Here is a 130768-nt window from a genome sequence, read left to right on the forward strand (position 1 = left end):
ATGTAAAACTCATTTAATAGTGATTTTTTTAATAAATTTCACTCAAAAATAAAAAATGTTAGAAAAATGTGTTAAAAGAGTATATTGTTCACAAAAAGAATTTATAGTGCAAGATAAAACCTTCTGGTCTTAAATCTTAATCCCTTCATATTGTCAATGGTATTTTTCCATTTCTATTTTCTACCATAAGATTAGGATAGAAGTAGAACCAGAAAGCAACCATATAACTGAAAATAAATGAATACAGATAGATAATAGAACTACCAACACCAAGGGGTATGCATGTCATTGTCAATGGTGATCAATGAAGTCTTTGCCTATGAGTAATGGCAATTCCTTGACTTTGCCCTTCTTTCCCATCTTCCTCTGGCCATTTTTACCTTTGAATATTTCTTTAAAACAACAACGACGTGAATTTTGTTCCACTGGGTATCGTATTCTGTCAGTATAAGCATGTGGGAGTGCTCTTAATTTATTTATATATACTTGGCAGTTGGCATGCACTACCCTAGAGAAGATAAGGTCATCATCCATTCCGATATATGCACATGCACGTGACTTTCAAATTCTCAAGACTCTTATCAAAGGTAAACAAAATGGAAGGAAGAAGATGAGAATTTCCTCAAATTTCAATATTTTATTCTTCTTAATTAGTATGCTTTGATTCTATTTCTGAAAAAAGGCATATGTGGGAAACAGTTTTTTTTTTCAAGAAATTCTTGAGGTGGTGTTCCTCTCCAACCCATTTATATTCGATGCTCTTTGAAAGAGAAACACCTGGCTGAAAAATCAGACAATAAGAGAATTATAAATATATAGCATTTCTTTGGATTATTTTATTAAGATTTAATTGTATATTTTACCATTCAAATATCATTATTTTATCGTTTTTATCACTTTTATCACTCAAGTTTTTTTTATAGAAATTTTACCGCCTAATTTTTTATTTTTTGCATGTGTTTTTTTACTATTCCCTGTTGCCGTAAAGAGTTACCATCATTATTAAATCTTCGACAAAGTCAAATTTCGTGTATCTGACATCATTCAATTTATTAATTTTATACTTTATTACATGATTTACTCTGACTTTAGCTGTTTAATTTTTTTTAGAAGACTTTAACAACAACTAACAAGTTACAAACTTGAATTATTCAAATGAAAAAAACATTAAAATGAAATTGAAGTGGTGAATGCTCAAATCTCAAATATAAATAATTCAGCATCTATTGATTAAACAAAGCAAGTTTGTAAGATCAGACTTATATTTTATAACTTTATATATATATATACTCGTATCTCATGTAATATTCCCCTATTAAATTCATTTGAAAAAGAAAAAAATAACTATTTGAGGTCAGAAACGAAATTTCGATCTACCCGAATTTCATTAACGCTCAAATGTGGTATTTACAGGTTAAGAATGAATTACCTGAATAGAAATTATAGAATGCGAACTCATGCAAACTTTAGAACTTTTTTCTTCATTTTTATTAATATTAACATCAGTTCAATCAAGATGAAGAATACTTAAAGGTAGAGACCTTCTAAATGGTTGTCTGTGCATTTAAAGGTACCAAAAGTAGAAGTATCTCTTTTATTGTTTTGGAAAAAATGTTAGTTACGTTTAATGAAACTAGTTCCCAAACACAAATTCAATAGTTTGAGAAGATCTTCTCCAGGTTAACTTTAGTGTAATATTTGTAAGGAGTTTGATGTTAAAGTTAGTGTTTGCAGAAGAGATAAAAGGTATGTATAGTTAGAGAATCCTTTACCTGAGACTTGTAGGGCTTATTTCTCTTCCATGATAATGCATAGGAGATGTCTCAAAGGTTATGATTCCATGCTTTGCACCTTTGAGAGTCTTGGTGGAGGGAAAGGTTCTCAAGTTTATGATTAAATAATTGAGCTGGGTGATATTTGACTAGCATGCTAGACTTAAGTAGTCCCAGAGAGACTAGAAAATTAAATTTATTAAATTAAAATGGTGGCGGTTTCGGAACCGTCGTTATTGGTGAATTTCAAAAAAATTATATTTTTTAAAATAAATATTATTAAATTATTATAGTGGCAGTTCCAAAACTGTTACTTTATGCAAATTATTTAGTATCAATTTTAAACTGTTACAAGTGCAATGACATTAGCATGATGTGTGCCTTTCGTAACTGCAAGTTCAATTTAAGCAATAGAATCAAACTGATTCAATTTTAAAAATTAGAAGACATAACTAAAGCATTTAAAAATTTGAAGGATTAAATCAACCTGAAAAATAAATTAGTGACAAAAATAATAATTTAACCTAAATATTTTTCCTCAAGTTTGTATCCATGACAAAATGTATATGCAAAATGTAAGATGAATTAAATGGGTACATTTTGGTTTGAATACTTAGAACCAATATTAATTAAACGGATATAAATAAGCCCAAATTATAAATTCATCAGAAGAACCAAAGCTTAATATTATTATTATTTTTATTATCTAGGTCTCATTTTGTGCGACTTAGAAGCTTGAATGGATCCTTTGCAAAGCCTACGAAGAAGGGCAAGGAAAGGAGACAAGAGAGTATTTACTATTGGTTAAATTAATTTGTATGTCACTAAATTATTTGATATTTGAGATTTTTTAATTGGATCTTTAATTTATTTTTTTCAATTAGGTTCCTGAACTTTTGTTTCTTTTTAATTAGGTTTCTATTGTTAAATCTGTTAATGATAAGGATCAAATTTTTTAAAAAATAGAATTTTAGGAACCAATAATTGTTTAGGGAACTAATTAAAAGTTTTCAAATAGTTTAGTGAAAACTTAAAAGTAAATTTTTGGATAAAAGGGGCCTAAGCCAAATTACAACCGCACTTTACACAGAAACAAAATACCTACAAAATCAGTCCACAATAAATGATAAACTTCCTTTGGAGGCTGATCCAACCAGAGAAAACTCATTTGGGAGATTGTATCCTAATCTTGCAAGTCAATCCGCAACACAATTACCTTATGGAAAATTATAATATATATTAACTAAATGAATATGAAGTTTAAAATATTTATATTTTAAAAAAATACAATATAGTATAATATAATATACATTTTAAGGGATTTATATTTTAATATTAATATTTCAGAAATAATAAAATTTTTATGAATAATAATGTAATGTAATATATTTTGTATTAATTTACAATATTAATATTAATAACATTATAAATAATTTATAAAAAAATATAAGTAAAAATATCAAATTATTATTTCAAAATTATTTTAAAAATTAATAAAGTGATTTATTATTAATTATTTTTCTAATAAGTATTATAATTAGTAATACAGGAAAATCCATCATAATAGATACACTTTTGAATATACAATTGCTTTATTAGTTCATTCACTAACTTGAGCATTAGATTTTTTTATGTATAAATATTAATTGTTAATTTATTAATTTTTTTACTTTTATTAATAGAGATATTAAATCTGTAACATTTTCATTCTTTTCTTTTAATTATTCAATTAATCTTATATCTCGTCCTTTAACATTAAAATTCTTTTACAAATACCTCGTATATATCTTCATCTAATCATGAACCAAGTCCATTCTCCTTATCTCCAAACATGAATTAAATCTCCAATTTTTCGTGCTCTCTAGAGTTAAAATTTCCAAACACAACTTTCCTCTGTTATGCTTATCTGTTTGTTAGGATTTTTTTTTGTTCTGATCATCTTTTATGAAAATTTAAAAAGTATAATGAATCATACATATATATTTACAAGAGATGTAAATTTAGCTCATTAATTAGTCTAATGGTTAAAAAGATGTTACTAATTTAAATTGTTTTTGTAAAAATATTGCAAAGATTCTTATGATTCCTTGTTCCAAATCCAAGCCGACATTGTTTTGGCACATCAGGCACCATGCACCTGACTCTTCAGAGTACTAACTTTGCAGCAATCGTATAAAGACATCAACTTGTTGGAGTTGGAGATTCGAGCCATTAAGATACATTTTAAATGATATCTATCCACCTTGAAACTATTGATCATAGTACTGTGAACATTATATCACTAATGTTAAAAGCAAAATAAAATAATCCATCAAATTCCCACTAATTCCAAATTTTAAATTTTAAATGTGAGAGGCTCAGTCAAAGTTAGATGGAATCGTTGATTATGAGGCTCTCTCTGTCCGTGTCCAATACATAGGTACAAAAGTAAACAACTTTAACCCGCGCCACATTGCGCATGGAATATATATATATATATATATATATATATATATATATAGAGAGAGAGAGAGAGAGAGAGAGAGAGAGAGAGAGAGAGAGAGAGAGAGAGAGAGAGAGAGAGAGAAGCATGCATATCACAAAGCACAAGCAGAATGAATGGCCCTGTCTTAGAGCTGTAAAGAATATGAATTATTGGAAAGATGTTTAAATGGTGTCTAATTATTAGTAACAAAAGTCAAAAGAAGTCCAAGAAAAAATGTAGAGTGCAAATGCATCTAGTATCTCTTTATCAGGAATTATAACAGCTAGGTGGGTGTAAATATGCTGTTGGCTGAGGTGGTGCTACGTGTATCAATGCTCTAGTGTTGCTTTGGAACCAATTTATATTTACATGTTCACCTTTTTTTCATTTTAGAAAAAAATAAATATAGATTCACAATGTAAAATAAATCTAATCACATGTATGTTATTACGTATGATGTGTTTATTAACTTTTACAATAACTTATAAGTGATAGGTTTAATTATCTATTTAATTTTTATAATTTTTAAATTTATTATTTTTAGTCCTTATAATTAATAAGTGTATTTTTTAATCCTTAAAATTTATATTTTAATTTTTAAAAGATCTTTGTTGTTAAAATTCTTTGATTAATAGTCATCTTTTGAAAATTTAAATTTTAGGAACCAAAATATTTATTTATTAACTATAGGGACTAAAGAAAATAAGTTTAGAAATTATAAAGATTAAATGAGTAATTAAACCTAAGTTATATTAATAATTATTTGTGATTAACTCATAATGTACAATTATTTTATTTTAGCTGCAAAGTAATCAGTATATAACTATCATTTTTTTTTTCAATTTCTCCCTTTTCTTCACCAACATTCACCCCAATGTGGGTGAACATAATCACTACTCTAACTTTTTTACCAGTAAGGTATAATTTTTTTTCATTTTTTTTTCATATGGGGTATATTTTACACAAAATTTTTCAAAAATTGTAATAAGTGTTACAACTTTTAAGTTAAAAGTGTAACATCTGTTATGATTTATTATTTTTATTTTTTTAATGGAAGTCATAAAATTATTTATGATTTCAATATAATTTTTTTTATTTACAACCTCAAAGTTGTTAAGTTTTTTTTTTTAATTTTATGACTTCAAAGTCTTAAGATTTTTTTTTTAACCAATGACTTCAAAGTCGTAAATTTTGTTTTTATTTATTTATTTTTATTTTTATGACTTTGAAGTCATTTTGTTTTTTATTTTTTTTTATTTTTTTATGTTTAAAGTTTTTAATTTTAGAATATTTTATTTAATTTTATTTTCTTTTTTTTCAATTTTTTTTAAATTAAATAATTTTATTTATTTAATTATCAAAAAAGTATAATATATTTTAAGTAAAAAACATTAAAAAATATATGACATATTAAAATAAAAATAATAATAAGTCAAATTAAAACTATTTATTTAGTAATTAAATAAATAAAAATATTTACAATTTTTTTAAAAACTTGAAAACAAAACAAAAAGTAAAATACAAGTAAATAAAAAATTTTAAAATTAAAAACTTTAAACGTAAAAAAATGACTTTAAAGTTGTAAAAAGAAAAAAAAACTTATAACTTTAAAACTGTAAGTTAAAAAAAATAACTTATGATTTAAAGTTGTAAAATTAAAAAAAAAATATATATATAATGACTTTAAAATCGTAAATAAAAAAATTACATTGGAATTATAAATAATTTTATGACTTTAATTATAAAAAAATAACAAATTAATAAATAATAAGTTATAATACCTATTACAATTTATCCCATTTTATGAAATAATTTAAAAAGTATCCCTATATGAAAAAAAGGGAAAAATTTACCCCTTAATGATAAAAAAGCCCACTACTCTTTTATGACAGAGAGATCACATCTGCCAAATACGCAGGATGAGCTTGGTAGGTGTTGGGGGATGCATGCATAATTGAGACTAGAAAGTAGAAAGCAACCTCGTCCAATGAGTTTCAATTTCTTTGTCTGCCTCCCAAAAATCAAATGGTCCCACCATGATATAAGTGATCACATGAAGGAGAGAGAGACACAGAAACACAACAGGTAACTAAGCATAATTTGATTCTAAAAAAAGTACAGGGAGCTGTGTATGCATTTTTTTTTCAGTGAATGTGTGATTAGAGTTGGCCCAATTCAAATACAACGGCTTAAAGGGTAACAACCATGAAGAGTCCTCCAGAGATCAAGCTCTTCAATTGTCTTTCACATCAATTTAATTTCTTAATATTTAAACTGCACATTAATTTACACTTTTTAAATTTAATTTCTATTTATTCTTAGTATAAAATACTTAACATTATCAACTAATCAAAATCATGATAAGTATGATTTTGAAGATAGTCACTGGAAAAGTTAGTAGACGAATTGTTTTTACCAAGTTTTTCACTTATTTAATCTACTAAATATTATCTTCTTTTTATGTTTAGTTTCTTTTCAAACGTCTGGAAAAGAACTCTAATGATAAAATTAGTACTTATTTGAGGTGTATATGCAGCTATGAAATATCGACATGGATACCGGACACGACACGGATATGAACACATGGACACCTGTAATGTCTACAATATAGAACATAGTAAGGTGTCGTGTCGGTGTTGGACACTGACACAGACGCGTGTCAGACACCAAACACGACAAGGGATTGGAGTATCCGTCTTTCATAGATATGTAGTGAATTCAATGTTAATTACCTTCCTCATGCCTCTATGCCTGCTATATGGGAAACTCTTTCAGGTTAAAACTTATATACTACTATACTATATTGCATATTTTTATATTTTTTCCGTTTGAATTTTTCAAATCATCTTTTGGTCCCACTATTTTAATGTTTGGTATCGTGGCATGCTCCCTCTTTTCTGGGGTTAAAGCTCATTCGCCATTTCATTGTCGGCATTCACCAAATCGATGAGCCTTGCTTTTCGTTAGTCTCTCTCCTTATTATAGATTTAGTATATGAAAGGTAAAGTGCTTTCTATTAGAGATATTCAATTCAATTAGCCTTTTTTTTTTTTTTACAAATGCAAAAAATTCTCCCATAATCATCTTATGTTGTTTTCACTTGTACATACTTTCATTATATTATTTGCTTGATTTCCATGAAAAATAAACATGGGAGGGGGAAGAGACCAAAGCAAGAAGGGAAGAAGGATATGACCCAGGTATGGGTAGTCCCCTCAAGCATATCATGTGAAGCTTTTGTATTTTTTTTTTATCTGTAAGAGGAATCAAAGACAGGTATAAAGAGATTTACAATAACTCATGTACATTATTCAATTAACTGAACTAAACCCCAAGTTTAAAATAGAAGAATAGAGTGAATAATGTTAATGAAGTAATTTTCTAGTTATCAAATACAAACTTCCACTTGAACCATCCAACTATCTCAATACCTGGGAGACCCAAATCAGACCACCTAAACATGTCTGATGTCCATTTTGTAATAACAAGAACTCTAAATTGAACCCAATTCGAAGTTCAAACCACGAGTAATAAAAAGGAGAAAACTTAGGTACAAAGCCTAAGTTATTCTAAAAAAAATGTATTATAAAGTGTGTTGTTAGCATTATTCTAAAAATAAATATATAACTTGACTACTTATCTGAGATCAATGTGAGAAATTCAGTATTGAAAGAAACTGTAAACTAATTAATATCATCCAGACTATATCTCCAAGAAATAATGAAACCATAAATAAAAAATAACATCTCTAATGTATGTACAAAGAAATCCTAAGAAAACAGAATCAAGAATAAACTAACAAACAAGATAGCAACTAGTGAGGGCATCATCAAAGAAGAGGCTGAAGAATTAACTATCTGAACGATAAAATTGCAAGTGGGTGTTGAGATATTATCCGTTGTAAGCTTGGCCAAACCTTGAAAATTGCATGCCATGGGGTTCTGATTTTGCACTTGGAAGTACATATTGAACGCGTAAGAGGCATTCCCATTTGCATCCAAATTGTTGCACGAAGAACCATATCCAAGCGCGGTGCAATCTCCAAAGGTGCAAGCATAGTTAATGTTATCTGGAAGTTTGCTGAGATCCTTGGCATCAGGATTAAACATGCACCACCTAGGAGCAAGATATTTCACGTTCTGTGCACCTATGAGAAATTTGTTTTGGTTCTGACCAGAAAGGTCCATTGGAAACTTAGGTTGTCCATCGTATCTGAATATTCCCCAATGGCGTTCGAAGTTTCCTGGCGCAATGCTCTTGGCATCCTCGTCGATGAGTCCAAATAGATAAACTTCAATGTATCCAGGGCGGCGTGGGGTGCCTCTATTTGCTGCAAGCCTTGGCAGAAGGCCATTATAGAATCTCAAAGCATTGCCTGCGTTGGCATTCTTGTCCCCTTCAGTAGGCCATCCTACTTCTCCCACCAAAATAGGCAGGTCCCCAAACCCAACTGATTTGAGAGCAGCAACCAAGGTATCAAAATTTGCATCAAAGACATTGGTGTATGGAGTACCGTTATCGTTTACCGGATTGTCCACACCGTCGAAGAAGGCATAGTTGAAAGGAAAATCGTCGTTACCATAAAGGCTCAAGAAGGGGTAAATGTTCACGGTAAATGGGGCACCATTCTTGCTGAGAAATTGCACTATCTGTGTCATGAGACCACTGATATCAGGCCTAAATATTCCTGCAGAAGGAACAGGATTACTCTCTGGAGACTGATACACATCAGCATTTAAGGGCACTGTAGCCTTTATTTTGTCTCCAAGACCTGCTTCATTAAGGGCATTTTGAATGTTCTGCAGTGCAGGGAGGGTGATATTCAAGAATGAATTGTTGTAGGATTTTAAAAATGGCTCGTTCCCGACCGCTACATACCTACAAGAGAATATAGATAAGTATGCATAAATCTACATTTAAATTGGTCAAAAGAGGGAAATCAACAAAGAGAGTTTGGCAGGGAAAGAAAATATAAATTTCATTGTAAATAAATATTTCCAAAATCAAAATTGACAAAAGGGTTTTCACACCAGGAGGACAGTATTAATGCTTTAGTGCTTCCTGCTAAAGGTGTCAGTGATATATATTTGTGAAGAATTGCTTGGAACACCATTATTTGAGAGCTTGACCAATCCAATGACTAAAACAGACTCTACCAATGTTGCTACTTATGCTATAGCCAAGATCCTAAGCCTAACATAGCTCCAAATTATTCCCAACAAAAATACTTAACAAGTTTGCTTAACAAGGACAAAAAATAGCATCACAAGAGAAGTTGATACAAATAATTTCGGATTTCCATCCAATAAAGTATAACAAGTGGCATTTAATAATAATAGGCAGGCAGTTTGCATCTAAATGTTCAACAAGTCTCATGAAACTACGAAAATATCATTTTTAACCCCTAAACTTCTAGCAGCCTTAAAATTATTAAAATTTCTCATTAACCAATGCAAAAGGAAAAACTGGAGAACTGCAAGCCGCAGCACCAACAAGCATGCCCTATATAGTGTGTTTGTTTATACGTTTTCACACTTTCCAGTGCAGTTCATTGTGACTGCAACAAATTGATGTATTCAACATTCAAACAGAGGCTTAAGTTCTCATTGTTCTGTTAGGGATCTTGTCTAAGGCTTGGTATCAGTTATTTAATACCCCCCAAAAAAATACACACAAAAAACAATATTCTCTTCCCCTAAAATAATACATAAGCATACAAAATTCCTGACATTCATGGATTACTTGCAAAGATTAATAGAAATTAGGATAGATGATAAGACAACTATGTTAGAGAGAACTTTGACACATTAATATATCTCCCCCCCTAAATAATCCTACCTCCTCCGTTTCTTTTTATAAGAAAAAAGTTATAGAGTACTTTACATTATAAAAAGAAACTTATCAATCACCTCCTAAAACGGCAAAATTATTCTTGGAACAAATATCCTTCTCTTCAGCCACATACAAAGTTACAAAGGACTTATCAGGCATCACTACCAAAAAAAAGGATCTAATTCTAGGGAATCGCCCAATCCATAGAGCTTCCCTGATTAAAAAAAAAAAGAAACTTTTGGTTCACTTTTGAAAGATTCGTTTCACACTTTTCTATGTTCGGTCCCTAATCTCATCTGCAAAAAAAAAAAAAATACATAATATTATTCATTATTCTCTCCTTATGTGAATGATAATAGAACACAGGGCATCCAATATTTTCCATAAGGAGAAACATTAGCAGGCCACCATGAAGCATAATCAATGCAGGAATTAGAACGAGCCAGACATAAAAATTCCCCAAGAAATCCAACACAAAGAATCAAGGACCATGCATCAAATACACGTGATCAAAATGCCAAAACTAAACCAACAAGAAACAACCATATCTTTTACCAAATATAACCTCTAAACTTCATACAAAAACACAATCAAAGAAAGAAAGACCAATTTACATAACAGATTTAGAATAACAATAACTAATGCAGTCAACTGAAATTGAAATTTTTTGTTGCAAAACTCACTTGACATTAACTCCTCCATTGAAGTTGTAACGTGTGACATTTTTCTTGACCCATTGTTTGGCCCTGCCATAGTCATTCATCTCAGCAAGCTGATTATTAGGGATAGCCACCATGACTTCAATCCCAGTCCCAGCCAAAGCACTCATGGTGGAGTCATCTGAATCAAAAAGCTTCACTTTCTTAATCCCATTATCCTTCAACATCTGAACCACTGTGTCTGGTGGCAACTTGTGGGTTGCTTGAGTTCCCCAATTCACACCAATCCCTTCCACACTCAAACACATCAACCCCACCACAAAAATCCATCTCAAAACCCAGTTTTTCTCCATTGCAATAGCAACAAAAAAAAAAAAAAAACTTTCCCTCACAAACAAAGAAACACAAGAATGAAGAAGAAAAAAGGGTATGCAAAAATGGCTAAATGAACAGAAACGGAAACTCTCTTGTTTCTATATGGATGGAGACAGAGGGTGCAAGAGAAAGGAACCGTTTTTGAAAGTAGGGTTGGAAGAATCAGCGAAAATTTAGCAACTTTATCACACCCCACGAAGCCACGATGAATGAGACGGTGATGATAGTCTAAAGGATCAAGCAATCAAGAGAGGAACTATTATATAAAAGATCAAAATTGAACAAAAAAAAGATTGATTTAACAATATTTATAAACAAAAACCCATAAAAAAAAAAAGAATAGCTTATTCTTTTTTTTTTCCTCTCCCTGTTCTCTTATTGGTCTTGTTTGTTCTATCACAAAGAAAAAGAGAGGGCAGAGAATGTGATGTCCAAAACCCAGATGGACAAAAAGCAACCCAGTTTCTTTTATCTTCTTGTGAAGAAGGGAGAGAGAGAGAGAGAGATTAAGGAGTAAGAAGAAAAACTATGGAACTTGTGAAAGGGAAAGTGGGGTAGTGAAAATATATGAATGATAGAGACAAATTCCCTTACGCTTTTTTAATTATTATTAATTAATTATTTTGGGGCAACCATAACCGCTGTTCAAGATAGCTATAACGGCTATCACTTGAGAAGCTCAGAAACCAAGTGAAAAAACAAAAAGGGAGAGAACAATTGTGAAGAGTAAAGTAGAAGGAATAAAGTCTGAAGGAGAAAGGTATAATCAATAATCATAATCAAATTAAAGACTATAAACCTAAAGGTCGGAATAGTGGGTGAAAGATTTGGTTGCATTCATATAAGGATCCAATGAGTTGAGAAATACTTATGATCCATGAAAAAATAAATTAAATTAGAGTTTTTAACTTTTTATGTTATTGGTTAGAGGATGACGGAAGCCTTTTTGGTTGAAGGAAGGACCAAAGGAATGACGTTGGCATGGGAATAGGAATTTATTTAGTTTTATTTTGAAAGTGTTTTCATACTTTAGTTAAATTAGAGTTTAATTTTTAATAGAATTATATGTATCTTTTACTAGATACGTTTCTGTATTTGCATCTTATATTAATAGAGAAATATTTTGGATGAAGATATTGTAATCTTTTATTTATTTCCATCAACACTGTTTTATATCTTTTATCTTTCTTTTTTTTGTTAAAAAAATATCTTTTATCTTTTTGATAAATTATGATATAACGAAATTACATGTAATATTGATGTCTTTTTTAATTATGCGATTATTTTAAATATTTAAATTAGAATAAAGTTGCCTTCTATAAAAGATATATGTAATTTTAAGAAGAATATTCGCAATACACATTCTAATATTTCAATATATCTGTTATTATTAATTAAAATTTATTAAAAATTACAAAATTAAGGTAAAGGTTTATTAAATATGAGATTTATGATTCTTAATAAGAAAATGATATCTTAAATACTTTTAGAGTGTGTTTGGATAGAGAATTTTAACTGAGAAAAGTAAATTATCAGGAAATTTAAATTTTTGTAATTTAAAATTCATTTGTTTGGATATTTTTTATGAAGAATTTAAAATTTTAAAATTTTAAAACAGAATTTTAAACAACTAAAAATTTGAAATTTCAATTTCCTGAGCTCGGATTGTTTTTCTTTTTATCCGTATGGTCATAGTTTTATTACACGCATTAATTAAGATTTTTTTTTTCTTTGAAATGCTTGTAATAATTAATAAATGTATTAGATACAAAATTATATAAATTTAATTAAGTTTGTGATAGGTAATAGCCACTCCAGATTATATGTTATTATAATAGATTACATGTATTTAAAGATAATCACGTGTCATGAAAATTAATAGTTCTAGGTTATTGCAATTATGAGAAGACCAATTTTTGTGAACCTGTTGAGATTTATGTTTTAAAAAATAATAATATCTCTTACAACAATTGGCTTATTTCATTGAGAATCACAAATTCAATTTTACACGTAGACTACACGTGGGAAGAATCGGATCCCAACAATTACTAGTTTCTGTTCTTTAAATGAGAGTCTTGTAACAAAATTAAAAGTACAAAAAATTGTTGGAAAACAATGAATATTTTTTCCGAAAAATAGTTTATTTTTTATTAGAAATTTAAAAAAAAATGAGAAAAAAAAGAGAGAATGAGAGGATAAGATTAGCTTAGGCCACAGGCCACATAACATAACTTGACAGATAGATAACTTCAATTCCATTCCAATATCTAACATCATTCATAGATACTACTCGCATTGCTGGCTCCTGTATCACATCCACACATATGGATTATGAAGTGCATGATTGTTTTTCAGTTGCACATGAATATTCGGAGCAAAATAAAATTTACAAAAACATTTAGATTATTTTGTTTTTGTAAAATTAAATTTGTGAACCATTAAATTTATTTTGAAATTCGTGCATCATATCTTAAATCGAAATTCAAATATGCACGAAATTTGTTAGTGTTACGGGTTTACGACATTTCTTCGTTGCAATAATAACCAAAACGCGTTTACCTGCATGGAGTCAAAAGGGTTAAACATAGAAGAAAACTAGTATTTAATTAATATTTCAATGTCAACAAAGCCAGATTTATCACTCCCAGTCTGTTTTTTTTTTAATTGTAACAATCAACAATCCGAGTAAGGATTTAGGATTTAGTTTCAAGTTCAGTAGATAATTAAATGTTCAAGGCATGCAGATTAATTTTCAAAGATTTTGAAAAGGAAGGAGCGTCCCTTTGAAAAGCAACCTAAAGGAGTTAAAAGAGAAAAACAAGAAATCAATTGATGCGGGTGGTACAAGTGTCCAACAATCAACCGACAATTTTGAAAAAAGTGACACTTGTGGACAATTTCACTTTCATGGACTTAGTTTGACACAGGTAATTATATGAACCTAGAAAGTTTATTAGTCACTTGTCATTCAATAACTCATCAAAATGTCTAACGCTGCTATTTTTTTTTTTTACATTAATGCTGCTATTATTAGTGCAGTAGATTACTGTATTGAACACTTTCTCGCCCTAAAATCATTATCATTATTTACATTTTACACAAATTATCTGTTTCGAACTTAAGTGTACATATATTGTTATTATTGGAACAAATCTTCCAGTGGAGGCTAAGGAACAAAAGTTGTTTAGGTTTTAATAATAACGTTAATGTTTAGGCTTCAAATCTGCAGGTATAGTTAGGGTTCCTGATGTATTGTTCATTTAGATACTTGGTTGACTATCACGATTTTATTCTTATAAAATACAATTCGATAAATTGAGAGGAAAGAGTTTTTATAAATTACAACTTCAACTATTAAATAATATGAGACTTTGTGATTATTAAAACACTAACCTTAAAAAAAAGTATCTGTTTAGTTAGTTACTTTTTTTCCAACTTACAAGAAATTTTGTTGAAGCCTTTAAGTGTAAAACTAATTTTAAGATGAAAAGTTGAGTTTGTTCCTCTCACAATCACAAGAGTTAGGTATGAATCCTAAGCATTACATAAGCTTTTTCAAGAGAAATATAAGATTGATTTAATAGTAAAGTGAAAAGGGAATGGGAGAGAGATCAAGGATTCAAATTCTCAACTAACAAAAACTAACAATATTAACAACTAACATTTACCGATAAAAATAAAAAATAAAACATAGGAATTTCCTACCGTTGAACTGTGAGATTTAAAACAACGATAAATGTTAGTGTATGGATGGAGAAAGAAAAGTTGTTTTAAGAGAGGAAAGTTAATGTAGGAGAAAGTTAATATATCCATGCTAAATGAGAAGTTTGCCCATTGTTAGGGAAGTTACCATATTAGACATTACCAGACAACAATAAACAGCATGAAATAATAACGTTGCACTTTTACAGATAAACAAAAGCAACTTGAGACCAACTATTACCAACAGCATGAAATAATTATGGGTTTGGTAGTTTACTTGTGATTATGATCTTATTTTGATACTCGAGCAAGCGGAAGGAGTAAGGAATTAGGAAAATTTTCTTTGTGCACCCAGTGTTTTCCATATACATTCAATACTTTTTCATTTTTTCAATGGCCCATACAGAATTATTAAAATTTTTAATGTATATTTAATACACATATAAATTTACATAATAAATTTTGTGACAATTAATTTTGTTCTAATATATTTAATGCACCAAAATTGATTGTCACAATTTATTATGTAAATTTACATGTGCATTAAATATACATTAAAAATTTTAATGTTACATATAATAATATTAATTATTTTATAACATAATTGATCTATTAGTTCCATTGATTAGAACGTCATGTTAATAATCTAAAAGTCACAGGTTCAAATCCTACATGAGTAATTAATTTGTAAAATATTTTTAAAAAGAATTAAAAAATCTGTAATCGTAAGCTTGTGGATTACGAATCCATAAGTTTACCAAGGGTAATTTTGGAAAAATAAAAAAGTGTTGGGTGTACAAGAAAATCAGTGGGTGCACAAAGAAATTCTCAAAACTAGGGCACAATCTGCAGTAGCCCAAAAAAAGGAAATAAATAATTAGCATGCTTCAAAATGATATAAAAGTATTAATTTATATAACATAAACATTCAAAGGATAATGTATAGCATACTTTTAAATTTAAATTTTATTTTATTTTAGTGGGGGTGTGGGATTTCGGTCCCTCCCCTTAATTTGAATTGTCTTAATCTGCCAACGACAACCCGCTATCAGTTGGTCTAAACAAGGACGAACAACTCCAATAAGAACACTTATCCTTAAAACAGCAAACACGGGCAAGAATATATTTTCCTCGAAAACGGGTTCGAAACTACGTACAAGAAAAATTATAGAAGAAAATGTTCAAACTGGGATGTAATCCATCATTTTTTTATTTAAAATATAAAAAATAACATTCTACGCATGTTTTCGTCGGTTGGTATTGATTAGACGATGATCAGGCAAAATTCAACTCGGACATGATTAAGATTTTGATTATTATGCTAATCAACTCTAAGTTTTTGAATAAAAATAAAGCTAAGCTCAATTTATAATTTGGTAATCTGCCAATGCAATTTCAATATAGACCCTTATTCGGATCTTAAAAGAAAACAAAACGACAAGATCGTATTAAACTGAGAAATTTGTTACGAAGAAACATTTTTTGTTGGGGGTCATTACAAATACGGTTTTAATATTTACTTAAATGTTAGCTGAATCTATTCCTTGACTTGCATAAAACCATGAACCCATCAAAGATATTTAACTCGTTAAACAATGAATAAGTTGTTATAAACTTCCAAGTACCAAAATTGATTCTTAAAAAAAAAATAACCCTCATCAATTCGGCTTGTGCCATCTTATCTTCAATTATAATTTGATTGTATGTCCAAACTTTTCTCTATTTGACAGTCACATTCAAACAAAGTTAATACATACCTCATCAATCTTCCCTTATTTTATCTTCACTTTAATCATATTTTCTTTCCTTTCAGTGTCCCTAAACAAGTTGAATAAGCAATCAGAGCTCAAATACAGACAAGATTAAAAGAAAAAATGTACATGTTTTAATCCTTGCAAACAGAGTATCAACCTAGGACAATTAGCATAAAAAACTAAATACAGAGGCACTGCTGTGACAAAGAACTGCAGCCTAATAACTTGCTAGTCACGATGTGCATTGAATAAATAACTTTCTAGTCAACAGTTCCAAACATATTTCGCAATACCCGGAAGGACATGGGCTGGCATTGATTAAAACCAACAAAACAATGTTTTGTAAAGCAGACTACCAATGTTTGTGAGGATAATGAGCCTATTAGCCAAAATGAGATGCGACACACGAACAGAGATTTGGAAGGGTCAATAATAAACGACATTCAGACCCAAAGAATCACTAATGCTCTCAAAAAAAGCACGGATCAAACTGTACATAGATATCTTCAAATAATAACTAGACTGTGTAGCAAACATTGGTAAATATGGGAAATCAGTCATACTTTTTGACTTTTCTAAATGTACAGCATTTCTCCAAATAATACAAAATGTAGATACCAGATTATGCATAAACAGGAAAAAAAAAAGGTGAAATATGCTTCAACTGCATAAATAACTACCATTAATTTTTCTTTCTTCAATATTTCTCTTTTTTGGGACTTATACCGGTAATTGTCATTTTAAAAATTGAAAGATGATAATAATTATAAACATTTCTAAAAATAGAGTCTGTAGGCAGAATAGCTGCCCTAGGACAATAAAGATTATAAACTTGACCAAATTGTTACTTTCAAATCTTTACCTGAAATTTATTCTAATTAACTAGTCTTTAAAAAGTTTAATAAATTTAATCACATTTTTCTTCCATTACATTTGTATTGGATTTTATTAGACTAGACTTCAAAGGTAAAACTAGCTTATCAGCCTAATAAGAAAATATTCCAATAAATTAAGCAGCAAAAGAAATATAAGAACCAAGAAGACATGTAGTTACCAGATGGCATCTTCTATACAAGAAGATCATCTTCAAGATAATTATACTCAAAAGTGAATTCAGTCTTGATTCTTTGACACCTGAATAACCACATCAAGATACAAACAAGTCAGCAGAAACAGAAGTGCAAAATCAAACAATGTATGGTATTGTTCACATATATGCTAAAATTAATAAATTATGACTGCAAATATCAGGACCTATATGTTTACTCAACATACCATCCATGTTGCATGTCATCATTTGCAATATGGAAATCAAAGTACACATAAGTTCCCTGCTCATATTCATCGGTTGCAACTTTGGGCTCTTCATGCCGCTGAAACCATGTGTTATACTTTCGGTGGTATCTCCAAGACTGCTTCTTTAACTCCTTTGCAGCCAAATATTGTTGGTAAGTATTCTGCAGAAAAAAATGGATATAAGCCCACATGACAGAAAAACACAATAATATTAATCACAGAGAAAGTTCAGGTACCTGTTGATAATAAAATGCAAAGAACAGAGTATCAGTACCAAATGGTTCAAGACCAACCCTCTCCCAAAAAGCAGGATTATTAACAATAGGTGCCTGTACTTGAGGATAGCTGGGAGGTGTAATTGCTGGGTGCTTCTGCGTAACCAAAGAAAAGGGGGGGGGGGGGGGGAATGGGGGTTCATCAATGAGCATGTAATAGATTATTTAATAGATTATTCAATGAGCATGAGGGTGATTATAACTAGCAATTCATACAGGAGTGTAAGTCCTGGGACGTTCCGAGTCTTTGGGTAGTGGAATTTTGAAGTGGGCTGCCTCAAGCATTTGCAAATTATATAATTGATCACGCACTCCACCAGAACTAACATTCGACCCACTAAAATTATCACCAATGGCTCCATGCTCAGCACCATTTCTTCTTCCAATGACACCAAGGTTGCCAGTTAGTTGATTAGATTGTAATGGTTGGCCAGGAGACAAATCAATATCCCTGGAAGTTTGAGCAGATTCTGGAAGAGAGGCAGACACTGCTGCCTGCAGCATCAACAACAAATAGTCAACCCAGATCATCCTTGAATTATAGTGCATGCATGCGTGTGTGCGTGTGTGTCAGTGTGCATGTGTAATGTCAATCAAAATGCATATTTTGCTATCAGAAAATCAGGGAAGTCATAGTCATTTCAACTCAGCTCATACCTCTCATCAGCTTAACTCATTAAAGGACTACAATAGAGCTGGTCAACTGGTTATCAAATCAGATGCTATCTAAGTAATAAATTTGCTCACGTCTAACAACTAAATGGGAGAAGAATAAAAAATCTCCATGTATGCATGTGTTCTCTCTGCTCCCTTCAAATATATTTACAGATTTTATATTTTACTACAGTCTAAGAAAGAAATTGATCATGATTACAAGTGCAATTTATTGTAGTTCATTTCATAGGCCTACATAATTGAAAGACTAGGAAGGTCGACCCACTGGTTTTCCCCAGCTTATGATCCCAGGATTTATTTATACAATATACGATGTATTACTAGCACAGAAAAAGTAGGAAATATTAAAAAAAACATGGATATATGCTTCTGCAACTTATATAAGGGAGTAAGATATATGTTCAAGAATAAAACAAAAAAGGAATTAGTCAACATACAGGAGAATCTACAGTATATGCTGATTTTGAATCATCTTCATTTATGAGATTCTTGCCAATCCCAGTGCTAGCAATAGATTCTATTGTTGAATCATCAGGGAAATTCTGATGCTGCTGCTGTTCTTCAATCTTAGAATTGCCAACATCTGCATAATACAAATAGTATGATATAACCATCTCATAATAACAACAACATTGATATTTGGTATTCTTTTTATCTTAAACAATTATATTCTTATAATAAACGTGTCCATATATTGAACTAGATATTGATTCAGTCATTCCAGTAATATTTTAATCCACAGCCCAACAATACAGATATGTTATGATTGTTATTCCTGGTTGACTAGCTAGACCTTAAAACTAACACCTCTTTGATATTTATTTATTGGAGGGCAGGGGGCTGAAAAAAATAGTTTCCAAAAACAATATTTACCACAAAGGTAAAAATAACCACATTTTTTACAGGAGAGTCATCACCTTTTTAACCTTCATCATTCATGATAAAAAAAACTTTTTATCAGGCATTACTTTTTCAAATCTTCCCTTTTTTAGATAACGGGAATTTAGCAAAACATTAAATGTCTTCAGTATTGATTGCACAATAACCACGGCTGAATCATATATGTGTAGGAAATTGGGAACCGCCTAGATAAAATCTTACTATCTAAGCACACCGTTCTTCAGCAAAACACAACTAGTATATGAGACACAAAACATAGACGCATCTTTAGAAACACCTGGCATCAATGGCTGTTGACTAGAGGGGGAATGGACAGGATTGGGTGGCTGCTGTAGTGAAGCAGAAGAAATACCACCAAGACTTGTGGACTGGACCCCAAGTCCAATACCAGATTGAGAAGAAACAGATGAGCCATGAGAGTTAAACTGCACAGATTGCACTATGTCATACAAAATATATTTTTCTGATGCAGAAGAAATGAGGTTATACAAGGAGTTATAACTTATATATTATCATTCAACACAAAAATAAGCAATTAATCAGATTAAGTTAATTCATAGAGAAGAAGAGTACATCTGAAAGAAAAACTGAAAATGAAAACAAAATCTTCAAGAAAAATACCATTAAATTAAAATACGTGAATTAACAGTAATGTCATATTTACTGATACCGTGTGCAACTCAATCACACCACTATGAAAATTTTAATTGTACTCGACGCTACAGGATGAAATGCCAGGTGATTTGGGATGATCCATGAATTCACATTCTACCATGAGCACACAAAATTCTTTCCTTTAAATTCTATTTTTTCCAAAGCAAGCAGAAAAGGTCTTAACTTTTCCATTTCTATAAGTAGGATTCATAATTCAGTAATACACTTGTCATCAGACAAATTACCAGGCAGTAAACTAAAACCAACAGAAAAGGAAAAATATGAATTTTCTTCCTTTTCCCCCTTCAACTTTCTCCATCATTTAAGGTAGAGAAACATAGAAAACAAAAAATTGAATTCAAATTTAGCTTGGAATATTATCAAGAGGGTCAAAGCTTAATATTAGAAGAACATGCATGAAATGCATGTTTAGGCTAGACAACTCAATTTTGTTGGACATAATGAATCTTCCAATAAAGAACCAATAAGCAAAGTGAAGACAAATTTGATACACAAGAAGCACCTGCTGCAAAAGGGGATTTTGCTGCTGGGCAGAAAACTGCTTATGGTTTCCCCCAACAAGAGAAGGCATATTAAGAAGGGTACTATGCCCTTGTTGCACTTGCTGATACTTCTGCAAAAACTTTTCCCTTTGATCAGGAGCTATTTCAGTTCTTCCACGAAGCTGGCCCTGAAGTATTGATAATAAACAAGTCCCTTCAATTATAATAATTTTACATATCCAACAAAATACACAGGATAAGGATGATACTTTCATTCAACCTAGCAATAACAATATTGAGTGAAGTTATTGTAGTGATCTGACCAGTACTGGAATCCACCCATATGTAGTTATCCAACTATGCATCCATATAATTATTTTCCATGTAAATGCATTCATGCACATATAGATAGCATAAGCATATATATTATATTAGTGGAAGATCACCAAAGCTATTAAATCAAGCATGAAATAAAAAGAAGTTATCACATGACATCAGAAATGGTATTTTAATCCAGACTATAAGATAAAATAGCTCTAACGATCACCAATCTTCTATCATGATAAATCAATCAACCAATGTATATATAAATGTTAGAAAATTATATAGTTCTAAAGCAATGAATATTCTACAGTTATCAACACATGTGACTATTATATGAATGTGGAAACTGACAATGTATTTTCATTCTTAGGGTACTCAATATGATATGACATGCCATAACCAACCAATAAATAAAATAAAATAAAGTTATGATGATTTGGTATGACCAAATTTCATAAACAAAAGATTGATTCTAGATTTCATATGCTCACACAAGTTAGATTTCAGCTTTAATTTTAATCCAAAACCTGATATATTGGTATGCTATTGCAGGAACAAACTAAACAACAGCGAATAGTATAACACAATTTAATTGCAAGTAATTTTCTAATAAACATAAACGAAGATCATACTTTGAAACCACAAACAACTAGCAACCAGTACAGATTTCTTCAAATAAATTGCAACTAAAAACAGTAACTGCTAATGCATAATTTTGGAGGGAGTAACTAACCAACGGTTGACACTTCAGGTTCCAAAAATCACCAAAACGAACATAGCGAAAAAATAATAGCAAAGCAAAAGAAAACTTACTGCATCATTCTGATTCTGAAAGGGACTTCCAGGTCTCCATTGCATGCCAGGAACCCCAGAAGGGGAGAAAACTCTCCCGGCTGCGGCTTCATTAACAGTACTAGAGTCAACTGAAACAATTCCATCATTAGCCTTTGCAGCCTGAGGCAAGATCAATCTATTACTTAGCGGGGATACAAGAGGCTGCACCATCCCACTACTTCCAAGTCTATCATCAGCTCCCATTATGTTCCTTTTAGCTATTTCAGAGGCTGAAGAGACTGATCCAAGGGCCACATTGCTAGAAACCATGTTTCCAGAACCAAGAGGAACGCTGGCTGTTGCTTGATTTGATAGGCTGTTTCTGTCCCTCAAAAGTGTTGCATCAGAAAGTGATGGAGACGGTCTCCGGCTAGGGAAGCTATTAATATCTTCTTCCTTTGTAGAGGTAGACTGATTTACAGATGATGAATTGGTAACATTAGTATTCTCTAAGACATTCCGCACAGAATTTGAACTAGGTAGGGCTGCAACAGGTGCACCAGACAAGTTATGACCAGAAATATTCACGGAAACAGGAGTTGCATGGTTGCCAACAGGAGTTGAAGTAGCAGAACTAATTCCCCCACTTTTAGGAGGTGGAGTTTTGGCAACAATGTCAGAATTGCTATCCTGGGACTCTGTGTCATCAGCTTGCTCCTGGACAGAAGTATCCTGATGATTAGAAATCAGTCTCCAGGATTGGGAATTAACAATAACGTTTATCTATTTAAATGACATCCAATAAGAATGCATCTTTTCTTCCCTTTAACTACTAATTAGGTAAAATGGTAATCAGCCACATGTAAAAACTTCGTACCCCATTGCCCGGAGGCTCTTCGCTATGCGAAGGTATGGGGGAGGGATTATGGGGGAGGGATATTGTACGCAGCCTTACCCTTGCATATGCAAACATATGCAAAGAGACTTACTGAAAATCCAATCATGATCCCATTGCTAAGAATAGTTATTCTTAACAAAGTGCTATTAGATGCATCATCAAAAATTGCTTAATTTGGGTTATCAAGTGCTAATTGTAAATTGAATTAAAATAACTTTGATAGCTTTATTCATGTTGTAAGTATATAAATCCTTTAAATCATGTTCCTTAAGTTATTTATCCTTTTGCTACACCATATTACAATGCAGTACCCCTACCAATAAGCCTGTAAATTTAATCTTAATTACCAGCTAATTGTAACAAAGAAAATGAATTTACATATCAGCACAGCTGAGTTCACTATTTATCATCACTGCAAACCATCCAAATACAATTGGAGGGGGAGTAAAATCAACCTCATTTACACAGAAATATCTAACAGGAGCATCCAAGCAGAAAAAAATAAACTACATTAAAGTAAGAACCCCACAGAAGAATTCTGAAACAACATCCTATCATTTCAATTTTCAATAGACTCCTAAGTCTAAGAAATATTTTCAGGTCATAGAAACAAAAAATACATACAGATGTTTGCGATGCAGATGCTGATTGTGATGCTGATACTGTCAAAGTATTCTTCAAGCTAAGACTAGGTGCCACCTGAAAAAATATATCATAAATTAGTATTCCAAAGAGAACAATTCTAATTATTCTAATATGTTAACATGAAGGAAATGTTCTTATAAAAAATGAATTTCAAATATGGGGAGCCTAGAGCCAAAATGCCCAACATGAACAATAAATAAATATATAAAATAAAAAATGGTCATTAGTGCCTGAGGCTCCCAATAATGTTGGGTTTCAGGAAGGTATGATGTGTCTTACCTCTATAGGTCGAGTTATTTTCATGTGTAGAACCCACAAGATGCATTAAATTAATTTCACAAACACAATATAGTAGCATCAGAAAATAGACAATCCAATATATAATTCTGGGGGGGAAATGCTAACAAGTAACAAGCAAAAGTTAATTGAGATATGCTAATCCCATAACACAAATCTACAACATACACATCCAATTATATGTGTGTGAGCTATGTATGTTTGCAACAAGGCAAGAATGAGTAAACAGATACCTTAGAAAGACCAGGGGGAATTGTAACAAGATCTTCTAGAGTCTCCACCTTATCTAAAGGTAATGAACTGTATAGTTCATCAACGTCATCAAATTCATCAAAATCATCCTGCAGAAGAAAATGAATATTAGAAGGTGGAAAAAAACAGAAAACTAGAAAGAAATCATGAATTTTGTAGAGAAATCAAGCATTAGGGAATGTTTGAATGGAGAGGAAGGTAGGGAATTTTTCATTTCAAAATTGTGAAAATCATAAAATGTTTATATAAAATATATATTAAATGAAGATGGAATTAATGGAAGGTAATGTGACAGTCTCTCATTTTGTTAATCACATTTTGATTTTTCAAATAAGGGGTATATATATATACCACCCTCACCAAACACACCTTACACTTGTTTGAAACCAATAGTTTTGAAAGGAAAGAACTGGGTGAGAGAGATAACACACTTCCTTAGAAAATGTCCCTCGCTTGGAACTGTAGAGATGGAGAGAGAGAAGAAAACTTGCATGGGGCACACCTCTAATTTGGTCTCTACATTTTGACAAGAAAATGGGAATAGAAAACATCTATTCTCCAACTTGAGGGAGAGAGTTAAAAATAGGAATATTTTAGGAAATAAGAACGTCTTTAATGTTTGTTTTTTCAAGTAGCCTAGATACTTGGTATAGAATAGGTAGTAGGTTCAATGCATCTTGGGAAGTAGTAGTATCTTAATTACTTTAATTATCTTTGTAATACTCTTGTAAATTGATTTGATTCTTGAATATAAATAGACCATTCTGCTCGGTGGAAAATACAGTTAAGCATATTCATAAAATTTTTGTTTCTCACTCTTCCATGCTATACATAGGTCTGAAACATCAACATTTACTCAGGTGTCCAATTTTTTAAGCAGAATGATTTCTAAAAGACAAACCTGATTACGCTCAACATAGTCATCCAAGAAATCTTTGACATCATTAACCTCCTCAGGACTTAATTCATCATTATCTAGTAGCCTCAAAATGAATTCACATTTTTTTATATGAGCCTTGTGCCGAGTAATTGATGTCTCTAGATGTGTCTGGAAACAAAAGAAACATGTCAATGGCCATGAGAAAGGTAAGCCATCATTTCCACAAAATATAGGTCCTATAATTCATACCAATCTGGGTGGCCTGGTCTTTCCTTTCTTAACAGAAAGCCCTTCAAGCTCTGCTTCAAAGCTATCAATTTGGGATTCTAACTCTCCAACCTACTCATATTATGTAAGTCAAATTAATATGAACTCATCTAAATAATATATGATCAAAGAGATATTCCAAAGAGATATTCCAATGAGAATCACCGGGAAGGCAGGCACTAGACTAGTATAAAAAGCATTCTAAGAGAAGAAAATCTTAAGAACAAACACAAACTTAGATATTGCCAATGGTGGAAAGGTCTCAACAGTCAACCAGCACTATACAATATTATCATTTGCCAATAAACAAACATTAGATCAAAATCAAATGAGGCTAGCCATTTTCCTGAGAAATCACTTTGCACATGAGCTACAAACACATTTATTGGCCATATTGAACACAATAAAGCAAAGTTGACAGTAATTCAAAGGAATTGATTTCATACCACATTGTTTAACCAATCCCTTGTCTCTGATTTAGCCTTCTCTTTTGGATCCTATTAGAAAGTCAGATAACAAATTCCTCAGACCAAAATTGACATAAACACGATCAAAGAACACCAAAAAAAAGCTCCAAAAAGTGGTAAAACTACAACAAACAAAAAGGTAATATTTCCCTGGTCAAAGACTCACAGTCTTAGGCTGTTGACCCAAGCCTTCTTTGGAGAATGCTTTGGTCTTAGTTTCCTTCTCACATATCTTAAATCTTTCCATTTCCCGCTCAATTAGCTTGCGTGCATCCACCAAAGCCTGCTCATATGAGGCACTAACCTGTGTCAAGATGTCACAAGAGAAAGTGTTGTCAAACTCAATGCCAAGGAGTTATATTTCATCATTCAATATTTAAAACATTATACACACCATCACACAAGTCAACCCAAGGAGCACTACCATCTAACCAGCAATGAATCAGCTAACACAATCCACTCAGCTCATATTCATATTTCATACCAACATGATGCAACGTGATTACTGAATCCTTGCCAAGGTTATCAATGCTGGATGGTGGAAGGCCACAACTCCACCATATATACAAGCCATTGCGGCCTGCGGCCTGCGGCCTATGGTGTCATCATTGTGGGCCTCCCTTTACAAATTGCCTATGGTGGAGGGGTTGAAAAACGCCATGTTATAGCGTTATGGCAGCGCTGTAACGGTTACAGTAGAGCTATAATGGTTAAGGCGGCAGTGTAATGGTCATTTAACCAAATTTATCCTTGCCAGCAAAACATACATCCAAGATTGTAGCTTTCCTGGAATCACATTTTTTATCAAACAGCTTATTTTCTACAAAAACAGCCGAATTGTGAGATTTCGGCTGTCCCAAACATGCTAATCAGACAGCCTCTTTTCGTGATCTTCCCAAAAAATAAATTAAAACCATACACGCATTAGCATTATCATCTCCTACACCTAAAACATATCTACAAAGCAAGTCAAATATACACACACAATCACATCGCCGACAAAATTAACTAATGTTTAAAAAAACATAGAAAACTAAAAACTTTGGCACTTTGGTTGCATTCTGGAACAAGCAATGAATTAATCAATACCTTTTTGTCTTTGATCTCACTGGACTGAATCCAAGTCTTAATTTGGTCTCTGTACCTCTGGAGCTTCTTAATCTCCTTCTTGAGGTCCGCTTCAAATTTCTCCTTCTGGTTAGCATTGTCAGTGTCGTAAACCTATCCCCAAACCAAACCCGTCATTTTGTTCCGAAGCAATGAAAATCTAAAAACAATGAACAAAAACTGAAAACTTTTAAATAAAAAAAAAGTGAGAGAAACAAATGAAGTACCTTGTTCCAGATGCTATCGAAGACTTCAACGCCTTCCTGAACCTTCTTGAGAACGCGATCTATCTCTCCCTGGAGTTTTCTACTCGCACCCATCGATTACGATTCTCACTTCAGTGCCCAATGCCAGAGTGGTAGTGGTGGTGGTCCAATTGTAAGTAACCAATTACTCTTTGATTCGGGTTTTAGGGTTTGTTTCTGCACTAGCTTGCTTGCTTGCTTGCTCAGAGGGCGCGGAGATTCTACCACGATAACTCTTTCTTTTTTATACCTTCTTTCTTTTTTTTTCTTTTTTGTCTTTTTTTCGGATTGGTAGTAAAGGATACTCTTTTTGTGAGAAAAGTTTAGTGTAGTAGAATAGACCATCACAGGATTGATTCACGACTAATCCACCATTTTGGGTATTTTTTAAATAAAAAATATTAATATGAATCTTTTTCAATAAATTTATAAGTATAAATCTTTTTTATGATAGACAAAATTATATATTTGATCAATAAATTCAAATAAAACATGACATGGTCACGTAAATGTGTCACATATCATATCCTTTTTGAATTTATCAATTAAATTATTAATATTGAAAGAAACTCGAATTAATATTTTGTTTACTGAAATGATCCATAATGGTCCTTCACTTCACAATTTATATGTTTATTTTAAAAAAAATTGTATATTTATTTAGTTTATAAATATTATTCTATCATCTAAAGCATTGAATTAGGTATTTAATCCTGACTAGTCTATTGGTCTAGGACTCGATCTCCTAGACAAAGAAGAATGTTAGCAACTAATTTTATAGTATGTTTTAAAATTATTAAAACTATAAAATCATAAGTAAAACTTATTAAATAAAAAGAAGTTAATTAGACGGGAATTTACACTGGTACACGTCTTTTGGTGGAACATCACACATTACCCATTGCCATTGCTTAAGTTGCTTTAATTATTTTTTTTTCCTCTTTAATTTGATACCTTTTCCCAGGATAGAGTTCCTTGATAATCTCATCTCATTTATGTTATAAGACTTAGGGATTGTAATAATTTATTGTTGTTCTCCAGAAAATCCACCACTCCCATAAGATTTTGATTGTTATTTACCCATTTTACATTTCAATTGCCAATTTTATGATTTTATCATGACTTGATTCCATGGTATCAACATCTTAGTATTTTAATATTTGATTTGTAAGCTTGTCTTGTTTTTTATTACTAGGATGATTGACCCTCTTGGATCCAAAGTATTTGAACCTAATTTTTATTTTTATTTTATTTTCTAGGAAATATTAGTTGATATCTACAAATATTAGGTGATTATAAGCAGTGACTAAGACAATGAGAAACATATAAGTTGTTTCACAACAATCATTACATACTAACATTGATAACTTATCAAATTAGTCTATGTCTTAAAGTTTAACCCTACAAGAGAAAATGTGTGCAAAGAGATAAAACATGAAAGAAAAAAAAAAGATCAATGTGAGTATCAAAATAAAATAAGATATATACATCCTATAAAAGTTTTTGCACATGACCCAATTTTAAAAAACAGTTTTTTGCACATGACACATATCTATCCATGTCATACTCAATTAATATTCCATATGTGTTAAGAATGGTGGGAGCATTTCAGTTGACTTGACATACACATATAACACATATGTCATTCTTGTTGATTCCCAAACTGTCTTTTTATTTCAGAACGCCTATGAGTGGCAACCCTAACACCTCTTTTGTCCCATCATGAGTCACAAGAAGATGAGGGTTTAAACTTTGAAATAACTAGTAGTAGCAAGATCGTGTACAGTGAGGTGATGAGTTAATAATATTTCATTCATGAGAATTGAATTTGCCTGTACACTCATATAGGATTTTGTTTGAAAAAAGTATGTGGACATTGTACTGAGTATAAATGTTGTAGTTTTTCACCTTACACTGCTACTAGTAATGTTTTCTAGAAACTAGTTTGGATTTTGATGGGCCTATCATTGTAGAGAAGTGGCCGATAACTATATTAGACCTCAAGGTATATATATATATATATATATATATATTAGTTGCTGGGCATACAAGCATATGTTTGAGTAAGCACATTAATACTACTACATGCTGCTAAGATACATTAGGTCATTGTTCCTTTTTTTCCCTAATTTAAATGTGTTTTTCTTAGTCATTTAATCTTAAAAAATGTTTGTTGGACTTTTTTATTATTATTTCGGGCAATTTGGATGCACAATTTGTGGTATTTTTTTTTTATTATGAGAGGAACTAAAAATAATATTTTTCAAGATGGAGTGATAATAGAAGCAAATTTTAATTTGAGGGACAAAAAAAAACACTGATTTAAGATTGAGAGAAACCTGACATATTTAAATCTATAAAATAATTTTCAACCCTTAAAGACTTTATATACGGTTTTATAAATATTAAGTCCTCAAATATTAAGAATAATTTAAAAATAGATATCTGCCTCCACTACCTATGTTTAGCTAAAAAAAACTACATGGATAGTGTCTCCTTGAAGTGTAATCTATGTTATCCTATGTAGTGTTACCTATGTATACATGTTGCGTGTGCATGAAACAAAGCTTAAAAATCATGCTATTTAATTAAAAAAATATTTTAAAGTTTTTTCTAGCATAGTGTATTTTTAAAGAAATATAATACCAGCATTCACAAATTTGGTATTATTTCATGACCTTTCAAGGGATTGTGTGTTTCCCTAATCTAAACTTTCACCTACTATAAAAAATAACATAGTTTTATAACAAGGATTAGCACATTTGGGAGTCTTCCATGACCTTTCAAGGGATTGTGTCTTCCCCTAATCTAAACTTTCACCTACAAAAAAAAAATAGCATCATAATTTTATAACACAAAACTAAGAAAATAACACAAATTTATAAGTTTTTAATATTCAAAGTACACTTAAAAAATTAAATATATCATAACTTTTAGGTCTAAGTTTCATAAATGCATAACAACATTCATTAACAAGAGCTTACATGTTGGTTTGACTTCTATTTTAGCAATGGATCACCACTAGGAGTGATTTTAAATATTCACTCTCCTGATGGTTTGATTAACCTTGGGCATGCGTTGCTGTGATATAAATATGTGATCATAGAGATTGAGTTTGCTTGAGAAGCAAAGGAATGATCCGACTATTTATATTTGTGTGTAGATCCTGTTATTCTATATATGCAATGAATGATTGGAGAAATATTTGCGTGTGATAAGGTCTAACAAATGTACACAAGTGGTAAACATGCGAGTCTTGCGCGTCATGAGTTTTACATGTTCACATAAGTTTTGTATCTCTTAAAAAGTAGGTTCATGGAAGCTAGTTATGAAGGTCATGCACCCCTCATTTTCTTGAGCGTGTAAAGGGAAGCATGTTTTCCAAGTGTGACCTATTTCTTTTGCAACATATGCAGTGAGTACGACCTCCTCTACCAAACCTCTTGTTAGACATGACAAGGAATATGTTGGACTTGGTCATTTTATTGTAACAAGAAAAAAATGAGACTCCAAGAGAGAGAAGTGTTGAACACAATCTTCAATATGAAGGAAAATGGAGTAAGACCTGAATTAGGACCATTAGACTATAATATGAGGGTGTTCCCAAGCCAATTAAGGATGAGGCATTAAAATAAGATAACTACAATGAACAAAATAATTACCGGACCAACTCATATTAACAATAATGGTAATCACGAGGTAAGGCATGGACCTTAATCCCAATTAAAATAAGTATCAATTTGGTTAAATTCTTGAGGTAAAAACAATTATTTGTTCACATTTATTATATTTTTTACCTAAGTGGTTGGATACTAAACTTGAACGACGAAATACTTTTTGTAGGTATTTCACTCATTAAGCACATATTGGATACAAGGAAAATATCATCTTAATCATATAAATAAGCACTTGAAGTAAGAGGAAAATCACCAAAATATACCCATCCAGATACAAAATATACCCATCCAGATACAAAATACTAGTATTAATGTTATATAACTCCTATATAAAGATCATATGACTCAAATCTTAAATGTTTATTTTAAATTATTCTATGAAATGGATCAATCTTCATTCAATAATTACAAATTACTAACTGCATAAATGCATGTTATTACATTACCCAGTGTTGTCAATCCGGATTCACCCTTTTTCCAATTCACTTCTTTCATTTCTAAAATCATAAAATGATTCCATAAAACAAAATGGATGAAAAAAAGGAGTGGACTAAAACTTAGCCATGTGAGGATGGACCTAGACTTCACAACAAAAAGAGCTTCTAGATCTACAATGGACCAATTCTTTGACATGTTTCACAGAATTCACGCAAACGCGAATTAGTCACAGCACTTGGGAAAAACAAGAAAGGCCACGCTCACCCCAACATCAACTGACGCAATATATTTTATCCACCTTTTCCTAAATTTTCTTTGTTATATTTTCACGTCAAGTATCCTAATCTCCAACCACCAATATTTGCCAACACTTCAAAGCGACCCACACACCTCGTTCTTTTTAGCTTCCATATTGTCTTTAAACCTCTCATATCGTAATGGAAATCAAGCATATCTTTATGATGTTAGCCAACGTGACTCCACAAAATTTCTCTTTTCCTCTAAAATTACCATTTTCATATATAACTGTCCCTTTCCTTGTGGAGATATTATGCAATCTTCACTTACAATTAGGATAGAGTAAGGGTACGTTTTGCTGATAAAAAAACAAAAGTAAGGGTGCGTTTTAATAAGTATTTTAATTAAGTGCTTATTTTATAATTTCTTATCAAGTACGATTTAATTAACCTCATTATCAAAATAAGTTATTTTTTAAATGAAATAAGTTAAATTATTAAGTTTGATTAAGAAATTTATTAAGATAAACTAAAAAGACTTTTTTTAAAAAAATAATTATAAGTTACTTTTGTAAAGCTAAATAAATTTTGTTAAAAAGAACTCTCTTGATCGATTTTCTAAATATATAGTGTTTGAGAAGTAGTTGAATTCAATGCCAATAAACTTTCAGATGAAGGCTCTAACATAGTTGTCTTGAAATTTTTGGTTTGGAAAATTTGATTTTTTTTATATAAATTCTACACATTTACTATATTTTGTTAAAGAAATTATGTTTAACATTTCTTTATTTAAAAAACATAAACAGACGGATTCTAAAAAGATATAAATTGATTAAAGTCTAAAAAATATGATGTTTAATACTGATTTTTTTTCGGTACGTCTTTTACTTATTTTCCAATGATTTTTCTTATATTTAATAGGCCTAACTCAATTTCAATTATATTTGAGCCAACCTAATTTGAAATTGACCAAGCTCAAATTGGCATCGCTAATTCTTTTGGTCATACGTAATTACTTAAAAACAGCTTAACCCCAAACAATTTTTAATCGTAAACAGAAAAACCAAATGGGGTTTGGGCTGAGATATAGAATGAGAATCCCATAATTTTTATAATGAGAAATAGCATATTCAAACAAACAATACAATTTTTTTATAGGCAACAATATAATATGAAAGCTCATTCCCTTTAAAATAACTATATTATTCCCTTTTCAACTACCCACCAATCATGAGAACAGAAATAGCCCATCCCATTTCCTTCCCTCAAAGGTAAGAGAAACTAATCCAGAAGTCCCTCAAACCAAAAAGTGATCTCAGAACCACAATACCCTCATACATATCTTTTTTTCGATATGACAATTACCTCATCTTTTTTTCGATATGACAATTACCTCATATCTTAACATGCACCGGGCAATAAATACTTCAGCAACTAGAAAAATACAAAACTAGTGAAAAATAAATTTAAATATCACAAGAAGTAATTGGCTTAGAAAAAGAAACAAAATATCCATTGGTGAATAAAATGGCATTCATTTTACAACAATAGGATAGGAAACGATTCCCTCATACATAAAAAAAAAATACCATTAACTAATAATTTCCTACAGCTTCTAATTTTCTCTAACCTCAGCAAGGCATGGATTAAAATAAACATGCCTTTGAGGAATACACACTATCAATATGACATCTTCACCAAACCAAAATCTACACTGTACAAGGGATAGGGTCAGAAAATGCGTTTTGCTCACAAACTGACCACATCATCTCCCAGAAGTGGTCAAGGTTCTCTCATTAGAGGCCACAGCATTGAGGGTCATTGAAGGTGAAGGAAGAGATCCTGAACCAAGAGCCGGAGCAGAAGCAGTTTCGGTTGCCAACTCTTCGTTTTCATGTGAAGGTTGTAATGGTTTTGGTGAGTAGGTGAAGGAAAGATCTTTGTTGGCAGCAAGAGCTTCGAGTTCTTTCTCCTCTAACCCTATGGTTGGGCCTAAGCTGCATCTGTCTGGGGTGTGTTTGGCTAATGCATCTTTGAACTTCTTGATCTGTAATTAAACCAAAACCAAATATTGATATTAGTAAGAAATCTATCATATTACCATGAAGCAACATAGTACATGAACAATCCTACAGCTAACATATGCATTTCAAAATCTATTATTCAAGTAGTGCAACAAATGTTAATTTTATTTTTTTATATCTCAGGCTGACAGAATTCCTCTTCCTAAAAAACCAATCTTTTTTTTTTCTTATCTGCAAATGTTAGTTTTTTTAACCTAAAGAGTTGAAACAGGCACAATGTAATAATGAACAATTACTTAAATGCCGATAATGCATAGCTAATGAGTTAACAAGAAAAGGACGTCAAATCTCCTAAACAGAACAAAAGGATTTCAAGCATGCATAATATAAATTAACCAAATTAGGCATAATATTATCGAGCCAGATATGAATCAAAAAATTGACATAGGATGTACACTAACCGTGGCATTGGTGCAGCTAAAGCTACATAATCGACCGTGAGCGCCTCTATAGAATCGGAAGAAGGGAAGAACATGGACATTAAGGCTATAACACATGGACTTATGCTCCTCATAGTTCACCTGAAGGAACTGAACATCAGGATTCATCTCTGCAAATTGGCATATCTGCCATCATACCATAAACAAATTAACATCAGAACAACAACATAAATTAGCCAATCATGAAATCACAAAATGTCATGTGGGTTGATCTGTGAATTAGATCAAGGCCAAGGGGTGGAAGGATACCTTAGGATGAAGGGCTTTGCAGCCACCACAACCAGGAGAGAAGAAATCAACCACCACCAACTTGTCCCCTGCGTTTAACAGTGAATCCACAAAGTCTTGTGCTGAAGTCACCTCTTTCATGTTGGGTTGAAGCCCCTTTTCCCACCATTTCTGAACTTTCCCTAGTCTAAGGTTCATCTGCAAAGTTCAACAAGAATGTTCCAGAAACCCTATTAGAAAAACACAATCTTCCCAAAATAAAATGAAATATAAGCAATTTGAAAATTTCTCAGGGAAATTCACAATATTTCAAACAATCAAACGGATCTTAATTCCTCAAACAAAAACAAAAAAAGACTCCAAAAATATAAAATAAAATAAATTCTAAGGGTTATCTGCAAAATTCCATAAGAAATTTCCAGAAATCCCATGGGGGAAACACAAAATCTTCCAAAAATAAAATAAAATAGAAGCAATTAGGAAACGTTTCAGGAAAATTGACAAAATTTCCAACAACAAAAAGGGTCTTAATTACATGAAAAGAATTATAAAAAAAGTAAAATCTAAAGATCATCTGCAAAATTCCACGAGAAATTTAAAGAAACCCCACGAGCAAAACACAAAATCTTCCCAAGATACAATAATACAGAACCAATCCGGAAACATTTAAGGAAAATTAACAAAATTTCCAACAAACAAAAAGGGTTTTTTTTAATTCAATAATAAAAAAATACAAAAGAAACCCAAGAATCGTAAAATAAAACAAATTAAATTCGGGGGTAAAAGCAAAACCCATAAGGGATGATATTACAAACCTGAGTCCCAGTAGAAGCTCTCAACCGCGAATTGACCCTATTGGGTAATCCTCTATTTACATGAAAGACAAGCTTTTTACCCTGAAACTCAGAAGAAGAGGACCAAGATCTGAGAACCTGAGAATTCATCTTCAAAGAAGAGAACTTTCCCACGCCGGAACGGAAGCTACATGTATTATTTGAAAGAACCGTTGAAACCCTTCGATGATGATGCCGTTGACTAACCCCATGCCAAGAAGATGAAACCAAACTCGCCTTGGTTAAAACCTCCGCCATTGAATTTTTCACTTCGCTTCAGAAAACCACAACAAAATGAAAACACAAACCAAGAAAAAAAGTTCTCTCTTTTTGGGTTCAATAGATTTTTCATAAGAGAGAAAGAAATGAGAGAGAAAATTAGAAAAATGCTTTTATAGAGTGCAGAAAAAAGGGAAGAGCTTTATCCACAAGAAGTGTCAAGTGATGCCAGATCCACGTGTAAAGTTGCGGGCTTGAAGTGGAAACTGAAAAATAATAAATAGAAATAGAAATTTAATAAAGTTAAATTGTTTAGTAGACGGCTGTGATGGCGCGGTGATGGGATCGGACGGTGGGAGAGTGATCATACGGAGACACGCGGCGAATTGTTGTGGTTGCGTGGACAATCGCGATTGGATAAGGGACCGTTTAATGAAGTGGTGGGGCCCGCAGGTTGTAACGACACGTATGCGTTATGTTTTGATCAATGGTTTTGGATAAAAGGGGCCCCTTGGGCCTTAGTCACTTCTTTTTTCTTCCAACAACATCATCGCCGTTCAAATGATTTGATAAATTACGTAAAAAAAAAAAATAAACTTGTTTTGTTTTGTAAATAAACATATTTGTGTCCCAAGTGTGATGTGGTGAAAAAATTAATTCCTTGAAAAATAAAATGTATAACTTAATTTTTTTTAAAAATACGATAAATTTAATATTATAATTAAATTTATAACATCATTATATCATTAATTTAATAATATTTAAAACTCAATTTAATGTTAAATAATATTTTTTAAATCAATTTGATATTATATTATAAAATTTAAGAATCAATTTATTATTAAAATGTCTATAAGGTTAATTTATATTTAGAGACTAAATTTGATTTTTTCAATTTTTAACTATCCATTTATTAATATCTCATATTTTCAAGGAATCAAATTCACTATTTATGTTTTTTTAATTATTTCATTTTGTCCAGAATTTTACCTATTTGAATAATTGAATGAGACATGGACGGAATCAGCTTTTTTTTTTTTGGCTGGACGGAATCAGCATCTAGCATGGAATATATTTATGGTGAATGGATGTTTTGCGATGAGTTTTAAATTTTAATACGACCATTTCATGTGAAAAAATTGTATTTATTGTTTTGTAGAAATTAAATGAGGGGGATTATATTCAATCTTGTATGTATGTTAAAAGAAAGACCGACACAAAATTTTACATAATATAATTATGTAAATAATTAGCATAAAAAGATTCATTCCCATAGTATGGACTAGTTTGATTAGTTTCCTTACATATATTCATAAATAATTTAAATGTTGTTGATGAATTGACTGTATTTAATTTGTAATTTAGTTGATTTAATTTGACACAGCATCACCGTCCGAATTTAGGTTGTTTTGGATTTGTCAACCTTAGGAGGGGATATATGAACTTAAATTCGTGGATATCCACATGTTAAGTACATGGATAATTGGATAATATATTTTTTTAAGCCAATAATTTTATTAAGTTTTTGAGTTTGATTTGTCCAGACCTATTGGATTTTATCTATGAATTCGTGAACTATCTGGGTAATTGGTCTAACTAGTATTGTTAAGACATTTTAATGCTTTTATTATTGAGACTATTATAAATGTTGATATATTTTAGTTTAATATTTTAATATTTAGTGTTTAATATTATTATAAATGTTGATATATCTTAATCTGATAAATTTTAGATTAAATTTGAAGGAGAAAATAATCTTTTAGTTTGATGATATTTTAGTTTTTAAAAATATTTTTTTAAATCATTATTTGGGTTCATGACTGGTTTGTTTATTTATGGGTTTGACGGTTAGATACGAACTTAACAAAAGTTTATTTATTTTGTAACATATAATTATCCTATCCAGAGATAAAATATTTTAATATTAAATTAATTGTTTTTATTTAAGACTTTTATAATAGAAAAACAAACAAAATATTAAGTTGAATATTAATAAATTATTGATCTAAATAGTAATGATCAAATAAGATCTTAATTTTGAGTTTTATGAATAAAAAAAATGTGATTAAGAGAAGAAACTCAATAAAAATGGATAATTAGGTCTTTTAATAAAATTGATAAGTATTTTATAACAATAACATAGTATAATAAAAATAAATATTAAGTTGAACAAGGCATTCATCATAATTTGTTTTAATAGATTTTAGATTTTTTTTTATAAATAAATAGTTAATGTAGATTTTTATTATAAAATTATCTAGGTTATATTTGTCCCCTCTAATTTTTTTTGGTGAGTCCACCCCTAGTCCTATCCATTTAAAACACAAGCTTTAAATAAGTGGATATATTCACCCTTAATCAAATGACAATTTATACATTGACGTATGGAATTGCTCTTTTTTTTTAAAAAAAAAAAAAAGAACTTCTTACCTCTAAATGATCAATTTCCACTTTAACTACAAGTATATTTTTACTAAAGAAAATTATGAATACAATCATTATGATATTTTTTATTTTTATTTTAACGCAATGATATTTTAGTTCTTTTTTTAATTTGAATTAATAAAAAATAAATACTAGGTGGAAACAATAACTCACACATGTTTAATCGACTAAGGTATATTACTTGCTATTTTAGTTTTCTTTTTTTATTGTGTATACATAATTTTCTAATTTTTAAAATCAATCACTCCTATTACTAGTTGATTACCTATTATTTATTATTAAAGGTTAATTCTTACGTGGTGATGTGACAATACATGTACGCAAATTATTGATGTTAGACAAAATCTTGGCATAGACTATTCACGTGACATTGTGATAGTTGGCTTAGTGCATGTTTAATTTGAAGTTACACATATTGAAGCATACCTTTCAATACAAATTCAACGGATAAAAATAAAATGAATGCAAAAATAAAGGTTCTAATCCGCTGCTAAAATTATTTTTTTCGAAACATAATTTTGCAACTATAAACCAAGCATGCTCTTACATTGATAATATATGATTCAAGAATTGGTAAAATGTTAGAAGTTTGAAGGTAAATGACAAATTTAATGATAAAAAAAGGACCGATTTTATTCATAAGAATATGAGACATTGTGAATTTTGGTTCCTAAAAGTAATAAAATTTCAAAAAGTTCATAATAATGTCTGTATTATTACTTTAGTACCTAAATTTAACGATTTAATATATTTTAATCTCCAAAAATATATTAATTGTGTCACTTAAGTCAAACGACTTTCCTTTTCCAGCCTCAACTGGAACCTATCCTTCCTGCATACCCTGAGATTACTGAATCCTTGCATTTTCAGGAACCTTCTTAATTTACCAATTACCAGTATGTATCTTGATCTAATATTTGTCTGTGAACCTCCATTTATATGTTTTTGCCTAGTCGATCTATTATATAGTAAATCATATGATATCAGACAACCTCCATCAGCATTATGAAAATAAAAAATTAATTTTAATTTTTTGTCTCATCTTTTGAAAGTTTTGCTAACCCATTAAACTATTTATTGATTTTCCAATGCTTTTTGAAGCCTTAAAGGAAGTGGCTGAGATTATTGACCTACAGTGATGCAATGATTTTTTTTTTGGGGGTACTAGAATTCATGTTATGAGGACGAAATATACTATTGAAGTCACATATATCTTAATCATACAAGGTTTGATTTTACTTAAATTGTGATCTTATCGATGCATTTGTAGTTGGATGATAAAAGTTAGTTTCCTCATTAATATGCCCTTATGCCCCCGCGTGATATTCTTAATTTGAAGATAGCTAAGCCACAAATTATGTGTGGCAGCTTTAGAAATGCTTTTAATAAAGATTTGAATGCAAACGGCTCCAAGAGGTTATTAAGAGCTTTGTGGCAGGAAATTCACGTGAAGAAAATCTTCTAAAAGTCAAAAGACATTTCACAAACCCTGTATTTTTCAAGAATATGGATGTTGTGCGGTGAGATTACCATGCATGAGATCCTAGCTAACATTTTATTCAATCTCATTCATATAATTTTTTTAATATAAAATGAAAGTTTTAAAAAACTAATGGCGAGATTGAAACACCTTATATATCATCAAATGTTTCTTTTTTGTTGTCGTTGAGTTACATAAAAGAGAATTTCTTTCTTTTCTACTTTTGTGAATCCTTCCGGTATATTTCGGCTATCATTAATTTTCATCTCTCACAAATCATAATAAACAAATCTTTTAGAGCATCTCCAATAAAATGTTTACATGAGTTATTTTTTTATTGGAGTATATCACATGAAAATGCTTATATAAGTATAATTGTTTGTATTAGATATAAAATTAATTTAGTTAGTTACTAGAAGTTATTTGAGTAAGTTAGTTGGTTACTCAAGTTATAGTTACTAGAAGTTATTTGAATAAGTTAGTGTTAGTTACTCAAGTTAGTTATTTTTTATCTTTGTATAAATATATCAAATTTGTAATACTTTGATCAATGAATGAATTGAATGAATTCGAAAACTATCGTTCATTTCTTTCATTCCTAATATGGTATCAAAAGTTTTTGCTTCCGTGTCTCTTGCTTCCTATTGAAGCTATTTATGGTTCTACCCGGTGGTGTAGATAATACTGTTAGCCCTTGCTTTGTGGCTTCGAGCCCTGACTCGAGGGGGCATGTTGCGAGTCCCACATCGGGTGGTTCACATTCATGATTAAGGGTAGATCACCCCCTTATGAATCATTTTTTTAAGGGGACCTTTCGAATGTCTGGTTGATCATGAATAAAATCAGTGGGTGTCATTGATGATTAAGTTCTTATATAACTGGGTAGACCACCCACTTATGAATCATTTTTTAAGAAGACCTTTCGGATGTTTGGTTGGTTTTTTTTTTTTTCTCTCATGACCATGGCTGCCATTGATGATTCTAACCCCTTCGTTCTTCATTCTTCTGAAAATATTGGCATTGTCTTAGTTTCTCATCCTTTCATCGTGTTTTCGACAAAGGCTTAGTTGTTGATGTGGTGTTGTGGATGAATTGGCGTAGACCGGTTGCGGTGCTCGTTTATGCCACCACATTGTGATACCTCTTCAAGGGTGTTGGTTACAATTTCTTGTCTTTCGTCACCAAAGTTTTTTGCCAACAAGATTTGATGCTTGCTTTGGACTCTTGGAAGCCGTCGAAGTTGGTCGAAGATTTCTCGAAGTTTTTATTTTGATCAATGCATTTCCGACATGTTTCGTTTTATTTCCCGTTTTCAATTTTTTTTCTTTTTTCTTTTATCTTTCTTCTTTAATGTTGATGTATTGTATTCTCCAAGCTAGAAGTGTTTTCAACACATTCCAGCTTGCGGGGTGTATTAGACATAAAATTAATTTAGTTAGTTACTAGAAGTTATTTGAGTAAGTTAGTGTTGGTTACTCAAGTTAGTTATTTTCTATCTTTGTATAAATACATCAACTTTGTAATACTTTGATTAATGAATGAATTGAATGAATTCGAAAACTATCGTTCATTTCTTTCATTCCTAATAGTTTGTATAAGCAACCATGCTTAAAACATTTATATCATAAATAACATATGTTCCCGCAGTTGTAAGATCAATAACATTAAGTTAAACACTCATTTTATCAATTTTAACAAATGGAGTGAATTTTTGTAAAAATATTTAAATTTATGTTAAATTATAAGATCTACAAAATAAAGATAAATAACTCATCTATACAACTATAATGCATTGTAGAATACCATCAATTTTACTAAAAATAACACAAGTTCAGATCATTTTCACCGTGAATGTCTCTCTCTATTGTTATGTAATAATTTGTGAGATCAAATAGATTTTGTGCTGTAAAGAATTATCAGTTTGTATCTTGATCTAATATTTGTAGTTTTCAGTAAAACCATTTGTACCTCCTTTTCTTTGTTTTTACCTTGTTGATCTATTATATAGTAAGCAAATCATATGATAGCGGACAGTCTTTTATCTGCATTATGAAAAATGCAGTTTTCATTTTACTTTTTGTCTCATCTTTTGAAAGTTCTACAAACTCATTAAACTATCTATTGATTTTCCAATGTTTTCAGTCTTAAAGAAATGGCTGAGATCATTAACCAACAGTATTGCAAAGATTTTGTTGGTCATCCATCTTCCTAGCCTCCGAGCAGAAATGGCATGCTTCCACCATTCTTTGTTTTTGGGGCATTACTTCTACTCAGTGGCGGATCCAAGACCCTAAGTCAGTGGGTGTAAATTATAAAAAATAAAATCAGTGGGTTCAATTATATAAATATAAATGAAATAAAATATAAAAATATAAGATTTTATATACAAATTTAATGAATTTTAAAAAATGAGGGGATGCAAATGCACATCCTCGGCTGACTGTAGGTCCACCACTGCTTCTACTGTTTTTCATTATTTAGCAGAGCTACTAAGAGTGTGTTTGTTTCTGCCCATTCTTACTTCCACCATTCTTCTCTCTTAGTGCATGTTTGGAAACTCATCACAAAGTAAAGAGTTACATTAATTTATCCCAAAAACGTGGAAGCTATAACCAATAGCTTCTGGTTAAACGTGGAATATCAAATCGACAACATGCAACCAAACACACTATTAGTGGATTGACGTTGATCATGATCCCCTATTTCAAGCATACCCTAAATCATTTAACTGTCTCTTTGTACCTTGCCTTTGTCCAGATTTTCTGCCCTTTCTGACAGTCTTAATACAAGTGGAAAGTCAAAATTTTATGAGCTTGTTAAGATGGTTTACAAAGCATGGCAGCAGCAAGTGAGTGACATTAATATTATCCTGGCAAAATAGACTACATAAGTTATATTTATCTTAATCACACAAGACTGATTTTATAAATTGTAATCTTATTAAGCATTTGTAGTTGGATGATGAAAATTAGTTTCCTCATCAACATGCCCTCACAGGCTCATCTGATATTCTTTGAAGATTTGCTAAGCCACATTTTTTTCATAGCTTCTTTAGAAATACTCTTTACAAAGATTTGAATATGTGCAGCTCCAAGAGAATATCAACAACTTTGTGCTAGGAAATTGACGTATGATTATTTTTATTTTTCTGGATATCAAAAGAAATTTCGCAAACCCTGTAATTTTCAGCAAACATAGTTAGGCTAGGGAAGGAGATAGAGAAGGATGATGAAGAGAAAGCAAAGAAAGAAACAAAAGGAGTTCCCGTGACTCAATTTTATGTTTAAATTTCAATTATTAATTTCGATCCAACGGCTCAGAGAACTCATTTTCATCTCTGTCAAAAGAAAAACCTCCAACGTAATACAGATATATGTTGGCGATGACAAGCTGCAACTGACTAGATTTTTCTTGGAAGAAAATGTGCCAATTACTAGCCTGTTAACAAAAAAATTATCTAAACCTAATGCAATGTCCATGTTGTCGGAGCCATTGTTGTCAGAACCAGAATTGTGTAACGTTGTCTGGATCCAAGTTTCCTATATTTTTGTTTCCACAGCGGAAAATGAACCAAAAAAATATGTATTTCCTTCTTAATTTAACCAAGAGGATCCTCTTATTTGAATGTGCAATACATTTAATAAAAAAAAATTGTTCCTATACACGATGTTTTCTGCAATGACCGTGATCTGCATTTCCAACGCCTCTAGCCAGCAATGTGACTCTAGATTCATATAGCATTCATATTCCCAAGGAGAATGTACATGCCAGCATCCATATCACTGGCATTCCTGAAGGTGGTGGTGGCGGCAGTGGTCTAATGCAGAGTCCTCTCCCAGGAGTGAATGAAGAATGCATCATTAACCATCTGTTATACGTGCAATCAAGCAATGAGCAATTCCTGTGTCCATAGATTTAGGTTGCCTTAGCAGCAGCAGGATTTCGACCAAACTGGATGATCATTGGCTTGCCTTTTAATACATATCCATTCACTAGATTCTGCAACCAATGGTAACATGCAATATAAACCATTAATAACACAAACAAGTAAATAACTTCATGAAAAAATTCTTGTTGGGACAGTTCATGAAAATATAAAACAATTATTAGCATGTCAAACTACACATGCTGCAGTAACAATCCACCCACAAACATACAAAAAAGACTACAATAGAAAAGGAAAGAAATATCCGAACAAAATCATCTTGAATAAAACATCATTTTTTTCAGCAAACAATTAAAAGCAGTAAAACCAATCTCGTGTGAGAAACATACTAAAGCATGATGAGCCAACTCAATTGAGGGAAACGTTATAAACGCTTGACCCCTCATTCGTCCTTCCTGAAATTCAAAACTAGCTGTCAGTTTCAGGCTCACAAATATGCTATTACAAAACTTTCATGAGGATATAAATACTGGTCAGTTGACAAGTTGAGTCAGCACACCAGCATGTTAATCAACTGGATAATCTTATAAATAGGCAATGCTTATTTTGGATCTCTTTTTTGCATAGCATCAATAGGAAAGTTGATTATGGAATAATGAAGACCTTACCTGCATCAGTTTGACTTGAAGACCAGACTTAGCAGCCTCAATACTTCCAAACAAGGACCCTATAGCAATGAAAGAAAGATAAATGTAAACTGTGGAGTTAACATTCGTACAATATATAATATGTAAATCTCAGAATATTGTTTCATTTTGGTTTTTTTATAACATCATTATTTCATTTTTAGATGTAAAGCATTCAAATTGCAAGTGAAGACTATTAAACAAAACTTGAATCCAGTAAAAGTCTTGAGAGCTCACCAAATATAAAATAGAAATCATCAGCAATCACATCTTTTGCCAAATTCTTAATATACAACACAGGAGCAGGATTTCCAGCTGTATAGTTCTGCACATTGCACAACACAATCCATCAGTTCAAGAAAGTCGCAAAAGGATAAATATGTGCACTATAGAAGCTCTGATAAATTATTTCTTGATAGACCTTTCATAAGTCATAACTAACCGTAGGAGAAATAAGGTGAGATGCTGAGAATCAAGCCTCAAAGGTCATGAGGAAAACATGAAGAATACTTACATTGGGGATGTGCAGCTTAAACAAATCATGAAAAAATTTGTCAAGGGATTCTAAAAGATCAAGACGGGGAAATCCAAGCTACTCTTAAATTTATATGTGCAAGCTCACAAAAATGGTACCCATTATAGAGACAGGATAGTTTTCAAAGGTAAACAAAATCTAAATCTTTTTTCCCCTGCTATTGCAAAAAGATCAAGCATGCTAGTGCAAAAGCTGATTCAAAACCCATCCTATTTACCCATGCTTTCAGGTAATCATCTAATGGAAAATAATCCAAACAGATATTTAGGACTTGTTTAGTCTGGAGAAAACTTTTTCTTTTTGTAATTCCTGTTTTCACATATAATTACAAAAATGTCACCTTATTTTCATTTTGTTTCTTGCTTCTGTGTATTTGTACCGGATGTGGTGGAAACAGGGAAACAAAATGAAAATAAGATGGTTTTTTTTATAATTGTTTGTGAAAACAGGAAAATGGAAATGCAAGAAAAAACATTTTTCCAATCCAAACAAGCCCAATCAGCTTATAAGTTATAGATATGAGTATGACTACATCTAGCCTTCTATTAGACTCAATAACTCAAGTTCTTGTGAAAATTTTGGTTAATATTAGTATATTACTACTCTACAAAGTTAAAGAAATACAACCTACATGCAGGATATGACATTGTGAATTTGTGATACAAATTACATCCAGCAACAGAACATTAATATTAATATCATATACAAAATAACAAAAATAAAACAGCAGGCAAATTCCTTAAGCCAAGTGTATTGTGTTTTCTTATAGAGTTTTGAAGCAAATTGTTCTTATTTATAAACCAATGCAGAACACGACAGTTGCAGCAGTGAAATGCCACAATTAGTCCTCAGCCACATATAATAAACCATGATTTTTTATGACGTTGACAAAATTGTCTTTGAATCAACTAGTAGAGACTAAATTGGAAAATAACTTTGACTGCACGGTGAATGTATGATTTCCACATAGACTGGTGTAAAGCTTGCTTCTTCTTGTTGGGCATATAGTAGTGGAATGGAAATGTAAATGCAGATATTTTATATCCATACCTTAAACATTGGAAGGGATAAGATTTCCTCAGGAGGAAGCTTTCCTCTCTCTAATTCATCTGGAGTAAAAAATTTGTTAGGATCTGGAACATCTTTTTCTGGCTCTTGTAACTCTTGTGTTGTGTCATCATCTTTATGTTCTTTCACTGTTGCTTTGGGAACAATGTTTATCTGTAAAATCATAACGCAAACAAAAATAAAGAGCTGAAAATATTGTTAATTTGTTCTCCAAAAATAATCTCTGCACAAGAAATACCTTTAAGACATGGTTCTTTTTTATCACAGGGATTTCCTTTGGAACCAAGGTGGCTGGTTTTACTCCAACAGACTCATGAGCCACACCCTTATCAATAGCAGGGCCAACAATGGTCTCACGCCTGGCACGCTTTTGTCCAGACTTTTTTGTTCTTGCTTCAACCTCCTAAAAACTTGTTATTAATTTCCAATAATAACAATTTGACTAAAAAGATAGGAAAAAGATATCTCCTAATGGCATCATAATTTTATAGTTTGATATTCACTAGTAAAATAATTTATGTTTCAATAATAATGTTTTCAAATTAAAACATAACGACAGCTTGAAAGTGCACTAGTGCAGCGTAAGTATATTGTGCAGCGATAAGAAAAGAATATGAAAATCAATTAAATATTACCTTAAATGCATAACATTAGACTTTTAGGTGGATAAAAAAAGAACATGTTTTATACCAATTCTTACATATTTAGGCAATCTGCATATTCGATTATAAAGGATGTAACCAATTCTGAAAGCAGTGAAGATGTTACCTCATCTGAAGATTCCATCTCCGATTCGCCACTAGACAGATCTGCAGACCGAGGATTCACAGTTACAGTTGGTGCAGGTGGAGGTGGTGGCAGTGCTGGTACCTCTGGAGGTAATGGAGGTGTGGGCAGTGCCATACGAAATGGAGCTGGGATGTTCATTTTGTTCATCAAGTGTAGAACCTGTATAAGAGAGGTACAATCAATATGATTACTATTTGTGGTCAGTTCAGCACAAAACAAGCACACAGAAAAAAAGTTACAGGTGATTGAAAACGAAACCAATAAATCCTAGCAGCCTGTACTAATATTGGAACAACCTGAGTGTAAAAGCGGGGAACAGCAATTAGAGCATTCACAATATTGGTCAATATATTTCCATCAGGCGGAGGGTAAGCATACCTGGAAAACAAGTTTTGTTAAATTATATGCAAACCAAACAAAATGGTACTACACTGCAAAGATGGTTTTTAAAAAGTTATCATCATATATAATATCATCCATGATTAATATTAGGATACTAAAAACTAACTTTATTCAGTAAGATTTTCCCATGGAATAACATTTGGTAAACCCATCCATGGTTTTCTTTTCAAGTTTCCACCCCAAATGGCCAAATGTAACACCTAAAGCAATAAAATGGGCAGAAATAATCACCAGAAATTAGATTTTTTATATAATAAAAAAAAGAATTGTACACATTAGATAGTATTGCAGTTTGCAATGACATTACACTTTGCCTAATATATTATTATTGAACCACATGCAATAAAAAAAACAGTCAAAGATGTTAAGGGAGAGTAAGAAAATTCAGAGGAAGAGGGAGAACATATAGATATTAGACTGTTTATTCTTTAAAATGTTCTATATTCAAGACACGATACTTGCGAGAAGAATGGTGTCAAGTAAAATGGGCTACCATGACATTACACAAATAAATTAAGTTGCACAAAATTCTTAGAATAATTCTTTCAAATTGATTCAAGACTATACCCCATCATCCTCAACAATAAATAACCATAGACTTCTTATCCTTTTCCTCTGAATTTACAATAATTTTCTTTCATTTTTTAGTCATGAGTCATTCATTTTGTTAAATTATTTTTCATATTTGTGCACCTGGCAGGCTGGCATCCCTTTAGCATCCTACTTCAATAAAAGCAACAAATATTAACAACTGCAGAGTAAGAAGAAGCAGCATACTCAAGATGTGGAGGAAATGGATAATTGACACCAAGTCTATCAGCAATAGGTTCAGGAATAGGGAGGCCTCCTGATTTTGTATCTCCATCAATAGGTTTGGTTACATTTGCATTCATCAGCATTGATGTTTTAGGGTCCTTTCCCAGCTGGTCTCCGCTACTTTTTTCACCATTCTCAGTTGGGTTACTAGCTCTCTCTGCTGACAAGACTTTACCAAGAAATCTCAACCTGATCAACCCCAAGCAAATAAAGATATGATCATTTAAATCATTTAGCTTCTGAAATATTTTATGGTTTTATCTTTGACTCATCATGAATTTATTTATATATATTTTCTTTATAGTGTTGCAAAATCAGGAACCGATTAAAAAAGATATCAGAATAGATTACTGCAATGTAAAGCCAAATAAGAATACTGTATACCAAGGTTATCTCTTCAAATATGGAGCCAAATTATTTCTATATTTGAAATAAATAAAAGTATGCTGTATGAAAATGATTCAATTAATAATACCCATTTAGTTGTCGTTGTGCTTGAGATGCCACAATCTCATTTTTGAAATCCGCAAAAGCACAATTTCTCAACCTGCATTAAATCAAGAATTTAAGATTAAAGCATCATTTGGAAGTATTGCTGAACAGAAATAAGTTGGAACAAAAACTATAAATTGGCCAAATGCCACTCAAATCTTCCACGCCCTTGAATAAAGAACATGTATGAATGAACTGGAAGCACCACCAAGGACAAAAACGAGGTTCAAGTAGCACAGTAGTTTAGCAGTAAAACATAAAGGAATATAAAGTTGAGGCTCACAATTAAAAACAAAGGTAGATTAATGAGCTGGAGACCTATAAAGTTGCATCCAATACATAGTTCTCTCTGAGATATGATAGCACAAATAAGTAAAGAAATTATTACTTCAATGAACTTAGTGTGTGTCTGGTTACGCTTTCTAAATGCACGTATTATTAGCAAATTTTAACATCCAATCCATTAAAATAAAGCAGAAGCTAGTATATTTCGCTTTGATACAACACACATGATGTGCAGCCAAACACACTGTCACACTATTACAATTTTTAGATGGCTTTCACTACTAAGCAAGATTAAACTCTTGAAAGGGTAAAAAATAACGACCAAAAGGTGGAAATAGTAGGGAGAATGAGAGGATGGTTTCTTTCCTATAAAGAAATATAAAATTTTGTTTTTTTTTCTTTTATAGTCAATAATTGTTGAACTCCTTTAAATTTAACTAGCCCTGTGATCATTCAGCCACCAAAAAAATTCTCCTATTCTTTGGATTCATTTCATGAGGCCACAAATAACCAAACACAGCATGCAAAGTAAAAGACACATAAGCAATTCACATAACATATAGTGCATCTGCCAATGTTAAAACACAATCCCACTCTAAGGCTCCGCCGCTGCCTGAAATGAAGAACTATACATCATGTCTTTAATACAAACACAGAAGGCTTTGAAAAACAGTTGTGATCAACATCAAGGTTTTTGAACACCGTGTGACCCCAATTGCAGCCACATTGGCTACATTTGTCCAAAATTTTCCACAAAAATCAAGGATTGCGACAATACCACGATCATAATTTAAAGCCTTACAAACTCACATTCCACTAGTTACTTCTTCTATTCAACCTCCCTACCATTTCATCAAATCCCTCCTATTTGTATTTTCATTCTCGCTATGTCCAATTTAAAGGATCCGTATCAACATTGAAATATTGCTATCACTACAAATAAACTATAGAGATATAAGCTGGGTTGAATGGTTAAGGGAGAAGGGAAAAGGTCGTGGGCGGGTTTAATTCCCTCTGATAACAAAACTAACTTTCTAGCAAAATAACATTTGCCGATAAAAAAACGACAACTACAAATAAACTAAGAAACTGATATCACAGAGTTATAAGGTTAATCTAGTGATTGGGGAAAGGTGAAGGGAGGGGGGAGAGGTCCTGAGTTTGAATCCCCCAAACTGGCATCTATAACAAAACTAATAAACTAACATTTGCCCATAAAAAAAAAAGTAAAAAAGAAACTGACTTGACAGCACAATAGTGATAAAAACGTTAAACATGGTCATGTTCAAAAAGCATCCAAGAGCTTCAACTAAAATTGCGAAAAGAGAGAGAAATGTTGGGAAAGTTGAAAGGTGAATACCTGGCGCTAGAGCAAGGGCGAACAAAGGAAGCGCCGAAATTGGCAAAGATTCGAGAAAGGGTGTCGTGAGGAATGGCTTCTGGCAAGTGCTTAATCAAAAGGGTCACCGGCACTGCTGATTCCGCGTCACAAGGCTTTGACTCTGTGCCCTGAAACGCAAACTGACTGCAAGCCATCAAATGAAATGTCACCAACTGCTACCACCTTCTTTTTTCTGGGCACAGGGGAAGAAGGAGAAGGTGAATTCAAATGCCCAAACCACTGTGGTGAAAACCGCACCGACCGACCGGTTCTCCCGCAATCCGATAGCTTGACCAGGTTAGCGTAGCTACTAGATCGGTTAAGTTAGAGCTGTTAAAAACAAGTTGGCCTGGCCCATTGGGCTCGACCCATTTTATAAACGGGTTAGCTCAACATCAGTCACTTAAAAGATTAATTCTAAAAGAAAAAAAAATGACTTGATGCAACCCACAAGAAATTGTGGGTTAAACGGGTTAATCCAGCAATTCATCTAAAGTAATTTTTTTAGAAAAATAAATTTGGATAAATTTAAAAAGTATTAGTTAAATTAAATCTTTTATTATTCACACACCACAATATGACATATTATTACAAGCTAAAAACCTAACAATAATAAAATTTTAAAAAATAATCTTCAACAAAACACTAATTAAATAATATTGAACAATATTACAAAATATTAAAAATGTATTTTACGTGAATTTTGCTCTATTTTTAGTTAAATAAATAAAACACTTTAAAGTCTTAAAATATTACAAAATTCTAATAAGTTATTTTTTTTAAGTGGGTCAATCCGACCCACCACAAGTTCAGTCTCGATGGGCTAGGATGTAAGTGGGTTGGGTCAAGTTTATACAGTCAATTGTAACTTTTTTTTCCTTTTTTGGGTCTGGCCAAGACCCATGGTGGGTCAGGTTGACCCATGGTTTTGGACTCATTTTGGCACCCCATGGTCAAGTAGGTAACCCAAACAATTTTGATGGAATCTAGTGAGCCGAATGGTTCTGTTTGTTGCACTATATCTTTGAGGGTTTATGAGTTGTTTTATGCTTTTGCAATTATTGGATTTGGAGGGCTAATGAGAAGCAACCAAGGTTGTGGTTGTCGCATTGTGCCACATGGTAGGAAGGAGAAGCTCTGCGTCGTGGAGAGTGGTGCCCTTTTGGTGTCTTTGCTCAATTTTATTGTTTATTTCACTTTTTTCACCCTTTTTTCTCTCTACCAAACGAACCATTAGGGTAAATGACTAATTTGGTTCATGTACTTTACACTTGTTGTCAATTTAGTCTTTGTGCTCTGAAAGTGATTAATTTAGTCCTACTTGTCTACACTAAATTGTATTTTATGATTGTGTGTTGAGGTATTTTTTTTGTTTTGGGTATTGTCACATTAGAAATTTGATAAGTATTGAATAGAACTTACCGTTTTAATGGTACATGTGCATTTTTAAATTTATATAATTGTCATGGATGATTTTGTCATTAAGTTATATTTGTTGGGTATCATTTTGTCACTGCAAATGAAATTATTATCATGAAATTAGGAAAAAAGCCTTATTCTCAACATAATCATTACCTTTTGTAAATTCTAAAAACAAAAATAATTGTCAATTTAGTCCAAAATACTATTTACTAATGTGAAATGTATCCTACACATGTCGACCCATTGTGTGACCTTCACTTCCACCACATTGATATGTCATGTCGTCATAAACATTAACAAAAATGGAGGAGACTTGATGACAAAACGATATTGTCAGTATATTTGCAAAATTATGAACTAAATTGTTCATTTTTATAATACATGAACTAAATTGATAACAGTGTAACATAGAGGTTATTTACCTTAATATTTATGCGGATCTTTTGGTATCTATGTTGTGCTTTAGGGTTAGGTTTTTGTGGGCTTTTTAACTTTCTATTATTTTGTTTTCCAAGCCCAAGTTTATAGTTTCTACTTTTTACCACAAAATTTTAAATGACAATTGGCTTTGACTTCTAATTAACTTTTATATTGTCTTTTTAATAAGTTTAGTTAAGATAATAAAAGAAAAATCAATTAATAAATAATTTAAAATAAAATAATTTTTATAAACACAAAAATTTAGAGACAAATGTTTTTTAAACATAATTTATTTTGGTTCTTTTGATAATAAATAACTAAATAAATAAGAAGATTCATTCTAAAATAACTATCATTATTCTACAAATAATCAAAATATATAAGTAATGCATAAATATTATTGGACGTTGAATATGTTTCTATATTAAAGTCTTCGTATTATATTAACCAATAATATTACTTTAATATTTTTTTTACTGCAATATTACTTTGATCTTGATAATTGTTATTATTTTAATTTTAATATGATTTAATATTTATGTGTTTTACCTTGATATGTCTCAACAATTTAATTATTATTTTAGATATTAGTTTTTTTTTTTTTTATAAAAACTAATATATAAGATCAAATCGAATCAAATATTAACCCACTAGTTAGACTACTGATCATTGATCTTCCACGGGGCTGATTTTCAAAACATTGACCCAAACATTTTGCAGTTGCCGTGTTGTGTTGTGCTCACGGCAAGGAAGTGTATTTTTCAATAAATAAATAAATGGATAGTATATTAGTATAAAAGGGATATGCAAACAGCAATTATCACGACTGGTCCAAAGATGAACACATTGGGAGTCGAAGGATGTAAACCACATGAAAACATAGTGGAAATTACTTAAGACACCACATTTTTTGTTTGGTGCACCTTCTAAGTTTGTAAAGTCCTCATCTTACTCTTCTCATCTCACTCACTCTCTTATTCTCTCAATCTTCCACTTCACCACAGGTAGCACCATCACTGACTAAAGCCTGTCCATGACCATCACACATCGGGGTTGCTCTTAGCAATGTCCTTGGCTTTGTAGAGAATGGTGTTGCCAATGTGACAACCGTGGTTGAAGAGCATGAGGTGGTTGATTTTCGACTTGAGTATGAGAAGTTGGGAAAGGTAGTGGTTAGTAACAATGTCGAAGCAAGAATTGATGTGTATTACCAATTGAACATTTTGTAATATATTTGTATGTGTCACAAATTGAGCAATTCATAATACATATAAATGCATTATAAATTGAGTAACTCATAATACATTTTAGTACTATTGATTACTCAATCCATAACTATATCATGGAAGTGTGATGCAATGATGAGTTTAGAGTAGAATGAAGATTCATGGTTCAAAGATGCAAGTGATAGTGGTGAGTGGAAGCACGGTGGTGAGTTTGGTGTGGTGTGGAGGTGTTGGGTGTGATAGTGGTGGTGTTTGAGTGTGGTAGTGGAGTTTGGTGGAGGTGGAGTGCATTGGTCATGGAGGTTTGGGAGAGGCGGCAAGGGTTTTTTACTTGGGAGAGTGACAAAAAAAGGAATATTAGGAATTTTAGAGGTGCATCAAGCAAAAAATGGGTACACTAAGTAATTACCGAACAATGTGGAGTAAGTTGACCCAAAATGAGGCCGATCAATTCAACTTGTTTTTGGTGGGTTGACCTATAAATGATGTTAAAAAAATTAGGCTTACATATAATTTGAGTGTTTATAATTTTTTTGGTTACTACTCTTTTGTCATTCAAAATTATTAATGATTGTTCATGTGGTTAATAATTATTGACGCTAATAAGTATATGTTAACTTATTGACAAGCGCATCAATTATTCTAAAATAGTAAGATCAAGTATTATTTTCACATAGATTTTCTTTGTATTCAAGATAATATAAATCCAATTTTTGTGCAATTAATGGATAAATTTAAGAAGTGCAAATTGAATCATATTGTTTGTAAATTAGATAATTATACGATTCTAAACTATGACTGAACAAGGAAAACAAACATTGGGAATGATGAAGAATTGTGAACGTAGGAGTTGAAGATGTTGGGAGCTTCTTACCCAAACTCCTCTTGATGTAATATAGTTAATTTTTTTCTCTATTTAGTATTGCTCTAGTTATCACTACGTCTATTAAAGTATTCTACCAGTGATTCCTTCACATGAGAGAGTTTAATTCCCCTAATTCATTTCTTAATCCATCAAGAACTAAATTAGTCGAATCGCATGACTAAAAAAGATGTATAAACAGGCTAAACCGCCTCAACTATTCCTAGTAATGAAGCATTTAAATGTTCTTTTTGGTTCTAAGAATTAAAAACATTTTTTAATACCTAAACCAAAAACTACCAAAACAGTATAAATTTAACAATTTAGACATCTACCGCACAAAAACTCAAAGAATTCCGAAATTCCAACAATTTACACAAAAAAAGCAATAAAATAGAAAAATATTGATAATCCTTATATGTTTAAGTTATAGAATCTACTTATCCATATTGATTATTAGTATCATGCTAGTAAGCGATGATGTCATGATATGTCATACCATAAACCAATGTCTTATAATCCAAAGTGTCACTTTAGGAGATATTAAAAAAGCATAATTTAGAGAATTTTTTTTAAGTCTCTTATTAATGTAAATCCGCTACACGTTGATATGTTACAATTAACTAGAAATTAATTTAACTAGAAATCAATTTAACATAGATTTATGAATGTAAACATCAGGAAAAGAAACTAACAGCAAAATGATACTCTCTAATCCCTTTTCATAATTCAATTTAAATAAAAAGAGACATATATGTTCTGTGGTGCCAACCTCAAGAATTATTTTTGTGTAAAACACAAAAGAAAGATGGAAAGAATTATTTTTTAGTTTAAATACATTTTTAATCCTGTGATTTAGTGTTTTTATTTTTATTTTTCATCCTTACAATTTATTTATTTATTTTTAGTACTTATAAATTATGTTTTTTTATTTATTTTTAATTCTTAAATTACTTTAGATAATATTTTTCTTAATGTTTAAAGCATTATCTAAAGTGTCTTAAAAATTAAAAATAAAATAATCATAATTTATAAGAACTAAAAATAAAAAATAATTTTACAAGAATAAAAATAAAAAACATTAAATTATAGGAATTAAATATATATATATATATATATATATATATATATATATATATATATATATATATATATATATAATTTTTTTTTTAAAAAAAAAAAACATGCTAGAAATTTATCGCTAAAGAAATTTATCCCAAAACCTATACTATAAAGTTGCATATTTATATGCTTGTCGGGTAAGGCACACTCCTTTGTTGTCGTAGATAGAAGATAGCACACAGAATTGTAATATGATTCAAAGGGTCAAATCCTTACACCAATTTAAAATCTGAGTGAGATAAAAAAGGGGTAAATAGTCATTTTGGTCCTTGAAAGTGTAACTCGCTGTCAATTTGATCCTTGAATCGAGATAAATTGCAAAATAGTCCTTGAAAGTGCAATCTGTTAGTCATGTTAGTCCCTGCCGTGAATGGAGTAGTAAACGCCATCAATTTTCGCTGATGTGGCTCGTTAAGTGCCACACAAACATGATTATGTGGATTTTTTATTTTCTAATTTAGTTTATTTTAATGAAATGAGGGACCAAAACGAAAGTAAAAAACCCTCATATATCCTCCTCCTCTTCTTCTTCTTCTTTAACATAACCCTTAAACAGAACCTATGCCCTCTTCTTCTCCTCCTCCTCCTCCTCCATATTTGCACTTCTAATCATCTCAATAGACCTCAAAAATCGCACCATTTCGTTCTCTCTTACTATCAACAATGTCGCAGAGGAGCAATGCATCATCATCTCGAACAAGAGTTTCATCACAAGTTGTTCTTTTTTGTGGTTGTGGTAGAAGGGTTGTTAGGCGTGTTGCTGGAACAAATATTAACAGAGGAAGGACGTTTTTCACTTGTTCAATTAATAAGGTATGTCTATTTCACATTTATTGATTTAGGGTTTTGATTTCACATAGGGGGTTTTGATTTAGGGTTTCTATTTGGGGCTTTTCAGGATGAAGTTGGATATTGTGGGTACTTTATTTGGGTTGATCAATTGATTGAAGCACTTGGAGTTGATGATTCACTTGGGACATTTTCCATGGAACAAAGAAGACAATTTGGAAGAGAGGAAGATAAGACAATGTGGAAGGCTCAAGTTAACTCAAAGCTTGATTGTATGGGGATTGAAATGAAGATGTTTAGAACAATTGTCTATGGAATGTTCTTAATCCAATTGTTGTCAATGGTGGTGTTTGTATGTATTCACAAGTACTAGGAATATATATATTAAGTGTAATGATGTAATTTGAGTCTTAGTGTGTTCATGTTGTTATCTACTTGAATGCTTTTAATCAATTTGATGTAATGCTAATCTAAGGAATGTTATTTTGTTGTCTTAGTATGTTCATTTTGTTGCAAAATTGCATAAGATTCAGTTCTGCATAAGGGCATAATCTGTCAAAAAACAATGCTGCATAACTGTATAATTGGTTCCAGAAAATCAATGCGTAACTGTCATTTTAGTCCCTAAAAGATATACATTTATATTGTTTTAGTCCCTGCAAGTTGTCACTTACTGTCAACTTAGTCCCTGAAAGTTACACGTGAAATCAAAATAGTCCCTGCAATTTAACCAGAATTTTACCAACCTCACCAGAAACTTAACCAGGAAATATAGTCCCTGCAGTTTAACCAAAATTTTACCAGAAATTTAACCAGAATATTTCAATACATAAATTATTCAAAACATATGCATAATTGCATAAGTGGTTCAAAACATATCCTAATTACTCTATTACAACTTCATAATTTGTTCAAAAGATATGCATAATTGCATAAATGGTTCAAAACATATCATAATTACTCTATTACAACTTCATAACTAGTCTTCAAAAGATATGCATAATTGCATAAGTGGTTCAAAACATATCATAATTACTCTATTACAACTTCATAACTAGTCTTCAAAAGATATGCATAATTGCATAAGTGGTTCAAAACATATCCTAATTACTCTATTACAACTTCATAACTAGTCTTCAAATTTCTTCAACCTTGATTTTGACCATGTCCGCTTGGGGGAAGTCTAGGAGTTTGCATGAATGTCATCATCACAAGCTGACTACTTGGCATGGGACACGAAACCATAAGTGGTGTAACATCCTCATCGGGTGGTGGTGGAATCCAATTGGGTGGTCTGCGTGAAACACCTGGATAGCAACATCCATGCGTGAATTGTGTAGTCATCAAGGTCACAACACAAAATAACATTCCTTAGATTAGCATTACATCAAATTGATTAAAAGCATTCAAGTAGATAACAACATGAACACACTAAGACTCAAATTACATCATTACACTTAATATATATATTCCTAGTACTTGTGAATACATACAAACACCACCATTGACAACAATTGGATTAAGAACATTCCATAGACAATTGTTCTAAACATCTTCATTTCAATCCCCATACAATCAAGCTTTGAGTTAACTTGAGCCTTCCACATTGTCTTATCTTCCTCTCTTCCAAATTGTCTTCTTTGTTCCATGAAAAATGTCCCAAGTGAATCATCAACTCCAAGTGCTTCAATCAATTGATCAACCCAAATAAAGTACCCACAATATCCAACTTCATCCTGAAAAGCCCCAAATAGAAACCTTAAATCAAAACCCCCAATGTGAAATCAAAACCCTAAATCAATAAATGTGAAATAGACATACCTTATTAATTGAACAAGTGAAAAACGCCTTTCCTCTGTTAATATTTGTTCCAACAACACGCCTAACAACCCTTCTACCACAACCACAAAAAAGAACAACTTGTGATGAAACTCTTGTTCGAGATGATGATGCATTGCTCCTCTGCGACATTGTTGATAGTAAGAGAGAACGAAATGGTGCGATTTTTGAGGTCTATTGAGATGATTAGAAGTGCAAATATGGAGGAGGAGGAGGAGGAGGAGGAGGAGAAGAGGGCATAGGTTCTGTTTAAGGGTTATGTTAAAGAAGAAGAAGAAGAGGAGGAGGATATATGAGAGTTTTTTACTTTTGTTTTGGTCCCTCATTTCATTAAAATAAACGAAATTAGAAATAAAAAATCCACATAATCATGTTTGTGTGGCACTTAACGAGTCACATCAGCGAAAACTGACGGCGTTAACTACTCCATTCACGGCAGAGACTAACGTGACTAACAGATTGCACTTTCAGGGACTATTTTGCAATTTATCTCAATTCAGGGACCAAATTGATAGCAAGTTACACTTTCAGGGACCAAAATGACTATTTACCCGATAAAAAAGTATAAAAACAGAAAATAGTATCACTACTCTACTAATAATAAAACTATGTTAGAATATCTTTAAAAGAAGTTATTGAATTGAGTTTTTGAATTTAAGAATTTTTGTTTACTAGATGTATTATTATTTTTGTTTAAAATTTTTCTATGTTGGAGATTGGATTCTAAGAATAACTTAAGAATTTCTATTTTTAAAAAATATTATTTTTAATGTCATTTGAGAGAAAAAAGAGGTTCTATTTGTTCTTTTTTCTCTGCTAGTAATATTCAAGAACTTAAATTCAATTTTATTACTAAATTAAAAAATAACAAAAATTCTTATATCATGTGTGATATCATAAGACTTACAAAAGATGATTCAATAACCCCAAATAAATTCTTTTAGTAAAGATGCTCTTAATAACAAAGTGAGGCAAATGCAATGGACGGGAAATTTTATTCTCTCGTAGGGTATATATTTTTCTTAAATCAAATAGTAACACCATTATTGGATCATTTGTATGATTATTTTTCTAATTGATTGAGTTTTTTGAAATTAAAAAAATATATTTTTGTGAGTAAACAAAAAATTCAACCACAAAATTATAAATAGTAAAAAAAAAATACATACAAAATTTCTATTTGATCTGCAGAAGAAATTGACATCATCCTATGATGTTAGCTAGCTAGGAATATCGTTTTCACTAGGACATTAGTTGTAGAAGATCGTTTGTTGGAGGCCCCTCATTGGTCGGTGAGCGATCTCAAACTCCTCCCCATGTTTTCATGCAACAAATCAGGTTTGATTCATGATCAAACTATAGCGATTTTTTTTTTTTACTTCCTTTTAAAAGTTATATTCATAAGAAATACCGAACTGATATATTTTATATTTTTTTCTTATAAACATAATTCATACTTCCTTTTTTGGTGCTTTTAACTAATTATATTACTATTTTAACTAATTATATTTATAACTTGAACCGGATTTTAACGACTGCAAATGCAATTTTTGGTGCTTTTAACTATTTATAGTGTGATAGTTATGTCAGCTCTAAATTTTATTAGTAGTTTATTAAGTGATAAATCTGTTAGCTTGTACATTTGTTGCTCTTATAAGTGATAGGCCCATTAGCCTTAAGCTTATTGACATGTTTATGTTTAAGAATGGGTTCATCAACTTGTTTAAAATTTTAATATGAAGTAAATCTTTAAAGATTAGGTTAGACTTAAAAAATAGTGTAACATTTTTAAATTTTAACCACAAGATTATAAAGTAGGTAAAACTCAAGTTAAATAAAGTCTAGTCTGATATTACTTATTTTTATATGCAATATCATGTTGTTATTTTTTTTTAATTTTTTATAAAACAAATTTTAGATTAAACAGTACGAAAAAGGATTTATTGTATCTTTTTAATCCTGATTTTTTATTTGTTTTTAGTCCTTTAATTTTTTGTTCATTCTGGCTTTCAGTTCCTTAACTTCTTTTTTATTCTTATTTTTAGTCCTTAAAATGATTAAAGTAAAGATGAAAAAAAGTTAAATAACTAAAAGTAATGATGAAAAAAAGTTAAGAAACTAAAAACAAAAATAAAAAATCCAAAGACTAAAAACCTAAATTCTAGGGATTAAAAAAATAGTTTATCCAAGGTAAAATGAATATTAAAAACCTTAATAAGGAGAGAAACTTAAGAATCAAATCATATTAATATAAATACTTGAGTTTAATTTTGAAATTTAACTAATATTACAATTTAATCATAGGAGTAAATTGGGTTTGAGTGTGGTACAAGTATCCATATCCACAACCCTCAGCCTATTTACACACTGGGAAACTCCGGCTCTAAACTTGATGAAATCCGGATTTCACCGTTAAAATTAATTAGCTAGAATGAAACGAAACATGCATTTGTATACTGATTTCTTCTTTTTTTCCATGTTTAAGGATGACACTATAATTTCGACATCCTTTAGAAAAAGAAGGCTAAAGTTACGCTTTATTCCAATGATTAACGAGTGTATATTGATCGCTTTTTTCCTTTGCTTCCCACAAATATCACTTTCGCAACCTTTGCGTTTCCCCCCCTATTTTTCCTCTCATGAAAGAAGAAACAAAAGCACCAAGAATCAAGATCGATCTATGCATCATTATTATATAAGATGGAAGAAGCCAAAAGGCACAACCATAAAAGTGCACTTCTCCGCAAGCATAAAACCACAATGAACGCTTTGCTTTGAATGGAAAAGAATATAAACTTAACATTTTTCCCATTATTAATCACATAAAAAAAAAACTCAACTCACATCACATGAAAATATGGGGATATTAAACCTTTCTTCTCTTCCAATAACCGATACCCTCTAATTCCTTGCTATGTACCCCATCATTTATCCATCCATCAATCTTTCTCTCACCCCTTTTTAGCCTTTGCTTATAAATCCATCCCTCCTTTTTCCTTTGATCCCCTCACATTCACATGGATTCTAGCTTTTGATATATACGTACCCTCCTATGTTCTTATCCCTCAAGAGACTCAATTATTAATTTGCCTAAAACACACAACTCATAAATGGGCAAAAGTGAACACATATATACGTATATATAGAAATAATTATGATGTATATAAGATAGCTTGAGAAAGGTGTATATATACCCATACGCTCATGGGACATGCATATAGGCTATGTGTGTGCAAAACATGTATAATGATTTGTACAATGTTAGAAAAGAGGCTTAGAAAAGTAAGATAGAACTCCTTTAACCTATGGCATATTTAGGTGTACATTAATGCAGGTTAATTTCTTTCAACAAAAGATTCCGGCGGCAATCAATAAACAATGTTTGGATCCTTTATAACTGTCCTTCCTCTGCAACAAATTAAGACATAATATATATATGTATATATATATATACCAGTGGATTTACACCAATGATTATTAAAAATCAGAGTACTTTTATTAATTGGTTAATTCCAGTCAAGATAATTCTGACATTCGTCACTGTATGAGACTGCAGAAATTCAAAGCATCTAGAAACCATGGTCACAGAAACAGTTAATTTGTAATTATTATTGTGGAGCTAGACTTTATGGTTTATGTGCTTTTATTATGGTCTGTTTTGAATGTGAGAAAAAAATATTTCCAAGACAAAATGTGAATAATAATATACTACATATTTTGTTTAGAGAAAATAGTGTTTATACTGATCATATTGTCATTTAATTAAAAATATAATAAATTTGTTGTATGTATAATAGTTATTTTGAAAATCACACTTAATTACGTACTATGATATTTTATTAATTAGTTGATAATGCAAAATTTAGTGCATAGAAATCAATTTTTTTAAACTAAAGACAGATATTACAGGATTTAATTTGTCTATTTGTATTTTTTAAAATGTAAAATTTAATTTATTTTGACAGTTTAGTATGATCAATTTGACATAGGGGTTTGAAAAAGAATAATAAGTAATTAATTTAAAGAACAGTTAAAGGATAAAATAATAAAATGTGAAAATCAAAGATAAATATTTCCTTTATTAATAACTTACTGTTGTAGATTTAAAGAAATAGTTAAAAGAAAAGAAACAAAATAAAAAATAATACTTTTGAAAACCAAAATTTATCTTCTTTGTATTTTATCTTCAATTTAAAGTTGAAGTTTTTCTCTCTCATCTCATTTTCTTTATTCTTCTGTGGTTAATTAACACAGCTTAATGTTCTGGAAATGCTCTTCCAACAGGCATCTTCTGCGCAGTTTCAGGGAATTATTCACATGCTTCATCAGCTAGCTTGACTAATTGGTGCTCACTCAGATTCCAGTCACATATTCATTATTCCATTTATATATATTAACCAAATTTAGTTTCATTAATGCCCCTAAAAATACTTAATCTATTCATTATACTCCAAATTTAATTAAGTTTAATTAATGAGTTAATTATATATACAGTTTATGATAAAAGTATTCATTACTGCGCATATATATACCAAATTTCATTAAGTTTAACTAATGCCCTTAAAAAAATTAATGTGTATATACTTTTTTTTAGTACATGTATTTATTATATAGTTTACTATGATAGAAGTATCTTAATATATTCTGTAAAAAAAGTATCATAATATATCTTAAACCTGTGCTAGTTTCATTTTTTTTACAGAAAAAAAAGCTGTGCTTGTTTCATAACACAGCTACTAGTACCAATTTCAATTCACTAATAATTTTTATCACGAAAAAATTCGACGTGATCAAAGGCATCATCATATCTTGCGGTGTACAGTACGTGAAATTTTGAAAGGAAACAAAAGTCGTGTCTTGGAGGTAGGCAATAGCTAGCTATAGGTAACGAGAAACTTTAAATTCACAGGTTGGCCAAAAAGAAAAAAATACACAATTTCTTAGGAATTAATGCTCCGTACTGTTGGTGGGGTGTCACAACTCACAAATACATATTCGACAGCGTATAAGACATTTTTCAGCAGAAGAATCAAAGGGTAATTTATAATTAACGAGTGCCAAATAAAATAGATTGAATAACTTTTTGTTGGAAATATCTACAAGAACAAATGGATAGAAATTACGTATATATATCCTCCGAAGAATTCAACTAGATTTAATTAATACAAAGAAAATTCTGATTTGTATACAGAAGCGACGAGTGTGAACTTGGAATATATGACGCAGCTAAAAAATTCAACGAAAAGAATAAAAAAACAAACCCACTAATATAACAAAAGAATATAGATGTACATGATTCATCAAGTCCTTCCCCTCGATATAAACTATGAAGAATAGAAAGAAAAAACTAACACCGAAAAGGCCTGGATATCATAAATCTATACAGTGTATGTGTACCCAAGAACTTTCCCTATGATGATGTCCTAATGATGTGTATGATCATGTTTATAATGATAATTAAAATCAGTATGTAGAAGACTGTTTTAAAAATCCAACAAAAAAAAGGGTACGTGATTACTAATTTACTATGCACGATGCTTATGATCCCACAATGAAAAAAACCATGGATCTGCAAACTTGCTTTTTATATATATATAATTCAATTCAATTCTCTTATCTTGTTCTTCAGTAGTCATCATCCCACTGCAGGCATTCCAAATCTGAGAGAGGTGCAACTGAAGAAGGGCCTTCAAGATCCTCGTACAGTGCCCTATTATTATTATTTCTTCCCATCGAAACCACCGAGGATGTGTCAGTTGTGTTTCTGTCGTTGCTCAAGCCCGTGTCTTGTGAGTGGTTAGAAGAAAATTGCTCCATCTTGCACTGTATGTGCTCGTTGTTCTTGGCTGCAAATGCTCTTAGGATAGCTTCATCATGGTTATTGTTGTCGCTAACAAAACCTGAGCCTGCAACACTTGGCATGATGGAGCTTTTGATCCTGTTTTGGTGTACATAGTAATCAGCTGAGAACATGTTTAAGGGCTGTGATGAGAGTGTGTTGTTGTTCCCCATTGGGTTAACGTTGTTGCTGCTGAGATTGGTTTGGTTGGAGGTGAAGTTAATTGTGGGAAATTCATAGATTCTGTGGTTGTGGTGGTCTTCTGGCTTGATGAGAAGCTGGTGGTGGTTGTTGTTGATGGAGAAACTGGGAAGATAATAGCCCTCTGATTGTGATAATTTAGTTGATGAAAGTGGGTTAGCATTGTTGTTGTTGTTGTTGGTGGTGTTGGTGTTGTTGCCATAAGGAGGATCCATGAGAGATGGGAGTGAAGAATAATCAAGAAGATCATCCCCAATAGAGTTTATCCTCAAAAGGCCAGGAATTGAGGACTTTTTGACATCTGTGTTCTTGTGAAAAACCCTTGAGACAACCCATTCATCCTTCAGTAATAAAGAAGAAAAAAAAAAGAGAAAAGAAAAAGAAAACTCTTAGCTTTCTTGAGACAATTAATAAAACTAAAGCTACATGAGAGTACTATAGGAGATACATGAAAGAAACTCCCAAACTAACAAAGAAAAGACACTTTTCTAAAAAGAAGAAAAAAAGGGTTCATCATATATACCTTTGCTGCCTTAGGAAGATTGTAACTAGCAAATTTGCCTTCCAATCTGAATTCATGCATGACCCAATTGCTCTTCTCACCCTTTGGAGCTCTCCCTTTATAGAACACGAGGGTCTTCTTCATCCCCACAAGGTTCCCTTTCCCTTTGTAAATCTCCTTATCTTTTCCTGTGGCCTTCCAGTACCCAGATTCTGTTGCTCTATTGGTTCTCATCCCAGTTGGGTACTTCCTATCCTTTTGACAGAAGAAGTACCACTCTTTCTCCCCTATCTTGGCTTTCTCTGCACAACACACATTAACTCAACCAAGTCAATATTTCATTCAAACCTCAAAAACAATCATCAAATTACAAACCAGCAGCTAAAGTTAATTATTAGGAGATATAAGGTTGATCCAGTGATTGAAAAAAGATGAAAAAAAGAAAAAAAATGGTGGATTCAAATCTTTTTGGCTGATATTTTTAATAAAACAAATAAACTGATATTTGTCGATAAGAAAAAAGAAGCTAAAGTTAGTACAGTTATGAGAGGGAAATTAAATTAAACTTACTTGGTAAATCCCAAGGTTCACACTTGTTCAAATCAGCCTCTCCAATAGCAATTGCACTGAAAATGCTATTCTTCACCTTCTCAGTGAGATAATAAGTGATTATCTCTTCATCGGTAGGGTGGAACCTGAAACCTGGAGGCAAATCTAAAGGCTCCTCACCTTTGTTCACCACAATAGGCTCTTCCATGAAATCAAATATGTATAAGTTTGAAGAATTCAAAAATATTATATATATATCACAAAACCCTTTCAAGCTAGCAAAAGAAGAAAGCTGTTAAAACTAAGAAGAGATCGAAAAGAGGAATGAAGAATCAATTTCTAAGAAGAAGAAGAAGTGGAAAGAGAGCTTTTAAGAAAGTAGAACGAAGGGAAGATGGTGTGTTTAAATAGAGGAGCGTGTGCATATTACACCTCACACGCTGTAAGATCCGTGGTGTGCAAGGCACTTGCTGAGGAAGCCTACAATTGGTGTTTTGTTTTTTACTTTCTTTATTCTTTGTTTTTCCTTTTTCTCCCTATGGTTTTTGTTTTCATTTCAATATATACGTGTATTTTTATTGGTATATTATGACGTATGTCCTATCCTGGTGGTTTCTTCGCGATATCTACCCCTTTGAAAACGAATGTGAGAAAATAAAAATGGTAAAAAAAAGGAGCTTTCAAAGCCTGTGGGCCCCACTTTCTCTATAAGCTCCCTCCCCCATTTTTTCATATTTTTTTTATAAGTAAATGAAATATATCAACTTTGGCCGCTAGCCTTCAACCTAACTTTTGCAGATTTTCATTGCCTGTTTGCATCATCTCTGTTCAAATCTGTGGAACAGTGTGAAGAAGTAGAAAATAAAAATGAACTACTGTTCCTCCTTCTTGTCAATTTTTTTCTATAATGTGTGCTATTGAAAGCAGATGTTGCTATTTCTGCTACTTAATTAGTTAAATACTTAAATTGCATTTTGTCTACAAATACTAGTAGCAGCTTTAGGTGGGTGGTGGTTGTTTCAGTTGGTAGCTAGCTTGGCTCAGCTGCTTCATATAATATAATTGTACACATTTGTTTCAATTCCTAACCTCATTGAAAAATTAAACCAATAATATTCATCATATCTAATGCTTCCATGATTGGCTGGCTAGCTTTTATTTATTTTACTAATTAGGAGTATGAAATATTTATAATATAGGAATTTAAGGAATGATGGCAACAATTCCCCACACAACAAATGGAAGGAAAGTAAAAAAGCAGTGCATGTTGAGAAGAATATTCGAAAGGCTTTCACAGTTTCACACCAATAAGTCAAATTAAAAAACCAAGCGGTAATAAAGGATTGTGAATTTTCCATAGAGATTTTCAATGTACCATTCTCACCAGGCAATGTGTGCTTGGTCCACACCATGCACCTCTAAAATTTTGTGTTGATGATTTGTATAATGTGGAGACTCTTTTGTTAATTGAAAAAAAAAATTATCTTTACAACTGTTATCCTATCATCAGTAAAATGAAAATAAGAATTAACAATTGTATCCCTCTTTATATATTTACAAATAAAAATAAATAAATATCAATTGAAAATAACATTCGGAAGAGTGGAGTATGCACATGTGTCAAAACAAGGTAAATATTTGAATATTTTCTAATTTTGTTTTTTTAAATAAGGTATAGAAATATTTGCCCTTTTGACATCAGAAGTCACAACTAGGCTTTAAATTAACATATAAATTTGATGGCTAAAATAATAAATCGGGGAGAGAATTAATGAATCTGTCTTACTCTCAAATTTAAATAAAGTATATGCTTTTTATAATGTAAAGCACCGAGAGCTGATTTTGTTGGTTTGGAAGAAAACAATGTATATATTTAAGTCATTATCATTGATAAATATTTAATTTCACCACTTGTCATGTATATATGAGTACGATGGACTAGCCACTAAACAAATGGGGCTAAATATTGTTGACACATCTCTGCAACTTCCTTGAAACTTCTAAACCAAATTTGCAATTAAGATTAAAATGGTCAATTTATGAAAAACATGGAACAAAAATTAAAATAATGGCAACAAAGAGCCATTTTAGTAGACCCTCCACACTAAATTAAGCCGAAAAAATGTAACCATTAATGTTAATAAATAGAGATAAGCACTCATCAAAGCCTCACTTTTAGAGGAAATTAAGAAGGTGATTATGGCTAATTATAACCATCTGTAACCGTGGAAAAGGTCAACATGATTACTACTACTATTGATTTTGTAATTTGGCTTTGGTGAGCCGTAGCTGCCGTCGTTAATCAATTACTACTACTATTAATTAAAAAGGAAAATGAAAACCAAGAAAAAAACAAAGAAAATTAAAAAATAACGCGTCGCAACAATAACGAGATCCAAGGGTGAAAAAGTGAAACATTCCGGCGCCGACATTGAAAACTAGGTTGTTTTTTTGGTTAAGTATCACTGTTCCAATGCAACACCACCACCTCCTCCTCGTTGAATACTACATTTTGCTACAGATGCATAGGAAGTTGCACTAATGGCATTTGTTTATGCAAAACCAACCAGATTAACTGAATGCTGACTCTCTCTAAGATTTATTAATGCATAAATAATTCAATATACTAATACTTCGTAACAATTTTACATGTTAATAATTTTTAAATATTGTTAAATGTTCATATGCTATTTGTTATTTTTATATCTTAGTTCGTTAAAATCTACATCCACTTGACACGTGTTGACATGATCAGAAATGAATGTGGGGTGAGCTGGACATATAATTATCCATGTTGATGGTTTTAATTTAATTAAACTTGTCCTAATCGCAAAAGGGGTGGTGAGGTGCAAGAGTTAATTAAAATGGCTACGCGCACTCTAATGTTTGGCTGTGGCTGATTCTGCCACATGTCCTCCGAATTTTGCGAGACAATATTCAAACCCCACACCACTCCATACGGAATAAATTCCGCTAAGCACACTTTATTTTATTCAATATTGAGTTTGATCATTCAAAACAAAATATCGAGTTTGATTGGCTTCTTTTTTTTTTTTTTTTTGTTCTGTGCCTATAAGAGATCAGATCACGTTCAATACTTAATTCGTTATATCAGAAATTAATTTCATTTGACTAAATGATTTTTAAAAAAATTACACACAAAAAATTAACTATAAATTCTTCATATATAAATGCCATAAGTCCTTATATATGTCACTGCAATAAACCCTATAAGTTGATACTTTTGATTGGTGTTTCTAGGATTATATTGCTAATTAGTTTTTGGAATTATGTCAATTAAAATAACAAAAATGGTAGAAAATTAATTAATAAAATACTCAAAACGTGTGGACCCCTTCTTTGCTCGAAGCATGCTTAATTTCTTGATTAATATTATATTGCTATGTTAATAATAATAATAATAAAAAAAACATAGAAGGATCTGAGGGTGGAGGGTGGTTTGGATTGGAATGGAAGGCTTGAGAGACTTTTTATCTTGCCCTTAAAACTGTTTGACTTTTGCACAACGAAACTCAACCGCAAAAGCAAAAACGGAAGCATTGTCCACAGTCCTCACAAACCCCAAACAGCTGACGTTTTATGACGGTACAACTTGAATAATAAAAGCAGTATATGCTCTCTCTTTCTTTTTTCTTTAATACAAAAGCAAAAGGGTATGCTTGGTTGCAAAGTAGGATAATGGGACTATATTAGTGATTTAACTACTTTAAAGTATCAAAATTACATTTTAGAAAACTAAATGATTAGAATCTATTAAATAAGATTTTAATACTTTCATAATTTATCATATAGATGTATTTTATTAGAATATCATTTATTCATTATTTTTTTCCTATATCTTTCTTCATCAAAAAGTAATTATGTTCACATAACTTCAATCACTAAATATGAATATCTCTTTTCATGATAATTTAAACTTTGGTTTGTTATGTTATTGAGAATTAATTCATTCTATTAGACTCAACTGGTAATTATTAGACTCAACACTAGTTATTAAAAAAAAAAGACTCAACATTAGTTGGTATTTTTTCAGCGACAAACGTTAATTTATTAGTTTTTTTTGGAAATATTAATTGAGAGAATTTGATTTCATAACTTCTCTCACACCCTTCACCTTTGTCCAACGGTTGAGCCAACCTTATTTCCAACACTTGTTGATATTACTTACTATGTTAAACTATTCATTTAATTTTATAGTTGTTTCCATTTCAAGATTTAATCTATATAAAATAATAATAAATTTTAATACTCATACATGCATATAGTAGTTAAATCCCTATATTTGTGCCCCATTGCAGGCCATGGCACATTCATTATCATTGATGAAACCAATCTCAACCCTGTGATGAGTGCACAGTGATGTCACAAAGCTTTTGATTGTATTTGTGGACTTAACTGTAACAAGCGACGCATATAATCCTAGTTCTCTTATCCTTAATCCGATTAGTGTGATTAATTAATTGAATGGGGTGGGGTTGGGTAGCACCAATTATTGGTGATATATATACAAAGTACAAACGTAAAGCGCAGCAATATCTGATTAGCGGGCAAGTGTAGGGACCATTCATTTCAAAAATATTACACTGTTTCATAGGTTGAGACAGTTGGCTGCAATCGGACAAATACATTCTAAAATGTTTCTCCTTTTGGGACGAATATATAGTGAGAAAGAGAAGAAAGAAAGCTTATTTTTGTGTGATTAAGCCAGTATTTTAACCATAATTAACATTTACTCCTTTTTTCTATTTTAATCAGCAATAATACAATTTTTTTTGGGTTAATATCAGTGATAGTAATTAAGTAACAAAAGTATATTATATAGTGTATTGAGTTTTTTTTTTTTTTTGAATAAACTAATAGTCCAAATAAATAAATCTTGTGATTCGTTGAAATGAATAAAAGTGTCTATTATTGTTTATTATTATGTTTCCATTTGGCCATTTTTTTTATACAATAATAGCAGTAATAAGGATTAAACCTAAGTATTTGTTCTAATCTCTCACTATTGGATGAACCTTAATAGATATTTTAACCAATTAAATATATATCATACTACCAAAATAAAGTTTAGTATAGAGACGTTAATTATCGAAAGAGGTAAAGTTCATTTTAATGAGTTTGGTTATATTTGATGAATTATTTTAATTAGTTTTTATTTTTTTATTAGATGAAAAATTTATTTGATAAACAAACTTTTAAAGTAGTTTTAAATATTTTTTTAGTAGTTTCTAGTTTTTTATATTTATTTATTTTTATTCTTAAAATATTTATTTATTTCCTTATTTCCTTTTTTAAATATATCATTTATATTATTTTATATTTTTCAGTTACTTCAATAACTACTTTTACCAAATACTTATAATTTAACAAGTTAACTTAAAAGCTTTCAATTAATTTTTAAATTAGTTTTATCGAAAATAATCTTTTGTGTTTAAAAAAGATTAATCTCTAAATAAAAAATATTAATTTAGGAAACATCTTTTAATAAAAAAAATCACACGATATATACTGATTAATTTGACTAGAGAGAGATCCTCCAAGTTTTAATAAACCATTTTCTCTGAAGTGTAGATTGTCTTCCTATTAGCATTTGATTCTTTAACATTCAAACCAGCCTTAAACAAAGAGACAAAATTATGAAACTGCGCCTGATTGGTAGTTACACCTACAAATCTCTCTTTCTCATTTTATAATAAACTAAAAAAAATACTATACTAAATATCCTTTTCAGTTTATATCATTATTGGTAGTACAAATTTAATTAGTAGTGGTCATATTTTAAAGGATTCAAGTATATATCTAAATGTGGCATTCCATATGCTTCAGAGTGTGAATTCACATAAATATTTATACTTCTATCCGTGCGAATAGGATTAAAAACCTGTTTTATTATTATCATCATCAAGTAGTTGTTGTTGTTTTTATTATTATAATTGTATTCAGGCCACGATGAGAAAGTCCTGTTCACACTACATGACCAGCTGACAAAAAAAAAAAACACATATACATGACCAAATCATGTTGATATCAATTAAAGAAGAGATAAGGGACAACTGATGGAAATTGCTTTTTGTTTTTTCTCAGACAAAGGAATCACATTTCGAGTCAGTTTTAATATTAAAGTTTCTGACAAAGTTGGTCGCCTTTTTTTTTCTTGGGTCAAGAGTGTATCTCAAAGATATTCATCCCACACGTAATTATTGTTAATTTTAAAAAAAATTATTAAAAAAAAATCAAACATAATTTCTTTTATTAAATATATTTTTTCCTCAAACATAGGAATTAAAATTCATTACCTTTAAAGTTATTAGCAGAAACACAAATATTATCATGTTTGTATGTCTCTATTTTTATTGTGTTATTGTGTCAAAAAATAATATATTATAATAATTTCTAATTATATTTTTTGAATTATGTTTAATAAATGAAAAATTAAAACAAACTGAATAGCACAACTAAAAATAAAAGCAATTAATTGGTCATAGAAAAATCATAATAGTCTTGACTTTGAAAAATATTCTTCCTTCCTCTTTTTCTATAAATTACCTCATCATTTACAATGACAGTTTTATCCCATGGAAGGCCTGCCTGTTAAATTAATTAAAACAGTAATAGTAATAATAATAAATAGAGGAAATAAAATATAAAAAGATGTGTAAGAATGAGTTAGAATAAAAAATAATTTACATACTAAAATTCTTGTCATTGAAGGAAGTACCTTTAATCAAAATTGTAGAGAGAATATAGAATGCAACAACATAAAATAATAGGAAGAAAAAAGAACTCAAATATGATTTGAGAGAGAAGAAAATTAGAAGCAATTATAATTAAAATGAGAGTTTTGAGGAGCGGTGTAATTATATTTATAAATAGTGTGCATAAAAAGGAAAGCGTGCAACTTTTTACATTTAAAGTAGTGACTAAGAAGTTACAATTGGCTAACTTTGGTTGGTGAGGAAGTGATTAAAAGTGGGAAAAAAAATTGACTAGATGAAAGTAAATCACATAATTTTTTTTTTCATTTATATATGATTGCTATTATTTTTGTTTTAAGCATGTAAAATATTTAATAGTAAAATCAACAAATAAAAATGAAGAGTAAGAGCATTATAACAATCGCCTTTATAAACCAGAGTTTATGTATATTAGGAGGCCCACAAGGAAGTGTAGCCCATACTTATCACCAAGCGTGGGAGCAATCAAACTTCAAAGATCCTTTTTATCTGAAGGAAAAAAGGAGGTGGGGGCAGGGAAATGAGGCTTATTGGATACAAAATCAAAATAGTATTGAATTCACTATTTCTAGAAACCATGGAATATCCATAACAAAGTGGGATGGATTCATTATTCATGATCCGATAAATATATAGAGGTAGTATATCAGTTAAACCAAACAAGAAATGAACCCCTGAAAATTTTGGGCACGTCATGTCTCTTGAAAGTGTTATATCATATAGTATTTGAGTTTTAATTACCTAGTCCTCTTGGACATAATGAGTAACAAAAACAGTGCAAATAATCATTAATAAGCGAATGAAGACATAAACATAATGACAAATTTGATTAAAATTTAATGATATAGCAAATTTTAGGTGGCATTACTGTCAGCATCAAAATGAGCACAGCCTCTTGGTCCCTTGATGCTCCTGACACCAAAGCTCAGTAAAACCGTGTGCCAAAACACAAGGCCATGGTGCTGCTTTTCTTTTCTTTTTCTTTTTTCTTTTAATAAAAATAATAAAACAGGAAAACACTTATAATATTACTAGCGCCAAATATTACTTGATGTATCGTGTTTTAATATTTTTTATTTGGTAAATTTAATTTCAATTTTTTATGTTTCTGAAAAATTCATTTTGATATTTTTTTTTGTTTTTCATTAAAAACATGTTTTAAGTTTTAAAATAATTAATTGTTTTAGTTATTATTATTTTAAATTAATCATTTAATTATATTTAGTGCTCTGTCAAAATTTAAAGCATCAGTTGAGCACAAATGTTTTAAATGAAAGATAAACAAATGATCAAAATAAAACTATAAAAAATATAAGAGATTAAAATAAATTTTTTAAAACTTAATATATCAAAATAAAAAAATATTAAGACATAATAAACTAAAAATAACATTTAACCTATTACTGATCATAAAGCCAATATCATATTAGGGTTGTGAATAAAACTTACTTAAAGGGTTATTGTATAGGTTCAATCGACAAATAAATTTACCTAGATGTAATTATTTAAGCGATCCTAAACATGAATATATCTTTATGGAAAGTATTACCCACCAAACAAAGAATGTGATATAAGGAGAATTCAAACTCTAACGTGTAAAAAGATAGAAATTCATGTAAAATCTTTAATCACTTTTTTTTTAATTAGCAAATGAAAGTAATTAATATGTTATATTATTATGTTAACAGGAATATTCAAATCCATAATTTTCTTATAACTCTCATCCTAATATTTTTCTATCCCATCACCAAAGCACATAATGACTTCCCTAATCTTAAATATGTTGTTTCAATCCATATTATTTTTAAAAGAATCTAATTTAGTAGGTTCCCCTTGTGCCTACCATCTACTGGCTCCTTCCGATTTGGAGACCAAGAGGGTACTACTATTGACCATGAAGAACATGATCAGTGATGACACCTCCACAACTATTTAAGCTTATCAAGGTTTGCCAGCATAGATCCCCGTCATTACTCGGTTAAAATTAATCAGCAAGTGGGTCTCCATTGACTAGAGTATTTCAATGTATATCACTTTTCAAAGTTAAAAATAAAATAAAATCAATGAGACTAATATATATCATAGGAGGTAGGTAATTTTACCATGAATTGGTGGTAGCACTTAGGTGTGGTACTTTGGCTTTTAATTATTAGGTGGAAAGGGTATGGCTGCCATTAAATTAAAATAAATTAGCACAGTACACGGCTCTCATGACATAATCATCATAACAAAATTAACTGGTTCAAGGTTGAAACAAATATCTCATGTAACTCAACTGTTCTCGTCGGAGGTACCCTTTCTAGCTAGAACATTCTACACAATTAAAGGAGAAAAAAATCTTCAAAGGGAAACTTCAATACTTGATCATCTTGGTCAACTAGGAAACTTGGGAACAGTAGATTAAAAAATCAAGGGATAAAAAATGTTATTTGACTTTATATGTAAGTTCCTGTTGGAGTTTGATAACTAGGGAACAAGAACAAAGAAACTACGAACAACAGCAATTGAGGTGAAATTTTGTAGCAATTGTTCATGAAATAAAAGCCATAAGAAATGAGTGTGTACTCAAGACATAACAGGTCATAGCTGGCTCGTTAAGTTAACCGCCTTAATTAGACTCTTATAGTCTTACTCAAGTTTCTAGTCTTTTAATTTTTTTTAAAATTAATTTAAATTTGAATTTATTAAATGATACATTTTATTCTACTATTTATAATTAATATATTAATAAGATTAGATATATAGAGAGGGGAAGAGTTTAATTGTTTTATTTGATTATACAGTTTGTATATATATGACTTTTAAGATAGTAATGATTTTTTATAATATGTCATTTTGTGATTGGTTCTTTATATTATCAGTATAAAAAACTATTGAATAAAAAAAGCTAACAATAGCATTGATCTTAAGATGCCCAAACCAGCAATTCAAAACAAGAGTTTTCAGAGTACCAAGTAATAGGAAACTCGGATAAGGCAACCATGAACCCATCTCAACAATTTTGATGATAATTGTAACTATATCCTATGGTTAATCACAAAAATATTAATAAATAAATAAGATAATCACTCGTTCTATGGGATTAATCGAAACTAGGTATCTTTTAGTGGAAATGGGTATTTTAATACTCAATCTGTCTTTTACATGCAATTATTATATATAACATAATTTAATTAAAAAATATTATATATATATATATATATATAATTACATATTTTGATACCAATTAATTAATGTTTTTACTAAAATATAGTATTGATTATTCTAGTTTAAGAATTAGAACATTGATAGTTAAGAATACAAGTTTAAGTTTGCATGATTTAATGTTAGGTTTTGATTATTTAAAAATGAATTTGCAATTTAATTGTACTATTTTTTATAAATAAATTTTTTTACCTTATTCGTAAAGTCTTGATATCAATTGCGCGTATGTGTATGTGAATACCTAGGTACGTACCCAATATATACGAGAATGTGATTAAAATAATTGATCTTTATATAAAACTTTCAAGAGTTCAAAACTATTAAAAATGTTAAAATTATAACTAACTTAAAAAATTTATTCATAAAAGAAAATTGAAATCTAAATAAAAATATCATTTTTAAATTAAAAACTTCAAACATAACTAAGATTTTCATTTTTAACTAATTTATTAGTTACCTTTGCCAATCCTAACATATATAGGCAAATCATGACTATAAACATATTTAGTTTTGACGGATATGGTTACATCTTCAGTCAAAGCAAAATTTAAACTCAAGCACACAAATTTTCATTTTTTCATTCTTACAATTCCGTACTTTTTTCATTGTTGTCCTTATAAATATATATATTTTTATTTTTATCCTTTCAAAATGTTAGTTTTATTTTTTTATCTTTTCATAAACAAAAATGAAAAAAACCATAAATTACAAAGACTTAAAAATGTATTTAAATCTTTGTCATACCTAAACGCAGCATACCACCGATGAAATACGAACAAGCTTTACAACTACTGTAGATATACTTTTGAAGCCCATTTTGTCATTCATACAAAAAAAAGTCATACGAGGTTCAAAGCCCGAGGATGCACAAGCTGTGAACAGAAGAGCAATTATTCTCACTACCAAATTTACTATTTACACTACCCACATGTGCTTTAAATATTTTTTTTCAAAAATTTCCTTTTCACGAAAACATAATTCCATTTATAAAATAAATGACGAAATCATATTTATATTGTGCAAGACCGAATGGAATAAAAAATACACACTAGTTCTAGTCCATTTTTTTTGTGTAGTAAAAGAAACAAAGCAAAAGATTAGAAGCGGGTGAATGCCCTTATCTTGTCAGCACCAAGATGCGTCTCATGGTATATGATGCATGATCATTGATCAAACACCAAACAAACCCAAAAGCAAAGTGAACTTTTAATTTTAATCACTTAAAAAAAGTGTATAACTTAACATACAGATACTTAATAACCAGATAATTTTTCATTACCAAAACGTTTAGACAAGCCCTCAAGGTACTTTTGCTGAGCATCGAACATCGCCTGCATGTTCAACTCCAAGCGATCCAGCCTCCGCATTAGACTGTGGTCAGCATCAATAGCAGAGTCCTCATCACCTACAACAGAACCTCACTCACTAAGTGTTGATAATTTGGTCCACATAACTAACAAACTAAGCTTGTAGTTAGAACAATTGTAACCTCACTCACTCAACTACTTTTTAGTTTGTGTTTGATTCTTTTTACAATTCCCTCTAGGAAAATTCCTTAATAAATAAATTCTGAGATTTCTTCACAAAAAGGACAAAGTCCAAACAACAAGTAATCATAATTAACTATTATACATACTATCTCTCATATATTAAAACTAAGACCTTTTTTATATGTGGAAATCAAATTCAATATTATAAAAATAACAATAATTCTCACGCTACTCAATTTACTGAGTAAGTTAGATCCCTTGGATATGAATTTCTGGCGTAAATATTTTTAAGTTGTGTGTAGTTTTTAAAATAATTGTTGAAAACATCAACCCACTAACCATATATGTTGGTTTGTGATGATGATTAGATCATAATACAAAATCTTTTCAGTACACTAAATAGTCTTTAAATTATATCCTTAGACAATAAATTTTTTAAATTATTAAGCGCGTATGAAGCATCGCAAAGAAGGAATATGTGAGCGATTATATTTTGATGATCACAAAAATTTTAAATAATCGATCGATAATTTTTTTTTTATCTTTCTCTTCCTATCGTATTATATTATTTATAAAATCAATCATTTTTTGTTTTTTTTCAAATTATAGATAACTCTGGATTCCAACAAATAATTTTGTTAATAAAAATAGATGTGTTGTGGATAGAAAATTTACCATATGGTACAACCTTCCATTTCTGGTTGTCGCCATCATTCCATTTCCACAGCGCAACAATTGTGCCGTCTTGGACCCCTCCAAGTTCTTTTATACCTTTTAAAGCATCCATATTCAAATGAATATTATTTGCCATCCTAATGGCTCTGTAGCCATTACCCAGGTCACTGGCCTCAGTCCACATAATAGACTCATCCAAATACTCTGGATTGTATGGCACCAACCGAACCTTCAAAACAATCACAAAAAAAAAAAAAACTTGTAATTTTAATAATTTTTTATCAATTATATATATGGAAACTTACTAGAGAGTGCATAAATAGGACTAGTGTATATACACTATACACAAAGACATTTGTAACATGCTTAAACTCAACCGAAAAAGGGAAATCTTTCTAATCAAACAAGTGTAATTTACACTTGAGAAAAACTAAATGCTACATCTCTTACTGGGTGAGAGTCAGCAATGGAATGCTTCATGACCTCATTGGTTGCTTTGTTCACTAGACAAAAAGCACGGTACCCCTCTTCATCCTTCACCATAGAGCTGTACCTCTCGTCCTTATACCAATGCTGCAGCAAAAAAAATGGTGAAACAAAAAACGGCACGAAGGTGAATAAAATAAGCATGTACTAAAGAAAAAATCACACCTTGAAATTGTGTCAAATTATGCCTAATAAAGATGATTCAAAACCTCATCGAAAAAAATCAGCATATGTTGTGTTGTTATTTTTATTCGCAGGAATGAATATTTAAACTTACATCTTTCTTCCCTTCTTTCATTATTAATTACTCGATCAATATAATCTTATATTTCTAAAGAAATACAGGTATTTGGTTACAATTACATATGACAACAACTCTCAGGAATATGAATACTTCTCAACCAATTGAGTTTAAATTCAAACATGAAACATGCGAATTAATGTACACCCAAACACACACCGTGTTACTACCTGGTACGCGTCGCTTGGATCCGCAGGTGCAAGAATGACCTTGCCGTCCCGAATGGAAAGAGAAAAATTTGGTGCTGCTTTGCACAGAATTCTCACAGTGGAACGTTTGTTAGAAAGAGCAGAAGTAGTAGTTGCAATGTTGGAATGAGAATTGTTGTTCACATTTACATGCATAACAAGTGGTGCATGGTGGTGATAAGGGTAATTCTCAGATTCTTCTTCACTAACCTCATGACTCTGGTTGTCGTAGTTTTTGAAGGAACCTCCCATACTAACTGCTGTTTTGCTCAAAATAAAAAAAATTGCGTACGAGCCAAGGGTGCGTGATTTGATATATACTAACAATGGTTAGGCCTTAATTAATTAGTTCGATACAATTAATGGACGGCTATGTAACCGTGTAATTATTTCTCATAAAAATAATAAATTAAAATCTTAAAAGAAAAATAAATGAACAAACTTTTATATCCCCGCTAAAACCTAATGAAATAATATCTATCATAACAAATCCTAGACGATTGAACTTTTTGTTTGGTGGAACTGGCATTGGAAACGCTTGAAAAATTTATTGTAACAATTCACGAAAAAGAAAACTAATTAAAGGAGAAAGCACAAAATAAAAAGAATAATTACATTCATTCGTGTTTATACGTTGTTGAATGAAATAATAGTGTTTGTTGAAGAAACGGTAATTTCCTTTTCAACTTTCCAATATTATTGGTGGTGTAATCGAGGGTCTCTTGGTATATTCTTCTTCAATGAATACAAAGTCTTGGACCCTTCGCATCCTCTAACGTCAATATTTCATATTTGAACTGTTGACATAAAACTTTAATTAAAAAGTAATAATATTATGAGTACAAAGATTACAAGTGGTGCTAGAATAAACACACTTCAAACACTCTTTCTCTTAAAATGGACAATTTTCTTTTCATTGTTACAAACAAGCGTAAATAATAAAAATTAACAGGTGCAAATAAACAACCTTGGGTCTTTATGCGAATTAATAAGTAGTTAAGTAATACAGAAATATATAAGTAACTCATCAAAACTAATAAAATAAGTAAGTTAGTTGATTTAATAAATAATATAAAAAATTTAAATCTTATGAAAATGAATTATAAAATTCATGAAAATAAAACTCTAAGGATAAAATTTACAAAATAATAAATTACAAAATAATAAATGTTTGATGGTAAAATTTACAATCAAGACTTTTTTTATTCATACACTAACCTCATGGTTGAAAACAATACCCTAAATCACTAACACTCGTATATTTGTTAAAAAAAATCCTTATATATTACACTAACTCAATTTTTGAAAACATTATACTAATAATAATTTATATATTATACTAAAACCCTTTATAAGTGAATTTGTTATAATAAACATTTAACAAGGAACAATAGTTCTAAAACTCTGAGCTGAATAATTGAAAAACGAAATGTAAAACATATTTAACGTTATGCCCTTACCTGTATGTGATCAATCACTAAACTTTAGAATCAGTTTCATCTTATATAATATACTGACTCCATTTATATAAGTAAAAGTACCAGAACGTATTCTCTGCTTTAATAATAACTATAAACTAAAATATTTTATTAATGTAAAATTTATAAATAAAAACTAGTTAAAGAAAATAACAGATGTTTTTATTATTAAAAATAAATATTTTATTTTATTAGACTCCTAAAACTAATTGTAAACTAAAAATTCAATACATGGTCCTTGTACTTGTATTTCAAGATAAATAATGCTACACTTACAACATTTTTATACAAGTTTATACAATTAATTTTTTTCTATCTATCTTGAGATTAGATTGTTCATCTTATGTAGAAAAAATTGAGTAGCTTTTCTCTTTTTAAAATTACACCAGATGCGCACTAAAGAAGTTCTCAACCCTCAAGTGCCTCGCCACGCAACAAAAACTATTAAGAAAATTTAAGAACGAAAAATGAAACATTGAAAACCCATGATGCTAGCAAGTCACATTGTAGTCTCCCCATGTAACAAGTAACAACAGCAGCAGTAGTTGTTCACACTGAATCATATTAAGATATAAGGACATACATGAACTGTATACCAATATATATATGGCAATCGGCACATTAACCAGTGTCACATGTATGCAATAAATATTACATAAAACGCACTTAATCTATTGAAAAAAGCCGATTGCTTGGTACAAGCAAATGCACTACACACCATTCCATACTCTAGGCAACACCAAACCACTCAAATACAAGGGCCAACTATCCTCTTAACTTAATGCATCTTCAAAGCCATTGATAATTTCGTCAATTGAAATCCTGCATTTAGCATAATTGTTAAGATTTAAGAATCAGTTACAACATTTCATTCTTTGGGAAAAGAAAAAAAAAATGGGGACAAATGATTTTGTCAATTTTTCAGGCACATTCAGCAACAAAAAGTATGTCAACTATTTTTTTCTTCTGGATCATATGCTACTAAAGAAAAATAAACATAAGCTATTAAGTAGATAGTATAACTTTGGAACAATTAGGAATCCTCTGACCAAATGTTTAGACACTTAAAACATCAAAGGTTAGTCTTGATAACAAACACAGCATACATTTTTTGGTGCTGCAACACAGCATATATATACATACAAGCTTCTTTATCGTTAGATAATAATGTTTTAAAAAGTTATTAGGAATTTAGAAGGAACCACAAAAAGGAAGAAGGATAGAAGAAAACTTACAGTAAGGTAAGATCTTCCACTGCTGGTTATCACCTTTGTTCCAGTCCCAGAGGACTATTGTAGTGCCATCACGAACACCTCCAGAATTCTTGTCACCGTGAAAAGCATCCACATTAAGATGAACATTGTTGACCATCCTTATAGCTCTGTGGCCATCTCCTAAGTCACGGCTTTCAGTCCATAGAATAGACTCATCAAGATAGTCGGGCTTGTAAGGTATCAGCCGAACCTACATAAGAATTATAAGACTTCTCATGTAAATAACAAATTACCAGAAAGGGGGAAATGAAGAGAAGGTAGGAAAGAGGATCTTGTATAAAATTGATATTTTCTCCCAACCAAAGGATCTCCCCCTCTTTCCACTTTCTACTATCCATGAAACAACAAGTTACAGGGAGAACCACACACAAACAAGTGATGATATGTGCAACACAACCATAAAAGACAGGAATCCATACGTAAAGCACATTATTGAAAGATCAAATTGACAAATTATAAAACAAAAAAAGAGATATTCTCACACGTTTTTGTTATAAAAAAGTTTAAGGGCCAGGGAGCATGATGATGTTGTCTCACTGCAAGGTTACGACATACCACATGCCTTGGAAACGACTAATACTACTACTACTACCAACAACAACAACAATAATAATAATAATAATACACTTTTGTTTCCTTTAACTTTGAAGCACGTTGGTGGAAAGGAAATAGACAAACCGAGATGCTTCACTATGCAATTATCCCAATGCAAACAGATTGGTAATTTGCACAACAAAACAACACAACAAAAGCAACTTTATCTTAAAAGCAGAAAGCCCCAAACAACTCATCATAAAGCTATTGAAAAAAGGACCTCACTCCTCAGGGTAAGCTTCATCATTTGATTCTAGAGTAATTATTATTATTATTATTATTATTATTATTATTATTATTATTATGTATCCACTTTCTCATCCATCTCATTTCCACAGCAACTCATTATCAAATCTATCATGTTTTTGCCTCTTTACTTTTTCTTTCTACCTCTCTCTTCCATCCACTCATAAACCCCGTTTTAGGGGTGTAAGTTAGCCATTTTTCTCGACATTATTTGAAACAGAAAAGCTAACAAAGCCATCATGTTTGTAACAGAACATCAAGATTACAGATTGGCATCCAATTGCTGTAACAGACATCACATACCAATTCAAAACACAGATTCCCTGCAACCAGGAATTTAACACATTCACGCAATCAGCTAATTTGAACCCATTAGATGAAATCAGACGGATCATATTTAATCTCGTAATTCAAACTTAAAACGAAATGCATCTGAAATTTAAACCGTCTGATCTTCATCCAACAGTCCTGTTTCACGACTTGCATGAGACGGATCACGAAACACTGGCAAGAAAACATAACATAGCTACATTGCTGATCACCAACTAGGATAATTTGAACGACTAAAAATTCTAAGGACGAAAATTTCTCATTCCAAAATCCTAACTGAAAAACCAGCATAGCAAACATGATCATACCAATGAGTAAAATTTGAGAAAGAGATCTTACAGGATGAGTGGCACCGATGGAGTGCTTCAAGGCTTCACCAGTGGCCTTGTTGATCAAAGAGAAAGCAGGGCACCCCTCTTCATCCTTCACCCTAGTGCTGTACTTCTCATCCTTATACCAATGCTGCATTTAAAACATGTAAAAAGTGAATTAGAAGAAGAAGAAGAAGAAGAAGAAGAAGAAGAAGAAGAAGAAGAAGGAGACAGACCTGGTACTCATTGGTGGGATCGGAGGGAGCGAGAATGACTTGGCCGCCACGAATGGTGAGAGAGAAATTGGGATTGGCTTTGGTGAAAACTCTCACAGTGGGTTTGCTCGAGAGAACACCGGTGTTAACCTGGTGGCTCAAGTGATGAACAGAGGTGGTGGGTGGCGCGTTGTTGTGAGGGGTGTGGTGCACGGTGCTGCCGCCTCCGTGAGTGAAGGAGTCATGGTGGTGGTTATGGGAAGGTGGTGGAGGCGGGGGAGCGGAGTAGTTGCTGTTGTTGAAGACATGGGACACGTGGGTTTCTGGCTGATGGACGCCGTAGAAGGGTGGTGGAGGGTTGTTGAAGGTGTTACCCGGAGGAGGGTAAACGGCGGGTCGTTTGTCGTCGTCGTCGTCGTCGTCGTCCCTGCGGTGAGAGTGGTTGAAGGGGAACGACATTGTTGGTTCTGCGTTTTGGAAATATGAGTTTAGTTGAGGGAAGAGAAATGTGTGCTTAATTGAACTGAGTACTTTGGTTTATACAATTGAATGATGTTGAAAGAAACAAGAAGGGGCGGGCCCACTCCTACATCACTCATCACAAATCAGAATCATAATTTATTAATTAATTAGAGTAAGGTGTCCGTGTGAATTAATAGATATACCATTTCTTTATTATATTTAGAAAGTTGATAAGTCACTTTAATGCTTTAGAAAAACTAATAAAAAATATAACTATTTAATTATTTTAAAACTATAAAATATTTAACGAAATATATTCAATTTTTATTCTTTCTAGTCATTTATATAATATAAGAAGCAAATAATTAATTCAACAAGACAAATGAAAATCAAGTTAATTAATAATTTCATGCATCTAAATTCTATTTTAAAAATATTCATAAAATTAAATGATTTAGAATTTTTTGTTATCTTTTTTGTTCTAAACAATAGATTTAGAGTTTTTTATTTTATTTTCACTCCACAATATATATATATATATATTAAAGATTGAGTGAAAAATAAAGGTGTCCTTTGTTGCTTAATTAAAGTAATGAAAATTTTGTGGACAATAAGGTGATTTCTAATGCATAAAAGTAATAAAATTTTAATTTTAATTGAATGATAAAATGTGTGATTAAAAACTTGGATGGTAAAATTAATAAACAACAATAATTGGGTGGTAAAATATGTTATTAAACCTAAAAATATTTAAATGTTATTAAAATTAAATGTAACTTAATGTTATTTAAATATTTAAATGCTTTTTTTAGGAAGAATAAGCTAAATTTAGAACTTTATTGTGGAATTTTTGCTTTCACTGTTACTTATAAAATTATATAGAGTGATTGTAAAAAAAAATTTTATAGAGTATTTATTATCAACGTAATAAACTTCAAACAATTTATTTTATTCACCCTAATTAATTTATTAAACTAATTAATAAATATGACTATATTGAGAATTTTAATAGTTTCAATATTAAGCATTTGAATTTATTCATTTATTATATTTAAATTTTTTAATAAATGAAAATTGAGATGATAAGTGTACTTAGCGTTGCAATAAAAAAAAAGTGTACTTAGCGTTTGGTTGATTGAGCATGGGAAGTTAAAAAAAAATTGTAACGTTACATTAGTTTTTATTTATAAATGTATTTTTTTTTATTTTATTAATATTTCCAACTTTAAAAATTATTTTTTTAAAAAAATATCACCCTCATAATTTGTTTGGTGTAGGGAGATCATGTACTATGTATAATTGACAAAAATTAATTAATGTTACCTTAAACTTTTAAAATGATAAATAAATATTTTTTTTCTTTAAAAAATTCAACAATTAAAAAAATCAGAGATAACATTACTCTACAAGAAAATTAGTAATTAACGCACCGGGTACATATTTCTAATAATTAGGGGAAAAAGAAGTCCACACATTTGTTTTTTTATATATATAAAAAAAACTCAAGAGAGTACTTAACTATTACATTTTAAATATTTTCAATTATTTTAAAAAATTAAATGAAAAGTTATTTCTCACCATGAAGATGAGATAATAACAAAGAATATAGAGTCATCAAATGGGGTTGGGATTGAAGGTGAAACATTTGCAGACAAGTTCAAATGTCATTTTGATCTCAACAAAGTTCCTAATGTCAGACGTTGAAAATGGCAAGATGCAATGAAATCTTATATAGGATCTAATAAAAAAAATTCAAATTTGAATTTGAATGATTAAAAATACAAATTTTATTTTGGAGGACTAAAAAAATATAAATTTCTAAAGTTAAGAGAACAATAATATAATTAAGTGAAAAAGAGACAATGACATAAAATTCCTTTGGATTTGATTAAATGAGATTACCATTCATTTTTTTTTCTCGATAAAATGACACTTCACCTAATTACTGATGCATTTACATTATTAACTACTCTAGATTGCAATTATGAGTACCAATTTAAAGAAGAAAAAACTCACCCTACTTAATTATCTCCCTTGTGTTTATTAAGTATTTAGTCTAAACCAACTTGTTATCGTGGTTACCCACAGATGGTCACCCCAGTATAAACCGTAAACATAGCTATACAAAGTTTTGTTTAGATAATTATTTTAGCACTTATCAGAAAAAAAAAAACAGAAATAAATTATATTTTTCTTCTTCAACATCGTTAGAGCCACAATTGGTGCTGATATCCTTCTGATCCTCGTGCACGAGACAACTACGGACAAGAGGGTCATTTGTATTTTGTAGAACATGAATATGAATATGAATATAAGGTTCTCTTTAGATAATTTTCTTAATAAGTATTTATAATAAGAAAAAATAAAATGAAAACCTTTTTTTTCTTAAACTTATGTACTTCTATTTTCATTGAAATTATTTTCTTTATCTTCTCTGAAATCTAAAATGATAATTTATTTTTACCTTATGAAAGAAATTTGATTCATTTTATTTTTTTTATTTTATTTTCATAAATACTGATTAAGAAATTCATAAAATTAAAAATATATACTCATGAAGATTATTTGTTCGAGTGTACCAATTGCGATATTTACATGTTCTAGCAGTTATGATGTCTTGGGCTTTATAAAACTACGCCAGATTTTACTAAACACACCCTCATATATACTTATACACCTCCTATCTTTAATTATTTTTCCAATTATATCCACTTTACATAGCTTAATATTCCTTCTTTGGTGTATTTTGCGAATTATTTTTAACTAAGCCACCACTGCGAACCACCACAAAACCCACCATGAAACTCACCGCAAACCACAACAAAACCAGATCCACAATTAGAGATGAAGCAACACGATGTTGACGACGTCGTGTGGATGAAGCAGATCAAGATGGAGACGTGGTGTCATTTGGTTTTTTCTTCTTTCTTAAAATTGTGTTTTGTTAACTATTAAAATTGATTAGGAATAGTTTTATATTCCCAAAGAATAATTAAAATATGTGTTTGGTTAATTTTTTTTTCCCTGAAAAATATATATTATAATTGATAAAATTAATATACTAATTGTGTTGAAGATATTTTTTTTTACTGAATGTAACCAATATGTAAAAAACTCACAATTTGTATATGTGCATAAATGCTAAACAAGTTTCCTATCTAACAGTATACACATAACCCTCCAACATGTAATTGGTAGTAACACGAATGAAACTGCGGGAATGAAATTAGTGCAATATATTGGAACGAAATTTGTGGAAAAGGAAAAAATCGTAGCACATAACATAAAGGAAGATATCTGGATTTTTTACTCATGAAAAGAGATTTCTCTCACATGGGAATAAATTTTCCCTACCCATCTTTCATGATTAAATATTGATTGAACGTCAAATTATAATTTATCTAAAAATAAAACATTCCAATATTAATTATTTTATTACTTTATAACAAATGTGGAATAAAAATTTTCACCCCTAAATTTTCGGTACTAAAAATTCATGAAGCAAATGTCCCCTTAAAGTTTTTTTTCTAGCTCAACATTAACTATTGACACAACGATGTTAATATTGATTTATTATATCATCAAGGAGTTTAATAAGAATCATGTCTAATTTTTTGATAAATTTAATATTTTAATGAATTTCTTATTAATTAATGTGACGTCATTAATTATTCTGAATATACAATGATGTATTTGTAAGTATTTTATTGTTGTTTGTCTTAAATCAATTTTTGATTGCGTACCTTGATATAAAAAGGGCATTAGTGTCCAAATATTTCATTTTTATACGATGAAATTTGCTGCCCAAACAAGTTAACAATCAAATTGATGACTGGAACATGGTAGTCACGATTAATCTAGTCACCAACAGGTATAATTATTGAATAAACACATTTTGTTGTAATTAGCGACCAATATATTCAGTTAGCATTTTGTTCGCAAATCAGTTAATCATAACATTCTTGTTGCTAAAATCTTAGAAAGGGGTGAAATTAACAACTGAATATTTCGGGCCCAAATTTAGATGCTAAGTCATAATCCACATAAATATTAAAATAAAATTTGCGTTTGTAACTGATAATGTGATCACAAAGATTTACATTAACAAAATGATGCTAGCGACCGTTTCTTCAATCTCTATTTTGGTAAATAAATAATAATTTTAAAAACTAAATTCATTTTAGACTTTTAGTAGTCATGAATTCGTTCACAATTTTGATCGCTATATATTTTTTTTCGCAGACCTTATTATTATTTGATTAGTTATTGTTTTTACTTGCTTGATTATTATTAACAGCAATTAAATAAAAAATAATAAGTATGTTAATTGCAACCCAAGAAAGATCAAATAAATATGATGATCTAATATTTAAAAAATGATAAAAAAATATTTTTCATTATAGTGTTTCACGTGTCAGTATGCTAAATGGCATGCTTGAAAAAATCAATTTAATTTGAACTGAGATAAATTAATTGGGCACGTAAAATGTTAATTTTGATTCGGTCAAGTCAGGTTGAAAATCATTATGAGTTTACATTATGCTTATCCAACTCATGCATATATTCATCTGGGTACATGTTGACTAAAAGAGAAGATCTCTATTTTTTGTTTTCCATTTTACGGTGCTTACTTTTTACCTATTTGCTTTAACATCCTCCATGCAATAATATTAATAAAGAATAAAATTTAGACTTAGGAGGCTACTTAATTTATACATGAAATCTTGCATGCGTTTTGCGTAAGACTGACTGACCAATAAGGGGATTGAAGAGATAAAAACATTATTAAAATAAGTGAAATTTTTGTGAGCCAAGCAATTGCATTTTTATTGGTAGTCCTTCTGTTTTGTTGTTGTTAGCATCAGAAGTCAAAGTTCACGCTCAACACACATGAAGATTAATCAAGAACACGTGGAAACAAATTACGCCATAATGATCACCCCTCATGCAACCTTAATTACATATGACAAAAGACAAATTCAGAAGTATATTCTTCTTTGGATAGGGGATGCGTTACATCCAATCCAATGCATGTTGATGTTTATTCTAGATAAATTAAAACAATTTCCCAATGTGCTAGCTAAATTGTAATAGTTAATTAACTGTATACTATTTTCTATTTGTACATTATATGAGTTTATGAAATGACAATTGATTACTAGTATTTAGTAATTAACTTTCAGAATCTCATTTAATTTTTACGGGTTTGTAATTTTGATTCTGGCACTAATCTAAAATAAATTATTTGATATTAATTATTTGAAGCAAAGATACAAGCGCTATAATTAAAATTATCGGAAGTAATTTGGTAGGCATAAATCTTATCATAAAGTGACAATATTTTCTTATATTTTTACAGATTTTAACTCAAATATTTCTTGATTTTTTTTGTTTCTATATTAATTTCTAGAATATGAGTTTATTAGTGATGAGAATTTAATCCATAATTTTTAGAATATGAGTTTATTTTTTATCATCAGGATCAATTTTTATTAGTGATGACTTTCTTAATACTCATAGGTTGAGGTTCAATATGGATTCAATAATGCATGCCATGGTACAAAGCATGTGAATAGTAACGCCACCATGATAAAGATAAAGGTGCACTATTGAGCATGCTGAAAATTCGTAGCTAGCTAGCCTTTCCAGGAAAAGAATGAAAAATATCAACACAACAATCAAGTACAATACCTTATCTACAAAGTATATTATAAAGCTAACCTCCAAACAAATCCCAACAACATGTACAAATTAACATTTTTGTACACAAATTGTTTCTAATTTGTCATAGAAACTTGGATATTTTGTTTTAACAGTTTCTTGATCCTTGAATAGTGGAATCTTTCTTTGATTCCCTACCAAATAGTTCTTGCTTCCAAGCTAACATTCTATTCTTCATTTTCAATCACAAATTAATTAAAGAGAAATAAAAAAAGAAAACACTATAATTGCTATGTACTAAACCCCTAGCTACTATTCCTTATCTAATGATCAAATTGGTGGTATTCTTTGGTGTGCTCAGCTTCTGAATATTTTACTTTAATTTTCCTATTTCATTTAATCTTTTGATATTTTTGGATTATCCTTGAAATTGAAGATGAGGACCAAGCATTAACCGCTGATTCATCAAAGACTGCTTCATGAGGTAGTTCCATTGTGGGTTCTCGTATTGGTTGCTGATGTTAGTAGGGAAGTTGCAAGAGGAACTAAGGTATTTCTTTGATGGGTACAACGTTTCCTCATCCATGTTTGAAACTTGGCGCTTTGGCCTCATCATGTTTTCCATGTTGGAGACTGAAGGGTTCAATTGGGGATTCTTCTGAAACATGTAATTATTGGTAGGGTTGTTGTTATTGATTGGAGAGCATTGCTGATCCAAATTCCCAGTGTTGAATCCAGCACTTGATCCAACCCCTGGTGGGTGGTTGGTATGATTCTCAGATAAGAAACTACTTAGGATAGAGTAGTCCATGGCATCCAACAAGTTGGAGAAGGACACAGATTTCTGAGATATCAATGTGTTTTGAGGTGGAGGTGCTGGAGATTTTGAGATTGGCAAAAGGGTCTCTTGGAATAAGTGCTCCTCTGCTTGATCTACCTCACCCACCCCTATTGATGCCTCTGTTGAAGTTAGAGCATGTTTGGACTTCTTGTAAATCCGGCAAAGAACCCAATCATCCAACTGCAATAAATCAATAATCAATGTAGATCAGCCATATGCAATCAACATGTGGTATTGTTAGCAATGTTTTAAATAAAAATCTGCAATATGAGAAATTATTAGATGATTTGAATCATTTGATCAATCTGTATATGATATATTATTAACTCTTTTGCATACATTGAAAAATAAATGAGAAAATTGATTATGATCACATAGACTTAGACTATATAATAATTTCTCCTAAGTTCGACAATATCAAGAATTACTATGAAAATGTAATCTAAAAAACCTTATTGCTAGTAGGGACATGTGACACTTACTCTCATGGAGGAGTCTTTGAGCTTGATGGGTTTGTTGTTGTCTACAAGGCGATATTCATGCATGATCCAATTGGTCTTGACACCCTTTGGGGGTCTTCCTTTGTAAAACACCAAAGCCTTCTTCACACCAACGCTCTCTTGTGCTCCTCCTTGCAATGATGTCACTATGGTCTTATCAGTGCCAGTGGCCTTCCAATACCCTGAAGCAGCTGCCCTGTTTGGCCTTGCACCATTTGGGTACTTTCGGTCTCTAGGACTGAAGAAATACCATTCTTTCTCCCCAAAGGTGGCCTTAGCTGATAAAAGAAACCACAACAAACAAACCATCACTAACTCTAGCCTCTAACATAACATGATATTTTATCTTCTTGAGTAATAATAGTGCATATAATATTTCATTTTATCACATCATGTCAATTATCAATTATTACATTTATCTGAGATTATAAAGTTGATTTGGTGATAAAATAAAAGAAAAATTATGAGTTCAAATTCTTTATCAATAAAAATTAATCATCAATATTTGTCGATAAAAATATTATATTTTTCTCTTTCTAGGTGTAAATTTGTATATGAGTGTCCATGTATCATTTATTAAATATCTTTGTAACAAAATACCAAAAAAAAAAAAGGAACTAGAAGAGAGGCAAACCTGGTAAGTCCCATGGATCTAACTTGTAGATATCAACCTCAGCAATAATGGAAACGGTCAAGGGTATGGATGCTACCTTTTTACTAAGGTAGTGAAGAATGAGCTCCTCATCGGTTGGGTGGAACCTAAAACCGGGTGGCAAATTGGATTCTGGGCTTCCCATTATGTGCCTAATTAATAAATTGGCTAGCTAGCTAAATAAATGTGTAGGGGGTTAATTTGATAAGGTTGAAAGGAAAAAAAAATTGAAGACACAAAACAAAGTGCCTAATGGTACTACTTGAAAGCATAGAACAAGAGGGAAAGAAAGAGAGGATTGGAATTTTTGGGGTGTGGAGAAGGGAAGGGGTTATATGGTTGTGGGAATTTGTCGCCATGTGGGAAAGGATTAGGTTGAGAGGCGCAAGGGGGTATGAATGAGAAGAGATGAGTTCAAAATTTATTTTCCAAGTGGGCTCCATTTAAAGTGAGAGAAGGGATATGGAACTAGTGATGGCTAGCCACATCTACGGAAGAAAAAAAAAAAAAAGAAGGACCCAATTGGCATTGTTTTGTTTGTGAATTGTTATATTATTATTAGTAAATATTAATTAGTGTTTCTTAAAATATTATTAAAAATTAACATTAAAAATATTTTTTTATTAAAATATGTTATTTGTGATTTTTTATATATTTTTAATCATAATTTTTTTTGTTTTAATTTTTTAATTAATATTCTAAAGATAATAAGATCCTTGTAATTATTCAGACACTCCCACTTTTGTCGTTTCTCTTTTAAATCCTGGTCCAACGCTCCAGGATTATCGTTGTGCAATGGCGGCTGCAAAGTGACATAATTGTTGTTAAGATAAGATGGCGACACGTGTCATTGCCTAGCACACAAGGTAGAATAATTGATGGTATCATTGAGGGTAAATAATTAAATTCACACGAATAATGTTACCTTACCTTTTCTTACAATAGTTATTCTCTCATACATTTTATAAAAAAAATTGTCAAATCTAAAACATGTTTTATGTTTTGTTTATTCAATAAATATTGAAACAAATTAAAAGTATTGTAAGATGGCGTGGAATTGTTAAATAAAAAACTGCAAGGTGATTAACGTTATTCGTGTGTTGGTATTGGTCCACTTTCTGATCCTAGGAAAGACAGAAAAATATTGTGTAGAAATGTAAATAGTATCTCGTTCTCACAAGAAAATGTATATTTTAATGTTTGTGGCCGTTGTCATCGTCGTGGATTAAGGTTGGAGGCTGGGATACTTTGACTGGATTCCCACTGTTTTATACTACTAGGTCATTTTTTTAGCTGATTTTCTTTTTTATTTGTTTTAACAATGTTTTTGGCTTGAGTGAAGAATGTGCATGGCACGAGCATCTGTTTTATTAAAACAAGTTCCTAGTTTTATACTTAGGACTTCTTCTTTCTTCTTTTATTCAACGTTATCCAAAACACTTAAGATAATTAGTCGACTGTTTCGTTGATTTTTTTTATATGTCCATTACCCTATAATAATGATATACAAATACAAGATATATGTACAAATTATAAAGTACTTTTCTATTCTTTTATCTATTAAAATTTAATTTTTACTTTATTAAATTTACATTGCCAAAATAAAACTTTAACTTTAATAAAAAAAAAATGTTCCGATATAAATTTTGAGCCTCATAGAGGTAATATATTTCCATGACATTCAAGTAAAATGTATTGTTTAACTTATCTGTCCTAAGTTAAAGTGAGAGTCTTTTATCTTATAAGTTATTTACACTTTCTTCGATATTCATGAGTAGAGACATTATGATATATTAAAATGTTATCTCATCTCGTGAGATTTTGGTACATGATTATATTCATATCAGTCTTATGACATGTTTAGTACACATTATGAGAGGTGATTCGATTAGACTAGGATCTAAAGAATGATGGGATCATATTAGAATTCAACACATGATTAAATTGGACTAGGACACCAAAAGATACACAACTCTTAAACCTGTAGCACAAAGTGTAAAGATGTTAAATATGTATTGAATCAGATCAGATTAGAACCTCAGAGGTTATACAATCCTCGAGTTTCAAACACAAAGTAAAAAAATATTAAGTATGTGTTGAATTTAATTAGGATCAAACTAGGAGGATATTTTTTATTTATAAAATTGTATTTAAGTTTTATAATATTTATATATCAAATAATTTGAAGAAAAAAATTATTATTCATTGACCGTCATAACTCTAAATGTATAATAAGTTATAAAATCATCCGGTCATAACTCTAAATGTATAATAAGTTATAATAAGTAGGTTTTGTACGGTTAGTGCTTTCTCATGTGTGGGCCGAAAGGGATAAAAATATCATTTTGATCATGGGGAGCATCTTTAGTATGATAGTATCAATTTTTTTTAGTATTTTTCGGATTTTTATTTAGTTTAGGTTTGAAGTTTTATATTTAACAATTAATAAAAAATTATTATGTAAATTATAAGAAATGAATTATGATTAGAAATTAGTTCAAAATCAGCTACAAACATCAAAATTTTATTTAAATTTCCATTAATTGAAAAATATGCGAGACTATGATAAATAAGAACTATAAATTTAGAACATATAATATAAATGATCAATATTAAAAGTTAAGTCGTGATTACATTATTACTTAAAGAAAATACGTGCTTTGACCTGAGATTTTTTTTTTTGAAAAATATTATTTTTGATATATTGTCTTTTGAAGTTCAAGACCAATGTTATGACTTTGACCTTATCAAGTTTTAGATTAGGGATTAACTTGATAAGGATATTAGGTCAACCGGTTATTGGTGAGATCAATAAGTTGATTAATAGTAGCATTGCATGAATTAATATAAATTATAAAATATATTGTTGGAGATTGGTTTTTGAATTTATGAATGATTTAAGGATGCTAATAATAAGTCAAACTATCTGATTTAATAACTAAACTGACCTAACCACGAGTGTATTGTAAAATATTGAGAACTTTTCTGCTAGTAATTCCTTCGTAAATCAGCTAAAAATTCAAAAATTTTCACTTTAGTTGAGGAATATTGAAGGCTTTTCCATTAGTGTTGTCAATGATTAAATTATATGGACAGAATTCCATCATAAATTGTACCAAAAATTCAAAAAATTCCTCCTATTTTTTTTTTTGGGAACTTTTACCTTATGGATTAGTGAGAGCGTTTCAGTCAGTATTACTTAGGGCCAAATTATCAAAAACAAATTTACTGTAAATCGTATGAAAAATTTAAATATTCTCACCATACTACTTGTAGATTAGGTTGGGCTTAATCCACTGTATTACCAATGACTTTACTGACAAAGGTATTATCAATTCAAACCATTGATAATTTATCGATAATTTTGAATTATAATGATTTTTTTTCTGATTACAGTAATTTTTTTAACCATTAGTGAATTTTATAAACAGTAAAGTCCTAGACAAGAAAAGAAAAAGAAAAAAGAAAAAAGAAAAGTGATACTTTGTTCTATCAACTATTATTGGAAGACCCTAGTATTTGACATATACCTTTTGAAGATCTCGTTCATTCTGGGAGCACATTCCAGCTATATATATAGTAATTAGTAAAGCTTAAATTCCTCCAGGTTGATTTTCTATTTGGATGCCAGCTCATAGGCTATAAAGATTGCACTGATATAATGCCTTTATTCGTCACATTCATTGATGTTTTTCTATCCATGTATCTTAGATTCCTCATAGAAAATTTTATTGCATATAATAATACTTTGTCGGATCTCAAATAAAAAAAATTGTTTTACACTTATTAAAAAAATTAATTAATCATATTTATTTATATCAATTTTAATTAATTTTTTTAATTTACCTTAATTAAAACTCTATATTAGTTATAAATAAAAAAATAATTGAATCTAAAATTTCAATTAAATGAATAGTATTTTAAAAATAGTATCATTGAATATGGTAAAATTAGTTGGAATTTTATTATGATTAAGATCAACAAAATGATATTTTTTTATTTGAGAATAGAGGAAATACCTGATTTATGAAAGCAAATATTTTTTTAATTTAAGTTTGATTAATTATCACTGTAAATGTTTTCATGCTAATTCCTCGGTACTCATATATATAAGAAAAAAATAATTTTATACTAATTAAAAAAGTTACTAGTTAGTTGTATTTATTTAATTTTATTAATTTTAAGTAAAAAATAATGATATTTCTAAAATATTCTTCTTTTGAGACTTGATATCATGAAAAAAAAAGAGTTATTGAAAATAGAAATACAATTATTTTTTTATATTAAATAGAAATACAATTAAATGAAAATATAAAAAAATATAAGTATAAATAAAAGAAGATACTTAATATAAGAGAAATGGTTTGAGATAATAAAAAATAGTACTCCTAAAAATACTATTTTTTATCTAATAAAATGCTCTTCTTTTAAGAGTGAGAACTCAGTGCATTAAAATTATTCGTAATTTTGTATACTTTGTGTAGCAAATACGTAAATGACGTATTCCAATCATTTTCTTTTGTTTCTTAATTTTTATTTTATTTGGTTCATATGCAATTTTTCTTCGACTAAAAATATTGAATAATGATTAACTCGGTATTGCTAATGTATGTTAAGTATGAATTAGAATCAATCTATGATTTAGGTCACGAAAGTCAGTTGTTTCTCATTTTTCAAGTTGGTCTAAGACACGCACGAACACGAGAACAGAAGCTACTTCACACCTAAAAACATTGAAAGAAGTTTGGTAGACTGGCGTAGACATTTAGTTTAAATATAATAAGTGATAAAAAAGAAAAAATAATGAATATTATTTATATATATATATATATAATTAGAGTTAAATAATCATGTATTGATAATGTAAAATAATATTAAATTATTATTTAATCAAATTTTTAATATAATTTTTAAAGTAATTATCATAATAATCATTAAATTTATTATATTATAATTAGATAATCATGTATAATTATTTTAAACTTTCGGTGTATATAGTCTATTTTCTCATGTAACTATAAAAAAGAAAAAAAACTGTAATTATTATAAGAATATATTTTTAACAGAAAAATAGTCTATACATAAATGTTATAGAGTTTTTTTTTCATATAGTCATTTAATCATAATTTATCATGTATAATAAATTTATTAATTTTTATAATAAATATTTAAAAGTCTCGTGAATTATGATTTTTTATTGATTAATGATTTTATACTATATAACACTTTTAAAATAGCTGACATTTAATTTAAAGTTGATTGAATAATATTCTTTGGATAATACACAAGAATCTCTCCAAAAAAAAAAGTATCTATTGCTTAGAACGTAAGGCATGCACCCTTCAATAATTTTTAACCCCACGTGGCCTCGTGGGTCATCTTGCAAATTAATTTGCTCAAGATAAGTTATAGCCAACACCAAAACAAACAAGGAACCATCCTAAACAGAATAAAAAATTCAAAAAAGTAATAATCAACCAAGTATGGAGTCACGCCACTTCCTCTGTTCCTCTCCATGCATCATCAACCAAAAATCAACAACGTTATGGACTAATCTTTCTTTCATAACCACAGATCTGGGAGAGTAATTAACTCATACAACAATGCTCCAAACTATGTGTCACTCCCACAATGACCCAAATCACCAACACTTGTATCATTGCCATGTGGTCCAGGTTCAGAGGAGGGTGATAAGTGATAACTTTATCTCTTTTTTCTGAAATTAGTATTGTACCTAATGCACTTGGCTTTCCTTTTGAGATAGAAAGCATAGTCAAAAGCAGCAATATTGAATAATTGGCTGCTGCAACCTTATGAGTCTATATATGTCTATCTATATGATTGAAGTGCTTGTGGAATTCTAATATAGCTAATGGGGTTTGATTTGTTAATCATTGTATAATTTCTTTGAGCACCTTTTTACCCACTTATATTTTATTACTTGATAAATGAATGAGTCTTGATTTTAATTCGCTCACCAATGAAATCGAGTGTGGCAATGTTTTTCTTCTCCAATTAGAAATAATAATAGTTTTTGAAGAGTCCCATGAAAAGGGGAAACTTCCAATACAAGTGTGGTCAGGATAGGCTGTGTATGTACAAGGAGCTAGTGTTGGTCCTGATTCTTTGGACCAAATAAGTAGAAGAAACAATGAAACTTGCTATATAGGGAAATCAGGGTCTTAGAACTTTGAATTGAACCAAAATATCATGCTGCACATTCCTACTTCAATTTCTTAAATATCTTTGCTTCCTTTTAATCTTCACTATTTGTGTCCAGGATGAAAAGGGAGAAAAAGATGAGGGATGCCAATAATGATGATATCCTTTTAGAACAAAATGTAACTTATTATAAATAACTAAATTATAACTAAACCGGTAAAGGTTATGTGAATAATAATTAAAAGGATTTATTTTGCATTAATACTCTGTAAGAAAAATCTTTTGTATCAATGAATTTTAGATTTTAGTATTTAACTTTTTGGGTAAAATATGTTTTAAATTTCTATACTTTTTGTGAAACTTAATTTTAATTTCTGAATTTTAACTTTAATCAATTTAATCTTGAACTTTATAAAAAATGATTTTCATCTCTTATCGTAATGAAAATTACTTGTGATGAGGAACAAAAGTATGTTTTTTTAAAGTCCGAGAATCAAATTGATCAAGGTTTCAGTAGGAAGACCACCGATGTAATTTTTTATTTATTGAAAGTACAAGGATTAGAAACATTTTGTGTCCTAACTTTTTTCCTCTTTTTTATTTTTTGCATTCATTTTTTTTCCTCTTAATACTGTCTTTTTTTAAAGATTTATATAAAAAAGTAAAACTTGAAAAATATAATAATTTTTTTTATCACAACTAACTATTCAAACCAAATCAACACGAACTTAATTAAATTAGTTTAGTTTAGATTAACAAAAGAAAGTTTTCATAAATCAAATGAAATCAATTATTCAATTAAACATGATGGTTATGTTTAAGATTTAATTTTAACCTATGACAACTACGGTTATAATTTACATGTCTATAATAAGTTATATACTATCGACTATGTAAATCAATTGACCTAAAATTATTTTATTTCAATTAATGATCTTATGTTTAAGTCTAATTATGTATTTATTGATGTTAAATACGAAAAAAAGCTTTTACATTTAAATGATTTTAGTGGATTCAAATAAAATTATCTAACAAAATTATCTGATATATGTGATCATTAAAAGAAAATAACAGATATCCGAGGAGAGGTAAATATGTAAAAAATGGGAATTTCTAAGCAAAGTTACCCTGTCATGTATGCAAAAAAGTACTTAAGAGCTAAAATGTATTAGCCACTGTTATGAACCAAAGGTGATGATTATCCGCAACTGTTATTAAAGTATAATAATTACTCCTGTTTTTTTAGGTTCATAACTACAATAATATGATAATTGTCCTTCAAAGATGCTTTTGTGCGATCGAGACCACGGCGAAAGAGAGCTGTCTCCATACCGTTTTGGGTTTTCATGCACTAATCTTTTTGGCTGTTTGCTTCACCCATCGGGATGGTGTCAGCTGTGATGTAAGGAAAATTAAAGAATAATAATAATTTGACACATACTTCTACCAGAAAAAGTAATTTTATACATACATTTATATAGCTTTACGTATATACAATTTTCATTAAACGATGATAGGTAGTTTTATTTTATTTTGTACCCACTTATAATATTGTTTCTTATCATGCGTGATAATGATATGCGGATGAGATTTGTTAACAATGTGTAACGAATATTTTTAAATTAAATATCTAGTGTTTCGATTTTATCATTATTTTATATATATCATTATCATTATTTTATTATAGGCGAAAATGATATGCCAAAATGGAATTGAAAAAAAAAAACACAAAAAAGAAGAGAAACCCAACTTATTCCATCTGATCCCTTACCCTAGCTAACTTGTTCATCTTAAATTCCTATACCCAAAACGCGATCGATCGTACCAAAAACTTATTGTTAAGTAACAAGACCAATTATCTCGTAACTTTTTATTTGCTTTAAGTATTGGTGGATTACGCTTTTTGTTCTAAAAAACGAGAGAAGAACTAAAAAGGAGTGTGCTCATCTAACGATTTGTCAAGGGGTAATTCACTTGGTTGAGCAGTGTAAATCCCTTGACGTCTTTGATTCTCCCTGATAAAAAAATCTAACAATTTATGCTAATATATAAATTTATTTGTCTAAAATAAAGTGTATAATGGGTTTACCAACATAATATTTTTTAAATGCTACATTTGAATTATTATTTTTTATTTAAATATTTTCATAACTTTTCATTAATCTCTCCTTTCATATTACATTTTTATTTTAATATAACACTATTTATTTTTATAAAGTACTTAAGCAAAAAAACAAAAGCATTTAAAATTAACTAAAAACCTAAAAGTACAATTACATAAATATATATATTTTTGTCTATAAAATAAAAACTTCTTTTTATGAAAAGATTAATCTTTTAATGTTATTAATTTTACATTTATCAGTGATATACTTCAGTTACTACAAGAAAATCATGTTTTAGCGTTAGCTTAAAGCAATGGAAGCTAAACAATTGTGTCCAACGTGCCCAAACAGACAGTAATTTAGAAGGAAAAAAAGGCCATGCCCTAAAAATAGTATCCAAATAAGAAGCAGTACTAAAAAAATGCTAACAATTTTTAAAATATTTTATTTTTATTTTTTCAGCACCTAATTATTTAAATCACAAAACTTGTATACTTAAATAAAATAATAAAACTATTATAGAATTTCATATGAAGAATATATGTAGAAATAAATAAAAATCACATATATAAATAATTGTCCTTATGGTATCTATATACAAGATTACAAGTATACAATTATCGAAAAAATCTATAAAAGTAAAACACTTGAAGTGAGGGAGAGCTATTTAGCCACAAAAAGTGAGGTCAAGAGGTTGTTTCGTGCTAAACAGTCACTCTATATCTTGTTTTGCAAAAATCAGATTTTGACCACTAACACTTTTGATGATTTTGAAGTGCCTTCTAGTGTTAAGACTCTTTTGCAGGATTTTCATGACATGTTTCCACCAAATGTGCCAAGTGGACTACCACCTTTGAGGGGAATTGAGCATCAAATTGATCTCATTCCGGGAGCTTCTTTGCCCAATAGGCCAGCCTATAGAAGTAATTCACAAGAAACCAAAGAGATTCAAAGACAAGTGGATGAACTCATTAGCAAAGGTTGGGTAAGAGATAGTATGAGTCCTTGTGCTGTCCCAGTGATTTTGGTCCCTAAAAAGGATGGGACATGGCGCATGTGTTCTGATTGTAGAGCCCTTAATAACATCACCATTAAATATAGGCATCCTATACCTAGGCTTGATGATTTGCATTTTTGGAGGACTTTGTGGAGCAAGTTGGGCACTAAATTGTTATTTTCAACCACTTGTCACCCACAAACCGATGGGCAAACGGAAGTTGTTAATAGGACTTTGGGAACTTTGCTTAGGACAGTTTTGAGGAATAACTTAAAAACTTGGGAAGCTTGTTTACCCCATGTTGAATTTGCTTACAATAGAGCTGTTCATAACACCACTAATTGTTCTCCTTTTGAAGTTGTTTATGGTTTTAACCCACTAACTCCTCTTGATCTTTTGCCTAATGTTTCTGTTTTTAAGCATAAAGAAGGTCAAGCAAAGGCGGACTATGTGAAGAAGCTTCATGAGAGAGTCAAAGATCAAATTGAGAGGAAAAATAAAAGCTATGCTAAACAAGCCAACAAAGGGAGAAAGAAGGTTGTCTTCGAACCCGGAGATTGGGTTTGGGTGCACATGAGAAAAGAAAGGTTTCCGGAACAAAGGAAATCAAAGCTTCAACCAAGGGGAGATGGACCATTTCAAGTGCTTGAAAGAATCAATGACAATGCTTACAAAGTTGAGCTGCCCGGTGAGTATAATGTTAGTTCCACCTTCAATGCCTCTGATTTATCTCTTTTTGATGCAGATGGAGAATCCGATTTGAGGACAAATCCTTCTCAAGAGGGAGAGAATGATGAGGACATGACCAAGAGCAAGGGCAAGGATCCACTTGAAGGACTTGGAGGACCTATGACAAGGGCTAGAGCAAGGAAAGCCAAGGAAGCTCTTCAACAAGTGCTGTCCATACTATTTGAATACAAGCCCAAGTTTCAAGGAGAAAAGTCCAAGGTTGTGAGTTGTATCATGGCCCAAATGGAGGAGGACTAAATGACACCACTTTGTTTCAATTTTAGAGTGTTTAGTCTGTCTAAATAATGGCCCAATCCTTGTAAAGTTGGCTGACCAAAAATATGTTTTGGGTTAATCAACTAAAAGGGCTTTAGTTAGGTTTAGTTCAAGTTGTAATAAGGGCCCAATTGGCAACCTAGGCATCAGCCTTTTGGGAGACCAAATGGTGGCTGACTTGTTGGCTGTTGGGGGTGACTTTTGGTTGCCACAATTTCAGTTACACTCAGCCATTAAGTTTTTTTTTTAATTCCCTAGGTTAATGGCATTAAGTTATTTTAATTCTAGGTTAGTGGGTCATTACTAAAATCTGCTATAAAGCTTCTATATAAGCTGAACCATTTTATCAATAAACACAAGTTGAGTTTTATTCAGAAAATTAGAGTTTATCTCTTTTATCTTAGTGAGAGTGATTCTCCTAAATTCTTGAGTGATTCAAGAACACCCTGGCTGTATCAAAGGACTTTCACAACCTTTGTGTGTTGCCCTCGCTGGAAAGAGTGATTCTTTCCTTCCAATCATCTCCACCCTTGTTCTTTCAAACCACAATTCCAGAAAATCCACCTCTGTCCAAAATTATCTCGTGACCATAACTCCCATTTTACACACTCAAATTAAGTGATTCTTGAGCCTAAATTGAATTTCAAAACGAGACCTTTCACCTCGTTTTGGAATCACCTCATTTGGAGCCCTGTAGCTTCCGTTATTGCCATTTCTATATTTCTGTCCAGCCACCACTTAACTTACGTTTTACCATCTCATTCATCCATTTTATGCCAGAAACCACCTTATTAAGACCCACGAAATTATCCACCTTATTTTCCATCCTTTCCTTAATCAATTTCCGCATTTTCCATCAAGGTTTAATCCTAGACGATCCTAAGTCAGCCCTTGTGCCATGAGGGTTCATATCACTAACTTTTGAGTAAACACCTGTTAGGATTTTTCAGTCGACGCCAACTAGGTTTTTCTAGCCAACATCAGCCAAAACTATTTTTTAGCCAATATCGACTAAGGTTATTTTTAACCGATGTTAGCTAGGGTGTTTTGGCTGATGTCAACTACATTTTCTTAGCCGACGCCGGTTAGGATTTTTTTGCTGACATCGATTAGGGTTTTCTAGCTGACATCAACCAGAGCTATTTCTTAACCACATTAGCTAGGTTTTTTGGTTGATGTTGGCTAGAGTTTTTTCTGCTAACACCAACTAGATATTTTTTATCAACATCGGACATGACTATTTTTAATTGACATCGATTAGGTTCTTATAGTCGACATCCACTAGAGTTTTTTTTGTCGACATCGGTCAGAACTATTTTTTAGCCAACATCAGCCAAGGCTATTTTATAGCCGATGTTGGGCAGGGTTTTTTGTCCGACATTGATCAGGACTATTTTGTTTAGCCAACTTCGACTAGGAATTTTTCGGCCAACGTTGACCAATGATATTTTTTGGCCAACATCGGGTAGGTTCTATTGGTCGGCATCGACCAAGTTATTTTTAGCCGATATTGAGTAGATTTTTTTGTCAATGCCTGCTAGGATTTTTAGCCAACATCAGTCAAGGCTATTTTATAGCCGATGTTGGGTAGGATTTTTTGTCCGACATTGGTCAAAACTATTTTTTTTAGCCAACTTTGACTAGGGATTTTTCGGCCAACGTTGACTAATGATATTTTTCGGCCGACATCAGGTAGGTTCTATTGATCAGTATCAACTAAGCTATTTTTAGCCGATATTGGATAAATTTTTTTTGTCAACGCCTGCTAGGATTTTTTAGGCAGACATTGGTAAAAAAAATCTAGCCAACATTGGCTGAAAAATAGACTCAACCAACATTAGCCAAAAAATAGCCCCGGTTGGCATCAACTAACAAATATTCTCGACATACTTTGACAAAAGAATCCTACTTGATGTTGACCGAAAAATAGCCTTGGTTGATGTCGGTTTAAAAACGTCACTGGTTGTGGTCAGACAAAACAACCCTGGTTAAAATTATCAATATTTTATATTTATAAATTATTAAAAATTAAAAATATTTTTTAATTAATATTTCAAAATTAGATTGTGTTTATTTTCTATAAATTTTAATATTAAAATTTCATTTACTTAAAATATAAAATTGAAATTTTGCATATGGAGTAAATTGAATTGTCCTATCCAAATAAAGAATTTAAAATGGAAGAAATTTGAATTGATTTATCCAAACAAAAAATTTGAAAAATAAAAGAAATTAAAATTAAAACAATTCAAATTCTAGACATTTCAAATTCCTTGAAATTTTAAAATTCCTGATCCAAACACAAGGTAAAAAAATATAATCCAAGCATGTTCCAATATCCAGGTTAGCCTTAGGTTGAGCCTTATGTTAAATTTGATTTGGAGAACTGCACTTTTTTCTTTCTTTCAAAAGAGGGATACTTATGTCAAAGAGCCTAAAAACACCTTATCTAGAGAATACTTGGCTTTGATATTAAGGAGACTTGTGATAGAATATACTTGATTAAAGGTGATTAGAAATATCCTTATATCATGTACTCCTCTTAATATAAATCTTGGTTGTGCCAAAGAACTAGATGCAACCCTTAGTTGTAGGGTGAACCATGCAATATAAATCTCATGGTGTTTATTCGTGTTTTAGACGAAGAATTTAAAATTGTGAAAAATTATTTTAATTAGAAGCAAAACTTTCTTCAAAAATATTTTTTTCAGTATTGTCATAGTCTTAAGACAATATCGATATCAAATTGTCCTAAGAATGATTTTTATATTATCTTCTATAGCTTTCCTACACAAAATCCTTCAATAAGCAAAAATATGAGATAACAAAATACAATTTAACACATTTTTCTTTTTGTATTTGTCTTTTTAACTTAGTTTTAAGAGTATATAGTAATCTAGACGTTGAGTCTCTAATTAAGTTTGACTCATCATTCAAGTACTTCACTTAAATTATCATCTTTTTCTTTCATTATATGAATTAACATTTTCCTTTGACACTATTCCTGAGAAAAATAAACTAAGATTGAAGAAAGCTAACACCTTTTGATCTAATCCAACAATAACTTTAACAGTATGGGATGTTTCATTGAATTATTGTGAGGTTAATATTGATTACTTAACTTGTTAATTATCTTGAGAAAAGAAAAATGTACATGTACCAAGCATCTTATATCTCACTTTGTATTCACTCTATATCCCCCACCATTAGGCTGACTTAGTGGTGAGGGTAGGAATGAAGATTGAAATAAATACATGATAACTTAAGTTTAATTCTCAATGTCAATATTATAAAAAAAAACACACCTTTTTTCTGTATATCACAAGATTTTTATTTCAACCATATATCTAATTAGAAGCCAAGTTGATCATACTGTGTCTTTATAAAACATTCCTAAACAGAAAAACTCATTGTTTTTTTCTAGTTTATGTGAATGTATGATATAATTATTGCAGATGATGATGACAATGTTAAAAAGTAGAGTCAAGGGAAGAACTTAGATATTCAATCTAAAATAATGGACCTTGGAAATCTAAACTACTTACTTGATATTTAATTTGTCTACTCTAGGAAAGGTATCTTTATCTTCCAAAGGAATATGTAGTTGATCTTCTTAAGGAGACGAGTAATAAGTTGTACTTTTTTTTAAAAAATGGACAAATGTAATATGTATATAAGTTGTACTCTAAAACTAGTAGACCATAAATAATATTAATAGAGCAAAATAATTAATATGAATGGAAGTGATGAGGATAGCTACTATGGACAAGGACTAAATATCAAAGAGTAGTAGGAAAACCTATTTATTTATTTATAATACAGCAGGCTAGATATATAGGTTATATATATTGTGAGTGTGTGGTTTGAGGCAATTTTTTTTATCAAGGAAGAGGTAACTGATAAGAGATTATTATCCGTGTTCATTCTCTCCGTTATCATCCCTACTTACTAACACATATATTTAAATCCATTCACAATCGATTATTTTATCATTATTTTGGATAAAGATTTATGGCCTCATTCCTTTATCTTCTTAATTTTCTTTCCCAAAACATGGGCGTGAGGCCATTTGAATATATTAGCAACGGATTTAATTGGCTGTAACGGTCATTTAGATAGAAGATTTGACTCATTAAGTATTTTGAATATCAATATATTTTGATATATTAAATATGAAACAATCAACATATTGCATATAATAACAAAGTTGAAATGAGAGAGTTTTAATATATATAAAAAGTAAAAAACTTATCAAAATGAAACATGCATTATACACAACCACATTCAATTATTTTAATATATTCTATCATTATTTTGGATAAAGATGAACGGTCTCACTCGTTTCTCTCCTTATTTTTTCTTTCCATACATGGCGTGAGGCTGCTTAAAAATGTTAACAACAGATTTCATTGGATGTAACGGCCAGGGCCAGTTAGTTAGAAAATTTGACTCATTAAGCATTCTGAAAATATATGCCGGAGACTAGTCAAGAACATGGGCACGATCCGATATAAAATTAAATGCATATTTAGTTATTTCCAAGCTACCATATTCTTGATTGTGACTCTTGTAGTTTTCCACGTGTAGTAGTTTACCTAATCCAAAGGATTTGCACATTTGCACTTATCCATTGTCAAAGTACACTACCGGTGCAGCTAGCAGCAGTGCTTCTATTTTCTACTTTGGAATTACATGCCAATGACTAATGCCTTGTGCCTAACGTCGAACTATTCAAGTAACTTTGCTATTTTATGTGCCCATGCGCAACTACATTGGATAAGAAGGAAGGTTCTTTCACAGAGGTTCCATGGTGATGAGACTGTAATTAATTAATAGTTTAATAAACAATTAATTAGTTTTGTAGGTAAGATCACGTGTATATAATACTAGTCGAATGAGTCGGTAACAAATAGGATCACAAATTTAAGGTTTAAACCTACTCAACAAATCATCCTAATCCCATCTGTTCCATACTCGGAGAGTTTACACACATGGGGCCTACCATGTAATTGGAGGGAAGATGTAAAGCGATTACCAAGTTGGTAGCTATCCTCAATTGGGTCATTCATGCCATATGTTTAAGGGAGATACAAGGTAAGTAATCTAACATGTTTATCACTTCGGATTAAACTAACTTGAGCGTTAGAATCTCAATGTAAGTATCTCACCATTCATTAGAGAGGATATACGACGTTGCAATTAAAAATGGACGAAAAGGTTCACCGAGTTAACTTTTGGTAGAATTCAAGAAAAATCTTGCACAACAAAGGACTGTTAAGAACACCATTTTCAACTCGGTCAACCTTTGATTTTAAATATATAATTATGTTAAATATATATTTTTTTAAAATTATCTTTGATAATAATTTTATTCAATTTAAATAAGGTTTTCTATAGTAATTAAATGATATATGCAATGTATATACTTTGAAGAAAAGAAAAAAAAAACATGATAAAGAAAAGGATCAAAACAATAATTTGTTTATATAGATACATATGAAGGAGACGTTCATACCTTTTTTGGCTGCAGAGTGACGTTCAAACCTTGAAATAGGTTTGCCTCACGTTGTTTCATGATTGGAGTGAAAGTAAATCATATTTTAGGCCTGTAGCTAACTAATTGAGGCGTGCCACATGTTCAGTAAATCACTTAAATCCTAAAGAATCCGGCTAGAATAATTTGATGTATGGAAGCATGAAACAATTATCGGCTCAAGTTCGGCTTTGAAAAACCGGGTTTGACCCATGAATTGAGGACACAGCCTTGGTCCAATACTTCTCATTTGGTTAACTATTTATGGGAGATCAAAATATTTTATTTCAGTTTTAATAAAAGAAAATTAAGCCATTTTTAATGTGATTATAGTTCTTTCTCAAATGAATTATAGTTCAAATCTCTTTTGAGAGTGATGCCACATTTAATCCCTAACAGTATTTTGAATTTAATAAAAGAAAATTAAGTCATTTTTTAATGTGATTATATTTTCAGAAATAATTAATAAAAATATCACATACACATAAATACATAAATAAGATAGTTATACACTAAAAAAATGTTGATTCAAAGTAAAAATGGTTTGGATGGAAAAACATAATCAAGTTCAAATTATATGAATGAAAAAACATAATTTCAGGAGAAACATCATCAAGACTATTAATTAGAATTTAATGTAGGTTGATTATTGATAAAATTGGTAAAATAAAATAGTTATATTATTTTCCTTCTCTATTTTTTTTAATCATATTACCAAATTTATTCCTCACTTTTTTTCTTGTTTAAGTTGTTATGTTGTGGAAAAAATCTAAATGTATTGATTATATATATTAATATAATATCTCGATTGGCACTGCACTTGCACAGTACATTAATTGAATGTTATGTTTTATTAATGTCAAACACCAGCAACAATTTCAGGGCACTGGCCTCGTGGGACAATACATCACCAAACTGAAACTGATGGGAGGATGAACAAGGTCAATGTAGGGAGCCACTTCTTCTATCTTACAATAACATACTAACATTCAAATTAGTTATTTGGATATGCCATTGAATGTTGACCTGACTTTTAAAAGTTATGGGTTATTCCATTGTCTTTACGTCTTTTTTTTTTTTTGGATAAAAATTAAACATGCTATCCAAATGTTTAGTAATTTATAATACTTATATATCCTGTTTAATCAATTAAGTTAAATCTTGTTGATACTTTTTACATCTTTTAGGTAGTTTATTTTTGTTTTAAAAATGTTCACACTCTTCTGCAAAAGATGCAAGCTCTTCAACTGATCATGTTTTTATACAATAAATAATTTTAATAAATTTTTAAACAAACTCAATTTTTTTCCCAAGTGATTTTGAGACATACTTCTATAGACAATAAGAAGCATGCTTGTTATCTCTTAAAAAAAAAAGAAAAAAGGAAGCATTTTTTTTATATAAAAAAATATAGATGTATTTTCGACTGAGTTTTCGCCCGGAATTTTCGTATAAAATTTTCTCTTATATAATTATGTTGATGCAAATCTGCCGTAAATAGAGGAAACTGTGAAACGATGGCTACTTTTATTTAATTTTATTTTGTTTTCCATAGCTTTAACTTCTCAGTCTTCTCTCAAAAAAAAAAAAAAAAAACTTGTCAGTGCACGCTATTGTGGAAATTCGAAGGAAGAATATTCAATGGATATTCTATATTTTGGACATTCTCGGAATTGCAATGGAATTTCGTGGCGCGGAAAATATAAATTCTTTTATTGGAAAAATATTATTCATTTAAATAGGCTTAATTGAATTTTTTGCTATCCAATTTTTTCTATTTTTCGAAAATTTTATTTTACAATTTACAAAACATTGTGAAATTTCTCCCACGTAAAATTGCAATAATTAGGAGTGTTTAAATCCAAATCATTTAAAAAATAAATCATAAACTAATCCAAAAATACCCGTAAACTAATGTAAACTAATTTTTGTGTATAACTTACCGATATGGTTTGAATTTCGGATGATATTTTCAAAACCAAATCGAATCACATAATATTTTTTTTTATTTCATATGAGAAAAAAAACAAAACAAACAACAAAAGACTACAATTGGCTAAATCAGTCACCCAAGAACTAACCCCTAACGCATCTGCATGTAAACACAGATTCAATATGACTGGAGGCTCATGATTTTTTTTTTGTTAGGTCAAAATATTAGTATAATATTAGAGTAATGATTGAAAAAATAAAAATATTTATGTAATTTTACAAAATCTTAGTCAATGATTAGTGTAATTTACCTATCATATATCATGTTATATTATATAAATAATTATATATAATACATATTACGCATTATATATATATATATATATATATATATATATATATATATATATATATATATATATTGTTTTATTGGTAGGCCTACTTAGGTTAAATCTTTTATGGATCATGCTTTTTACACCCCTAATTTTTCTAAGTACACCTCTTCCTAATTTTTAATTTTTTTTTATCAATTTTATTCTTTTATATGTTAAAACATAGTTATTGAAATTAAAATCTAGAACAACATATATCAATTTCAGAAACTAATTTCCATAACTATGTTTTAACAAAATACACAATTATGGAAACTACTTCCCAAATCATATATCAATTTTGGATTTTAGTTTTTGGAATTATGTGAATTTTGTTAAAATATAGTTCCAAAATTTAGTTTCTTGAACAACATATATCAATTCTAGAAATTAAATTTTAGAACTGTGTTTTAATTAGATAAACAAAATCAAATATGAAATATGAAACATACCTTCCTTCGGGAACCACAATAATTACTAATATCTAATTCCTGGATGCATATAAAATTCCCTATGGACTAAACACGTGGAGGCACCTTATTATTTTTGAATGAGTTTCAAATAAATAAAAGTAACAATAATCACAAATCAAAGTTGATGACACATCATTAGGTGCCTCCTCACATTTTGTTCATTGGGTATTTTATATATGAATTATTAGTCTCTCAATATCTAGCGTCAAAATAAGTATGTGCTCAATAGTTAGCCATTGATGATTATTGCAGTTCCTAAAGGAAGATACGTTCAATATTTTGTATTCAGTTTTGTTTATGACTACTAGAAATCACTTTTTGAAACAACATATATCAATTATGGAAAGTAGTTTTCGAAACTATGTGTATTTTGTTAAAACATAGTTCCATAAAATATTTTTTTGGAATTGACATGTTTTTATGGAAAGTTATTTCCAAAATTATGTTTTAACAAATAAAAAGAGTACAATTGGCAATAAAAAATATAAAGAGAATAAATGGGGTGTACTTAGCAAACATGGCAGTGTAAATAGAAAGTGTCATCTTTTATAAGATTTATCACAAAATAGGCTTTTGAACAAATTTGTAGACCATGCAAAGTTTTATGCAGGTCAAGTTTGGCCTTTAGAAAAAAGTCTAAAATGGATAAATAGGTCAAATTTAAGTTTTATCCTTTTAACATTGGTCAAATTTAAGCTTCTCAAAGTCTCTTAATCAAAGATAGCATCTTCCCTTTGCTATTTTTTTTAACCTGGTTATTATTGAGCCACTTAATTTCCCCCTTGAAATCCACTATAGTTTACCTCCTTAATAAAAGTTTCCCCATGCTTTTCTCTTTTTTGTTTTTATCTTACCTTTGATTCTTTTTACTTCTTTATTTTGCTAAATTAAGTCTTAGGACTACAATCTGGTTGTTTCTTTGGGCAAATCAATTTCTTCCAATTTGTATCATATACTTGAGCCCCTTTTCTTGTTCACGCAATTTGTTGCCAATAAAGTTGGCTAATTACTCTTTTTATTTCAAATTGATGAATTCGACTTAGTTGATTCAACACGCTGCATGAGTTATTAGAAAGTTACTTTATTTGTCATAATTAGAAAAAAAGAGTTTATTACTCAAGATATTGGGGATGAACTAAATTGGAGTAATTGCATGTTAATTGCATAGTAAGAAGGGAAAAAAATTACCTTATGAGAGACTCAAGTGGAGTCTAACACCTAACCACTTTACTTCACTGATTTTTTTCAAACGGCTTGCTTTTTGGTTTTTAAAAATAAATTAACCCACCCATATAACAAAACTAAGATTCCACTTGCAGGAATTAATGAAGGGATGAATTAAGACGGATAAGTTTTATTTTATTTATTTTCTTTTTTTGTAAAGTGGCCTTTAACACTGAAATATCCCAGCATAAGCTTTAAATAAAATACATTAATCGATCAAATTTAGGCAATGACGATATGGCTTCTATGGCAGTGCCTAAAGGCCATGCAGCTTCCACAAGAGCATCCTGATATTCTATTTCATTTGCCACTGTAATCTCTTGCCATGGATCAAGGCCTGCCAAAATATGATAAAAGTCAGTATAAAAGGCCAACAAATTAAATGAAGGTGCCAACATATTTTGGAACAACACATATCAACTTCACAATGCAACTTACCAAATCCATCGGTGTACAATGCATACTGGTATGCAATATCCAAGCATACATATGGAAGTCTATCCTCAGCAAGGTTTGGATAGGTGGACTTGGCATCCTCCAATTTTGTTTCACAAGCTCGTTTAGCTTCAATCTCAAGATCAACAGGATGAATTTTGGAGTTGGGTTTATTTAGATCAATGATACCAATCTAATAGATCAAATACGACGTAGTTAGAATTTCCACGAGGAAGATTCAAAATATGAAAGTTGTCCATGATTAAATAAAATAGGACAAATTGGTTTAAGAAAAATGCATGTTAGGGACAGAACATTCCCTAGCTAGTTCCTCGCTAATCTATCACAAAATCGAGGGCTGGCAGTTGATACCATATTAAATTTATAATGCAGTAAACATCCTAAAGGTTCTCTTAAAAATTGGTTCATAAGGAGGTGACCTACCCAAGTATATAAGCATTTATCAAGTTTGTTAAACATTTAATGTGAGACTATTCTCAACAATTAATGAAGGATTAGTTAGAAAAACTCTCCTTTTGCTAAATCCAAGTAGCAAATTAGTGTGAGAATGTTCCCTTGCTAGTGTGTCGCCATTTCCATATCAAATCCTCCGCTAATTGCATGAAAGAAACTAGCCATATCCCTCGCAAATTTGCGACTATAGCTTCTTGTTTTTCCCGCGCTAATCCCTCAGTAACATTCTCTTACTCTTTCCCGGCAAATCTTTCTCTAATGTCTCGCTGTTTATCCCTGGCAATTCTATAATCATTCCTTCGTGAACAGTTCCATGCAAGTTTCTCGTTACTTCGTCGCTATTAATTGGACATATTCCCTAGCTATTCCTTCGCAAGTCTCTCGCTATTAATACTTATATAGTAACTCATCATTTCCTCGCAAATCACTCAAACTATCCGTAGCAATTCCCTATTTCACATGTGTCTAATTTTCAGTCTCCATGATTTTAGTTTCCATATTTTTAATAATGACAAATTTTGTCTCTCTATAAAAAATTTAGAATACTAGAATGAGAGACGAAATTCACAATTATAAAATATACAAGGATTCAAATCATTATTTTGGTTTAGGTGAATCCAGGTATTTTTCGGCCGAAAGCCAAAAACAAATTTTAAAGATAATAACCAAAACTATTTTAAATTAAAATTATGGGATCTAAAACAAATTTTATCCAATAAATATTAGATATATATACCTCTGTAGGCAGATAATAGAAAGATGAAGTGCCGAAAAGAATTTTCTGTCCACTTCCCCTTCCACCATCCCATATACCACCAAATGTGCAATTTTGATGGGGGCATGACTCATTCAATTTGAGAGCTTGAAGAACAACCTCTCTACATTCATCGTAGCTGGAGCCAGAAATGGGAGCGAAGGCCTTATAGTCTGCTCCTGAATATGTGTAGGTCCCTTTAAGGAATAAAAACGTCCACAATTGTGTTATTGGCATGCTAAAAATAAAAAACTTGAAAAGAAGAAACAGAAACGAATATAAAAAGTTATTTAAATTCGGAAGTTCTTTCTCCCTTAATTATACTGTTAAGTGCAGAATCCCAAACAATTAAGATGGGGGAATTTAGCATCGAAGAAGCATCAGGGCATTTGAAGAAATGAAGAATCCGTGTTTACCATCGAAGCCAGCTAAAATACAAGGGTTAGCGGAGCCATCAGTGACCTTCAAAATCTCGGCACGAGATGCTTCTCTACCGTAATGCAAATAACTGAAAGAAGGATGTTAAAACTATATATATATTAGCCGTTGCATGGGCCATGTATCAAAGAATAATATTATTTTCTACCTCTATCTAGACTTCTAATTGATACAACTCGGTCCATGTTTAGATTTCAATAAGGAGAACTTAAAAATACTTTTATTTTTAAAGAAAAACAATTCCTTTTCATTTTTTTACAATAAAATTCGTAAATGTATATTGAAATTTGGAAATTCAACATTTATCCGAATATAGCCTTAGAAAGTCTGATCCATGAGCTAAGAAGTACCAACACTTGTGGGACACGTGTATGACACATGTTAAACACCTCTCACTCGTGTTGTAATTAATTTTTTTTTTCTCAAACACCTCTGTGATGTGACTCGTATCATATCAAAGAAATATTAATTCAATCCCAAAAACTAGTTAAAGGGATAAGAATTGTCCCTCGTGTCAAATACTTCTTAGACTTGATGTGAGTTTAGACTTAACTCAATCCCAAAAACTAACTTAAAGGGTGAGGGTTGCCTCTTATTGACAAAGTCTTCTATGGTTGTATTGTATTGTTAGTTTACGTGAAACTTGGATTATTTTCAACAAAACACTTAGAAAATTTTATAAAAAAAAAATTAACTAGTTGTTTTAGCTTTTAAGAAATATTATTCATCTTATGTTAGAATTTTTTCTGTTGTAAAGATTGTATTTTCGAGTGATCTCTTTTGGTATATTCTACCCGAGGGTCATTATTCAGTATTATATGGAAATTGTGAAGCTTAATAACTTTGTTTTAGAATTGTGAATTATATAAATTAAATATCTCGAGGGTCTTTATTGTGGTCGACATTAATTGTGTTCAAGTGTTCATGTATGTGTTGTATTTGGTGTCAGTGTCAAAAGTGCTTCATTGTCCAAGAGCTTTAGCTCTCAAAAGTTGTACACCTTAACATCTACTGGCACTAGCTACTAAAATATATATACGAAGAATAAGAAGGAAATTAACCTGTGAACATAGAGGTCATATTCCTTTCCCTTGAGTACAAGCTTCTTTATGTAAGGTTCCTCTCCATCTGGTGGTTTTGGAGCATTTTTTGCTGTGTTCCTTGAGATGGCATATGCCATTTGAACTGATCCACCTCCAAGATCAACTACTCCTACTGTCTTTGAAAACCTTTTTCCCAACTTCCCCAATAAATAATTAATTGTCACCTAAAAAAAAGTTGTAGGATAAGAGACAAAAAACACTACTACTATATGTGTTCCTAATCCACATAACGATATATAGTGGACAGTGGGCACAGTACCAAAAATAACCTATTGTCTAATATTGCATTTTAATATCCTAATTAATTACAAGGCTACAAGGAGTTGATGTATCCGTTATTGCGAACTTGGATTCTCTTTAACAGGTACACTTTCAGGTAGGACTCATCTTTTTCTCTCCTCACTACAGGTGTGCAACTGTTTAAGAGAAATCAATGGATCGTTATTGCAGTCATGTTAAAATGGTGAAGCCTTAAAAAATCGTGATATATACTGAGATTATAGCAGTGATTACGGATTGCAATTTAAGACTGAAAGAATCTAATAATCTATTTGAACGGGCATTTAATGGTTATATTTTTAATTTCACTATTATTTGTTTCTTGTTTTCCAATTTACTTTTGACTTAGTGTATCGAAAAATTTACTTTTGACTTACCAAATTAATGATCTAAACAGAAGTGTACCAGGTGAGAAGAATTAAATAATTTCAAACTTTCATGTAAAGCCAAATTTCTAGGCTTCCTTGTCTCACGAAATACACATTTAAATAATTGTTATTGTTATATTGGTATTTATGTTTAGAATCGTCCATAACATATACTTTAACATTTTTTTTATCCATTTCTAATAATTTACAAATTTGTATGATTTATATTATAATTAATTTTTTCCCGTATCCGCTTGGATGTCAAGTTGTATCTTTGTCCCGTGTCTGTATCTGCTTACTTTTGTTGTGTATATACATTCTGTATATATATTGATTAAGTAACAAATATATAACAACTATAACAGTATAATCAGTAGTCATCAGTGCATCAACCCAAATCGTCACCCATAAGAAAAATTAAAACTTTGTAAGAGTTCATTCTTGAAAGTGTTGCAAATTATTTTTTAAATAAAGAGTATTATGACTCTGCAATAAATAATTCAAAAAAATAAATAATCAAATGAATAGTATAATTAACTGGGTTCAAACACTGGATTAATTTTAGACATTGGTGGATGAATAATGATCATTTGACATCCCTTCAAATATATACACCTGAGAGAAGAAAGAGATATAAAGAAAATGAGGAAAAAGAAAAATAGATGCAATAGATGATATTGTAATGGAAAGATGAAGAGACAGGGATAATTAAAAGAAGGTTTGAAAATTGAGGTGTAAGAAAACATGGTTGGAGCACAAAATTAATCAAAAACAAATTCTTTAGTCGCCTTAGAGGATCGCCCACTATTCGTTTCATACGTGTGTTGTAAATGAAGTATTGGAGATGTGCTTCAAATTAATGAATTGCTGAGATTTCCATATAGAGTAAGAAAAATACTTAGATTAATAATTTCTCCAGATTATAGATGTGCAGTCAAATGAATAAAGTTATGAACATATAAATGACATAAAAATTAAAATCAGTTTGGTTATTCATACCCATAGATAAGAACCTTCTTGGGTTCCATCAATAATAGCTACTGCATCTGGTTGAGTGTTCAGGGTACTTCTGTTCTTGAGCAAATCCCTAACCTAAAGATAAGAAAATGAAAACTTTAGACATTGAAAGCATGCTTATAAGGAATTAAGAAATGAAGATCCTAGTTACCGCTTGCAATATCCTTTCAGAAGCATCCCCTTCCAAAAGCCTTAAACCTGCAGTCGCCTGCATTAGCATAAAAAATTGAAAATACATGTACACTCAGTACACTCAGGCCCTTTACATAATGAACTATTAAAGAGTTAAAGTGACAACTAGTTGTACATTATTTTTAATTATATTCATGACTTTATATATATATATATATATATATATATAGTCTCTACCCAAACTTCAAGGTCAAGTCATGAATATACTTAAAAACTTCAATTGCTGCTGCAATATTAAAGATTTTGTGGCCTATTTTTTAAATCATATCATGAAAGTAATTGCAGCTACATCGACCAGATTATTTAATTAGGCCATGTTACGATAAACTTATCAATTGAATACTTAAGCTAGAAAAAATAATTAAATTAAATATTTTTCATAAACTAGAATTAACTTTTACATACATTTAAATAAGTGTTTTAGAGAAGTTGAATGAGAAAGTATCTATAAATTAACTTGTACATAAATTAATTTTAATTTATTAAAAAAATTATTTCATTTTATATTCTTATTTTCTCTCCTTATATAATGCCTATAGAAAAAATTATCAATTTTATGTAATAGGATGATTGCTTTCTTTTTTTTTAAAAAAAAAAAAACAAGAGTTGTTTTGTTACCAAAGAAATATAAGGATTCAAAGTCTTTTAAGAATTTCTAACTGTGACCAGTAATATGATTAAAACCTTGGGTTCAAATCCTCAAAAGTAACCCATTAATTGTGACCAGTGAGTGACAAATATAGAGACCCGAAACACCAACCCCAAGCTTAACGGGTGTAGTAGGGTACAGGTCCTCAGGGACAACACTTTCAGCTTCCTCTAAAAGTGGGATAAGAGATTCTGCAGCTTGTTGAGGATTATCTGCGTATGCACTCAAACCGGGTGTTACCTACACCACAATAATTAATGAAGACTGTAAGAAGTGAAGAGAATGGAGATTGACATGAATGTGTAAATATAACTAGGAATGTTAGTGACACTTTTCATACACTACTTTCTATTGTTGGTTTAAAATTGGTCGGAAATTATAAATTTTGATAGGTTTCATTTTTAATTCAGAAGTTGAAACTCGTTAAATAAAAAGGAAAACTACTAAAATTTGCGACTTCTAATGAATTTTAGTAGAAAGAGTGTTGTAAGTATTCGTTAAATATAACTGTAGCTTATGAATTAGTAGTTTTGACCTTATCATAAAACTCGAGTTCGTTGCCAATACGAAGGAGATCCAAGTTCTGGTCGAAATGGAAGACATGCACACGGCTACCAGTGCTACCAGCATCAAAGATGACAGCGTACGAGGTGATAGCTTCCTGTTTGGGGAAGATCTTACGATGAGTGAGTAAGATGTTCCCATCATGATATTGGGTAGAAGAGAGTGCTGTATGAATGAATAACAAGAGTAGAAGAGTGAAGAGGGTTAGGAAGTCCATGTTCTTAGTCCCTCTTGACCATAGCACAAGTACCATTTTCAAACTCTCAAGTAGTGAATTGCAGTAGTCATGATCATTCACTCCCGAGTCCCAAACATATAAGTATATATTATATATTTAGCTGGGGAAAGTCCATAATTATCCACACTATGTGCATGTTTCAATGTAAATTTAGTTAAACTTAATTAATATTAATTACACACACTTCCAATTGCCATTTGTTTAACATAAATTTTATGAATTAATTTATAGGCCAATTAAAAAGGATCTATTAAGAGTACCAATGGTACTCACAATAATTTACAAGGATTAATAGACAAGGCATTGAAGGCAACGCACAAAGATACTACAAAGGAAAGGCCAGGCTGCAGGCATAAATATTACTATCCGTATTGAAATTAATACCCTTTCATTATAATTAGAATACATAATTTAAAGCAACAAGAGAACTCTCATAATTCTTTCAATTACAGATTATCAATATTTCATCTCCTTTTTTTGTTGTGTATTTCACGATTAGCCAAACGTTATTCTTACTCGTTTATGTCTTTCAATTTACTTTCATTTATCTTTATTTCTAAATTAAACTTTTTAATTTTTTAAATAATCTGTAAATGATTAAAAATAAAATTAATTATAGTAAAATTTTAAATTTTTAATTAATTATAAATCTAATATATATATATATATATATATATATATATATATATATTCAACGATATTTATTTATTATAAATTATAATTATAACATAAATGATGTTAAAAATAATTTAATACAAATTTTAATTATATAAAAAAAAATATTTATCGGCATAAAATACTTGTTTTACTTAATTTTAAAACAAACAAATCCTTCCGTAAAAAAAAAAAAAAACAAAACCAAAACAAACCCTTTTTCATCATGACTAATACCTGTGCTTTGTTTAATGCGCACCTCCGCCCATTATTCCTGTTCGTTGTGCTACCCTTATGGTTAACGACAGAATGAATGGTTTTATTTAATTGATTTTATTATTTTTTTATAACATTATTATGCGTAGAGCAGTAGGCTATACACTAGACCATATCAAATTATTGATTTTATTAGTACTTTATTATTTTGTACTTTTATAACGTCATGTGAAAGCTACGTGTTTATCAGTATAATAGTAGTCATTTTTAAAAATTATTTTTAGTTAGTTTTCATTTCCTATTACTTGCAATGGCATGCGTACAAAAATATGGTTAATAGATCTTCATCTTGAAACAATATTTTAGGAAATCCTCGCGATGCACGAGTGTTTATTAATTTAAGGGTGGATAAAATATGTTTTTATTTTTATTTTTTTTACTAGGAGCCAACAAGTATATCCATGATGAAAAGGGGCAAGCTTTATTTTAATTTTTAAATAAAGGTGTGTTTTTATCGTTGAAATTTCCTCGCTTCTCTAGAGGCTTAAATAAAATACATTAATCGTTCAAATTTAGGCATATATGATATGCATGGCTTCTATAGCAGTTCCTAGAGGCCAGGCCATGCTGTTTCCACAATAGCATCTCGATATTCAATTCCTTCCGCCACTGTAATCTCTTGAAATGGATCTAGGCCTGCCAAAAATTGAATTAGGACTCAGTGTAGGAAGACAAATTAAAATTAAAAATATAATTTTGCTAATTATTATCATTTTTCGGAGAAAATATCAATTAAATTAGTTATTAATTAATGCAAAACCTACCAAATCCATCAACGAGCAATGTATAATGGTATGTAAGATCCTGGCATACATATGGAAATTTCGATTTCTGAAAATGTGGATAAGTGGATTTGGCATCCTCGAATGATAAAGAATATATAGCTAGGTAAGAAATAATCAACACCCATTAGAAATAATATTAAGATAAAATATATATGTAAAAAATAGTCATCACCGTAATTATAAATTAATTTTTAGAGTTAAATTTATTCCAAACTCATATTTGAAGATAGAATAAATTAACAATAAGGCCCGATGATTGTTTATATCGTCAAAGTAGTATTTGGATTTGTATAAAAGTGAAAGCTTTATTTACCATCATAGCCAGCTAAAAGGCAAGGACTAGAAGAACCATCAGCAACCTTAAAAATCTCGGCACGAGCAGCATCGTTACTATTAGTGCAAGTAACTGCAAGAAACAAGTAATACTATTATTAATTAAGACCTATATATACATTAGTCATGGCACCACTCATGTGTATCAAAGAATAAGTACATATCTTGAATCTAGATTTCAAATTGAAGTGGCAAAGTTTTTGGTATCAAAAGCTTGTATGTCCTAACATCTTTTGACATTAATTGGTAATAATGTAATATATATCAAATGACTCATCTTATGGAAACCTGTGAACATAAAGGTCATATTTCTTTCCCTTGAATACAAGTTTCTTCATGTATGGTTGCTCTCCTTCTGGTGGTTTTGTAGAATTTTAGCTGTGTTACTTGAGACAGCATAGGCCATTTGAACTAACGCACCTCCAAGATCAACTACTCCCACTGTTTTTGTAAACTTCTTTCCCAGCTTCCCTAATAGATAGTTAACTGCCACCTAGAGATCATCTTCCTTACGATGATATGAAGTTTTAATTAATCCTCTCTGAATTTAAATATAAATAAATTTTAATTATTTTTGCCCTATTGATAATATAACAAAAATATCTTTAAATTAATTGAGATTCTACTAGGAAGAATGTGCAATATGATCATGTGTTGCAGGAATGATATTGAAGGTAGAAGAAATTAAAACCATTGCAAAGCCTTATAAATTGTTAGACACTTTAATTCATTAGTTTAAATGAGGTTTATTCATTTTTCAAAGTCCCTACAACTGAAAAGTAAACCAAAAAATTCTTTTGTTGACTAGGAGAGACACACGGACTATTTCAGAAGTCCTATTAGCTTTTGCTATCAATTAATAGGAAGAGGTGCTGTTATTGTATGTATTGGTGTTGATATTTTATTTAATATTGTTTGTTATAATATTGATTGGATTTTGATTGATTTTATCCACAATTTCACCATGCCACCAATTTTTAACTAAGTTTGAAAAGAAAAGGAAAAAAATGTAAGAGAACCACAAACAACTTATCATCATGTTTACTCTATATTAATTATAACCAATTTCAATCGTGAGATTAGGTATTGAGTTAAAATTGAGGGACTGAGTTTCCTATTGCATTAAGGAACATGATATTACCAAATAAAGCATCAGCTTGGGGAGGATACGTGGATCACACGTGCCATAAATATGGATTGTTGTGAGGCAATGACAAACAAGAAATTGAACCGTTTTGAGTTAAGAATAAGGTTCAGTGCACCAAGGGACATGATGTGATTAAGTTAATTGTTTAATTTTCATTAAATAAAATTTATACTAACAAAAATGCCAATACTAAATATTTCGTTTATATAAGAATAATTTTTTTAGTGAATTATCAATGATCATCCACTAAAGAAAAATGACCATGATCATAATTGGTAGGACCGCAAGACTAAGAAGAAGCAGTGTGCTTTTTTTTTTTTTTTTATATCATGTGACGCGCGTGTATATATATATATATATATATATATATATAAAAGTATGTATGTATGATCATTTGATAAACTATATTTATTTTTTATTTTTAACTTTAATTTAATTGGCTTTAATATATTTTTTAAGCTATATATATGGTGATTTGAGTTGCATTGGCTTTAATATGAGAATAGAAATAATTGAAAAAGAAAATAATATTAACTTAATAAAGGTTTGCATTAAAGAATTATATATTATGAAAGTAAAAACTTAAATTATGTTTGGAAAATAGTAAAAGCAGCACCTAAAGTACTAGTGTCTAAGTTTTGTCATTTATTTTAAAAAAATAGTAATTATTCTAAGACAATAATATTTACTGATGGCTAATTTTACTAATTAAAATATGTATAATTCTCTTTAAAGAACAAAATATTTCACTTTTTTAAAAATAAATTTTAATATTTTATTAAAAACTTAAAACACCATTCAATATGATTTTTAAAATAATATACTGATAATATAATCAATATGAAATAGAGGTATACTATAAGAACAACTCAAACAAGAAAGTGCAAAGTTTTATTTAATCCTGGTAAGGTGCTCATTAGCTCTGAAATATATATGCTAGCCTTCTCTAGCTAGAAGCTTACATAAAATACATTAACCGTTCAAATTTAGGCATTGCTGATATGGCTTCTATGGCAGTGCCAAGAGGCCATGCAGCTGCCACAAGAGCATCCTGATACAGAATTTTATTTGCCACTGTAATCTGTTGCCAAGGATCCAGGCCTGGAAACAAATGAAAGAAATTAGAGTACTAAGTAGGAATATTAAAAAAAAAAAATACAAATATGCAATAATTGCAAACGTACATATCAACTTCAATTCATAGCGAAAACCTACCAAATCCATCAACGAGCAACGCATACATGTATGTAGAATCCATGCACACATATGGAATTCTCTCTTCTGTAAGAATTGGATAAGCAGATTTGGCATCTTCAAATGTTAGTCCACAGAGCCGCAATCTCAAAATCCGCAGGGCGAATTATGGCATTGGGTGCTTTTGCATCAAAGACACCAAACTATAGAAAATAAAATAAAAAAATGCAACTAATTTGCATGGTTTGAGGAATAGCCAGAAAATCAAAATTAGAAACTTATGCATGTCATGATTAACTAAAATATATGTTATAGGAGTTACAAAATTGGCTCGGTGCTTGAAAGGAGAAGAGAGAAAAAGAAGTCATGAGTTTAAATTTTTTTCTACCAAAATTAACAAACTAACTATTAGTATTGATCTGATAAAAAAACTAAAATATATATGATATAAAAATATATTACAGAGTGGGTGAGGTAAAAGAAAGATGAAGTAGCATAAATAGTTCTTTGTCCATTTCCTCTTTCACCATCCCATATCCCACCAAACGTGCAATTTGAATGGGGACATGGTTCATTCACTTTGATAGCCTTAAGAACTATCTCTCTGCATGCATCATAGCTGTAGCCAGAAATTGGGGGATAGGGATAGACAACATACTCCGTTCCAGAATATGCGTAGGTCCCTGTACAGAACAAAAATATGATCACATGTTATTGGCATGCTATATTCTCGGAACAAAAATATTTTTAAGAAAAAAAAAATTTGAATATGATAAGGGGAGAATCCAAGAAATAATGGCAAATGAAGATGCAATATGTTTACCATCAAAGCCAACCAAAATGAAAGGGTTAGCAGAACCATCAGTGATCGAGCTTCAAAGTCTCAGACAAAATGCGTCTCTACCAAGGCGCATGTAACTGAGAAAAAAGATGTTAAAAACGATATATTAACCATGACATGTGCCACGTATTAGAAAACCGACTAACTAGTAATTTGCAACAGAATCATAACTGTTCTAATTGAAACTAACTAAAATATCAAAAAGTTATATCCATCTAGTCTTTATCATGGTTTTAAAAAATGATTTTGGCCACAATGTTAAAGGGTTTTTTTTAGTGTCTCTATGACTGTAATACAACCGTAATTGTGATTATTGGCCATATTTATCTTTAATTTCCCATAATATTAAGAAACATAACCAAATTGTAACCGTAATCGCTATTTAAAACCTTGGATCCCTCACTTTTTGTTCTTAAAAGCATGTAAACCTAAACTTCTCCCGTGAGTGAGTGTGATCAAGAATCGGAAAAGAAAATCTGTGAACATAGAGATCGTAATTTTTTCCCTTGGCTACTAGCTTCTTTATGTATGGATCCTCTCCATGCCATAAGGTACTTTTGGAGCATTTTCTGCTGTGATACCTGAGACGGCGTATGTCATTTGAACTGATGCACCTCCAAGATCTACTACTCCCACTGTCTTTGTAAACTCTTCTCCCAACTTCCCCAATAGATAGTTAACTGCCAACTACAATTCATGAAGTTGAAAGGTAAGCAACAAAATACTGCTCGTGCACCACTCAAATACATTCATGATTTCTTATAATCATATAGTTAATCGGTTAAAAGATTAATTAATTCGTTCGAGAAACCCTAATATCTCATATTAGTTGAATATAAAATTCATAACGTTCTAGAGGATCTCTTTTGATTCAATTCATGGTGGTAGTAAAGTAATAGGGTCGTGTTGTTATAATTCACATCAATTAACGGATAAGCATAATTTTTATGAAGCAAAATTAGCAAATCCAAAAACATGCCACCTTTTCCTTGAAGTCGAGATCCTTGCCAATTCGAAGGAGATCTAAGTTCTGGTCAAGATGGAAGACATAAACTCGACTTCCAGTGCTGCAGCATCAATGATGACAGCGTAAGAGGTAGTAATGGCTTTTGGTTTAGGGAATATTATCTTTTGATGAGTTAGTATTTTGTTCCAAAGATATTGCGATCGAGGAAGAGATTGCAGGCATTAGCAAGAGTAGAAAAATGCTTAGAGTTGAAGACTCCATTCTTAAATGGCTCTGAACTCACATGTTGAGCAAGTCCGATCCCTAGCTCATATACATAGTTGAAGAATGTAAGGGTGCTTCACTTTTTCTTTTCCTTTTTTTTTTTTACTTAGGGTTAGCACCAATATCACTGTTTTTGGCCCGACAGGGTGCCGGCAACGATCATAATCTCTTGTTTTATTGTGTTATAATTTCATGAGAAAGATTATCATATTAATTGATCTCTTTACCAAAAAAAGAATATTAATTGACTTTTACATGCGTTCACTGAAGGGCAACGTGACACACGATTGTAACATTTTTTTTTATATATTTTTATAATTTATTATTGAAACAATAGGCTATATACACTAACTTCTTAAATTGTTGAAAACATTAACACACTAACACTTTCCATATTTATCCTAAAAGCATTACACACTGTAAACCATAAGAAAGTGTGGGAAAAAAGAAGAAGAGGATCGTGCATACGAAGAAACTTAATTAGAGAAGAATTAGTGTAATTTGGTCTTAATATAATTTTGTCATTTAGTCTTACATTTATCTATTACCTATTTTATTATTTACTTATTTGTCTTCTTTTCTTTATTCGTTCTCATAAGTATTATTTTAAGCTAAACATTTTTTTATATTGAAAGCTAAACATAATTTCAATACATGTTGAAATCAATATTCATTATAAATTTTACATTAAGCAAGTGTTTGGTATGTGAAATTAGCTGCGTGTAAAATAAACCAAGAATAGTTTTTTATCCAATATAGAAACAAGTAAACAAAGATAAAAATAAATAGAAAATGTGATGGCAATAAAATAAAAATTATTAAGAGTAAAAAAAATCACTTTTTCAATATTTATGCGTTGATTTATGGCACATTGGATTCCCCTACAATCACTTTCTTTCTTTTTTGGACAACCCCAAAAATCACTTACTTTTCAATATTTTTGCACTTGTATAATAATAATGTCAATTCGAAAATTTGTCTATGTAATTTAGTATTTTTTTTATTTTCGTCCTGGAAATTTTATATTAATTCTTTGCAAGATGTATTTATTTTATTTTTCATCATTAAAGTGTTTTAGATAATATTTTAAATAGTAAAAATGCTTTGAATAGTAAAAAAAATATTATCTAAAATACTTTATGAGTGAAAAATAAAATAAATACATTTTGAAAGGATTAAAAAGAAAAAAATTTATAAGGACAAGAATAAAAACGTCAAATTATAAGAATAAAAAATATATTTAAGTCAATAAAAAATTATAGGTAGTAAATTCAATACTCGTGTAATTCTAAATAGGTTATCATTATAGTCATATATTAAATTAGCATAATATATTAAAAAATAAAACTCAAATTATTTGTTAATCCTAATTTTCTTTGATGTTATTTGAAAATTACCCAACGGGGTAAACTAACACTTAAATATAGTGAAACTAATACAAAATGTGAAAATAGTGCAGTCCACCCCCACTCAGTCTTGACCCACGTGAGTGAGGGCTAAAAAATCCTATAAAGTCAAAAGGCCTACATAAAAAAATCCCCGAAAAATAAATTAAGCCTTTTGCTATATCCACTTCCCTCTTTGTAAGTACACTCCCCTGTAGTTTTTTACATTAATTTTACTATCATAAATACTATCTAATTCCAAAATAGCCTTATATCATTATTTTGGAATGTACTTTCTAGAATGACGTTTAAATTTTGTCTTCTTGAAAGTACTCTGCGGAACACAAAATTTAAACATTATTTTGGAAAGTATTTAAACAATTTGAATTTTGGTTGATGTGATTTGAACTGAGGAGTTAAACGAATTATTGACCAGTTTAAATCAAATCAAGTTCAAGTTAAAAAAAAAGTTTCATATCAAGCTTGAGTTGAATTTCGAGTAAGTTAAATATTAATGAGACGAGGGGAAAGAACAAGGCCCATCCTAGTCTCATTCCTCATGAAATGTTTCATCCATGAAGTAAGGTCTGTCCTTTTGGCTGTAAATTTGAACAACAATCTTTTATATATATATATATATATATATATACCAAGCAAAAAAAGGAAAGAACAAGGCCGTTCCTTTTTTATGCAAGAGTTGCAGCAGGGAGGGGGGAGGGGAATCTAAAGTTGTAAACTAAAGACTTTGATTAGAGCCTCCATTAGCTAGGGCATGAGCTATAGCCTATAGAGTTGACTTCTCTAGGGATAAGAGCTGCATGAAATTTGGACAAGGGGATCATTATAGCTGTCGTATCCCTTATCCCAAGCCAGAAGTAAACCATGGATAAGAGCCATGATTTCAGACTTCCCTCAAACAATTGGAGTGTAAGATCCAGAAGAAGAATGAGCCCAAACCCATTTATTAGTCAAATTCGGGTGAGTGAGGGATCCACCTTATTTAGGAATCTAAATGTACGCTACAATCACTTCTTGTTTAATTTCCTTTTCCTCATCATTGATAAGAGGCTTAAATATAGAAACTTCCATAACAGAATAATCCTAAAAAACCTTCATATCCTATAATATTATAGTTGCATTCCCCAATGAGAAAATAACTGGTTGAAATTAAAATTAAAGAAAATTGCACTCACCTCCCTTGAAGTTTTTTTTTTTTTTTTTTTAAATGACCACTTATCTCCTTTATTAATTTGTTTCTACAACTGACACACACCCCATAAATAATAACACTGTTTATGTGCAGAATTAAATCATGAGTTTTTATTGATAAAGAGAACAAATTACTCCTGTTGGATGAGAAACATGAGGAGGCAGGAAACAGAGTTGCATAATGTTTGAGTTCAACAATGGACTTCCAACTACCAACGTCTCTGTATATTATGATATTGCTGCTAAATTAAAATGGATTGCTGCATATAATTGTAAGAGTTTAAATTAATGGACTACATATCCTTGAATTATTTTGTTGGAGAATACTGATACCATACAACAAAATAAGAGGTGCAAACACAAGGTTAACTTCTCCAAATGACACTAATAAAATTTCTCTGTTTTCCCTTCACAGTTGTGGGAGTAATTAACAAAATTTGAAACAAGATTCATTCGCCACACTAATTTTAATTTTTTCAGTAGTGTTGTGGTTCCCATACTTTTTTGTGGATGTCACATTCATTTCACTTAGTAGTTTTACTGAAAACGGCTAAATGATTCTCTGTTTACCTCTAATTGAGACTTGAGAGTGATCTATTGGAATGTGATTGTATGATATTGGCAAATGAATCATACGGAAATGGTGACCACATACACACAATGGAATAAGGATAGAAAGAGTTGATATACATCGAGCTTCATTTTATTTAGTAATTAAAGGAAGCCCACTTCTCTTTAAGTGTTATATAAAATACATCAATTTATTAAATTTGGGCAATGAAGATATGGCTTCTATGGCACTGCCTAGAGGCCATGCTCCTTCCACAAGAGCACCTTGGTATTCAATTTCATTTGCTACTATAATCTCTTTCCAAGGATCCAGGCCTGCCAACAAATTATTAATGGAACATGTAGTCAGAGCTTGAAGATAATTAACAAATATATTGAAAACATGTTGTGGAATAAAATAATATCAACTTCACAGCTCAAATTAATCCTACCAAATCCATCGACGAGCAACGTATACTGATACGTAATATCCATGCAAATGTATGGAAGTGCATCCTCCATCATAAGTGGATAAGTGGATTGAGCATCCTCAAATTTGACTTGACACGCTCGCTTAGCTGCGGCCTTGAATTCCGCAGGATAAACTTTGGAACTGGTTTTACTTGCATCGGCTATACCAGCCTATACAAATAAACAACATAATATGTTCTATGGAATACCATCAAAATATTAGAAGTTAATTTGTATAAGATGGAAATAAAGGTTAGCTTTGACTTCCTACTATTGCATTTGCTTTTTATTCACGGTAAGAAGTAGGTGGGGATTTTAAATAGAGTTTAATATTTTAATTTTAAGGTTATACACTTTGTCAATTAACAAAAAAATATGGTTAATATAAATTTTAAAATAATTATAATAAAAGTTAATAAATTTATCGATTAATAACTTATATTGAATGAAAATATAAATCTAATTTATATTGTCATCTAATATAAATTACCTAGTAAGAGAATCGTTTAGACATATTGTATTAATCCAATATAAGTTTTAAGGTTAACTTCACCGAATGATACTAATAAATTGACTTTGTGGATGTCACATTCATTTGAAGCATATTTACATGATCATCCAATAAATCTGCTATGCATAGTCTATTATTATAAAAGCTAACAACTTAATTTATTATACAATGTAGTGATTTTGTAATTAAATAGATGATATACTATCGATCAGTACAATCTATTTTTTTTAAATAATAATATTGAATTTTTTTCATCGTCATTGTTTAGTTTATAATAGCTCTTTTTTCTGTCATTATATCACATCTTACATTTATCACTTTTTTTTATCTCTCCCTTCTCTAAAAGTATATATATAAATCCTTGACCAATGTGAGAAAATAGTTTTTTTAAACTAAAAATAGTATATATAGTTTAGTTTTAAAGTTAGAACTTTAAAAAAAAAAATTACGGTGTAGATTGACTTCCTGAAAGTTGACTATGCTTTTGTAAAACTAATTTTTGGCAACATTTAACAGTAGGGAAAATTGGGCGTATAAAAATTACTAGAAAATTAATGGTCAAAATTGGCAGAAATTGATTTCACATAAGCAAAATCGACTTTCAAGAAGTGGATTTGCAACTGCAAGTAATTTTTTTTGAATAAAATTTACTATCTTAGTAATTTTAACTACTAAACCATTTTTTTTAAAAGCTTAAAAAATAATTTATAAAACAAACAGATAAAATATCTCATGATTAAATAAAACAATCAATACCTGTATAACCAGATAATAGAAAGATGTAGTAACATAAAGGACTTTTTGTCCACTCCCCCCTCCACCGTTCCATATCCCGCCAAAAGTGCAATTCTGATGAGGGCATGGTTCATTCACTTTCAGAGCTTTAAGAGCTACCTCTCGACATTTATCGAAATTGGACCCAGAAGTGGAGGCCAAGGCCTTATATTTAACTCCCGAATATGTGTAGGTCCCTTTAAAGAATAGAAATATTGTTTACATGTTATTGGCATCTACTTGAAATTTTAAGCCTTTTTACTTTTATTTAGCAAAAAATTATTGTAGGATTTAGACTATTATGCATGTTTCCATAGTCTTATCTAAGTTTCATGTAACACGCAATTAGCTTTTTTTAATTTACGACAAAAAATAATAAAATTTGAATATATAAAATCTAAATGGAGATTATTCAAGATTATAGTAATTTCTCTAAGTGAACAGATAAAATTAAAGGGGGAGGGGCTATATATATGTTTACCATTATAACCGGCTAAAATGCAAGGGTTAGCTGAATCACCAGTGACCTTCAACATCTCCGCACGAGATGCTTCTTTACCAAAGTGCAAGTAACTGAAAGAAAAATGTTAGTTAATTAGCGAGGGCATGCATAAGTCATAATGAATACTTTTCCACCAGTCTTTTTGAGAAACTCTTATGTAGACACAAACCTAACACATATAAGAGTTTCTCCCTCAAAGAATATGTTTATCTACCTAGTGTCTTAATTTCTACACTTCAAATTAATTTGAAAGTGGTTATTCTCAAAAGTTTGGTCCAAGAATAATATTGATTTGATCAAAAGTCTGTGTACCTTAACATCTTAATTATATCCGTGTAGAATATCAAGATTCAGGGAGAAAGAAACCTGTGAACATAGAGGTCATAAGTTTTTCCATTAAGTACAAGAGTCTTTATGTATGATTCTTCTCCTTCTGGTGGTTGTGGTGCATTTTTAGCTGTATTCTTTGAGACTGCATATGCCATTTGAACTGATCCACCTCCAAGATCAGCTACTCCCACCGTCTTTGAAATCACTTTTCCCAAATTGCCCAATAGATAGTTCAATGCCACCTAGAGAAAATTAATTAGTTGCAAGATAAGACAATAATAAAAAATTAAAATACTTGCATTCTTATGTTTTCATGCTATCATTCCGACTGGTCAATAATGTGGATGAAACTAGTCAAATTTTAACAAAGTTAAAGGAAGTGCAAAACTGAATCAAAGTAATCTAACTGTAAATTTAGAATTTTTTTTCATGATTAATTAATAATTTTTTTATAAACAAAAATTTTATCAAGGAAAAAAAGGTAATTAAGATCCAATACAAGATGTACCCATTAACTGAACAACTAATTATAATCCCTTTTAATTGACAAAACCATTATATTAAAATGTTTTATATATGTAAATTTATAGCAATATACGAATAATTTTAATTTACTACTAAATGTAAATTGATTCTTTATATTTAGATTTAAACTTTTGTCATCTCCCGTGCTTTCACTCCACACACCCAAGATAATTTAGCCATCTTTTCAAAATGAAGTTACTATGCGCAAGAAAGAAAATTTGAAGAGAATTAATAATTGTTTTGTAAAAAAAATGAAATTTCAATAAGAGTTAATTTATAAAGGTATTACAAAATATTTATTAAAAATATATTATTAATTATTTGATGAATTTTAATTTATCCATATATAAAAAAATCTTTCAACTAATTTAAGCCTCTAAAAAATGATTACTTTTTTGTCACTGTAACATTAATGATTAATTTAGTTAGTGAAATTAAATTTATTTATAATTTATATTATTTTTCCAAAATTATCTTTTATATTTTAAAATTAATCATCTCTCTTTTCATTTACATGTTTCTCATTTACATGTTTCTCATCTAATTACTAAAGTTTTCATTCATAATAAGAGAGAATATTTTATCTCCATTAATTTTCAAGTATCTATTATTTTTTACTAAAGAAATTATTAATTAACTAAGGATATTTTCGAGGAAGGAAAAATATTGCAAGAGACAATTAGAAAAAAAAGAATTATAAAAAAAGACTAACAATTTTCTAAAAATGATCTTGTAGGAAGTAGTTTCTATTTTTCTAAAAAGACTAACAATCAGGTGAGTACGTGTATCAATATAGTACACTAGACCTGTTCTTCAAATGAATGGCTGAGATAACCGTGGAGTAAGAAAAAAATTTAGATTTATGATTATTATTTTCGTGGTAAGAGATATTTGTTTGGTTGCATTCCAGGTAAGAGATATGAAATCAAGTGAACAAATAGAAGTATATATTTAACAAAAAAAAAAATGTGTCACGAATAAAATTACTAGTTTCGTAATTAAGTCGTACCCACATATAAGCAGCTTCTTGGTTTCCATCAAGAATAGTTACTGCATCAGATTGTAGGTTCAGGGTACTTCTGTTACTCAGCATATCCCTAACCTAAAACATCAAAAAATGAATCCCTTAAACATTGAAAGCCGAATTATTAAAACAGCTAAAGTATAATAAGAAATGAAGCTCATAGTTACCGCTTGCAATATTTGTTCAGAAGCATTCCCTTTCAAAAGCCTTAAGCCTGCAGTTGCCTGCAATATTTGCATAAAACATTGAAAATACGTTATTTACTAAGCCTTTACATATGGAACCAGTTGAAAGAGATAACATTTTTTTCTCTCCATATAATACTGAATTCAATCCCCTTAAGATCTTAGATTTGTATCCTGTACCTAAATGAAAAAAACATGATTTGAAAGAAAAAATTCTACTAAAAAAAGTCAAGTCAGATTGAAATTTGACAGAAATTAATCATAAATTAGGTACATGCATGATGAACACTTGGTATCATTAAAAAAAAATCACTGAAAATTCAAACATTTAACCAATAAGGAGCAGATCACACAAACACCCACCCCTAGCCTAACGGGTGTGTTGGGACGCAAGTCCTCAGGAACTACACTTTCTGCTTCCTCCAAAAGTGGAATCAGAGATTCTGCAGCTTGCTCGGGATCATCCTCGTAAGCACTTAAACCGGGTGTGATCTACAGCAGAATAACGAAGACGGTAAGTAAGAAGTTTTAAAAATGGTGGTCTGCACTTGAACAGTAATATAAAGATTTTTTTAACTGCGACCGTAATTTTGATCGCATAGGTCGTATGTATTTGTCTGTATTCACCAAAAGACCTCTTGTGTGTCTATTGCGCTTC

General features: G+C 30.5%; 11 protein-coding genes and 1 pseudogene across 12 annotated transcripts in view; 1 reads left to right on the plus strand and 11 right to left on the minus strand.

Annotated features, from left to right (window-relative positions):
- Window positions 1-7902: 7902 nt before the first annotated feature.
- Window positions 7903-11779, minus strand: LOC100815300 (glycosylphosphatidylinositol-anchored beta-1,3 glucanase-like protein). Its single transcript, XM_003548712.5, has 2 exons — window positions 10752-11779; window positions 7903-9114 (listed from the first exon to the last, which is right to left on the minus strand). Exons 1-2 carry the CDS (start codon window positions 11078-11080, stop codon window positions 8007-8009), a joined length of 1437 nt encoding a protein of 478 aa, XP_003548760.1. The 5' UTR covers window positions 11081-11779; the 3' UTR covers window positions 7903-8006.
- A 4587-nt stretch (window positions 11780-16366) lies between these two features.
- LOC100783415 (CCR4-NOT transcription complex subunit 3) lies at window positions 16367-27347 on the minus strand. Of its 2 annotated transcripts, none has more exons than XM_006598920.4 (17): window positions 27000-27347; window positions 26755-26886; window positions 25832-25969; window positions 25645-25695; window positions 25181-25270; window positions 24953-25099; window positions 24033-24140; window positions 23482-23556; window positions 21999-22676; window positions 20882-21049; window positions 19982-20129; window positions 19242-19387; window positions 18346-18624; window positions 18091-18225; window positions 17834-18015; window positions 17613-17692; window positions 16367-16622 (listed from the first exon to the last, which is right to left on the minus strand). In XM_006598920.4, the coding sequence occupies exons 1-16, from the start codon at window positions 27090-27092 to the stop codon at window positions 17626-17628; spliced, it is 2637 nt and encodes an 878-aa protein (XP_006598983.1). In that variant the 5' UTR covers window positions 27093-27347; the 3' UTR covers window positions 16367-16622; window positions 17613-17625. The 2 variants fall into 2 exon arrangements, with proteins under 2 accessions (XP_006598983.1, XP_014624360.1); XM_014768874.3 differs by having other exon boundaries at window positions 21999-22691.
- A 5507-nt stretch (window positions 27348-32854) lies between these two features.
- LOC100816892 (thioredoxin-like 1-1, chloroplastic) lies at window positions 32855-35417 on the minus strand. The gene is made up of 4 exons (XM_003548715.5): window positions 34936-35417; window positions 34142-34318; window positions 33854-34018; window positions 32855-33415 (listed from the first exon to the last, which is right to left on the minus strand). Exons 1-4 carry the CDS (start codon window positions 35209-35211, stop codon window positions 33134-33136), a joined length of 900 nt encoding a protein of 299 aa, XP_003548763.1. The 5' UTR covers window positions 35212-35417; the 3' UTR covers window positions 32855-33133.
- Window positions 35418-42663: 7246 nt separating this feature from the next.
- Window positions 42664-49778, minus strand: LOC100818499 (U11/U12 small nuclear ribonucleoprotein 65 kDa protein). Its single transcript, XM_003548716.5, has 11 exons — window positions 49417-49778; window positions 47755-47826; window positions 47241-47468; window positions 46358-46439; window positions 46041-46220; window positions 45511-45675; window positions 45255-45425; window positions 43907-43994; window positions 43652-43710; window positions 43373-43438; window positions 42664-43096 (listed from the first exon to the last, which is right to left on the minus strand). Exons 1-11 carry the CDS (start codon window positions 49590-49592, stop codon window positions 43013-43015), a joined length of 1371 nt encoding a protein of 456 aa, XP_003548764.1. The 5' UTR covers window positions 49593-49778; the 3' UTR covers window positions 42664-43012.
- Window positions 49779-55080: 5302 nt separating this feature from the next.
- Window positions 55081-55691, plus strand: LOC102665783 (uncharacterized). The gene is made up of 2 exons (XM_006598921.4): window positions 55081-55302; window positions 55388-55691. Exons 1-2 carry the CDS (start codon window positions 55153-55155, stop codon window positions 55649-55651), a joined length of 414 nt encoding a protein of 137 aa, XP_006598984.1. The 5' UTR covers window positions 55081-55152; the 3' UTR covers window positions 55652-55691.
- Window positions 55692-62365: 6674 nt separating this feature from the next.
- Window positions 62366-64599, minus strand: LOC100820105 (NAC domain-containing protein 87). Its single transcript, XM_003548719.5, has 3 exons — window positions 64230-64599; window positions 63681-63961; window positions 62366-63498 (listed from the first exon to the last, which is right to left on the minus strand). Exons 1-3 carry the CDS (start codon window positions 64414-64416, stop codon window positions 62743-62745), a joined length of 1224 nt encoding a protein of 407 aa, XP_003548767.1. The 5' UTR covers window positions 64417-64599; the 3' UTR covers window positions 62366-62742.
- Window positions 64600-75420: 10821 nt separating this feature from the next.
- LOC100783954 (ricin B-like lectin R40G3) lies at window positions 75421-77756 on the minus strand. Its single transcript, XM_003548426.3, has 4 exons — window positions 77290-77756; window positions 76783-76905; window positions 76333-76561; window positions 75421-75572 (listed from the first exon to the last, which is right to left on the minus strand). Exons 1-4 carry the CDS (start codon window positions 77557-77559, stop codon window positions 75421-75423), a joined length of 774 nt encoding a protein of 257 aa, XP_003548474.1. The 5' UTR covers window positions 77560-77756.
- A 1609-nt stretch (window positions 77757-79365) lies between these two features.
- LOC100780015 (ricin B-like lectin R40G3) lies at window positions 79366-82279 on the minus strand. The gene is made up of 4 exons (XM_003548722.5): window positions 81777-82279; window positions 81569-81691; window positions 80021-80249; window positions 79366-79607 (listed from the first exon to the last, which is right to left on the minus strand). Coding segments are annotated over exons 1-4 (792 nt in total). The 5' UTR covers window positions 82215-82279; the 3' UTR covers window positions 79366-79605.
- Window positions 82280-87928: 5649 nt separating this feature from the next.
- On the minus strand, window positions 87929-90140 carry NAC12 (NAC domain protein). Its single transcript, NM_001251132.1, is given in 3 exon segments — window positions 87929-88899; window positions 89202-89497; window positions 89854-90140. Coding segments are annotated over 3 exon segments (1062 nt in total). The 5' UTR covers window positions 90017-90140; the 3' UTR covers window positions 87929-88296.
- Window positions 90141-109784: 19644 nt separating this feature from the next.
- GS52 (ecto-apyrase GS52) lies at window positions 109785-116263 on the minus strand. Its single transcript, NM_001353363.1, has 9 exons — window positions 115918-116263; window positions 115494-115622; window positions 114693-114749; window positions 114524-114616; window positions 112836-113041; window positions 111753-111844; window positions 111319-111533; window positions 110112-110301; window positions 109785-110010 (listed from the first exon to the last, which is right to left on the minus strand). Exons 1-9 carry the CDS (start codon window positions 116197-116199, stop codon window positions 109868-109870), a joined length of 1407 nt encoding a protein of 468 aa, NP_001340292.1. The 5' UTR covers window positions 116200-116263; the 3' UTR covers window positions 109785-109867.
- Window positions 116264-120308: 4045 nt separating this feature from the next.
- On the minus strand, window positions 120309-122029 carry LOC100785010 (nucleoside-triphosphatase-like; annotated as a pseudogene).
- Window positions 122030-125905: 3876 nt separating this feature from the next.
- LOC100784833 (nucleoside-triphosphatase) overlaps window positions 125906-130768 on the minus strand; it is a 5388-nt gene continuing 525 nt past the window's right edge. The window contains exons 2-9 of the mRNA XM_003548726.5: window positions 130474-130602; window positions 130093-130149; window positions 129911-130003; window positions 128413-128618; window positions 128026-128117; window positions 127527-127741; window positions 126241-126430; window positions 125906-126124 (exon numbers count right to left, since the gene is read on the minus strand). Of these exons, the coding sequence (XP_003548774.1) occupies window positions 125982-126124; window positions 126241-126430; window positions 127527-127741; window positions 128026-128117; window positions 128413-128618; window positions 129911-130003; window positions 130093-130149; window positions 130474-130602 (1125 nt within the window). The 3' untranslated portion in view covers window positions 125906-125981. The remainder of the gene's footprint in view (window positions 126125-126240; window positions 126431-127526; window positions 127742-128025; window positions 128118-128412; window positions 128619-129910; window positions 130004-130092; window positions 130150-130473; window positions 130603-130768) is intronic.

This window comes from Glycine max, chromosome 16 (assembly GCF_000004515.6).
Source record: "Glycine max cultivar Williams 82 chromosome 16, Glycine_max_v4.0, whole genome shotgun sequence".
Classification (NCBI taxonomy): domain Eukaryota; kingdom Viridiplantae; phylum Streptophyta; class Magnoliopsida; order Fabales; family Fabaceae; genus Glycine; species Glycine max.

What these genes read in the sequence shown, in the direction of transcription:
- LOC100815300 (XM_003548712.5), bottom strand. Translation starts at nt 11,080, where the DNA reads ATGGAGAAAAACTGGGTTTTGAGATGGATTTTTGTGGTGGGGTTGATG. An exon ending in AATGGAGGAGTTAATGTCAA is followed by an intron (nt 9,115 to 10,751) that starts GTGAGTTTTGCA and finishes ATTCTCTTGTAG; the next exon opens with GTATGTAGCGGTCGGGAACG.
- LOC100783415 (XM_014768874.3), bottom strand. Translation starts at nt 27,092, where the DNA reads ATGGGTGCGAGTAGAAAACTCCAGGGAGAGATAGATCGCGTTCTCAAG. An exon ending in CATCTGCATCGCAAACATCT is followed by an intron (nt 22,692 to 23,481) that starts GTATGTATTTTT and finishes TCTAATCATCAG; the next exon opens with GATACTTCTGTCCAGGAGCA. An exon ending in GATGACATGCAACATGGATG is followed by an intron (nt 17,693 to 17,833) that starts GTATGTTGAGTA and finishes GTGGTTATTCAG; the next exon opens with GTGTCAAAGAATCAAGACTG.
- LOC100816892 (XM_003548715.5), bottom strand. Translation starts at nt 35,211, where the DNA reads ATGGCGGAGGTTTTAACCAAGGCGAGTTTGGTTTCATCTTCTTGGCAT. An exon ending in GAGCTTCTACTGGGACTCAG is followed by an intron (nt 34,319 to 34,935) that starts GTTTGTAATATC and finishes TGAACTTTGCAG; the next exon opens with ATGAACCTTAGACTAGGGAA. An exon ending in GCAAAGCCCTTCATCCTAAG is followed by an intron (nt 34,019 to 34,141) that starts GTATCCTTCCAC and finishes GTATGATGGCAG; the next exon opens with ATATGCCAATTTGCAGAGAT.
- LOC100818499 (XM_003548716.5), bottom strand. Translation starts at nt 49,592, where the DNA reads ATGGCTTGCAGTCAGTTTGCGTTTCAGGGCACAGAGTCAAAGCCTTGT. An exon ending in AGATGGAATCTTCAGATGAG is followed by an intron (nt 45,676 to 46,040) that starts GTAACATCTTCA and finishes ACAAGTTTTTAG; the next exon opens with GAGGTTGAAGCAAGAACAAA. An exon ending in TTCAAGTCAAACTGATGCAG is followed by an intron (nt 43,439 to 43,651) that starts GTAAGGTCTTCA and finishes TTTGAATTTCAG; the next exon opens with GAAGGACGAATGAGGGGTCA.
- LOC102665783 (XM_006598921.4), top strand. Translation starts at nt 55,153, where the DNA reads ATGTCGCAGAGGAGCAATGCATCATCATCTCGAACAAGAGTTTCATCA. An exon ending in TCACTTGTTCAATTAATAAG is followed by an intron (nt 55,303 to 55,387) that starts GTATGTCTATTT and finishes GGGGCTTTTCAG; the next exon opens with GATGAAGTTGGATATTGTGG.
- LOC100820105 (XM_003548719.5), bottom strand. Translation starts at nt 64,416, where the DNA reads ATGGAAGAGCCTATTGTGGTGAACAAAGGTGAGGAGCCTTTAGATTTG. An exon ending in TGAACCTTGGGATTTACCAA is followed by an intron (nt 63,962 to 64,229) that starts GTAAGTTTAATT and finishes TGTGTTGTGCAG; the next exon opens with AGAAAGCCAAGATAGGGGAG. An exon ending in ATCTTCCTAAGGCAGCAAAG is followed by an intron (nt 63,499 to 63,680) that starts GTATATATGATG and finishes TTATTACTGAAG; the next exon opens with GATGAATGGGTTGTCTCAAG.
- LOC100783954 (XM_003548426.3), bottom strand. Translation starts at nt 77,559, where the DNA reads ATGGGAGGTTCCTTCAAAAACTACGACAACCAGAGTCATGAGGTTAGT. An exon ending in ATCCAAGCGACGCGTACCAG is followed by an intron (nt 76,906 to 77,289) that starts GTAGTAACACGG and finishes TTTTTGCTGCAG; the next exon opens with CATTGGTATAAGGACGAGAG. An exon ending in ATGGAAGGTTGTACCATATG is followed by an intron (nt 75,573 to 76,332) that starts GTAAATTTTCTA and finishes GTTCTGTTGTAG; the next exon opens with GTGATGAGGACTCTGCTATT.
- LOC100780015 (XM_003548722.5), bottom strand. Translation starts at nt 82,214, where the DNA reads ATGTCGTTCCCCTTCAACCACTCTCACCGCAGGGACGACGACGACGAC. An exon ending in ATCCCACCAATGAGTACCAG is followed by an intron (nt 81,692 to 81,776) that starts GTCTGTCTCCTT and finishes TTTTAAATGCAG; the next exon opens with CATTGGTATAAGGATGAGAA. An exon ending in CCATCGGTGCCACTCATCCT is followed by an intron (nt 80,250 to 81,568) that starts GTAAGATCTCTT and finishes ATTCTTATGTAG; the next exon opens with GTTCGGCTGATACCTTACAA.
- GS52 (NM_001353363.1), bottom strand. Translation starts at nt 116,199, where the DNA reads ATGGTACTTGTGCTATGGTCAAGAGGGACTAAGAACATGGACTTCCTA. An exon ending in CTGAAAGGATATTGCAAGCG is followed by an intron (nt 114,617 to 114,692) that starts GTAACTAGGATC and finishes TCTTATCTTTAG; the next exon opens with GTTAGGGATTTGCTCAAGAA. An exon ending in TCTATTATCTGCCTACAGAG is followed by an intron (nt 110,302 to 111,318) that starts GTATATATATCT and finishes TTGATCTATTAG; the next exon opens with ATTGGTATCATTGATCTAAA.